The 109,288-nt window shown below is 37.8% G+C and overlaps 1 protein-coding gene across 12 annotated transcripts; it reads left to right on the top strand.

Annotated features, from left to right (window-relative positions):
• Window positions 1-27,696: 27,696 nt before the first annotated feature.
• On the top strand, window positions 27,697-98,209 carry PIAS2 (protein inhibitor of activated STAT 2). 12 transcript variants are annotated; one of them, XM_036244226.1, is made up of 16 exons: window positions 41,587-41,652; window positions 42,151-42,239; window positions 49,618-50,092; window positions 59,817-59,901; window positions 71,253-71,303; window positions 71,435-71,525; window positions 72,979-73,068; window positions 74,684-74,818; window positions 77,030-77,135; window positions 78,600-78,673; window positions 80,706-80,866; window positions 81,888-82,021; window positions 83,002-83,173; window positions 88,019-88,158; window positions 93,130-93,167; window positions 96,164-96,646. In XM_036244226.1, the coding sequence occupies exons 3-16, from the start codon at window positions 49,621-49,623 to the stop codon at window positions 96,341-96,343; spliced, it is 1,929 nt and encodes a 642-aa protein (XP_036100119.1). In that variant the 5' UTR covers window positions 41,587-41,652; window positions 42,151-42,239; window positions 49,618-49,620; the 3' UTR covers window positions 96,344-96,646. The 12 variants fall into 12 exon arrangements, with proteins under 12 accessions (XP_036100121.1, XP_036100120.1, XP_036100125.1 ...); XM_036244234.1 differs by lacking the exons at window positions 41,587-41,652; window positions 42,151-42,239 and adding exons at window positions 50,804-50,966; window positions 51,810-52,009 and having other exon boundaries at window positions 49,980-50,092; window positions 96,164-98,094; XM_036244228.1 differs by lacking the exons at window positions 41,587-41,652; window positions 72,979-73,068 and adding an exon at window positions 27,697-27,884 and having other exon boundaries at window positions 96,164-96,641.
• The last annotated feature ends 11,079 nt before the right edge of the window (window positions 98,210-109,288 follow it).

Raw genomic sequence — 109,288 nt, 5'->3', positions numbered from 1 at the left:
TTTAAAAATGGGCAAAGGGCCCTGGCCAGTTTGACTCAGCAGTTAGAGTGTTGGCCTGTAGACCAAAGAGTCGTGGGTTCAATTCTGGTCAAGGGCACGTACCCCCGTTGCAATTCGGTTCACTGCCCTGGTTGGGGTTGTGCGGGAGGCAACCAATCCATGTGTCTCTCTCACATCAATGTTTCTCTTTCTCTCTCTCTCTCTTCCTCCCACTCTATCTGAAAATCAATGGAAAATATCCTCTGGTGAGGATTAAAAACAAAATGGAGGCCCTGGCCAGTTTGGCTCAGCGGTTGGAGCCTCGGCCTGCGGTACAGAGAGACCCGGGTTCGGTTCCCGCTAAGGGCACGTACCTCGGTTGCAGTTTGTCCCCGGCCCTGGTTGGTCGTGCGGGTGGCAGCCACTCGATGTGTCCCTACACATCGACATTTCTCTCTCTCTCTTCCTCTCTCTCCCTCCCGCTCTATCTGAACAAAAAAATGGAAAAATGTCCTCGGGTGAGGATAAAAAAATAAAAAAAAATGGAGAGAGGACTTGAATAGATATTTTTCTAAAGAAAACATACGAATGGCCAACAAGTACATGAAAAGGTACTTAATATCACTAATCATCAGGGAAATGCAAATGAAAACCACAATGAGATATCACCTCACACCTGTTAGAATGGCTATTACCAAAAAGACAAGAGAAAACAAGTGTTGACGAGTATGTGCAGAAAAGGGAACCCTTGTGCACTATTGGTGAGAATATAAATTGGTGCAGCCACTCTGGAAGTTTCTCCAAAAAATTAAAAATGGAACTGCCATATGATCCTGCAATTTCACTTCTGAATATATATGAGAAGGTAGTGAAATAATTATTTTGAAGAGATATCTGTACCCCCATGTTCATAGCAGCATTATATATAATAGCCAAGACATGGAAACAACCTAAGAGTTCAAATGATTATAGAAATATATCTTTAAGGTGCTGAAAGAAAAAATTTTTTCTCAACTTAGAATTCTATATTCACTGAAAATATTTTCAGAGATTAAGGTGACTTTGAACAGGTGACTGCCGGGAGCTGGGAGGTCAGAAGGGAGGCTATGGAAGTAGTCTAGACGAGAAATAATAGGACAGGAGCTATGAGGACTGAGAAGGAGACTCTCAGGTGAGATCTTTGGAAATCACCTGACCACTGCATTACTCCTAGAGTTAGTTTTCTAGAACAAAGATTTTATCACACTACTACTACCTACATATTCTGTGTGGTAGCCCAGAGCATCCAAACCCCTCATCGTGACATGAATGTCCCTCCCAATCTCATCTCACCCTGTTTTAAAATTAGTTTAAAGTAAAGCCAACACTTTAAAAAGAAAAAAAAAAAAATCAATAGCATGAGATTTTCCTTTAAGAAAGGAATTCAGTGTTTCTCTGCTAGCTAGATTTGTTGGGCTAGGGCAGGGTTTCTCCAACTCGGCACTACAGTATTGACACTGGGGCTAGAAAATTCTTTGTTGTGGGGGATCTGTGCATTGTAGGATGTTTAGTAGCATCCCTGGCCTCTATCCACTAGATACCAGTACACACCCCAAATTGTGACAACCAAAAATGGCTCCGGACATTGCCAAATGCCAAATGTCCCCCCAAGAGTAAAATTGCCCCTAGATTAAAACAAATGTTCTCCCCATCTCCCCGAAAAAACAACCGCATAATATTATTTAGTTTAACATGTCCCTTGATCTAAAGAGGAAGATGTCAAAAGAAAACCTAGGACATATACATAAGTATGCATCTTCCACCCCCAACCCAGATAACATAATAATAATAATGGTAAAATTCTGCTAAACCAATCAATTTATCATTCATTCCAGAAAATATTTCATTCCACATTCTCTTCCTATCAAGCCCACATGTTTTTTCAGATTAGCAGCTCTTCCCTAGTTAGCCCCTGAGCCTTGGTTTTCTTTTTCATGCTCTGTAACAATGAGTGCGTTTTTCAGCACATCAGGCAAGATCAGAAAGTGGATCTTGCTGCCACGGATGCACACCTGCTCCAGCTGTGCCCCTCAGCATCTCTGTAGGGGACTGTGATGGACATCTGGCAGTTCTTGTCCATTTCATGAGCTTTCCCACCATACACCTTCCCGGTGTTTGACTCACATTCACCAGGTGGCCTGTGTTCAGGTGCCGTGCAGACGTGAGGTGAGCAAAAGGCAGGCTCTGTGCTCCCAGAATGGATTTTTACACTGTATCAATGTGTTGCTTACCAAACTATTAATACCTACAGAGAAAAGAAAATCTACCCTCTTTCTTAAAAATTTTTATTTTCCCTCCTTTTTATAAAACATATTAAAATATCTTATGCCTGAGTTTTAAAACATTGTTTAAATAATTAGCAAAGTAACAAAATTGTGCCTGGTGTGCACACTAACGATGCTTCGTTCTTCAAAATTGTGTCTGGTGTGTTATTTGAGGTATGTGAAGTGGAGGGCAAGCTCATCACTGTTTCTTAAGGCATATTATTTTCCCAGGAATGGAAAAACGGAGTCCACCTTCAGTTGGAGTAAACAAGTTATCCCACTTGTTCTATCTTACAGCAAGGATGTTTAGAGGATGAATTCTGTGTGTTTTTTAGTCATGAGCTTTTTATTTTATTGCTTGTTCTTTTCAAATCAGACAGTAATCCATCAGTCATTTTCCCTTTCTTTCTGCTAGCCCCTCCCCAAGTACACCCTCTGGCATTCTATGTCACAACCTCACTTAAATGTCAATCCATCATTTGCAGAGCTGTTCTAGGCGTACAAGAATGAGAGGGAGTTTTCAAGAATGACAAGAATTTTACCTGCCTAACTGCAAACCTGTGACAGTCAACTATAAGTCATCTCTCTCTCTCTCTCTCTCTCTCTCTCTCTCTCTCTATCCTTTTTTATGCTTCTAAAAAATGTATATTGTCATTCTTTAAAAACTGTCAACTCTGTCAATGGAAAGAGAAAAAGTTTTAATCATAGAGATATTCTGTGTTGGTATCAATCTCTCTCTGCCAACAATCGTTGATACATAAGAATAAAGAGCTTTTATTGGAGCTTATCCAAAAACAAATGAAATCTGGTTTTGCCCCAATGCTATTATCAGTGTCATTTTCTTATTTACCCCAAATGGTTCCAAAATGTTAACCCTGTCTTCCTAACTTCATCTCCACAACTATCCCCTTCCTACAATTACACATAGCAGTTCAGAGCTTTTGTTGAGAGTCACCCAGGCCAGGATTGGACTCTTTACTGCTCTATGACTTTAGGAAACCTGTTGGACCCGTTCCGGCCTTGTCTTCTCATCTGTGAAATGGGAACAGTAATAACACTCTTCCAGGGTTGCATAGGAAAGACTATCTTAGTCAAGTTTCCTTGATTAAGAGATTGTTTGCTCTTTGTGTTTTTAGGAGAATTAATAACCAACAAAATAAAGAAACCTACCCATATTAGTTTTTAAAATGAAGGGGGTATATCCTAAGAAGCCTGAAACATCAATCAGAAAGAGTATATGCACCCCTATGTTCACAGCAGCACTATTTACAATCGCTAGGATCTGGAAACAGCCCAAGTGTCCATCAGTAGATGAGTGGATAAAAAAGCTGTGGCATATGTACATAATAGAATACTATGCAGCTGTAAGAAAGATCTCTTTTTTTTTTTTTTATGAATTTTTATTTATTTTTTTGTTACAGATATTTTACCTTTTTACCCCATTGGCACCCCCCACCCTACCCCCCCTCCTGTCCCCGGCTTAGCTGTCCATGTCCATTGGTCATGCATACATGCATATAAGTTCTGTGGTTTATCTCTTCCCACCCGCCCACCCCCCATCCCCTCTTCTGAGGGATGTCAGTCTGTGCCCTACTTCCATGTGTCTGGGTCTACTGTATTCCTCAGACTGTTATGTTCATTATATTCCGTATATAAGTGAGATCATGTGGTATTTGTCTTTTTCTGCTTGGCTTCTTTCACTTAGGATAATACTTTCCAGGTCCCTCCATGTCGTCTCAAAGGATAAGAGATCTAAGAAAGATCTCTTATCCTTTGAGACAACATAGAGGGATCTAGAGAATATTATGCTAAGTGAAATAAGCCAGTCAGAGAAAGACAAGTATCATATGATCTCACTTATTTGTGGAATAAAATGGACAAAATAAGCTGATGAACAAAACAGATCTAGAGATATGGAAGTAGGGAACAGACTGACAATCCTCAAAGGGAAGGGGGGAGGGTGGAAAGAGATAAACCAAAGAACTTGGGGGGGGGGGCAGGAGCAGGGAGGAGGGTGTCAATGGGGAAAAAAAGGAAGGACATCTGTAATACTTTACCTATAAAGATTTTTTTAAAAATTGAAGGGAGTGGATTTTACTGGAATGATATCCGGTAACTCACATCATTAAGCCAAGGAAACATTGAACAAAGTTCAGAAAGGGCAGATCCCGGTGCAGTTTCAAGGACCTCTGCAGCTGTTCCCTTCACTCAAAAATGTCCTGTCATTAACATGACTCATCTTCAAACTTCCTTAGCCTGCACATCTCTCTGCACAAATTTTCAAGAAGAATCTGATTGCTTCCCCCTGGCTAACAGATGGGCTTTTCTCAGCCAGCGTTCCATCCAAATCCAATCAGTAACAACTATGGAAGAGGCACCCATGACCCAGATAGGTTTTCGGGCCTATGAGGAGAGCAAGGCTGACACACGCACCCCAAAAGTATGTGGTTTCAGTGCTTAGAAATGCCTGGGCACAGTGAGCACTTAGTGTGTCTTAGCTATTGTTGATAGAGTACTGTGTAATGTTCAACCTCCATACATTTTATTACAGCATTTCTATTTTATTACTGAAATGCCATTCCTCCCCTTTTTGAATGAAAATGAAATCATTCACTTATTTATTTATTTATTCATTTATTTATTTCATACTTAATAATTGAGTCGAACAATGTTCTTGGCAATGAGATAGAGTAGAAAACAAAGTTTCTGCCTTCAAGGAACTTACATTCTAGTGAGGAATGGAGACTACAGGAATAATTACCCATACACCATAAATTAATCTAATTTGGGGTCATGAGAAGTTCCCAAAAGAAAAGGAATCAGCTTGAACAGATAAATAATGAGTGTGGGGCATGAATAAGGGATAGATGTGGGCAATAAAATAGGACCTGTGGAGTGTGATAAGGAGCTTGATTTTTATTTTTAGAGTGATGTAAACCCATTGAAATGCTTTGAATAGGGGGTTGGCGAGATCGGATTTATATTTATAAAATATCATTCTGACTGTTATATGGAGAATGGCTGTAGTGAAACAAGGTAGAAAGCAAGGAAATACAACCAGAGACTACTGTAGTCAGGCAGGATGATGATGGCAGTAGTGGTGAGGTAGTCAAGAATGTAATCTGTGTTTTATTCTGAAATCTTTCAAGCATACAAATATAGAGAATAATATATTGGTATATCCAGCTTCCAGTTCTGTCACATCTTAATATTTTGCCATATTGGTTCAGATCTTTTTTTTTTTTTTTTTTTTAAGGAAAATGACTTTATAAATATAGTGAAACCCTCTAGAATAGCCCACAGATTTCTTCTCAGAGGTACCCCTGTCCTGGCTTTGATAGTCATTGTTTACATGTGTTTTTGAACTTCTATCACATATGTATATATAAATAAATACAGCATTGTTTATATTTTTGAAAAATTTATATAAAGGGTATGTAATTTTTTTTAACTTAATTTTTTCATTTAAAATTGGTTTTGGGATTTGTCCGTATTCTTATATGTAGCTCTGGCTTATCCTTTTTTTCTGTCCATCCTCATCCAAGGACATTTTTGCATTTATCTTCAGATAGAGCAGGAAGGAAAGAGGAAGGAAGAGAGAGAGAAACATCCATGTGAGAGAGACACATCGAGTGGTTGCCACCCACACGACCCCAACCGGGGCCGGGGACAAACTGCAACCAAGGTACATGCCCTTAGTGGGAACCAAACCCGGGACTCTCCGGTCCGTGGGCCGACACTCTAACCACTGAGCAAAACTGGCTAGGGCTGGCTTATTCATTTTTATCTTAATCTATACATAGCATTTTTTTTTTACAGGAACACACCATGTTGCACATATCCACTCTTTTCTTAATGGATATGTTTTTTACATTTTTCACTATTATAAATAGTTTTGTAATAAATATCTTTGTATATATCTCATAGTGGACATGTACATGAATAAAAGTTTCTCTGGGTTAGTGTTTCCTAACCTTTTCAGGTCACAGCACACAAATAAAATGATAAATTTTTTGTGGCATGTTGATAAACTGGAAGGGATTTACAAATATCTGTGTACATCTTGGTGAAAAAGCTCACCATTACTTATGAAAAAAATGGAATGCTCAAGTATTAAGGAAAATATAAAAGAATAAGTTTGTATAAAATTTCCTTTTTTTTTTAATCCTCACCCGAGGACATTTTCCCAAAGCTTGAGAGCATTTCTATGAGCAGATATGTTTGAAATATCTATACTCTCTGATTAAGACATTTTAATGATAATGTCTTCAAATTCTTTTTACAGATACAATTGACAAGAAATTTTACATTTTTACAATCATTCAAAAGTTGAAATTATATTTTTTAAATCTAGTAGCCATTATTTTTCTCTCATTAACAAATATAATTTTGAAATGTTTTATTGTAAGTAAAATAGGCTTTAGATTCCAATTGTGCACATCGTACAACAAGCTACTGATTAAAAAATGGGTAAAGGACTTACATAGACATTTCTGTTCAGCATCACTAGTCATAAAGGAAATGCAAATCAAAGCCATGAGATATCACCTAACCCCTATTAGGATGGCTACCACTAAAATTAGAAAATAATGAGTATTGATGAGGATGTTGTACACTGCTGGTGAGAGTGTAAAATAGTGAGGCCACTTAGGAAAACACTATATCAGTTCCTCAAAATATTAAAAATAGAATCACTCTATGATCCAACAATTTCATTTCTGGATATATACCCCAAAGGGTTGAAAGCAGGGTTTTGAAGAGATATTTGTACCCTCATATTCATAGCGGCATTACTCACAGTAGCTAAAAGGTGGAAGCAACCTACTTTGGATTGAATGTCTGTGTCTCCTCTAATCTCAAAGTGATGGTATTTGGAGGGAGAGCCTTTGGAGGTAATTGCGTTTAGCTGAGGTCATGATGGTGGAGGCCCTATCATGGCATTAATGTCCTTATAAGAAGATGAAGAGCCCAGCGCTCCCACTTCTCACTTTGTAAAGGTACCAGAAGATGGTCACCTATAAACCAGGAAGAAGGACCTCATCAGACATCAAATCTGCTGGCAATGTGATCTTGAACTTTGCAGCCTCCAGAACTATGAGAAATACTTATTGTTTAAGCCACCCAATCTGTTATTTTAGTAGTCCAAACTGATTAAGACATAATCTCAATGTCCATTGACAGATTAAAAAAAGAAAAAGAAAATATTCTATATACATACAATGAAATATTATTCAGCCTTCAAAAGGAAGAGAGTTCTGTCACATACCACAACATGAATAGATTTTGAAGACATTATGCCAGTGGAAATAGATAAGTCACAAAAAGACAATTTACTATGTAATTCCACCTGTATGAGATACCTAGTCAAATGGTTGCCAGGGACTGGGAGAAGGAAGAAACAGGAAATTATTGATTAATGAGCAGAGTTTTAGTTTTGTAAGATGAAAAGAATTCTGGAAATGGATAGTGGTGATGGATGTGCAACAATGTGATTATACTTAATGTCATTGAACTACACATTTAAAAATTATTAAGATGGCAACTTTGGGATGTTTATTTTATCAACTTTTAAAATTTGTTGAGACTTGCTCTGTTGTCAGTGTATGTTTACTTTTTGTAAATGTTTCATATGTGCTTGAAATAATGCATTTTCTGCACATTATATTCATAGGGTCAAGTTTGTTAATTAAGCCATTCCAAAAATCTGTATCTTTAATTATTTTGCATTTGTCTTTTATATCAATTACTGAGATAAGTGTGGTAAAATGGTCCCATGTATTTATGGATTTCATTTATTTTTTTATTCTCACCCGAGGACATATTTTTTCGTTTTTTCTTCATATAAAGTGGGAGGGAGAGAGAGAGAGAGAAACATTGATGTGAAAGGGACACATCGAGTGGTTGCCACCCACACGACCCAACCAGGGCCGGGGACAACCTGCAACTGAGGTACATGCCCTTAGCGGGAACTGAAACCAGGTCTCTATAGACTGCAGGCCGGCGCTCTAACCGCTGAGCCAAACCAGCTAGGGCTCATTTATTTTTCATTGTAGTTGTGTATGATAATAGAGGCATGTCATTTGGTTCACACATATTTAAAATTGCTTTATTTTACTGGTAAATTTAACTCATTCAAAAAGATCCCAAGTATGGAATCCCTATAAGATATTCATAGCTCATTTTTATTTCTGTTCCAAAGGCAATTTGCGAATCAGAGTTCATTTTTATCTATCATATTTCCAGGTAAAAAGACCTAGAAAATTAACTGAAGGTCAAGTTCTCATGCAGAATGGGAAAGGGTTTTGTTAACGTTTTACCTAAAGTACTTTTTATTAGTCTGGAAAATCTCACATTTTATCTCTTCACATATTACTTCTGCCTTATTCTGTTTTGTTTTGTTTTTCTGTTCTTTGAAGACTCCAAGTAAACATTTGATAAACCTTTTCTTTTTTAAAATTTTTTTATTTTATATTTAATTTTATTTTTGTTACAGATGTTTCTCCTTTTTTACCCCATTGACACCCTCCTCCCCACCCCCCCTACCCCATCCCCAGCTTTGTTGTCCATGTCCATTGGTTATGCATACATTCATATAAGTTTGGTGGTTTATCTCTTCCCTCCCCAAACCGCCCCCTCATCTGAGAGTTGTCAGTCTGTTTACTTCCATGTTTCTGGGCCTACCCTATTCCTCAGAATGTTATGTTCATTATATTCCATATATAAATGAGATCATGTGGTATTTGTCTTTTTCTGCTTGGCTTGTTTCATTTAAGATAATACTTTCCAGGTCCCTCCATGTCATCTCAAAGGATAAGAGATCTTTCTTTCTTACAGCTGCATAGTACTCCATTGTGTATATGTACCACAGCTTTCTTATCCATTCGTCTACTGATGAACACTTGGGCTGTTTGCAGATCTTAGCTATTGTAAATAGTGCTGCTATGAACATGGGGGTACATATATTCTTTGTGATTGGTGTTTCAGGCTTCTTAGGGTATATTTCTAGAAGTGGGATCACTGGGTCAAATGGAAGTTCAATTTTTAATTTTTTGACGTAGCACCATATTGTTTTCCATAGTGGCTGCACCAGTCTGCATAACCGCCAGCAGTGCAATAGAGTCCCCTTTTCTCCACACCCTCGCCAACACTTGTTTGATGATTTGTTGATGGTGGCCATTCTGACAGGTATGAAGTGATACCTCATTGTTGTTTTAATTTGCATCTCTCTGATGGTTAGTGATGTTGAGCATTTCTTCATATGTCTCTTGGCCATTTGTATGTACTGTTTGGAGAGGTGCTATTCAGTTCCTCAGCCCATTTTTTAATTGGGTTCTTTGTCTTCCTTTTGTTGAGTTGTATGAGTATTCTATATTTTGGAAATTAACCCCTTATCTGATGTATCATTGGCAATTATGCTCTCCCATACAGTGGGTTGCCTTTCCATTTTGATGGTTGTTTCTTTTGCTGGGCAGAAGCATTTTAGTTTGATGTAGTCCCATGTGTTCATTTTTTCCATTGTTTCTGTTGCCTTAGGTGATGTATCAGTGAAAATTCTGTTGCGCGTGATGTCCAAAATTTTGTGGCCTACATATTCTTCTAGGATTTTTATGGATTTATGAGTCACATTTAAGTCTTTTATCCATTTTGAGTTTATATTTGTGTATGGTGTAAGTTAATGGTCTAGTTTCACTTTTTTGCTTTAGCTGTCCAATTTTCCCAACAACATTTATTAAAGAGGCTGTCTTTACTCCACTGTATGCTCTTGCCACCTTTGTCAAATATTAATTGAGCATATTGCCTTGAGTCCATTTCTGGGTTCTCTGTTCTGTTCCACTGGTCTATTTGCCTGTTCTTGTGCCAGTAACAGGCTGTTTTGATTACAGTGGCTTGGTAGTATAACCTGATATCTGGTATTATAATCCCACCTACTTTGTCCTTTTTCAAGATTGCTGTGGTTATTTGGGGTCTTTTTGCTTCCATATGAACTTTTGAAGTATTTGTTCTAGTTCTGTGAAATATGTCGTTAGTATTTTGATGGGGATTGCATTGAATCTATAGATTGCTTTGGGTAGTATGCACATTTTAATGATGTTAATTCTTTCAATCCATGAATGAGGTATGTGCTTCCACATTTTTATATCTTCCTCTATTTCTTTTTTCAATAACCTGTAGTTTTCTGTGAATAGGTCCTTTACTTCTTTGGTTAAGTGTATTCCTAGGTATCTTAATTTTTTTGCCACAATGGTAAATGGGATTAGTTTTTCAGTTTCTCTTTCTGTGAGTTCATCATTGGTGTATAAGAATGCCATCAATTTCTTGACGTTAATTTTGTATCCTGCTACCTTGCCAAATTCATTTATTAAGTCTAGTATATTTTTGATGGAGTCTTTAGGGTTTTCTATGTATAATATCATGTCATCTGCAAATAATGACAGTTTCACTTCCTCCTTTCCAATTTGGATCCATTTTATTTTTTCTTCCTGTCTGATTGCTGTGGCTAAGACTTCCAGTACAATGTTAAATAAGAGTGGCAAAAGTAGGCATCCCTGTCTTGTTTCTGTTCTTAAGGGAAATGGTTTTAGTTTCTGCCCATTGAGTATGATGTTGTCTGTAGGTCTTTCATATATGGCCTTTATTATGTTAAGATATGATCCCTCTATTCCCACTTTGCTGAGTGTTTTTATCAGAAAAGAATGCCGGATTTTGTCGAATGCTTTTTCAGCATCTATTGCTATGATCATGTGGTTTTTATTATTCATTTTGTTTATGTCGTGTATCACACTTATTGATTTGCGAACATTGTACCAGCCTTGCATCCCTGGGATGAATCCCACTTGGTCACGGTGAATAATTTTTTTGATGTATTGCTAGATCCAATTTGCTAGTATTTTGTTCAGGATTTTGGCGTCTTGAAATAGTTTGAGGAGAATGGGTGTTAGTTCTTCTTTGAATGTTCGGTAAAACTCCCCCGTGAAGCCATCCGGTCCTGGGCTTTTGTTTGCTGGGAAAGTCTTAATCACCTCTTCAATTTCCTTAGTTGTTATTGGTCTGTTCAAATTTTCTATCTCTTCCCAGTCCAGTTTTGGGAGACTGAGTGTTTCTAGAAATTTGTCCATTTCGCTTAGATTGTCGAATTTGTTGCCGTCTAATTGTTCATAATATCCGTTAACAATCCTTTGTATTTCTGTGGTGTCAGTTGTTACTTCTCCTCTTTCATTTCTAATTTTGTGTATTTGGGTTCTCTCTCTTTGTTTCTTGATGAGTCTAGCTAAGGGTCCATCAATCTTGTTTATCTTTTCGAAAAACCAGCTCTTCGTTTCATTGATCCTTTGAATGGTTTTTTGGTCTCTATGTCATTTATTTCTGCTCTGATCTTTACTATTTCCTTCCTTCAACTTGCTCTGGGTTTTTCTTTTTGTTTGCTTTCTAATTCTTTAAGTTGTGAGGGTAGACAGTCAATTAGAAATTTTTCTTATTTCTTGAGGTAGGCCTGTAGTGCTATGAACTTCCCTCTCAGAACTGCTTTCACTGAATCTCATAGATTTTGTGTTGTCGTGTCTTCATTTTCATTGGTTTCCAGGAAGTTTTTAATTTCTTCCTTGATCTCCATGGTAATCCATTCATTGTTTAACAACATGCTATTTGGCCTCCATGTGTTCAAATGTTTTTGCATGTTCTTGTTGCAATTGATTTCTAGTTTCATGCCATTGTGATCTAAAAAGATCCTTGATATGATTTCAATCTTCTTGAACTTGTAGAGATTTAGTTTGTGTCCTATCATGTGGTCTATGTTTGAGAATGTCCCATGTGCACTTGAGAAGAAGGTGAATTCTGTAGTTTTGGGGTGTAATTCTCTGTAGATATCTATTAAATCCATTTGATCTAGTGCTTCATCTAGAGTCTCTCTTTCCTTGCTAATTTTTTGTCTAGAGGATCTACCCAGTGGTGTCAGTGGGGTGTTGAAGTCCCTGCTATGATTGTATTGCTGTTGATTTCTTCTTTGAATTCCTCCAGAAGATTTTTAATATATGTTGGTGCTCCTATATTGGGTGCATATATGTTTATCAAGGTTATATCTTCCTGTTGGATAGATCCTGTCAACATTATGTAGTGGCCTTCTTTGTCTCTAGTTATTGTTGTAGACCAACGAGACAGACCAGACTCAGACTCCAAACTGGGTTCAAATTAAGAGAGCTTTAGTAGCCACTTGGTGACTGTCCCATCCTACACAGACTAGAGAGTAGCCCGGAGCTCAGGGGGAGGGTTGCTTATATAGTTGTCTTAGCCTCTGTTAAGGAATTTGGGCTAAGGGTTTGCGAGCAAGCAAGCATGTACAGAAGCAGATATTTGCAGTTAGCTGTTATGCCTGAGGGAGCAAGCAGTTTCGGTGTACACAAGGCAATGGTTATCTATACAATGCAGTGGTTATCTATTAGCAGCTAGTTCTTGCCATTCTCTTAAAATCCAGGGGGTAAGGTCTGCCTAATGGGAAAAAAATTTTACTGTACATTCACATAGCATGTGTTTGTCCTTTACATTATGGCTTTCATTTTGAAATCTATTTTATCAGATATGAGTATTGCTACCCTTTTTTTTTGCGTTCCGTTTGCTTGGAAGATTTTTTCCCATTTCTTCACTTTCAACCTATGTGAGGCTTTTGTTGTGAGATAGGTCTCTTGTAAACAACATATAGATGAGTCATGCTTTCTTATCCAATCAGCTACTCTGTGTCTTTTTATCGGAGCATTCAGTCCATTTACATTTAAGGTGATTATTGATATGTACTTATTTATTGCCATTTTTGTTTAATGTGGTTATATTTTTCTTACTATTTCTCCTGCTAATTACAACAGTCCTTTTAACATTTCTTACAGTGCTGGTTTGGTGCTAATGTATTCCCTTAGCCATTTTTTTGTCTGGGAAGCTCTTTATTTGACCTTCTATTTTGAATGACAGCCTTGCCAGGTAGAGTAGCCTTGGATTCAGATCCTTGTTTTTCATGACCTTGATTCCCTTCTGGTCTGTAGTGTTTCTGCTGAGAAGTCAGCTGACAGCCTTATGGGGGTTCCTTTGTAGGTAACCTGTTGCTTCTCTTTTGCTGCCTTTAGGATTCTCTCTTTGTCTTTAATTTTTGGCATTTTAATTACTATGTGTCTTGGTGTGGGCCTGTTTGGGTTCTTCTTACTTGGGGCTCTCTGTGTTTCCTGAACTTGAGTGCCTTCTTCCTTCACCAAATTAGGGAAGTTTTTTGTCACTATTTCTTCGAATATATTCTCTAACCCCTGCTCATTTTCTTCTTCTTTGGGGACTCCTATGATGCGAATATTATTACGTTTCCAGTTGTCCCACAGTTCTCTTAAGCTGTCTTCCTGTTTTTTAATCGTTTTTTCCTTTTGGTTTTTTGATTGGTTGATTTTTTCTGCCCTGTCTTGTAATTCACTGATCTGGTCCTCAGTTTCCTCTCCTCTCCATTTAGACCTTCCAATGTGTTCTTTATGTCTGATATGTCATTCTTGATTTCTTCTTGGTGGTTTTTAATTTTAAATTGGTTGATTTTCAACATCTCTATGTCCTTACTCATGCTGTTGAGCTTCCTCAAGATCATGGCTCTGAACTCTAGCTCTGTTAACTTGCCTAACTGCTCCACATTTATTTCATCTTCGGTAGAGGTCTCTTGTTCTTTCATTTGGCTTTTGTTTCTGTGTTTCACCATTTTGGCTATCACTGTGGGCTTTGGAGCCTGCCAAATTTTCCCTTTGGGTATTGGTGTTCTGCTGTTTGTGGCTCCCTCTCCTGGGTTTGGATGAGCCAGGGAGGACCCACATTAAACACCACTGTCAAGTCTTACTTTCCTGGTTAGAGTTGCTAGCCCAGGAATGGTACAGTTATCCTCTAGCTTTTTGCCTGGAGGCTATTAGTCGATGTTACTTGAAGAGTTTTGGGTTGTCAGTTGAATGAATAACTCCCTCAGGTGCTCAGTGTAGGGGGATTTCCCGAGGGTGGGGCAGATGCTGGTTGTTAGTGAGCCTCAATTTGCATTTCAATGGCCAACCTGGGTGGGGTTGGATCTCCGAGGGAGGGGTTGCTGCCTCTCCCCAGAGCCCTGGGAAGGAGCAAGATGGCCACTGTCCTGTGTGGCTGCAACTCAGCAAAAGTTCTGAGTCCCCTCCAAATCCCGAGTGTCCCCACACAGTTCCAGTCCAGTCCGCCCTCCCTCTGCTGGAGCCCAAGGTGAGTGGCTGTGGCTATTTTAGCGTCTGTCCCAGCTCTGTGCTCTGGAGCTGCTTGGGAGTTTAACCCGAGGGCGCTGCTCACAGCTAAGGCTGCTGCTGTCTGTAGGCTCCCAGCCCTCCTCTCGTGCCTCCGCAATCCTACCAGGATCGAGTCAGTGTCCCTGGTTATATGATCCTCACAAGCTGCTTTCCTGTTGCTTTTCCCCATTGATTTGTCTGTGTTCTAGTTGTAATTCCAGTTTGGTCCTGGGAGACGGTCTGTGTAGCTTCCGTTCACTTCGCCGCCATTTTGGAATCCCCCTTGTTAGACCTTTTCAACATTATCTTCTATCTCTCAAATCTATGTCTCTAATATTTTCCATCTTTTAATTTTTCTGTGTGTCATTCTAAAGAGCCTTCTAACGTGTTCCAGTTATTAATTATTGCTTAAACACTGTGTAATATATTACAAAACCTATCAATTCAGTTCTTTTTTTTTTTTTTTTTTTTTTTTGTTATCCTCACCCGAGGATATTTTTCCACTTTTTGTACAGATAGAGTGGGAGGGAGAGAGAGGAAGGGGGAGAGAGAGAGAAACATCGACGTGAAGGGACACATCGAGTGGCTGCCACCCGCACAACCAACCAGGGCCGGGGACAAACTGCAACCGAAGTACGTGCCCTTAGCGAGAACCGAACCCGGGTCTCTCCAGACCGCAGGCCAACGCTCTAACCGCTGAGCCAAACTGGCCAGGGCTCAATTCAGTTCTTAAACCTCTAAATTCTAAAGTTTCTATTATATTTTTTCAAACCTTTTATTTAAAAAAAATGTTTAGTGTAAGCATATGCATATATATATATATATATATGTGTGTGTGTGTGTTTATATATATATATATATATATATATATATATATATATTTATCCTCACCCGAGGATATTTTTTCATTTTTTGTTCAGATAGAGTGGGAGGGATAGAGAGGTAGAGAGAGAGAGAAACATCAATGTGAAAGGCACACATCGAGTGGCTGCCTCCCTCATGACCTAACCAGGGCCAGGACCTAGTGCAACCGAAGTACGTGGCCTTAGCGGGAACCAAACCTGGGTCTCTCTGGACCGCAGGCCAACATTCTAACCACTGAGCAAACTGGCCAGGGCAATTAAATCTTTTTGTTTTTGTTTGTTTGTTTTTTGGTACATGTCCCTAGTGAAAACTGAACCCGGGACTCCTGGGACTATTCTGGTCTGCAGGCTGATGCACCAACCGCTGAGCCAAACCAGCTAGGGTGCATAAGCATATTTGTAGTCCAGTCTTTTTCTGATTTCTGACTGCATGCTGCTTATTTTATTTGGAAAATTATCTATTGGATAATTTGAGGTTTGGGGTATTTTATCTTCATCCAGAGAGAGTTTTTATTTGTCTCTGCACAGTGCCTGTGGAGTGCTGCTCTCTGGGACCTGTTCATTCAATATTTAAGGCTTGAACTTTTCTGATCGCTGTAAAACCTGATTGCAATTTGCAGAAGAGTTGACTTCTGATTTATCTTTACTCTATGGGGTCTTATATTAAATGTAAGAAGTGTTTATTAGACTTTCCATTTTCCAGGGCACTAAATTTAGATTTATTCTTTCTTGCTCAGCTATTCTTCAAAAGTCATTGCTCAGTTTACAGCCTTTACTTTTGGATTGTCAGATGCCTTTAGGACAGTTGTTTGGTTAAAAACCTGGAATACTACCTTCTAAGATTTGGGCTGGGTAATTCTTTATATTAGGTATTTGCTTCTGTTTTTCTAAATCCAGATTTTTTTGGTTATTCTCAGTTGGTGAGTTGGATAAAATTACCAATTTGTTCAATATATATGCTTGCATGACTGGGGAAAGATCGGTTTATAAATTACATAGAAAAACTAATTTTTGTCTGATTTTGGCATCAAGGTTCTAGAAGCATTTAAAAATAAGTAGAGAAGTTTTGTAATTTTAAAAGTCTCTCTATAGTACTAAACATCAGATAATTGGTTGTTTCTGATGGGAGGAAGGAGCAGGAGGGAACTTTCTGGAGTGATAAAAATACTCTGTACCTTGATAAGCATTTTAAAAAACTAATTGAAGAGTTTGTTTAAGATATGAGTATCTCACTACATGTAAAATATACCTTACAATTTTTGTTCAGAGGACTTCCCATCAAGGTGGCAGTATAGATAAACAAGGTACTTGCCTCCTCTCACAACCACATCAAAATTACAACCACATTACAGAACAATCATCATTCAGAACCACCTAAAATCAAGCTAAATGGAAGTCCTACAACTACGAAATTAAGGAATCCACATGGAGACTGGTAGGAGGGGCTGAGGCACAAATGGGCTGGTCCCACACCCATGTGCAGTAGATAAAAATCAGGAGGGATACCTTAGCTAGGAAGGTCCTCTCTGAGGAGTAAGGGCTCCCTATCTGACACCAGGCCCCCCAGCTCAGGGTTCCAGTGCCAGGAAGAGAAGTCCCCATAACTTCTGGCTGTGAAAACTAGCAGGAGTTGAGGCTGAGGGAAGCTGAGGCTTCTGGAGTCCTGGGCAGTTCCTCTTAAAGGGCTGGAGCAAGGACTTAACTCAGACTTGCCCCCTTCAGGCTCCAGCATGGTGGAGGCAGCTTGAAAGGCACCAGAGACCTACGGGGAAGAACTGAGTTGTTTGGCATTGGGGTGAGAGTTGGAGAGGCAGCTTCTTCTGGACAGATATGAGCCCTTACCCCATGGGGCAGGCAGAAAGGTGCCATATCTGGGATTCCAGTAACCTGGCTCACATTATTTGGCCTGCCATGGTGATTCACTGAGGCCCTGCCCCACCCAACATTTGGGCCCACCCAAGCTGTTTCCAGTGGCTTTACCATAAGATTGGTCTGTTTTGGCTCCTGCTTCAGTTTTCCCTAAATTCTCCCAAACAAGCAGCACCTGGCCTCCGTGAGCCCCATACCTCTTGCTTAGTGGCCCCAGGCTTGGCACTAGAAGCAGCCAGCCTTGGTTCACAGCTTGGCTTTACCTGGGTACCCCCAAGCCCAGCACAAGAAGAAGTCATTTGCAGATTGCTTTGTAGCTTATGCCTGGTGGCCCCAGGTAGAACACAGGCAGTGGCTGACCTTGCCCCAGAGCCAGCAAATGCAGTGGACAGCTTCAGACCATGTCGAAGCAATACCACCCAACCACTTCCACAAGTGACACACTCAAGCAGTGGACTCAGTGGGTACTAGAACCCTGCTGAATTAAGTCTTGCTCTGTGTGTGGGGCCCCTGCACATCTGATCCTCCAAGGGAGTCTGCAGTCAGTGGGCATAGCCAGTCCTTGCAGCTGATCAGCCTGAATAAATCCCTCCCATTGATGTATATAATCCACATGAACAGTGCACCTTGAGGGCACAGCTTGGGTAATCAGGCAGGCTGTGCCACTGAACCCTACAAGACACCTACTATAATAGGCCATCCTACAAAGCCTAGGAGACATAGTAACTCTACCTAATACATAGAAACAAACACAGGAAGGTAGCCAAAGTGAGGAGACAAAGAAACATGTCCCATATGAAAGAACAGAAAAAAACTCCAGGTAAAGAACTAAATGAAACAAAGATAAGCAATCTAACAGGTGCAGAGTTCAAGACACTGGTTATAAGGATGCTCAAGAATCTTAGTGAGGACCTCAAGAGCATAAAAAAGGACCAGTCAGAAATGAAGTCTGCACTAACTGAAATAAAGAATAATTTACAGGGAATCAATAGTAGAGTAGGTGAAACCAAGAAGCAAACTATCGATTTGGAATATAAGGAAGCAAAAAACACCCAATCAGAACAGCAAAAATAAAATTAAAAAAAAAAAATGAGGATAGTGTAAGGAGCCTCTGGGACAACTTCAAGCGCACTAACATTTGCATCATGGGGGTGCCTGAGGGAGAAGAGAGAGAGCAAGAAATTGAAAACGTATTTGAAAAAATAATGACAGAAAACTTCCCTAACTTGGTGAAGGAAACACACATACAAGTCCAGGAAGCACAGAGAGTCCCAAACAAGATGAACCCCAAGAGGCCCACACCAAGACACATCATCATCAAAATGCAAGAGAGCTCCCATAAGACTGTCAGCCAGTTTCTCAAAAGAAGCTTTGCAAGCCAGAAGGGAGTGGCAAGAAATATTCAAAGTGATGAAAAGCAAGGACCTACAACCAAGATTACTGTATCCTGCAAAGCTATCATTTAGAATCGATGGACATATAAGGAGTTTCCTGGACAAGAAAAAGCTAAAGAAGTTCACGACCAAACCAGTATTATATGAAATGTTGAAGGGGCTTCTTAAAGAAGAAGATAAAAAATATGAACAATAAAATGGCAGTAAATACATATCTATCAACGATTGAATATACAAACAAAATGAACAAGCAAAACAGCGATAGACTCATAGATACAGAAAACTTTTTGTTGGTTGCCAGATGGGAGGTAGGTTGGGGAGGATAGGGGGAAAAAGTGAAGGGAGTAAGAAGTACAAATTGATTGTTAGACTGAGGAACCTCAAAGAGAAGGGGGGAAGTGGGGAGGGAAGAGATAAATGAAAGAACTTATATGCATATATGCATAACCAGTGGACACAGACAATATTTTAGGAAAGGCAGGAGAGAGGCAGGAGTGGGCAGGAGGGGGTCATTGGGGGGAAAAAGGGGAAACATCTGTAATACATTCTACAGTAAAGATAAGTTTAAAACATTTTTTTCAAATATTAAAAATTATTGAATCTCATTGGAATGTATACAGATGTTCATTGTATTACGCTTTCAACTTTAAAAATTAAAAATTTCAGAATAAAAGGTTGGGGATAAAAATTAAAAGTTAAATTCATAGTTCAATTTCCTTGATATTAGTTTCAGTAAAGGAGGTTGTAAAGTAGTGAAGAAATATGATTAAAATAGAGGTATGTATATGCACATAGTTTGAGTAAAATAGTTCTACAAAGCTTATTATAAAAATCAGCAGTTTCTTCCATTACCACTTATCCCCACTGACCCCAACCATTGTTTGTACCCAGAGACAAGTACTTAACATTTTTGCCTGTTTTTTTTTTTCTGTTTTATTGACAAATAATTGACATATATCACTGTATAAGTTTAAGGTGTACACCATGATGGTTTGATTTACAAATATTGTGAAATGATTACCATAATAGGTTCAATTACTTCCATTATTCATATAGAGATAAAAACAAGAGGAAAAATTTCTCCTTGTGATGAGAATTCTTAAGATATACCTTCTTAACAACCTTCCTATATATCATACAACAGTGTTAACTCTAATCATCATGTTGTATATTATGTCCCTAGTACTTTTTTGGTACATTACATCTCTATGCCTTATTTATTTTATAAATGGATGTTTTCATCTCTTGACCCCCTTCACCCATTTTTCTCATCCCCCCAACCCCTCTATGGTTTGGCAACCACAGTCTATTTTCTGTATCTGTGAGTTATGTTTTATCTGTTCATTTGTCTTGTTTTTTAGATTCCACATATAAGTGAAATCATATGGTATTTGTCTTTCCTTGTCTGAGTTATTTCACTTAGCATAACACACTCAAGGTTTATTCATCTGCCATCAAATGGCAGATTTCATTCTTTTTTATGGCTGAGTAGTATTCCATGTATATACACCCCACATCTTCTTTATTCATTTATCTATAGATGGACACAGGTTATTTCCTTATCTTTCTTTTGGCATTTAAGTCATGTCATTAAATAACATAGTTTCAGATTGACTTCTTAATTTTCTCTCTTCCACAATGTCTGTTGGATTCTTTCTCTGGAAGGTGAACATTTAGTCTGCTTTCCCCACTTTTTCCATCAGACATGATGTACCCCCAATCCTCTGTCCTCTGAGTATAGTTACATTATTCATTTGCCTAGATCAGTATTCTGTGTTCACATGATTTAGTAAACGCTATTCACTGCTGAGGCATGGAATAACATGTGATGACTTTTCCTTGCACAACTTTTTGTGTTCTCTGGAGTTAATAATTGTCTTGTTTCTTTGCTTAGTTTTCTATGTACTTATAATTCATCCCCAGATTGTCCCCCAGTAGTTAAAATTTTCTCTCAATACATTCAAACACATGAGGTACTTTATCTTTTTGGATACTATTCTTTTTCTTTTTATTGAATTTATTGGGGTGACAGTGGTTAACAAAATTATATAGGTTTCAGATGCATAATTCCACAACACATCATCTGTACACTGTATTGTGTGCTCACCACCCTAAGTCAAGTCTCCTTATGCTACATTATCAGGGAGTAGGTCCAAGTAAGTGCAGATTTTTTTTTGATGAGCAGGATATACAACCAATTTGGACCAGAGCTGAATTGCTCAGGAAAATCAGGAGAGCAGCATTCTTCCTACCCTTTACCACTTTCAACCATTCCCTTAAACAAAGATTGAATAGATATTAAGGAATATAGTTTAGAAAAGATGCCAAATTAGTGATCTGGCTTGGGGAGACAAAGTAACATCCTATTTTAGAATTATTTTGGTAGCAACTAATAGAAAACCCATTTCAAACTATCTAAAACAGAAAAGGAAAGGAATTGGCTCAAGAAAATAGATATAAGATGGGTTTCAAAGTTAATTCTGTTTTTTTGTTGTTGTTGTTGTTGATTATTGCCCATGAGTTGGGTTGTTCCTCAGGCTGGCCCCTTATAGCAAACCAGCCATAGCATTCCACATGCTAGAAAGCCTACTCAACTCTAATCACTGAGTAAATGTCCAAGGCATTTCTTGGCCTAGGGGAGCATGGACCCACATTTGATCTAATTGGCAAAGCCTAGAAATGCCCTATAGTAGTTAGATTTACAAGTTGAGTTCTGATTTAATCACCATGGCAAGGAGGATATTAGTTATTATTGGCATAGGCCAATCTGGGGTATCACCTAGAACTCTTTGCAGTTAACCTACCTAATCCTACAATGAATACTACAAACAAGTCTCAGCGTGGCCTTGCTTCTCTTAGTTTTGTGTTCACATTGGTTCCTCTTATGGGTTGTAAGATCCTTAGCAGAAAGGCTTGTTGTATTCTATTCATCTACCGCCCCAAAGCTCCTAGCCTACAGTGGCCTTCACTTAGTGTCTGTTAAACAATGTTAAACTGTACTGAGGTGTAAACCAAGGCCCGAGGAGAACAAGCTAAGATCAAGGAGGAGTCAAGCTAGACCACAAAGTTAATGGTATGAAGCCCGAATAAGAACCTACTCTAGATCCTGTTCATTCATTATTTTATTCATTGAACAAGTATGAGGCCAGCTATTTGTCAGGCATTTATCAATCATTACAGTCTAGAGGGTTAAATTTTTTTTAAGATTGAAACTTAAACTAATTATTATTTATCTAAAAATCACACCGATGCTTACATAATTATCATGGAGAAATATTATGAAGAAAAAGTTCCAGTTCTGTAAGCATTCACAGAGAGGAATTTGAATTAAAATAGTGCATGTAGGTTTGGGGAAGATACTTCTGAAGACGTTAAAGTGATACTTAAACTGAGACCTAAAAGATGAACAGGTGTTCGAAAAGGGAAGAGGGAAAAAATGAGAAGTTATTCTTGGCCCAGGGATCAACATTCAGAGGACTTAAGACCTGGTGAGGATGGTGGATCTGATGGAAGAACTGAAAGAAATGCATTGTAAGTGCAGTGAGGGGGAGTGGGAAGAGGCAGCAGATAGAAACCATATTAAACAGGGCCATGTAAATTATATTGTGTGTTTAAAATTTTTTTCTTTATTGCTTTTATATATATAGAGAAATTACCTATATATATATTTTTTTATAAAACTTTTTGGCTGCTTTAAAAATTTTTTTTCTTCTTCTATTGATTTTAGAGAGAAAGGAAGGGAGAAGGAGGGAGAGATAGAAACATTGTTGAGAGAGAACATTGATTAGCTACCTCCTGCATGCCCTCACTGGGGATTTGGTCCACAACCTGGGCAGGTGCCCTGACCAGGAATCGAACAGGCGAACTCTTGGTGCATGGGTCAATGCTCAACCACTGAGCCACACAGGCTGGGCAATTACCTATAGTTTAACATGTATATGAGCTAACACATTGGGGTCCAAAAAAGATGATTTCATAGAGTAAACAGTATTACTGGAAACCTCCTACTGTGGCTCATAAAGTATATAGCAGATGTTCTATCTGTCCAAATATCACTCTGGAAAATAATTCCATGGATCCTAAAGATATTCCCATTTCCTTTAAATTCACTTGAGGTATGTAACTGGATTTTATCCAAATGCCACCATCTCAAGAATATATTGTGTTAGTTATGATTTGTATGCTTTTTTTTCTTCACTGAATTGAGGCATTCCCATATAGGACAGCAATAGCCTTAATGATAGGTAAATTATTATTATTTTAATATTTTTTTATTGATTTTTTTAGAGAGCGAGGAAGGGAGAAAGAGATAGAAACATTGATGTGAGACAGAAATATCAATCGGCTGCACACTCCCTACTGGGGTTCGAGCCCGCAACCCAGACATCTGCTCTGACCAGGAATGGAACCGGTACCTGTCAGTCCATAGGATAATGCTCAATCCACTGAGCCACACTGGCCGAGCTGATAGGTAAATTATTATTGGAAAAAATTAATTCCCAATTGAGTTAAAGTGACTGAGCTACAGTAACTGAGGGACTCATTTTACTTAGCAACTAATATAATCCATTTGTAATATTTGGCCTATTCTACAGTATTTTCATTGTGCCTGTCACCCCAGGTCCCTGGATTGGTGGAACATATAAATGGCACAACTAAAACTGAACTAAGTAAATTTTAATTTCCTTTGGCCAAAAGCTCTTCTTTTAGTGCTCCATAACCTGAAATCTACTTCTTTGGGTAAACACATAGCTTTTCTCCCCATTAAACAGTCACTGGTCACCCTATGCTTCTAGATCAGTGGTGGGGAACTGTTTTTCTGGGATATTTATAACATCATTCAAAGGCCATACAAAACTATCAACTTAAAAATTAGCCTGGTCAGGCTAATTTGGTGTGGCATTTGATGTTAGCTAGTATTGATCTCAAGGGCCTTATATGGCCCGAGGGTCAGACATTGCCCATCCCTGTTCTAGATGAAGGGACATATGAGTCAACCTTACTAAAGGAGACATTCTGTTATCAAGAACTTATTAACCAGCTTATAGGAACTGATGAATTAGTGACATTCATTTCACAGTGTGTCCCCAGGAGATGAAGACTTCAAAGACTGTGATTTACAACCAGGAGATTTTGGCCACTGGAAAAGACATTAATTAAAGACTCTATCCAATGTCATTGGAAGGGAACTTATCAGGTGCTCCACCTAGAATAGACATCTGCCCGTCTCTGACACTTGCCTCCACCTACAGCAGAGATCAAAGACTTCTTGAGGATGAGAAGCCACTGACATCAGAGAAAGTCAGCTTTCTCTGCTTCCAAGACATTGACAAGGCCTGCTTACCTACAAATTGATGTTGAACTTTGTTTGATTGTCTTTACCTGTCTGCTAATAATGTTAGTCATAATAATAATTACACTTGTTCTTTGGGCTTTTCTCAAACCTTGTATGTATATATAGCCTAATTGCTGTAATTGCTGAAGGTGTATAAGATAAATTTTGTATTATCAATAATATACTTTTTAAAGTTCCTCTTTTGAAATTTATAAGGAATATATTGCAAAAGGAAGGAAAGGGAAGTGTATATTTTTAAGAGAAGTTAACAGGAAGTAGTTTGTACTAATATGTTGGTTATTTCTGAATGAGTAAAAAGAGATAAACTGAGAAGAACAAGGGAAGTTGTAGAGGTTAACAGAAAAGGAATACTGAGAAAGGAATTTTATGTATAAACATTAGAACCCAATTATAAGAATGTGCTTGCCCCCTAACACTGTTACCAGAAAGAGGATCAATCCCAGAATGGGTTTTGGGGCCGGCCAGCAGTGTGTGGGTTCTTGACTTTGTGCAGGAAAGATTTCACAATGTGAGTCCTGGTGACTTTGAGAGTATGTTTATTAAAGCTGGGGACAGAGAAACCAGGAAGGGCCTATGATGGAAGAAGCAACAGGAGACTGGGTGGGGCTGCTTTGGCTCTCTAGAGATGTTATGGGAAAGAAGTGAGCTAATGTGGGGTTACTGTCAGCTCACTGGAAAGTCAGAGAAAAGGGTCCTTGGAGACATGTTCAGGGGTTTAGCCCAGGATGAGCTGCTGCTGCCCATTGCTCCCCTGGTTGCAAGTCTAGTAGGGTCCCTTAGAGTTTAGGAGATGTACACCGGTGGGGAAAGAGGTGGAGAAGGGGCAAGGAAAGCTTGGGCATGCTGCTCTGGGGAGGGAGAACTCACACTTGGACCTTTATCTGAGGGTTATAAAGGCTGGGAATTTAGGGGAGGTGTTGGGGAAGGATCTCAAAAGAATATTAATCAGCCTGGCTGGTGTGGCTCAGTGGATTGAGCATTGTCCTATGGACTGAGAGGTCCCGGTTTGATTCCCAGTCAGGGCACATGCCCCGGTTGCGGGCTTGATTCCCAGTAGGGAGTGTGCAGGAGGAAGCTGATCAATGTTTCTCTCTCACATCAATCTTTCAATCTCTCTCTAAAAAAATCAATAAAAACAAACAAACAAACAAAAGAATATTCATCAACTTTTCCAGGTGTGTCCTTTCAGGGTCATGGTCTCCACTGACTGGTCAGTACCAGGGCAGGGGGTTCATTACTTATGCAGCTGGTTCTGGCATCCCCTGCTTGGCTTTGCTGCTTCTCTGGGCCTGAAGCTGAAATACAACTGAGGTCTAGATGTTATCTCTAGGTTGGAAAGTTCAGGTGGGTCTAAACTGTATGACCAAGGATATGTTGGGGGTGGGTGGGGTGGGAGTGGATTGGGGAGGAAAGGCCACCCATGTGGCAAGGTATGGGGTCAGTTTTGCCCATTGCTAGGCATCTGGGGCTTTCTGCCCTGGTGACCTTGTGTATCTAGCTGTAAATTGCTCAGCTATCTGTCTCAGTTTCCCCATGCCATTTACCAAGGAATTTTCCTAGCTTATTATTATTCTACCTAAACCCAACAAGGACTACTAACTATTAATTCAGACGGACTCTGAAGAGGCTATAAAAACACGCCCCTCTGTAAACTGCTGCTGAGGCACAGGAAATTTATTTATGAAACTCTATGTACTCCTGGCCACTTGAATTATTAAATGGTAGTTGTAATTGACAGCATTGTGTTATTTTTTTTAATATGGCTTTATTGATTTTTAGAGAGAGAGATAGAAACATCGATTGGCTGTCTCCTGCATATTCCGCACTGGGGATTGAGCCTGAAACCCAGGCATGTGTTCTGACCGGGAACTGAACTGGGACCTCTCAGTCCATGGGACAACACTCAATCCACTGAGCCACATCAGCCCGACTACAGCATTGTGTTCTTACAGCCTTATTCCCGAATAAACCTTAAGATTACAGTTCCCAACTGCACAACCAGCAAGATCAGATTAATAATGAATGGCACTTGAGTGCTTCCAATGGGAAGTAGATGGGGCAATAGTAAACAGGAACCTATCTCATGGTCAGATTGTGAAAACTGAAGAGTTGTATGGTGTGCTCTGAAACTAAAAATAAATGTTATATTAGATACAAAATACAGAAAAGTGAGACAACAAAAGTTGGGTCATAATAGCTTATAGGTTAGAAATGATCCAGAGTGTTTTTAATGAAGGTCGGTAAGATATGACTGCCTCCCATTTACCTGCTTTTCACTTTTAAGAAACATAATGGCCTTGACTTGCCTCCATGGGTCTTGCCTCATCTCCAATGGTCCATTGTTCAGCAGGACAAATGCTGATACTAAGACTTCCTAGGAATGAGCCTTCCTAGTACCATGGGATCACAGTATCCAACCAAGAGGTAGGTCATCAATGCATCCTTTGGACTGATTTATGACCAAAAGGGGGAAGTGTATGGTGGAAGAAGGGGCCACCTACTAAACCTGACAAGCTCAGGGGAGGCCTGTCTGGAGGAGAGGGAGGGGCTTACAAACTCTGAGACCTAAAGTAACCCACCACATAGGATGGCCTGAAATTAACACTTCCGAACTAAAAGAGAGTCATGATCTAGGCTAGTATCTTCCCTGACAAAGGTCCATCTTTACCTAAATTGAGCCTGTCTGTTGTCTTTTTGAATCTAGGATAACAAACCTTGGGAATGTCAGGGTAATTTCCTTCTTCCAGACCCCGCAGGGCACAATCTCCCACCAGCGCAAGAGACCACAGAACCCCTCAATGTTATTGTTATTGTGTTAATTAACTGTTAGTTATCCCATACCCACCAATGTAAAAGAAGTATGTGTCTATTCCTTTTACTTTTTATCCAATCCCAGAGATTTCCCGGTTTTGCTTTCTCCCGCCTCCCTAATCTATCACCAATGGATTTCATGTAACCCCCTTACGTCTTCTCCTTTGATTCTAATGCATAAAATAAGGCACAAAACTGCCATTCTCCGGGGCTTAATCTCAATCCGTTGAGATTTTGCTTCTCAGCAATTGTCCTCAGTTTAGCTCAGATAAACTCACCAAAATTCTGACAGGTTGGGACTTTTCTTAAATGGACAAGGATATTAGCATTCCAGATGTCCCACCAATCCTGCATCATTAGATCGGAACAATAGCTAATCCAACACCCATATTTAGATTGTTCCGACACAACTACTCGGGGGGATGGTTTTATTTGCGGCTGCTTCCTCCGGCCACCGCCACGGTGCGGAAGGGCACCCTGAGGATACCCGCGAAATGTTCCAGCCAGGAGTCCGGGTCAGCTCTTCCCGCGGGGCCAGGCCCTCCTCCAGGCCCTCAGGTAACGCTGTGTCTGGCTCTGGCGGGCGCAGGGGAGGGGGCGGGGGGTGGGGAGGTCAGGCCCTGGCCTCCGTGCGGGAATGGGTGTGGGAGGGCACCGCGCGGAGTTGAGAGTAAGGCGACAGGCCCGGGGACCGGAAAGCGGGCGGGCAGCGGGCAGGCCAAGAGAGGGAGAGGGCGGGAGCTGACGCGAGGCTCACGCAGCGCAGGGGAGCGCAGCCGGAAGACGCGGAGGGAAAGTGGCGGGCTGGGTGCGCAGGGTAGCCTTGTGGGCGGGGCCGAGCGCGCCGGGGGCGGAGCTTCTGTGCGGGTCACGTGAGGGCCTGGCGGAGGCGGCGGTAGCGGCCGCGGCGTCTTCAGCGGCGCCCAGTGCAGGATGGTGCTGGAGGCGGCGGCGGCGGCCCTGGTGGCGGCGGCGTCGTTGGTGGCAGCGGGAGGGGGTGCTGTGGCGACAGCGGCACCCGCGGGTGGTATAAAATGGCGGATTTCGAGGAGTTGAGGGTAAGCGGGGGCGCGGGAGTGGGGAACGGAGGCCGCGGGGGAGGGGAGGGGAGGCGGGGGAGAAGCAACGTCGCCGACCGCCACCTTCTTGCGACGCGGAGACGGGTTTGCGGAGCCCCGCGTCCCGGCCCGCCTCGGAGCGGGCGCCCGGGCGGTCACAGGAGAGGAGCAAGGCGGCGGAGGACGCCCGGGCCGCGCGGGGAGGAGGGCCTGGGGCCCAGGGCGAGCGGCCAGTCGGTCCGGCCGGGGCTCCACACACCTGACGCGGGGGCCGGGGAGGACACGACTCCCCGGTTATTTGAAGGGCTGAGGGGGAAAGCGGGACTTGCTTGTCCGTCTTCGCGAGGGGTGTCCGTGTTTGTGGCGATTCAGAAGTCCACATGCTACTCACTTGGTGGGAGACTTGTTTTCTGAAACGAAGTTGCCTTGAGGAATTCCGCCGCCTCTATGGCTGATGCTACCGTTTGCTCCGAGGTGTCACGAGGTGGGCCCCTTGCACCAGCGCTTCTTCGGTGTCTAGGACAGAAGCGTGGTCTTTGGGGACCCTACTTTCAGTAGTCCGCCTCGAACCTTGCTATTTTCTTAGTGCCGGGGTAAGGAATCCGCGAAGTCCGTGTTGTCATGAGATGTGTGAACTCGTCTCAAGAGCTCTGGAGGAAAAACATGTTTCTTCCTAGCCTTCGAACAAGGTCACAACTTTATTGTCGATACCTCTGTATAATAGAGGTTGAAGAGGGGTATGCGGGGGGGGGGGGGGGGGCGGGATGAAAAGGGTATTTTCCCTTGGGCTGGTAACCTTCAGAGTCCTCAACGTAACAACTGATAAACGAGCCAGCCTTATTTTTTATGGCTCGCTAAATCGCTGGCGGCAGAACTGGAATACTTACGGACGGAAACCCCGATTTTAAAAACAAAGTCACAGTAGAGAAGAAAGTGAACTTGAAATTAAGTTAACTGCAAACCTTTTGCATACATAGACGTATGATGTTAGGGTTGAAATATAAAGGAAAAGGAATCCGGTCAAAGATTCAGTTTTGTATATTTATTGTTATTTCTGGCGAGGGATGGGGTCGGCGAAGGTTGTTGGCAGGTTACCTGGCTGGTCAGGTGAACATCAGTAAAAGAACTGGTAGCCCTGTCCTGCTAGCTCAGTTGGTTAGAGCATGGTCCCCATACACCCAGGTTTGGAGTTAGGTGTGGGTCAGGGCACATACAACGAACAACCAGTGAAGACACAAAAAAGGGGAACAGCAAATCCATGTTCCTCTCTCTAAAATCAATAAATAAAAAATAAAAAAATTAAAAATAATGTTTTAGCCCTGGCCAGTTTGGCTCAGCGGTTAGAGCGTCGGCCTGCGGTACTGAGAGACTCGGGTTCGGTTCCCGCTAAGGGCACGTACTTCGGTTGCAGTTTGTCCCCGGCCCTGGTTGGTCGTGCAGGTGGCAGCCACTCGATGTGTCCCTTCACATCGATGTTTCTCTCTCTCTCTCCCTTCCTTTCTCTCCCTCCCACTCTATCTGTACAAAAAATGGAAAAATATCCTCGGGTGAGGATAAAAAAAATAAAATAAAATAACGTTTTGGTGATTCTGATCTAAAGAGAGATTGTTAATAGTTTGCATAATTCCTGCCATTTCCTTTCTTGGTGTTTCAAAAATAATTATTTAATTCCCAGTAAAGAGAAAAGTATTTTAATGAATTAATGAATTTATGCTGTGTGCTAGTTTATACAGAGAACCATTACAGTAGGTAAAAGGTGTTCATAATGATTAAAGAGTAAGGGTTTTAGTGTCTTAGAGCCTCGGTTGTAGAGCTTTTAACACCTGTGGATCTTTTTTTTTTATTTTTTTATTTTTTTATTTTTTATCCTCACCCGAGGACATTTTTCCATTTTTTGTACAGATAGAGTGGGAGGGAGAGAGAGGAAGGGAGAGAGAGAGAGAAACATCGATGTGAAGGGACACATCGAGTGGCTGCCACCCGCACGACCAACCAGGGCCGGGGACAAACTGCAACCGAAGTACGTGCCCTTAGCGGGAACCGAACCCGGGTCTCTCCGGACTGCACGCCGACACTCTAACCGCTGAGCCATACTGGCCAGGGCACCTGTGGATCTTTTGAAGCAACCAGGCCTGAGCTTTGCCTGTGTAAATTCACACATTTAGTTTAGGATGGATTGAGAAGACTGAAGTTTGAAGTTAAATTTATTTTTACCTGAAGTATTTTCTTAATTTTTGTGTATAACAGATGTGTACAACTTTTCTTCTAAGATATTTTGTTTATGAAAACGTTCCAAGTCTTGTATTTAATAAACATTGTTGGTCAAAGCTTAATAAAAAGTAGAGAATTTATTTGCTGGTATAGGGCAGAACAGGTGGTCATTGCTGTGGTCATTGCTTAGGTTGGAGTAGAACCAGAAACTGCAAAGTGGTTGGAAACCAAAGCTTTTCTCCTTTCTCTCTCCCTTTCCCCCTCCCACTCATTTTGTGGGTCAGCTTCATCATCTCCTTCTGTAAATCATTTGTCTTTGCTTCTTCCTGCATTTGATCGTTTTGATGGGTTGAGGGAAAAGAATGGCAAGTTCTCTGTGAAGGGAAATTGTGGGCTGAACTGCCAAAGATGATTATAATAATGTATCACATATTAGAAGCTTTCATGGTGCTGAAGGAGAAATTATTCATCAGTTGCTTATTTTACAACACTCATGTTGGTAGGGGTTTGTGGATTAACTTAGTTTGCAAATTAATTAGTTGTAATTAACCTGGGACAAACTCATGAGAGCTCATGGCCTGGACCTCTGTCACTGCCACCCTGCTTTCTAGTCTCTAGCAGAGCCAAGCACAGAGGTGGAGGAGAGGCAGAATAGTTGGGGTTCTGATGTCCCTCATCTCTTCAGTCAGAGCAGCTTTTTTACCCTTGTCTTTCTCCTTCATGAAGGGTGTCACCCTTCAGCCGTCCTTAAAAAGGCCCCTGCTGCAATTTAACCTGGTTAATTTACTCTTCCTACTTCTCTCTACTCAAGTGTAGGGATAGACGGGGATCTATTGTAGTAAGATCTTTTTTTAAAGAATCTCTCTTCTGTATTCCTCACACCCTTTTGTGCATTGAGAGTTTATTATCTTTGTGTGTGTCAAAACGAGTGACTATGTGTGTAAGTGTCTGGTGTGTATTTGGGTTAGTGAAAGAGCCAGTGATGAAAGCTTTCTCAATATATACTGGTAAATCAGACACAGAAAATCTTTTATATTAAGAGGCTTAAGTAATTTTATTACAGATTTTCTGTCCAGAGGCTTGAGTGTTTGGTTACTTAAACCTAGCAGGACTGGCCATCCTGGTAGCTTCAGGTGCTGTTGGGTTGTAGAGGGAGAAGGGGAAGTTAAAGGCTGTTTGAGGTTAGAGGTTCTTATCCCCCCTACCCCCCACTATTGGGCAAGGGAATAGTCTAATAGATAGGATAGATGTAACAGAATCTACCATGTAATTCAAAGCTATTAGTGGTGTTAAAAGGTAAACTGAGACATTACAATTTTAGGAATTTATTTGAGCAAAAGTCAGTGTCAATTGGGCAGCACCAAAGTGATTAGGAGTACTCAGTTGATAGGAGCTGAGGAAACACTTATAGAGAAAAGGCAGAAGGCAAGTAAGGAAATTATTGACTGGCTGTAGCTTAAATCCTAGTTGGTTTAGATTTTGGTCTGCTTACATAGGTGCCACAGCATTCTTGTTTCTGATTCTGGGTCACGAGGAGAACCTGGTATGGTCTCTTTAATGAGGTTAAAGGGCATTCTTTCTCTTTATTTATTTACTTTTCTTTATTGATTTTAGAGAGAGAGGAAGGGAGAGGGAGAGAGAGATAGAAACATTGATGAGAGAGAACATCATTTGGCTGCCTCCTGCATGCCCCCTACTGGGGATCGGGCCCACAACCTGGGCCTGTTCCCTGACTGAGAATTGAACTGGTGACCTCTTGGTACATGGGTCGATGCTCAACCATTGAGCTACACCAGCTGGGCAAGGGTATTCTTTCTTAGGTGTCATTTCCAGAATACCTACTTTCCAGGTTCTAAGTTGTGGAAGGTTTGATCATCTGTTGGAGATTCACGGAAAGCTTCTTTTACCTGGTGAAAAGACACTTTGGCATAAGGCATTACAGTATTGAGTCATTTCAGAATTTATTAGTATAGGAGACATGCGGTTTTATAATCAAAGGTGTAGGTCGTCTTGTTACTATTTCATAAGGCATCAATTTATGCTTTTATATATGTGTCTATCTAATTGCTATCAAAACCAATTGGTAGAACTTTAGGCCAGGGCAGTCCAGTTGATTCTGTTAAATTAACTAGCTTTAGTTTTAAGTTACCATTTGCCCATTGGACTTTACCAGGTGACTGAGGACAGTAAGGACGATGGTAATGCCATTGTGTCAGCAGTGCTGTATTGTTTAATTACTTGTCCAGTGAAATGAGTTCCCCTATCACTGGAGATTTCTCTGGGGACACTCCATAAAGGAATATGCATATTTTCTAAAATTTCTTAGCCACAGTTGTGGCATCAGCCTTTCTGTATGGGAAGGCTTTAATCCATCCTGAGGACATACAAACAGTTACAAGAACATAGTGATAACCCGTTGTGGGAGGCAGTTGAATGAAATCCACTTGTAAGTGTTCAAATGGCCTAGTGGGTCACTGGTAGGAATACTCTGTTTGTACCTTAATAGCCTTTCCAGGACTGTGGGATTGGGGGATTGATAAATCAGACATTGGTCGTAAACCAAATTTGAGATCTTGGATCAGTCATCCCACCAATACTTTTTCATAATTTGGATCATTTTATTTGTGCCATGATGCATTGCTGAATGTAGAGCTTTTAGTAATGGAATTTTTAAGGGCACAGAAGAACCAGGTGGCTGTCTGGGCCCTCAGTGAGTTCTTGTTTAATACTGAATTTGCACCCTTGTTGGTCTCAACATTGTTACTCTAGTTTGGGTGCTGGTTTTGTCTTTTATATAAATTATTATAAATAATTTGGTTAGAATCAATCATATGAAGTTTATTCAAGTTGCGTATTGAACAGTTTAGTTCTGGCTAATGTAGCATCTACTAGAGCATTTCCCGAAGTCAAGTTCTGTTTTTTTAGTATGATCATCAATTTTAATAATTGCAATTCAGATAGGCAGTAGAATGGCAGAGAGCAATTCATTTACTTGGGGTCCATTTTTGATTGGGGTTCCACTAGAAGTGAGGAACCCTCTCTGTTTCTTTAACACACCAAAGTCATTAACCACCCCAAAGGCGTATCTGCTCTCAGTATAAACATGTTCTGATTTTCCATTGGGTGGCTAACAAGCTAAAGTAAGGCATGTAGTTCTGCTAGTTGAGCAGACTTAATTTGAGGAAGGATCCCTCCTTCTAGTAGTTAATATTGATTTGTTAACAGCATATTGTGCTTGGTGTTTCCCTTCTGCATTTATAGCATAGGATCCATGGATGAAGAGCATTAAACCTTACCTTTTCAGTGGTTTGTTTTGCAAGTCAATGCAAGGGCTTAATAAACCGTAACACCACGTCTACACAGTTATGGTGATCTGTGCCATTGTCAGGCAAGGGTAGCAGGGTTGAGCAAATTGAAGTGCTTAAGATGGAGTTTAGAAGGTGAAAGAAGGATCTCCTAAGATGTTAGTCTGCTTGCTGAAAAATGTTGAGTCTTGATTCGAGCTTGATAGACTCTCAACAGCACGAGGTACTTGTAAGTATAAGTCTTATCTACTACCTGTCCAGCTGAGGCTTCTATCAATTCACCTGCTGTGGCTACTGCTTTCAAACAGTTTGGATATATTCTCATTACTGGATCTAACTGTTAGTATAATTTGGGAGCCCTAGGACTGGAGTTTATTGTAGTGCTAATTTTAATTGGCTAAAGGCTTGCTCATGATTTTCTTCCCAGGGTAAGGGGTCTAGAATTGAATTCCCTGTAAGCTCATACGGAAGAGTTCCAATCAGAAAAATTTGGAACACAAAAGCTGTAATATTCTGCAAGTCCAAGGAAACTTGTTAACTGTCTTTTAGATGTAGGTCCGGGGAAGTTTTCGATAGAGTTTATTCCTTCAAGTGAGGGAAATGCCTCTGCAGTCAAATTATATCCTAGGTAGTGAACCTTTTTTGAGAATTGAAGTTTTTCCTTGGAGGTCTTGTGGTCTTTACAAACTAATTGCTGTAATAGATAAATTAAATCTATTTCTGAATCCTCCCTTGTAGAGGAACATAACAGTAAGTCATCTGCATATAGAATGAGCGTAGATTTCTTAGGGAACTGTAAAGTCAATATTATTTTGTATTGGTTTCGGGTGTGCTGCTCAGTGGTTAGAGAATCATATACTTTACATAGTGTTTGCCTTGATATTTCCAGTACCTTACCTGGCACCATACATGGTTATCACATTATTATTGACTATATTCCCTATGGTTTACCTATATCCTCATGACTATTTTGTAACTACCAATTTGTGCTTCTTAATCCCTTTACCTCTTTCACCCAATCCCCCAATTCCCCTTCCTACTGGCAACCTACAGTTCGCCCTCTGTGTCTGTGTGTCTGTTTAAGTTTTGTATGTTCATTTATTTTGTTCTTTAGATTCCACATACAAGTGAAATTGTAAGGTATTTTCCTTTCTCTGACTAACTTATTTCACTGAGCATAGTACCCTCAAGGTCCATGCATGCTGTTACAAATGGAAGATTTCATTCTTTTTATGGCTGAGTAACATTTCATTGTATATATGTACCACAGCTTTTTTAAAAAAATGTTTTTATTGATTTTCTTTTTTTTTTTTAGAGGAAGGGAGAGAAAGAAACATTGATGTGAGAGAGAAACATCAGTTGGCTGCCTTCTGCACACTCCCCACTGGGGATTGAGTCTGACACCCGGGCATGTGCCTTGACCAGGAATCGAACTGGGACCTCTCAGTCCATGGGATGATGCTCAGTCCACTGAGCCACACCTGTTGGGCTGTACCACAGCTTTTTTATCCACTCCTCTATTGATGGGCACTTGGGGTCCTTCCATATCTTGGCTATTGTAAATAATGCTGCAATGAACATAGGAGTGCATATATTCTTTCTTTTTAAATCCTCATCCGAGGATATTTTTCCATTTATTTTCAGACAGAGTGGGAGGGAGAGAGACACACACATTGATTGGTTGCCTCCTGCACAACCCTGACCAGGGCCAGAGACTGAACTGCAACCGAGGTACATGCCCTTGACCGGAATCAAACCCGTGACTCTTTGGTCCTCAGGCCAACACTCTAACTGTTGAGCTGAACTGGCCAGGGCACATATATTCTTTTGAGTTAATCAGAGTTTTGGGTTTTTGTTTTTTTTTCCCAGACAAATTCCTAGAAATGGAATTGCTGGGTCATAAGGCAGTTCCATTTTTAATTTTTTGAGGAAACTCCGTACTGTGAAAACAGTATTTTCAATCTTTGGTTAGGAAATTGCAGTTGGAAATGGGAAAATACTGTTGGTTGAATCCACAGATGTGAAACCCATGGATGTGAAAGGCCAACTGTATTTATTGAAAAAGAAAAAAAAAATCTGTATATAAGTGGGCCCGCATAGTTCAAACCTGCATTATTCAAGGATCAACTGAATTTGATTTAAAATGAAGTAGGTAATTCCAGTAGTTAACCAGATATTCTTACCTATAGAAGACACTTTTGTGTCAGCTTGCTCCTTAGGTCTGAACTCTACCTTTTGTAAACACAAATATCTTTTCTGATAAAGCTGACATTTTTCTAAGTATAACATCTTCAGATGTTTCTCTTTTCTCAGCATTTTTGCTTCTGTTTTTCTGGATTGGATCTTGGTCTTTAAAATATTTTTTTAATTGAAATATAATTCATATACCATAAAATTCAGCCCTTTCAAGTATTCAGTTCAGTGATTTTGGTCTGTTCACAAAGTCGTGCAGCCATAATCACCATTTGATTCCAGAACATTTTCATTATCCCCAAGACACCCTATATTTGTTAGCAGTGACTCCTTATATACCCTCTTTCCCCCAGCCCTCAGTATTCACTAATCTATTTTCTGTCTTTTTGGATTTGTCTATTCTGGACATTTCATAGAAATAGAATCATACACGTGGTCATTTATGTGTGACTTCTTTCATTTAATGTAGCCTTTTCAAGCTTCATTCATGAATCAGTACTTTATTCCTTTTTATGGCCAAATAATATTCCACAACATTTTGTTTATCTGTTCATGAATTTATGTATATTTGGGTTGTTTCTGCTTTTTGACTAGTGTGAACCTTCATCCACAAATGTATAAATTTTGTGTGGAAACGTATGTGTGTGTGTTTATTTTAATTCTTCACATGAGGATATTTTTTTACTTATTATCTGATAGAATGGGAGGGAAGGGGGGAGAGAGAGAGAGAGAGAGAGAGAGAGAGAAAGAAAGAGAAACATCGCTGTGATAGAGCCACATCGACTGGTTGTCTCCCGACCAGGGCCGGGAACAAACTGGTACGTGCCTTTGTCTGGGATTGAACCTGCGACTCACTGGTCTGAGTGCTGACACGCTAACAGCTGAGCAAAACCAGCCAGGGCTGGACATGTGTTTGAATTCTCTTGGGTGGTTATCCAGGAGTGGGATTCCTGGGTCAAGTGATAATTCTATTATTAAGTTTTTGAGGAACTCCCATACTATTTTCCAACACTGCTGCACTGTTTTACATTCCCACCAGCAGTGTATAAGGGTTCTAATATTTCCATGTCCTCCATCTCATGGGTGTGAAGTGGTGTCTTATTGTGGTTTTGATTTGCATTTTCCTAATGACTAATGATAGTGAGCATTTTTCTTTAAAATTTTTTTGATTTTAGAGAGAGAGGGAGGGGTAGAGAGAGAAACATTGATTTGCTGTTCCACTTATTTATGCATTTGTTGGTTGATTCTTTTTTTTTTTTTTAGTCCTCATCCGAGGACATTTTTCCATTTTTTGTACAGACAGAGTGGGAGGGAGAGAGAGGAAGAGAGAGAGAGGGAAACATCGATGTGAAAGGGACACATCGAGTGGCTGCCACCCGCACGACCAACCAGGGCCGGGGACAAACCGCAACCGAGGTACATGCCCTTAGCGGGAACCGAACCCGGGTCTCTCCGGACCGCAGGCGGACGCTCTAACCGCTGAGCCAAACCGGCCAGGGCTGTTGGTTGATTCTTGTATGTGCCCTGACCAGGGGAAACCCAGCAACTGTGGATGGGATGATGCTCTAACTAACTGAGCTACCCTGCCAGGGCTTGAGCATGTTTTAATTTGCTTATTGGTAATTGTATATCTGTCTTCTTTTTTTTTTTTTTTTGGTATGTGCCCCTAGCAGGAATTGAACCCAAGACTTTCTGGTCCACAGGCCAATGCTCTAACCACTGAGCCAAACCGGTCAGGGCTATATCTGTCTTCTTTAGAGAAATGTCTGTTCAAACATTTGCTCATTTTTTAATTGGGTTATTTGTGTTTTTTGTGTGTTTTTTTTAATCCTCACCCAAGGACACTTTTGCATTTATCTTCAGATAGAGCGGGAAGGAGAGAGGGAGGAAGAGAGTGAGAGAAACATCGATGTGAGAGAGACACATCGAATGGCTGCCACCCACACGACCCCAACTGGGGCCGGGACAAACCGCAACCAAGGTACATGCCCCTAGTGGTAACCGAACCCTGGACTCTCTGGTCCACAGGCTGACGCTCTAACTGCTCAGCCAAACCGGCCAGGGATATTTGTGTTTTTTTAAAAAATTAAGTTTAACTTCTTTATTCTAGATATAAGTTCTTTGTCAGATATATGATTTGCACATTTTTTCCTTTTTGTGGGCTGTCTTTCTACCTTCACAGTGTACTTTGAAATGCAAAAGTTTCTAATTTTGACTAAGTTTATCTACTTTTTCTTTTGTTGCTTTTGATTTCAAATCCAAGAAATCATTGGTCAGTCCAGTGTTATAAAGATGTGTCTGTTGTCATCTAAGGGGTTTATAGTTTTAGCTTTTACATTTAGGTGATCCATTTTGAGTTCATTTTTGTTTATGGTGTGAGGTAGGGATTCAGCTTCTTTTGCATGTGGATATGCAGTTTTCCCAGCTCTATTTTTTTTAAGACAATTTTTTCCCCTTTGATTTGTCTTAACAGTCTGTCTTCATTCAGGTATTTCAAACAAAAGGAATTGGAAAGTTGAATTGAAGTAAAAGTGTTAAGTGAAATCAATTGATATCATAGTCCAAACTATATTCTATGATTATTCATTTTGAACTTCCTAGTAATATGGCTTTTTTTCCTAGACTTTTTGGAAAAATGGTTTGAAACTAAGTTTTTTTTGTTTATTTGTTTTTTGACTTTGCAGAGAACAATATAAACCTGACAGAGCTATCCATTTGCTTATTCATATAGGTCAATAAAAGCAAATCTTAATTATTATGTCACAAAATGTATATTTTTTTTGTGTTTGCATGGATATTAACTTTATGACATTGAACAAATTATTTTACTTTTTCCCTAATCTGGAAAATAGTTTTAATAACATTTATATTCTCTTATTTCCTTTCCTCTTTTCATTTTTCAAATGAAAGCAGTCCTTGTACAGACAGTGCAGAAAAATTCCAAAGGAAAGTATAAGTCCTTCCTCTCCCATTAAATCTCACTCCTGATAAAACTGCCTTAAACAGTTTTAAAAAAAAATTTTTTTTAGATTAATTCCAAAACTCAAAAATACCACATATCTTTCTATATCTTGATTTTTCTTTCAAATCTAGACAGTATCTGTTGCTTGACTTTTTAGTAAATATGAGTTTTAGGTCATTGTATTTTCCACTTTGTTTCTAACTCTGCTGTTACATTTTTTGTTCCTATTCTGGTGTTGATTATTCTTAACTTTATGCAGTAGTTAAGTTTCTGTTTCTTGACTTATCAGTTTCAGACAATACTTCTTTAATTTGAGCATTTAACACTTCTATTTCCCTTTGTTTCTCCTACCTCCACACCTTTCCTTCCAGACTTAATTTTCTATTTCATTGAAAGATTTATATAATTTATATTATGGTTTATAACTCTTAATACATTTTTCTATGCTTCTAAAGGAGATTCTAGAAATTGTGTACTAATAACCATCCTTTGTAATGTAAGTATTAGTCACTGTTAGAACCAAGTAGTATGGAGCTGTAGAGGAAATTCTGTTACCAAACCTGTGATGCCCTGGTCAGTGTGGCTCAGTTGGTTGGGCATCCTCCGGTGCACTGAGAGCTTGCTGGCTCCATCCCTGGTAGGGAATGTGCTAGAGGTAGGTAGTTGATTGATGTTCTGCCCTCACATTGATGTTTCTTTCTCACATCGATGTTTTTCTCTTTTCCCATCCTCTCTAAAAATCAGTAAGTTATTCTTTAAAAGTAAAATGAAATGAAATAAAATAAACCTGTGCTCCTTAAAGGAGAAATATAACAAGTCCTGCTTGAGTGAGGAGAGCTCATGGATATTATTTTTTAAATTTGGTATTACAGTAAGTATGTTCTCATCATGTAGCCAGTCAGTTTTTTATTTTTTATTTTTGAAGATAGGTTTTCTGGAGCTCTCAACCTTCCTTTTCTAATTTGGGCAGCTTGCTTTCTAGGTGCGCTAATACAGCTGTCATCCTGGGATTACTTTACATCGCGCTCCTGGCTTATGGCTATTATTTGGATCCCATGTCTTTCTTATTTTTTTTTTTTATCCTCACCCGAGGACATTTTTCCATTTTTTGTTCAGGTAGAGTGGGAGGGAGAGAGAGGAACAGAGAGAGAGAGAGAAACATTGATGTGAAAGGAACACATCGAGTGGCTGCCACCCGCACAACTGACCAGGGCCGGGGACAAACTGCAACTGAGGTACGCGCCCTTAGCGGGAACCGAACCCAGGTCTCTCAGGACAGCAGGCCGACGTTCCAACCGCTGAGCCAAACCGGCCAGGGCAGTCTTTCTTATTTTTTAATTCCATTTTTATTTTACTGGAATACAGGATGGGGCAAAAGTAGGTTTACAGTTGTGAATATATAAAAGTTTATTCTTGTATTGTTATTTATGAATCATTGTGTTTTCCATATGAACAACTGTAAACCTACTTTTGCCCCACCCTGTATAATCATGAGTAGTTGTTTTGGGAAGTATATGCTAGTGGAAAACTTTGTAAGTTTTTGAAAGTTTGAAAATGGCTTGTCTTTGTTTCTTTTTATATTATTTTAATGTTTATGTATGTATTTTTGTTACAGATGTTTCTTTTTGTCCCCCATTGACACCCTCCTCCCAATCCCCCCCCCTCCCAGCATTATTGTCTATGTCCTTGTTTATGCAAACATGCATATAAGTTCTGTGGTTTATCTCTTCCCTCCCTTACGTCCACCTCTTCTAAAGTTTATCTGCCTTTGTTTCTGATTGAAAGTTGAGACTTAGAATTTATAGTTGGTAATATAGTTTTTTTTTTCTCCTTTTTGTTAATCCTTACCTGAGGATATTTTTTCCATTGATTCCTAGAGTGGAAGGGAGGGGAAAGGAGGGGGAGAGAGAAACATCAATGTGAGAGAGAGACATCAGTTTGGTTGCCTCCTGCAGATAATACAGTTTTCCCCTCTGAACTTTGAAAGCTTTGCTCTAGTAATTTAAGGCATCCAGTGTTCCTGATAGAGCTCCATTGCAAATCTGGTAGTTATCCCTTTGTGATAACCTCCTTTACAGTCTTTATGGTACATAATATCTTTATCTTTGGTCTGTTAAATGTGTTTAGTTATAGGCTTTTTTCATTCCATCTGATGGGTATCTTTTCAGTTTTAAGACTTTTAGGTCTGGTGAACTATCATCTATCATAATTTCTTTTTCAACTTTTCTGTTTTCTCTGAGACTCTTTATGGATGAATGTTGGACTTCCTAGATTTAAGTTTCATTTGTTTATTACACTCTGGAAGAGTTCCTCCTTGACTTTGTATTTGAACTTTTATGTAGAACTTATTTCAGTAGATATATATATATATATTTTTTAGTAATTATATTTTTTAATTTATAAGACTTTTATCCTCCCTCCCTCCCTCCCTCCCTTTCTTCCTTTCTTTCTTTCTGAGTATCATGCATATTGTTGTAGTTTGTTCAGTCCCTTCTTCTAGTAAAATAATAGAATTTTGGTTGCTCCACTCTTTTAATTTTAGACATTTTGGTGGATGTTTAGTGGTTTTAACTTGCATTCCCATATTTCCCTAGTAAGTAATGATATTAAACCCCTTTTAATATACTTTTTGGCCATTTGGATACCTTTTGTGATGTGACTTGCCAAGTTTTTTGCCTGTTTTTATATTGAGCTTTCTGTCTTTTTCATACTTATTTGTAGGAGTTCATTATATATCCCAGATACCAGCTCTTACAAGCTGTATTTTGCAAATAACCTGCCTTATACATCTATTCAGAGTTATTTCTACTTGACTTCTCAACTTATCCATTGCCCTTTCCCATTGGCATGTATTTCCAGGGGAAAAGAGGCATCTAACGTTCTAGGCTTCCTTTCTTTCCACAGTCTTGGCCTCTCAGGTCCTTGCTGCCTTTGGTAGTACTTTATGCTTTCAAACACATGTGTTTTATACTATGTTCAATTTTTAGGTTTTCACAGGTAGGATTGGTTTGAAACAGTCTAGTCAATCATTGGGGAACATGGAAGTAGACCAAGTCCTCCTGCATTGCAGTTCTTCAAGGAGCTTCTTGGCTGTTAGGTATTCCATATAATTTTAGAGTCATCTTTTTAATTATGTAGTTACACATACACAGCCTGTTGGGGTTTTGATGGGCAATGCATTGGAGAGACTAACATTTTGTTTTAACACTGTTTTCTTAATCATGAACATTGTAATCTCCATTTACTTAGTTTTTTTACAGTGTCTCTCAAAGTTTTATAATTTTCTTCAACTCAACTATTGCAGATATTTTGTTAGATTTATTTCTAGTTACCTTGTGTTTGTATCAGATCATATACCTATATAATTATACCTTTTTATAATTATATTTTCTGTCTTGGTGTATAGAAGTAAAATTTGATTTTGTATAACAATCTTGCTATACTTCTAATTGTCATAAATTATCTATAGAATTCTTTTGGATTTTCTGTGTAGACAGACCTATCTGTGAATAATGAACTCTTTGCTTCCTCCTTTCCAATTCTTATGCTTTTTTTTTTTCTTTCTTTCTTTTTCTTGTCTTAATGTGCTGGCTAGGATCTCCAGTACAATGTTGAATAGAAGCACTGATGGGGGCATCCTGATCTTGTTCCTGATTTTAAAGGAAATACTTTCAAAGTTTCACAGTTAAGTATGATGCTTGCTGTAGGTTTATTGTAGATAATCTTTCAGGTTAAGGGTGTTGCTTTCTATTACTGGGTTGCTAATTTAAAAAAGCAGATGTTGAATTTTATCAGAAGCCTTTTCTGCATCTTTTAAGAGGATCGTGTTTTTATTTTGTAACCTGTTAATGTTTTTCTTCTGTAATCTGTTAACATGGTGAATCACATTGATTGCTTTTCTAATATTTAATACAACCTTGTGTTTCAAGTGTAAAGTTCATAACCCTGATGTCTTTTTTCTATTGGACTCAATTTGAAGATAGTTAATGCAGGAGTTTTGTCTCTAATGTGTAATATTGACTTATAATTTTAAAAATATATACTTTTTCTCTTCTGAAAGAGTTGATGTAAGATTAGAATGACCTGTTTCTTAAATATTTGGTAGAACTCCCTTGTTAAATTGTTACTGGTGTTTTCTTTGTGGGACACTTTCTTAACTACTGTTCTAACTGCTTTGTTGTAGGATTGTTTGTATTTTCAAACTGGGTTTGGTAGGTTACACTTTTATAGAAAATTGTCCATTGCATCCACATTCTTGAATTTATGGCATTAATTTGTTAATCTCTAATTTTGTAGTACCTGTGTTTAATCTATTTTTAAAAGCCTCTTTTCCTTGATCACTGTCAAAAGCTAAAAGTGTGCCAATTTTTAAAGATTTCAAAGAATCAAATTTTGTCTTATATGCTCTTAAATGTATCCTTCATCCATTTCATTAATTGCTACTCATTTCTTTCCTTATACCTTTGGGTTTATTTCTATTCTTTTTCTGATTTCTTAGTTGGACACCTTCCTTGCTTATTTTTAGAATTTTAACATAGGCATTTAAGACCAGGGATTTCTTTCTTTCTTTCTTTTTTTTTAGTTCTGTGTGTACTCAGTATATAAAGACATTTATTTAAATAAGTACATATGTATGTTTTAAAGTAATAGTAGCAATAATAGTAAGAGTTGTAGAGAATAATCACTTAATGTACCCTTCTCCCTTTTTACCTCCCTCCATCTCTTTTATCTACCTTTCTTTTTTCTTTTTCTTTCATGTTCTTTTTCCTTTTACTTCCATCTTCCCTTGTTAAACTTTTTTTTTTCTCTTTTGTCTTGACTTTCCTTCTCTTTCTCTCTTATTGTATAAATATAACTTCAGATGCAATGTAATTGTTATTAAATGTTAAACATTAAATAGTTATGAAATATTTTATTTATTTATTTATATTACTTAATTTATTTTTGTTACAGATGTTTCTCCCCCCTCCCCCCCAGACATCCTCCTCTTGATCCTGCTCCCCCCACCCCCGTATTGTTGTCTATGTCCATTGGTTACACATACACACATATAAGTTCTTTGGTTTATCTCATCCCTTCCCACAACCCCGCCCCTCTCCTCTGAGGTTTGTCAGTCTGAACCATACTCCTTTTTATGTCTCTGGGTCTGTTTTGTTCCTCAGCTTATTTTGTTCTTTATATTCCACAAATATATGAGATCATGTGGTATCTGTCTTTCTCTGATTGGCTTATTTAGCTGAGCATAATACTTTCCAGGTCCCTCCATGTCTTCTCAAAGGATAAGAGATCTTCTTTCTTACAGCTGCATAGTGTTCCATTGTGTATATGTACCACAACATTTTTATCCACTCATCTATTCATGGACACTTGGGCTGTTTCCAGATCTTAACTATTGTAAATAGTGCTGCTATGAACATGGGGGTACACATATTCTTTCTGATTGGTGTTTCAGGCTTCTTAGGGTATATTCCTAGAAGGGGGATCACTGGGTCAAATGGCAGTTTATTTTTTAATTTTTTGAGGAAACACCATATAGATTTCCATATTGGCTGCACTAGTTTGCATTCCCACCAGCAGTGTACTAGAGTCCCCTTTTCTCCACACCCTCGCCAGCCCTTGTTTGATGATCTTTTGATGACAGCCATTCTGGCAGGTGTGAGGTGATACCTCATAGTTGTTTTAATTTGCATCTCTGTGATGATTAGTGACGTTGAGCATTTTTTCATCTGTCTCTTGGCCATTTGTATGTCCTGTTTGGAAAGGTGTCTATTTAGGTCCTGTGCCCATTTTTAAATTGGGTTCTTTGTCTTCCTTTTGTTGAGTTGTATGAGGACTCTATATATTTTGGAAATTAGCCCCTTATCTGATGTATTGTTGGCACTGATGCTCTCCCATATAGTGGGTTCCCTTTCCATTTTGATGCTTGTTTCTTTTGCTGTTAAGAGCTTTTTAGTTCGATGTAGTCCCATGTATTAATTTTTTCCTTTGTTTCTCTTGCCTTGGTCGTTGTATCAGTGAAAACTCTGCTGTGGCCCTGGCTGGTTTGGCTCAGCGGTTGGAGTGTTGGCCTGTGGTACAGAGAGATCCGGGTTCAGTTCCCACTAAGGGCACGTACCTCGGTTGCAGTTTGTCCCCGGCCCTGGTTGGTCGTGCGGGTGGCAGCCACTCGATGTGTCCCTTCACATGGATGTTTCTCTCTCTCTCTCTCTCCCTCCCACTCTATCTGTGCAAAAAATGGAAAAATGTCCTCGGGTGAGGATTAAAAAAAAAAGAAAACTCTGCTGTGTGTGATGTCTGAAATTTTGTTGCCTACATTTTCTTATAGGTTTTTTTATGTATTCACGAGTCACATTTAAGTCTTTTATCCAATTTGAGTTTATTCTTGTGTATGGCATTAAGTTGGTGGTCTAGTTTCATTTTATTGCATGTAGCATATTTCACAGAACTAGAATAAAAACTTTAAAAGTTTATATGGAACAACAACTAAAAAACCCCACCCTGAATAGCCACAACAATCTTGAAAAAGAAGAACAAAGTAGGAGGGATCACAATACTGGATATCAGGTTATACTACAAAGCCATTGTAATCAAAACAGCCTGGTACTGGCACAAGAACAGGCATATAGATCAATGGAGCAGAACAGAGAACCTGGAAGTTGACCAAAGACATTATGCTCAATTAATATTGACAAAAGTGGCAAGAGCATACAATGGAGTAAGGACAACTTCTTTAATGAATGGTGTTGGGAAAATTGGCCAGCTTTAAAAAAATTTTAATAATTTTATGTTATTTAAATTTCATAAAGAAATAAGGTTGGTTTAAAGTCCTAGTCATAATTTATATTAGCTCTTCTTTAGAAATCCAGATTATGTATCTTTTAAAAAATATAAGATACTAACATATTTGTAGTTTATAGAATTTCCTTAAAGTCAGTTGACAAGTATTTATTGAGCTATTCCTCTGTGTAGAAAATATAGAAATTGTAACTGAAGTATTAGAGGGCAGATTTTGGGAGGCAGCACTATAGACTGGATAAAATTCACTTAAAAATTATACTAAAGGTATAAACATCAGCCCGGTTGATGTAGCTCAGTGGATTATAGTGTTGTCCCATGCACCAAGAGGTCACCGGTTCAGTTCCTGGTCAGGGCACATGCCCAAGTTTCAAGCTCTATCCCTAGTAGGGGACGTGCAGGAGGCAGTCAATCAATGTTTCTCTCTCCCTTCCTCTCTTTCTCAAATCAATAAAAACATATTTTAAAAAAGGTAGACATCAGAGGTTAATGAAAAACGAGCTGAAATTTATTCTTGCTAGTTATTCCTAGCAGCCTCACCTTACCTGGTAATAGATAAAACCTGGTTGAAGACTGAGTCAAGAAATTAAAATAAGCATCACTTTAGGAAGAAATGGGCTCCAGCAATGTTTGCCAAGAAAAACATTCATATAATTTGACTTAGTAAGCTCCTTAGGGGCTATCTTAATAGTAAACGCCAAATAAAGGACAGTTTTTATTGTTGTTACTTGTTTTTAAATAGAAATTGATAGCTGGAGGAATGAAGTGACTTTATCTACATACAACTACTGATTGCTGCTGTGAAGTTTTCCACAGGACACCACTGACTCTTAAAACTAGCATCTTTGGGAGTGCCTGGCAGTTCTTTATCTTTGCAGCATTTTGCACTGCCCTATTCAGTCTGCTGTTGTTCCTTTGCCCTTCCCAAAACTAGGGAATTTCTTTTTGGTGACAGAATCTTATGATACCACATTTATAGTTCTAAGCCCTTATCTCTTTCTTCCCTTTTGTTTTTATATTTACAGTAGCTAATAGAGCCATTTTCATTAGCATTCTTTACCAGGTAAAGTTATCCTTGGAAATAAATGAACTGAGACCTCCCAGAGATTCCTTTTTGAGGGCCAAACTTAGAGTGACTTTGTGTTCTCTTCTGTCATTTCTGTAAAACAGGTTTTCTTTCTTTCTTTTTTTTTTTTTATCCTCACCCGAGGACATTTTTTCATTTTTTGTTCAGATAGAGTGGGAGGGAGAGAGAGAGATAAAACATCAACGTGAAAGGGACACATCTAGTGGTTGCTACCCGCACAACCCAATGAGGGCCAGGTACAAACTGCAACCGAGGTACATGCCCTTAGCGGGAACCGAACCTGGGTCTCTCTGGACAGCAGGCTGACGCTCTAACTGCTGAGCCAAACTGGCCAGGGCTAAAACAGGTTTTCTTAAAACGAAGAATATCTGAAAACAACTGGAAGGAGGGAAACAAAGTAGTGAATTCAAGTTAGTTTGATTTCTTTAGAAAAAAATCACATATCTTGTTTCTGCATGACTGATTTTGATTTAATGTTGCTTATACTGAAATACGAACAAACTTCAATTGAATTTATTAGGATTGGGAACTTTTGGGAAGATGTATTGCATTTCTTGCTTGGGAAGACACTTCCTGAAAGCTATCATAGTCATCCTCTTTATGTATGAAACCTTGAATAAACTGTAACAGGTGTGTCATGAGATAGGTCAACAATTTTCTTGTTTTCTATTTTTTTATCTTTGTTGTCCATAAAGAGTGGTAAGATAAATAAAATAACACATGGAAGAAGTGAAGTGCATTAAAGTATAATGACCATGGCATTATGATACATGTTGCTATGTGAGTTATTTAGAGCTACACTGTCCAGAATGGTAGTTGCTAGCCACATGTGGCTCTTAAGCACTTGAAATGTGGTCAGTCCAAATTGAGATGTGCACTTAGTGTAAAATACACACTGGATATTGAAGAAAGTATGGAAAAATCTCATTGACACTCTTCTTTCTTTCTGTTTTTTTTTTGTAAATCGCTATCTTCTGATAGAGTGGGTGGGAGGGAGAGAGCGAGAATCATCAATGTGAGAGGGACACATTGACTGGTTGCCTCCTGCACGGCCCCAACCAGGACCAGGGACGCACCCTTGATCTAGGAATCGAACCCACGACTTACTGGTCCCCGGGCCGACGTTCTAAGCACTGAGTGAAACCGGCCAGGGCTCATTGACACTTTTAGAAATTATTACTTTTAAACCACAAAAATTAGTTACATGTTGAAATAATACTTTTGATATATTGGGTTAAATAAAGCATATTTGCAAAGTTAATTTGTGTTATTTTAATGTGACTACTAGAAGATTTAGAATTATGTATGTGGGTCCTACCTCAATTGAACAGTGCTAATCCAGCATGTAAAAAATGCCCGACTGGTGTGGCTCAGTGGATTGACAATCATCTCATGGATTGAGAGGTCCTTGTTTGATTCCTGTTCAGGGCACATGCCCAAGTTCAGGCTCGATCCCCAGTAGGGGACATGCAGGAAGCAGCCAATCGATGTTTCTCTCTCACATCGATGTTTCTATCTTTCTCTCCCTTCCTTTCTCTCTAAAAAAAATCAATAAAAACATACTTTTAAAAAAAAGAGTGTAAAAGGTGGTTGCTAGGATTACAATTTAATAATTCTCTTACCTGTACAATATGAAATATGGAGATGTGTCATATATGAAGTAGAATTATGCTACAGCTTTTATATGCAGCTGTATTTAATATATTTAAATTTGTTTGCAGTTCAGAAAACTAGCAAGTTTCATTCCTGACAATTATTTAAATGCCAAGAAGAGTTGTTGTTTTTTAATCCTCACCTGAGGACGTTTTTGCATTTATCTTCAGATAGAGTCAGAGGGAGAGACCAGGGAAGAGAGAGAGAGAGAGAGAGTGAGAGAGAGAAACATCCATGTGAGAGAGACACATCGATTAGTTGCCACCCACATGACCCCAGCCTGGGCCAGGGACGAACCGCAACCGCAGTACATGCCCTTAGTGGGAACCAAACCCGGACTCTCTGGTCCGTAGGCAGACGCTCTAACCGCTGAGCCATACTGGCCAGGGCAAGCCAAGAAGAGTTTTAAACAGTTGCTTCTGGGCTATCAGTGAGACTTAAAAGTACAGAACAGAGGGATTATGTATTATGAATCAGTGCCAGCTGTAGGTATTGCTCCTGCATACCTACCAGGTTGAGGAGGAGTCTCAGGTAGCTGTGGAGTGCAGCACTGAGGAGGAGAGGTGGGGGAAGTTTTTTTAGGGTCAGTCTCTGAAAGGGTATTTGATCAGCTCCAGGTCTTACTGTTCTTTCTGGCTGGATGGTGCATATGTGTACAAGTAAATGTGACCCACATATGGGTTACTCCTGAGTTCAGAATTGACTAAAAATCACCAAGTATATGGATTTATGAGACAGCGAGTAGCTCAAAGTATATATTAGGTTTTGTTGAATAAATAGATGGTAAGATCTGAAGCAGAAACTGCCTGTTACCTTCATTTTATACCCAAGAACAAGTCAATAGAGAATGACTTTGAGGGAATCTTGTCCTTTGAGATTTGTGACCACTCATTTCCTTGCTCTTCAAAGGTCTTTTCCTTATTGGATATTCAGCTGGAAAATTCAGTTGTTCTGTTATATAAGATATATAGATTTTTAGTTTTAATGTTAAAAAATATTATTTTCTTAAACTGTTTTTTAATATTTGAGTTGGGGTTAATAATGCATTGGCCACAAATCAGTCTTGATTTTATAGATTTACTACTTAGCATCAGAAATTATGCATATAGAATTGTAAAAATCTAATTGGTCAATTGATAATGCTGTAACAAATATATTATGTATTAGTAGGACTTAGTTTTAAAAGGGGATATTTTCATTGGTTATAAGTTTCATAGTTCTAAACAAATACAAGTTTTCACTTGAACATAAGCAGATAATGAAGTGGTTAATAGCAATTAGTAGAATAACAAAATTAAGAGTACCACAAAACATAACACCACACCTTGAATATAATTTGGTAGGGGTGGGGCTGGTAGCATAAACAGGAACAGTTCTAACTGTTATGTGGAAATATTGGTTTACTAGCACGTGCCAATTGATAGAATGCTGGAAAATACGATTTTGTAGTGTATTTTAAATAGGGTTTTTATATGCTTGTGGGGTACCTATTGGCTTATATCTTTTTTTTTTTTTCTTTCCTTTTAGAATATGGTTTCTAGTTTTAGGGTTTCTGAACTACAAGTGTTACTAGGTTTTGCTGGACGAAATAAAAGTGGACGCAAACATGACCTCCTGATGAGGGCGTTGCATTTATTGAAGAGCGGCTGCAGCCCTGCGGTTCAGATTAAAATCCGAGAATTGTATAGACGCCGATACCCACGGACTCTTGAAGGACTTTCTGATTTATCCACAATCAAATCCTCGGTTTTCAATTTGGATGGTAGCTCATCACCTGTAGAACCTGACTTGGCTGTGGCTGGAATCCACACGTTGCCTTCTACTTCAGTTACACCTCACTCACCGTCCTCCCCTGTTGGTTCTGTGTTGCTTCAAGATACTAAGCCCACGTTTGAGATGCAGCAGCCATCTCCCCCAATTCCTCCTGTCCATCCTGATGTGCAGTTAAAAAACTTGCCCTTTTATGATGTTCTTGATGTTCTCATCAAGCCCACAAGTTTAGGTAAGTGTTAAATAGACAAATCCATTTTTTCTGGACAAGAAATAAAGCAAGAGGCCTGATTTGCTGTTAATATTATAAGATTGAGAATTAATGTTAAATGTTTAAATGTACAGGTAAAAAAATATTAACAACCATGACTAAAACTTGAAATTGTTGATTCAGTATTCTCATTCTTATGGCTTAGAACTCAAATCGCTTCTGTATGTATTGCTTCTGTATGTATGGGAACAGACACAAATCTTACTTATTGCCTATGAGTCCATGTTTTGATTCCTTTGATATTTTTTACAAAGAGACTTAGTTTCTGTTTGACATAGCTTTTAAACTGCTTTCCTAAGAAATAAACCTTTTATATTTAATTTTTTTCTAAAGTGGCATAGGGAGTTTGACATGTTTTTTAGCTTTTTGTTTAATATAACTGCTCTTAAAATGTAATAAATTTTATCATACTACTTAAAGTTGATACATGTGTCTTTAACAAAGTTTCATCTAGGTTGATGATTTCTGTATTGTAATGGCATAATTTCTTACTGCCTAATGAAATTATATGCAGAGGTATTTGGATTTATTGATGAAATAAATTGTTTGGGAAATGTTATTTTATAGTTAATCTGGGAGATTATTTTCTTTTCCATCCTAGGACGACCCTTTTTATTCAAGTCATTTGAAAACTCTCTTAAATATGTCAATGTGTTCTTTTCCTTTGTGTAGGATTATACTGCAGTAAATCTTGGTTGTGCCAGAAGGAAGTTTTGAGGGGCAGAGCTGGTTAATGGAGTCAGTATGGCCTGTTTGATTGGCAGGCCAAGGTGGCTTTGCTTTTCTTAGGCCCTTTCTCCTTGCTTTTTTAAAAAAACAAAACTGAGCAAGGCAGGTAGAGTAATATATTTTATCCCTTCATTATATTCGTTCTGAAATAAGGATTCTGTGTTCGCATTTTTATTATTTGTACAAAGTCCTGTGAGTAGAATTATTGCATCAAAGAGTAAGAACATTTAGACTCTTTTTTTTAATGTCTTTATTATATTACTTATAACATATTGCTCAATTAGTTTCCAGAAGAGCTGTGTTGATGTAAATTATACAAAGTGAGGACTCTCTCTCATTGTACTTTACTTCCCACTTCTATTAGGTGTTATTAAAAACAAATCTTTGTGCCCTGGCCGGTTTGGCTCAGCGGTTAGAGCATTGACCTGCAGTCTAGAGAGACCCGGGTTCGGTTCCCGCTAAGGGCACATACCTCGGTTGCAGTTTGTCCCCGGCCCTGGTCGGTCGTGCGGGTGGCAGCCACTCGATGTGTTCCTTTCACATCGATGTTTCTCTCTCTCTCTCTCTGTTCCTCTCTCTCCCTCCCACTCTACCTGAATGAAAAATGGAAAAATGTCCTCGGGTGAGGATAAAAAAAAAAATATCTTTGTGATTTTGATGGGTAAAAACTTGTCTTTTGATTTTTTATTTCTAAAATTAATAATAGGAGCAAACATTTCAAATTTTTTTACTCAGTTGCCTTTTAAAAATATTTTATTTTCATCTTTAACCTTTCACAGCTTCATTTATCTAGTTAAAATGTTTCCATAATTTTATTTCTCCCTTTGACATGATTTCTTTTGTTTGTTTGTTTGTTTATACCATGCTACCAATGCACAATATCATGGCTCATACATATGCTTCTTTCTCAGCCGTTATTGCAAATCTGTTTCTTTGTATTTTGAGAAAGATTCAGGCTGGTGATATGTGCTGAGGTGACCCTGCTTGTGGGACTCCTCAAGAATATGGTCAGGCTGAGGACTGAGAAGATACGAGGACAGTGGAAGGTGTTTCAGAGACAGAATTGAATGCCTGGGAAAAAAGACTGGAGACAGAGAAAATGCAGCAATGTGTCTTTTCTGCTTATTAGCATCCATGATGCACCAAGAGGTGAACTCTGGGGAGGCTTCCTCTTTTCTTTCCTCCCTTTCCTGCTTTTTTCAGAAATAGAAATATTCTTGCTTTTCTATATTCTTTATAGAATTTCTCTCTCATTAACTTCAATAAGATTAAAGAAAAGTAGTAGGCTTTTTTTTTTTTTTTAATAAATTTACTAAAATAAAACTTTTGTATTTTATTTGGCTTAGATAAAATAATGCCAGAAGTATTTTGTGTTGAAGAGTGGCTTGGAAAAACTTGTGTTTTGCTCATAGTTAGAACATAGAAATATATATAACCTCAGGGCTTATAAAATAACTTTTTTTCTCTGAGCTAAAACTTATCTATATGTTTTCCAGGAATTCTGCCTTTCATTTTTTTTTTTTTTTTTTTGGTACTTGCCTCTAGCGGAAACCGAGCCCGGGACTCTTCGTCCAAAGGCCAATGCTCCAACTGTTGAGCCAAATCGGCCAGGGCTGCCTATCATTTTTTTTATAAGTGTTATAAACTGATTCTTGTTTTAAAATAAGGCTTAAATATTTCGTTATTTGCCTTCTTCCCTAAAGAGAAAAAAGAATTTTCTTAATGTATTTAGTCTTATTATATCTGATTGATGAAACAGTGATCTAAGAAATGCTCTTTTAGACTTTGAGGTAGAAAGTTAAAAAATCAGTCTAGTACCATATAGTCTTCCAAATAAAAGTGGAAAAAAATTTAATGCTTTCCAGTAATGACCTTTACTAGTAATTACCTTTAGTTAAAATTTTTTTGTTTCACATGTCTAATTAAGGCAATGTAATATGACGTGGTTTTGTGATGTTGGAAATACTTATAAATATAAAAATTGTGGGAAAATTTATTTGGACACTGCTATGGAGAAACTTGTTGGGAACTGAGAATTAAAAATCTTCTGTAGTCGAAAGAAATACAAAATCCAAATTTCAAAGCATATATTTTTGACCATTGCAAGCCAGTTTGTGTGTTTTTGATATTTTATAAAATTGATTAGAGGATTTCTAAGCCGTCAACATATTCTTGAATAGGAATTAACAATATTGTAGAAAAAACAGATAAAAGAGATTTAAAATGTTATTGCAGAATCTCTTGGGATATTGGAACCAAAAGCTCTTTAGTATTGAAAGAATTACTGTTGCAGCATGGCACATGTATTGATGCTAAAAAAGAAAACAACAAAAACCTCAATCATGATGAATATATTCTATTTAAGAAGATACATTATTATATAGTTTGCTGTTTGGAATTATTTTTACTCAACATGATTAAAATAAAAATATTTTAGCATTTTAAATGACAGACTGGCATCTAGAAAACCTGAGTGTACACAATACAAAATGAGGTTCTCTGTACCTACAATTATACTGTAACAAATGGACAATTCCCTAATCTGAAAACAAACTAACCAAAAATCTCTCTTCTCGTTCTTAAGTAGCTATTCTGATTTGCTCTCACAGGCAGTCTTTCTCCTTTTCAACTTTTTCTTTTTTTTTTTTCCCAAGGTAGAAAATTCAGCTCCTTCCTTCCTTCCTTCCTTCCTTCCTTCCTTCCTTCCTTCCTTCCTTCCTTCCTTCCTTCCTTCCTTCCTTCCTTCCTTCCTTTTTAACTTTTAAGCTATATTTATTTTATTTATTTTTTTAATTAATTTTTTTTTTGTTACAGATGTCCCCCCCCGCCCATTGACTCTCTCCTCCCTATCCCCTCCCACCCTGTCCCCAGTTTTGTTGTCCATGTCCATTGGTTATGCATATGTGCATATAAGTTCTGTGGTTTATCCCTTTGCTCTCCACCCCCCACCCCCCTTCTGAGAAATGTCAGTCTGTATGTACCTTACTTTTATGTCTCTGGGTCTATTTTGTTTAGTTCATTATATTCTAGAAATAAGTGAGATGAAACTTTTTCTTTAAGATAATTTCTTTTGAAGGTGAAATCCTTTGGGAATTTTACTTAAATTTAAAAGATTTGTCTACATTCAATCTATATAAAATAATATAGAGAGAACATTAAGTTGTAAGGAATATCAATGAAATGAACACCTGTGAAACCATGACCCATGTTTTAAAAATCCTCACCCGAGGATATGTTGACTGATTTTAGAGAGAGAAGGGGGCGGGGGTACAGAGACTGAGAGAGAGGGACCAAGAGAAACAATGAGAGAAACATTGATCCGTTCCCTCCTGTATGTATCTCAACCGGAGATTGAACCCACAACCTTTTTGGTGTACTGGACAATGCTCTAACCAACTGAGCCACCGGACTAGGGCCCACTACCCATATTTTTTTTAAAAAAAGGAGTAATGTCATTATTTTTTAAACCATATTCTTTTCTGAGTTAAGTCACTATCCTGATTTTTGTGTTCCTTTCCTTTGCTTGTTTTACCATATATGTATATATTAAAAAGTAATGTTTAATTGCCTTGCTTTTGAAATTTATATAATGGTATACTATAAGATATTCTCCTGTGACTAGCTTTTTTTATTCACTTTTCTTTATAAGTGTCTGTATATTGCTACCTCTAGTTGTTTGGTATTTTGTAAAATACCTTAGAAGTATCTTGAGTCTTTGATTCCTTAAAATTTCTTCATTGTACTTTTCGTATTACAAAAGTAATTTATGCTAGCAATTGAACATTAAAACATAGAAATATAACAGTTAAGCCCCTCATAATCTCATGTATTAAAAACTAGAGTCATATCAATAGTTAACTGTTTCTCTGCATATATTCTGTCATCTTTTTTGGCTTGTCTCTATCCTAAGATGTCTGGGATCTTAACTGAGAAGACTTAAAGGCTGGGGTGACTAGAAGGTGGGATCATCTAGAGCAGTGGTTCTCAACCTTTCTAATGCCGCGACTCTTTAATACAATTCCTCATGTTGTGGTGACCCCCAACAATAAAATTATTTTTGTTGCTACTTCATAACTAATTTTGCTATTGTTATGTCTTAGGTGACCCCTGTGAAAGGGTCGTTCTACCCTCAAAGGGGTCACGACCCATAAGTTGAGAACCGCTGATCTAGAGGCATCTTCACTCAATATTTCTGGTGCCTATGCTACCTCTTGGCTTACACTCAGCATGGCTGTTGTCTGGAATACCTACATGTAGCTTTTTCATGTGGTCTAGTTTGGACTTCTTTATAGCATGAGAGCTGGGTTTCAAGAGTAAAGAGAGCAAAGGAGAAGTGCATGGCACTTTTATGATCTAGCCTTGCAAGTTGTATAGCATCATTTATACCGTACATTATTGGTTGAAACAGTCAAAAACTGCTATTCAGGTGATACAGATTTCAGTACTTAATTGGAAGAGTATCAAGGTTACATTATTGGACGGGCATGATGGGAGATATTGTTGTAGCCATGTTTGAAAAATAGGATCTACATTATGAAGGGTTGTTAAAAAAAAAAGGAAAAAAGCTTTGAACAAATTCATATCTGATTCATGTCTCTGAGTCATGGTTTTTTTCCATTTTGTTTGTTGCTGTCAACATAAAAGCATTCAGCCCTGGCCGGTTTGGCTCAGCGGTTAGAGCATCGGCCTGCTGCCCAGAGAGACCCGGGTTCGGTTCCCGCTAAGGGCACATACCTTGGTTGCAGTTTGTCCCCGGCCCTGGTTGGGCCGTGCGGGTGGCAACCACTTACTGTGTCCCTTTCACGTCGATGTTTCTCTCTCTCTCTCTCCCTCCCACTCTATCTGAACAAAATGTGGAAAAGTATCCTCGGGTGAGGATAAAAGAAAAACAAAAAAACAAAAACATAAAATCATTCATGGGATCTATGAAGAATTGAAGAAGTGGTTTTCTAATCCCGTGTTGGAAAAACTAATGGGAGAAAAACCACAAAATCTACATGCCTCTACTTTACATCCTGTCATTCTTTTTTGTGATCTGTATTAAAATGACAGTCTAGCTAATAGGCTTACCTTTAGCAATTTTGTGTGCTTGTGGCTATTGCTTCCTCATTAAATTGTCCTACCCCAAAATTTTGTTAAGTAGTCACACAAATTAGATTTTAAGCATGTGCACTCATTTCTTTAAAACTATGTTTTTATAGAATTTTTTTTTTTTTTTTTTTTTAAGAGAGAGAGAGGAAGGGAGAGAGAGACAGAAATATTGATGTGAGAGAGAAACATCACTTGGCTGCCTCCTGCACTCCTACCAGGGATCAAGCCTGCAATCAGACATGTGATCCCTGAATGGGAATCAAACTGGGACCTCTCAGTCTATGGGATGACGCTCAATCCACTGAACCACACCAATTGGGCCATATGCACTAATTTTTATTTCAAGTTCTTGGAATCCGATTATGATACATAATGATGGGACATCCATTTTTCCATTGGAACAGGGATTATATTTTGGGCTGGAAATTTGGCAACAAATAATTGATCAAAAACTATTTCAGACAAAAGGTACAGAAAAGTATGTCTATTATGATATAAACTATTAATATTAAGCTACAAGTTTTATAAATTATACATAAATGTTGGCATATACTGACTATAGAAGAATTTTAGTTTCAATGTAAGGTCCATGGTTTATGAGTACTTTTCTGGGTAGGTTGACTATAGTCATATAGACAGGACTTCAGATACTGTCATTGGTGAATTCTCTGAAGGTCTTGCACCCAGCTTTGCATTTTGGGTGCACTAAGTGGATCTGTCTCTGAAGATTTAGGTTAATCAGGCTTATCAGAATGAAGCAAGAATTACAGATGTTGGGTAGGTAATTTCATACCTTTATCCTTTCTGTTCCTGCCTTTCAATGCCATTACTTTTGCTTTAAAGTTATCTTTTTAAGGAAATCATAAGAGCATATTATTTTACCTTTACCACTTATGAACTGTTTGTTCCTAAAAATGTGGTTTTGAATTTGGTATCATTTTTTAAAAAATTCTGATAATTTATTTTTACATTACTTGTAGTATATGTCTGCTTCCAACAAATTTTCTTGGCTTGTGTTTATCTAAATGTCATTATTTCATCCTGTTTTTGAAGGTATTGAATTTTCAGTTGAATATGATGTCTGACTTTGAATATGATGTCTTTGTTTCTGATGAGAAGTTAGCCTTTATTTGTATCATTTTCTTGTACGTATGGTTGGTCTTTTCTCTGGCTGCTTTCAAGATTTTATAGTCATCATTGGTTTTCAGTAGTTTGAATTTGATGTGGCTAGGTAGTTTTCTTTGTATTTACTTTGCTTGAGGTTTGATATGTAAGAGTTGTACCCCCTCCATCAAAGTTAGGAGATATTCTTCTATTATTTCTGCAAGTTTTTTAAATTTTTACTTATTTTTTTATGCCCTGTTTTCTCTTCTTCTGGGATTCCATTTGTACCTGTGTTAGACCATCTGAGGTTTCTGGCTGGAGAGACTTAGTGCTCATATCATTAACTAAGATTGAAAATATAGTATGTTTATCTCTAAACTCCAGATGCTGGTTTTTAAATTTGACAGTTAAGAGGCTATTGGTGACCTGTCCATGGATAGAGAGTGGAAAGTGGAATCTGCACAAGAAAGAGTTGAGGAGTGAACAGGAATTGAAGAAGTGGAGAGACTTACTGCTGCAGTTCTGTGTTTGTGTTTTATGCCCCACAGTTACATTTATGATTTATAGTTTTGTTTTCTTTTTAGGCCTTCATTGTAAACAGCCTCCCTCCCCTCCATCTATAAATGTTCTGGGAAGATATGAGGCACTTTATGACATGATTTCTAGGAGCATAATTGCTACAATGAACAACTTATGCTTAAGGAAAATATTGTTTTACCTAAAGAGTTAATATTTTTCTCGATTTGGTGTGACTTGTGGATTGAAGGCTCTGACATTGGATATTCAGCTGGCATCTTGTTTATTTATCTTCATGCAACAGGAAAACTGGCCAGTAACACACAAAACCCATTTTGCCTTATTTTGCATGTTGTTGCAGTATTTGATGGGAAGCAGAAGACTTGTGGTCTCTATATTAGGTTTTTTTTGGATCCTCACCCGAGGATATTTTTTTCATTGATTTTTAGAGAGAGTGGAAGGGAGGGAGGGAGAGAGGGGGGGAAGAGAAAGAGGGACAGACAGAGAAACATTCATGAGAGAGACCCATCAATTGGTTATCTTCACATGAGCCCTGACTGGGGCTGGAAACCAAACCTGCAACCCAGGTACGTGCCCTTGACCAGGAATCAAACCCACAGCCCTTGGGTGTGTGAGCTGACCCACTGAGCCACACCAGCCAGGGCTCTATATTAGCTTTTGTTTTGTTTTATTTTAATGAACATCATTGAATAATACATCAGTATAAATGTTATAAGTTCTTTTTGAAGTAAATACATTATAATTTTTAATACTATAATCAAGGATGGTTTTAATATATATCCTTTTAAACTAGATAACTTTTTTAAAAAATATATGTTTTCATTGATTTGAGAGAGAGAGAGAGACATCTATGAAAGAGAAACATTGACCCACTGCCTCCTACATGTCCCTTACTGGGGATTGAGCTCACAACACAGGTATGTGCCCTGGCTGGGAATCAGACTGGCGGCCTCTTGCTACATGGGATGATGCTCAATACAGTGAGTCACACTGGCCTAGCTAACCAGATAATCTTTTTTTTTTTTTTTTTTTTTTTTTTAATTTTATTGATTTGTTAGGGGGAGAGAGAGAGAGAAACATCTATCGGCTGCCTCCTGCATGCTTCCTACTGGGGATTGAGCCCACAACCAGGGCATGTGCTCTGACTGGGAATTGAACCTGGACCTCTCAGTCCATGGGATGATACTCAATCCACTGAGCCACACCTACTGGACTAGATAATCCTTTATATGCAAATAATTATTATGTATCTTAATAATTCTATCTAGAAGTTTTAAATTTTCTGTTATATGAATGATCTGTGTAATTGAACATAAAGTATCAAAAACAAAACACAACAAAGAAACAAAACAAAACAGATAAAAACTCCAAAAGATACCTGAATCTTGTATAGAGTTCTTCTGGGGGTAGTTTTTGACTTGATCAGATTTTCATTAGATGATTATATAGTCTAGGATGAATATAATATTGAAGGGTTGTGTTATATTTTAACTATATATAATTTTAAGTATGTTTTTTATTGATTTTATTAGAGAGGAAGGGGGAGAGAGAGGGAAACATCGATGAGGGAGAAACATTGATCATCTGCCTCCTCCACGCCCCTTACTGGGGATCAAGCCCACAACCTGGGCATATGCCCTGACTGGGAATTGAACTGGGACCTCTCGGTCCTTGGGACGACACTCAATCCACTGGGCCATACCGGCTGGGCTATTTTAACTATAATTAGGGTGTTAGAATAAAAAGTGCTTAAAACTGAACCTGCTTTAGAGTGACTTTACTTTCATGATTCCAAGATGAATGCAGTATAGTACTTACTTATTTTGAAGTATTTTAACCATAAAAAATTCAGAATTTGTTCCCTGACTGGTTTGGCTCAGCAGTTGAAGTGTCGGCCCACTGACCAAAGAGACCCTGGTTTGGTTCCCACTAAGGGCACTTGCCTCGGTTGCAGTTTGTCCCTGGCCCCTGTTGGGGTCGTGTGGGTAGTGGCCAGTCGATGTGTCTCTCTCACATTGATGTTTCTCTCTCTCTTTCTTCTTCTCTCCCTCCCACTCTATCTGAAGATAAATGCAAAAATGTCCTCGGGTGAGGATATAAAAAAAAAAAAATTGCAGATTTTGGCAGACTCTCAATCAGAATTACCTGTTGTTGTTGTTATTCTTTTTACAGATTATAATATCCTTGGATTTGTTATTTTAATATCTTTTTTTCCCCTCCCTAGTTCAAAGCAGTATTCAGCGATTTCAAGAGAAGTTTTTTATTTTTGCTCTGACACCTCAACAAGTTAGAGAGATATGCATATCCAGGTAAGTAAGAGGAATGTTTGGAATATATTTCCCCATGAATATTGGTGTATTAGTTGGCTAAGGCTGCCGTAACAAAGTACCACATACTGGTGGCTTAAACAGCAGAAATTTATTTTCTCGCATTTTAGGAGGCTTGAAGTTTAATACTAAGGTGTTGACAGATTTGCTTTCTCCTGAGGCTTCTCTTCTTGGCTTGTGGATGGCCACTTTCTATCTATGTATACTCACGTGGCTTTTCCTCTGTGCACCTGTGCATCCCTGGTGTCTCTCCCTTTTTTGTGGACACCAGTCATGTTGGATTAAGACCCCAACTATATATTACTTTATTTAACCTTAATTACCTTTTTAAAGTCTCTTTCTCCACATATGTCACATTAAGGGTTAGGGCCTCAGTATGAATTTTGGGATGATACCGTTTACTCCATAACAGTTGGAGTACTTTAAGGTTACCCGAGTATTTAATAAATACTCTCTGTATTAGAAAAAAATTTAAACTTTTGAATTACTTTTTATCACATTTGGCAATAATTTTTTTTGTCGGGGGGTAATCTTCACCAGAGGATATTTTTCCATTGATTTTAGATAGACTGGAAGGCTGGGGAAGAGAAACAGAGAGAAACATTGATGTACAAGAGACACATCAATTGGTTGCCTCCCGCATGATCCTACCAGGTCTGGTGATAGACCTTGCAGCCCAGGTTCATGCCCCTTACTAGGAATTGAACATAAGACCCTTCGGTCCTCAGGCTCACATTCTAACCACTGAGCAAAACTGGCCAGGGCTGGCAGTTTTTTTAATGAAAAATTTATTCCAAATATAGCACATAAAAGTAATTTGTGATAGCCCAAAGATAGGATGATCATGTACTTTATCATCTAAACTGAGGCATTTTAATTTTTTTTATTAATCCTTACCCGAGGATCTTTTCCCATTAATCTTTGGGAGGGGTAGGAGGAGAGAAATGCTGATATGAGAGAAACACATCGATTGGTTGTCTCCTACATGACCCTGACCTGGACCAGGGATCAAACCGCAACCCAGGTATGTGCCCTTTACTAGGAATCGAACCTGTGACCTTTCTGTCCTTGGGCCGATGCTCTGTAAAACAGCTAAACCAGCCACATGACCCAGACCAGGGCTGAGGACGAAGTACAACCTAGGTACATGCCCTTGGCTGGAATTGAGTCCAGGACTCATTGGTCCATAGGCTGACGCTCTATGGCTCAGCCAAATGGACCAGGACCAAAAGTACATTCTTAAAATTAATGATAAAAGTAGGCTATTTACAATTCTCCCTCCAAAGAAAACAAAATAAAACACATACACATGTACATATAAACCCCAACCTTTTCAGAGTTGTCTAATCAAATAGTAAAACATCTCCTTCTTCCTTCCTAAGTGGAAGTAAAATTTTGGTACCTATTACCATGCTTCAATAATTATCAATGTTTTGGTAGTCTGTATGTGAGCTCCCACATTTTTTTCTGCAAAAAAATTTTTTTTTAAATCCTAAGCTGAGGATATTTTTCCATTGATTTTTAGTAGTGTGGGAGGGAGGGAAGGAGAGAGAGAAAGAGAGAAACATCCAATTTGGGAGAGACATATCAATTAGTTACTTTCCACAGGACCCCAACAAGGGCTGGGAATCAAGCCTGCAACCGAGGTACGTGCCCTTGACTGGGAATCAAACCTGTGACTCTCTTGTCCTCAGGTGGATGCTCTAACCACTGAGCAACTGGCCAGGGCTTTCTTGAAAAATTTTTATTTCTTTATTGATTTATTGAGGAAGGGAGAGGGAGAGAGAGAGAACATCAATTGGCTGCCTCCTGCATGCCCCCTACTGGGGATTTGGCCTACAACCTGGGCGTGTGCCCTGACTGGGAATTGAACCAGTGACCTCTTGGTGCATAGCTTGATGCTCAACTATTGAGCCACACCAGCCAGGCTTTCCTGAAGTATTTTAAAGCAAATCACAGGCATCATAAAGTTTACTAGAAATACCTCAGAATGCATCTCTGATTAATTTTTAACACAATCACACTAAACATTAATAATTTCTTAATATAAAACAATTTCTACCCCATGTATTACTTTGGACTCCTAAGATTATTTTTGCTTTGAAATTATAATTATAGATTTATAGAAAAGTTGTAAACATTGCTGAGCTGATACACTCTTCACCCAGCTTCCCTTAATATTAGCTAGTATCTTTTTTTTTTTTTTTTTATCCTCACCCGAGGACATTTTTCCATCAGAGTGGGAGGGAGAGAGAGGAAGAGAGAGAGAGGGAAACATCGATGTGAAAGGGACACATCAAGTGGCTGCCACCCGCACGACCAACCAGGGCTGGGGACAAACTGCAACCAAGGTACATGCCCTTAGCGGGAACCGAACCTGGGTCTCTCCGGACCGCAGGCGGATGCTCTAACCGCTGAGCCAAACTGGCCAGGGCTATTAGCTAGTATCTTGACTGGCCGGTGTGGCTCAGTGGTTGAGCATCGACCCATGCACAAAGAGGTCACTGTTTCGATTCCCAGTCAGGGCACATACCCAGATTGTGGGCCCAATCCCCAGTGGGGAGCATGTGGGAGGCGGCCAGTTGATGTTCTCTCTCATCTGTGTTTGTCTGTCTCTCCCTCTCCCTTCCTTTTTCTCTCAAATCAATAAAGAAAAATAATAACATCTTGCATTACCATACTGTAATGATCAAAACCAAGACATTAACTTGGGTACAATACTGTTAACTAAATTACAGAATTTATTCAGATTTTACCAGTTTTCTGCTATTGAATTTCTGTTCCAAGATCTCAAATCACATTTAATTGTGTCATTTTAGTCTCGTTTAGTCTGTGACAGTTTCTTAGTTTTTTCTTGTCTTTCATAACTGTTGATATTTCTGAAGAGTACTAGTTAGGTATTTGTAGGATGTCCTTCAATTTGGGTTTGTCAGTGATGTTTTGTCATGATTAGATTGAGATTAGTCATTTTTGGCAAGAATACCCCAAGTTATATTCCTTTCTCAGGGGCTGCATAATACTGATATATCTTATTTTTGGTAATTCTAACCTTGATCACTAGGATAAGGTATTCTTTTCCAGATTGTTGCACTGTAAAGTTGCTGTTTTTCCCATTGTTATTAAAAAATATCTTGGGGGAGATACTTTGAGATTAGGCACTAACTGTTTCTCTTCAGATTTTGCTCACTGATTTAAGTATTCACTTGTGGATATTACTTTTAGCAGTTACTTCATCTAAACACTCTTTGTGTTTCAATGGTGTGATTATTTCTTTTCACATTGCAGTTACTCTTTTTTATGGAATAGCAGTCCCCTTTCCTCCATTTATTTAATTATTTACTTGTATCCATGTGGGCTCTTGGGTACTTTAATGGTTATAATTCAGTGCTATAGTAATTTATGTTGCCCAACTATTCTACCTTTGGCCATTTAGACATTCTTTCAGGTTGGCTACTGTGCCCTTTTGCTATGTCTCCATACATTTCTGAGCACTACTTTACTTTTTGGCATACCAAAGATGTTCCAGACTCATCTTGTAATTTCTTTGCCCCAGTTCTGGAATTGATCACTTCAAGGAGCTCTGGTTCTTCTCAATATTTTTACCACTTATACACGAAACAAAAATGGTTAATTTGACTCTATAGCATATTACATTCTGGATTTGGATGACTGTACTTCTTGTGGTATCATTTAACTTCTGTTTCTGTGGTTCTCAACTTTGCTGTATGTTAGAATCAACTAGGAAGCTTTTAAGACTCCAAATACCCAGGCTTTATTCATACTGATTAAATTAGAATATCTGAGAACAGAACCCAAATAGTAGTAGTTTTTATTTTTATGTTATAATTTTAGTTACATATTTTAATCTTCCCCTGAGGATATGTTTTCATTGATTTTTGGGGGAGGGTGGGAAGAAGGGAGTGGAGGGTGGCGGGGGGGTAAGAGGGAAACATTATTTGGTTGGTTGCCTCCTGTATGCACCCTGTCATGTAGGTATGTGCCCTGATTAGGAATCGAACTTGCACGTTTTTGGTGTATAGGATGAAGCTCCAACCATCCAAGCCACACCAGCCAGGGCCAGTACTAGTTTGCACTGTGCAGCAAATTTGAGAACCACTGCTGTGCATCCAGCTCCTCTCCTTTGCCTCTAATGATAGTAAGGTCTAAATAAGAGGCTTGAAAACATTCAAGTTTGTATTGTTCTTTTTATTACATCTTGTGAAGATTGATCAGTGAGTTCAGCTTTGTTCGTGGTTTTGGCACTCCGTTCCTTTGGTACTGTTGCCTCTGATCATACACTCTCAGTCTCTCACACTGACTTCTCTGAGGTATTCCAGGAATCGATCTGTGATTCTCTTTTCACTACTCTGATTGTATCCATGAATGTGCAATGTTATTTTTATATTGGTGGCTGCAAAATCACCAACACTTCCCTCTGGAGACCTTTCTCACTTTTTCTACTTCGATGACCCATAGGCACATCAAACACAGCAAATCCTTTCTTTCTTACCAAACCTGCTTGTTTGTCTTTTGTTCTTTCATTTATTCATTTAGTCTCACAACATACATTGATTAGCTGCCTACTATGGTTTAGACAATGTTCCAGGCACTAGGGATACAAAGCTGAAAAATAAACTGGCCTCAGGGAGATGTTTGCTTGGTATATTTCTTCCTATTGCCTATTTCATTAATGGCATGGGATCTGCCTGGACAGAGGCCTCTTTGTATTATCCCACACTTTGTCTACCACATAGGTCAATTTGCTACACCCCACTGATTTTTTTATTTGAAACAACACAACTTGAAATTTATAACTTGATACAACTCTACCTTTAAGGTAGCTGTCATGGTCTTTAGAGTAATACAAACTAGAATGTGAATTCTGGGTCAACCTCTTAGGTTTCTATACCCCTAGGTAAGTTATAAAGCCCATTGACTTTTATTTGCCCAGCGTTTAAAATTGGAAAAATAATGACCACCTCACTCAGGTTATTGGATGCCATAACTTGCTCTCTGTCCTATCCTGGTGAGTAGCATCACCATCTATTCAGTTCCACTGTTCCAAAACCCGATGCTCCTAGAAGCTTCCCTTCTCTTATCCTACCTTCTGATTTCTAGTCAGTTATTGAGTCGTGTTATTTTCAATACCTAAATATCATTCAGTGATACTTGTAAGTTTACATGCCCTCATCTTTTTTTTTTTTTTAATCTTTATTGTTGGATGTAAAATGTATTACAGATGTTCCACATTTTTCCCCCATTGACCCCCTCTTCCCCCCTCCCACCCCCCTCCCACCTTTTCCCACACTATTGTCTGTGTCCATTGGTTATGCATATAAGTTCTTTGGTTTATTTCTTCCCACCCCCCCAACCCCTTTCCCTTTGAGGTTTGTCAGTCTAGCAATGAATTTGTACTTATTAATCCCTTCACCATTTTCACCCATTCCCCCAACCCCCCTCCCAACTGGCAACCAACAAAATGTTCTCTGTATCTATGAGAATATTTCTGTTCTACCTGTTCATTTTGTTTGTAGATTCCATTGTTGATAGATATGTATTCATTGCCATTTTGTTTGTTCATACATTTTATCTTTTTCTTCAAAAAGACCCTTCATCATTTCATATAATAACAGTTTGGAAGTGATGAACTCCTTTAACTTTTTCTTGTCTGGGAAAGTTTTTATATGGCCATCGCTTCTAAATGACAGCTTTGCAGGATAGAGTAATCTTGGTTGTAGGTTCTTGCTTTTCATCACTCTGAATATTTCTTGCCACTCCCTTCGGGCCTTACATGCCCTCATCTTTTGCCTGTACAATTGTGATGGTCTCGTAAGTCTTCCAGCTGACCATGTGACTTTTTCTAAAGCTCATTTGGTTTTTTATTTTGTCCTTAAAAACCCTGTAGTAGTATCTCATGAAGTCTACACTCCATTACCTGGCACTCTTTTCAGCTATTAAAGACCTTTTATAACATGTTTCCATCTCTAGGTTCATCTTTTGTCATGTTTTTTTTTTTCAAATTATGTTCCCTAACCTAAGAAGATTCTTTTGTGTAGTTCTGGTTGATCCTTACCATTTCCTTTTGATGAGAGTCACTGTACTAGTGAAGCCACTGTTACTGGTGAAAATGTGTCTTTCTAAATGGAAATGGCAGAACCACTGCTGTACAAACCCTGTTTTCTAATTTGATTGGGCTAATTGTGATAACTACTTTGAACTTCTACAACAGAATTAAATTTCATTTCTTGTATAGCATTATTTACTATATCACTGAGCACATTTTATTTAAGTTGTATATATCTGTTACCTACTAGCATGTAAGACTTTTGGAAACAAAAACAAAAATGTCTTATTTATCTTTATCTCTAGCACCTAGACCGAAATGTTTCTTGATTTGAATGAGTGGAATGATAATGGGTTACTCATTAGAGGTCTCTATTGTCTAGTTTTTGAGATGATTTGAGTAGACCTTTGAGAAGGGTGGAGGGTACCACTGGCAAGGGAAACAGTGAGAGCAAAGTTTGCAGTAATAGTAGCCAGCTGCTCATACATGTAGAGCACTTTTTTAAAAATCTTCACCAGAGGATATTTTTTTCCAATTATTTTCAGAGGAAATGGGGGTGGGGGGAAATATTGATGTGAGAGAGACACATTGATTGGTTTGTCTCACACACAACCCCAAACAAATTGCAACCAAAGTGCATACCTTGGCTGGAATTAAACCCGTGACTCTTTGGTCTGTGGGCTGACACTCTAACTGCTGAGCCAGACCAGCCAGGGCTAGAGCGCTTTCTTGTATTAAGGTTCTTTACATGTATTATTAACACATTTAATCATTATAACTTTATGAGATAGGTGTAGTAATTTTCCATCTTTAACAGATGTAGAAACTGAGGCACAGAAAGGTTAAGTAATTTGTCCAGTTTCAGATAGCATGGGACTGTATAACTCAAGCTGCTGGTCCCTGTTGTGCTTTAGTGCCTTCCAGTGAACATAGAGAATTGAAAACTGAGAAGAATGGCCCAATTAGAGCAAGATGAGGGATAAATATATTCTGAAGAAAGGATTATTCTCCAAGATTTATGATAATGACTAAGGAAAATACTTCTTAAAATTGTTCATACATGCCCCTTGGGATCTTGTAAAAAAATGCATTCTAATTTTGTAGGTCTAGGGTAGGGCCTGAGATTCTGTATTTCTTTTTTGTTTTGTTCTTTATTGATTTTTAGAGAGAGAGGAAGGGAGAAGGAGAGAGAGATACAAACATTGATGAGAGAAAACTGATTGGCTGCCTCCTACATGCCCTCCACTGGGTATCAGGCCCACAACCTGGGCATGTTTTCTGACCGGGAATCAAACAGGCGACTACTTGGTGCATGGGTCAACACTCAACCACTGAGCCATACCGGCCGGGCAGAGATTCTGTATTTCTAACAAGTTCCCAGATGAGGGCATGTAAGTTCATAAATATCACTGAATAATTCCATTTACCATTGCAACAACAACAGAAATAAGATACCTACCTAGGAATTACCTTCACTAAGAAGGTAAAAGACCTGTACTTGGAAAACTATAGGAGATTGGAAAAATGTAGAGGAAGATACAAACAAGTGGAAGCATATACCATGTTCATGGATTGAAAGAATCAGTGTCATTAAAAGGTCCACAGATCCAAAGCAATGTGTAGGTTCAGTGCAGTCCCTATTAAAATACCATTGGCATATTTCACAGATCTAGAACAAATATTCCAAAAATTTATATGGAAACAAAAAAGACTCTGAGTAGCTGCAGCAATTTTGAGAAACAAGAGCTAAGGTGGAGAGAGCACAATCCCAGATATCAAACTATACTACAAAGCAATTATAATTAAAACAGTCTGGTGCTGGCACAAGAATAGGCATATAGATCAGTGGAACAGAACAGAAACCCCAGAAATCAACCCATGCTATTATGGTCAATTAATTTTTTTTTTTTTATTCTCACCCGAGGACATTTTTCCCTTTTTTTGTTCAGAAAGAGGAAGAGGGAGGGAGGGGGAGAGAGAGAGAGATAGGGAGAGAGAGGGAGGGAGAGGGAGAGAGAGAAACATCAACGTGAAAGGGATACATCGAGTGGCTGCCACCAGGGTTGGGGACAAACTGCAACTGAGGTACGCGCCCTTAGCGGGAACCAAACCTGAGTCTCTCTGGACCGCAGGCTGATGCTCTAACCGCTAAGCCAAACTGGCCAGGGTGGTCAGTTAGTTTTTGATAGAGGAGGCAAGAGCATACGATGGAGTAAACACAGTTTCCTCAGTAAATGATGTTAGGAAAATTGGACAGATATGTGCAAAATACACTAGATCACCAACTTGCACTATACAAAAGAATAAACTCAAAATGGATAAAAGACTTAAATGTAAGTTGCGAAACCATAAAAGGCCTAGAAGAAGACATAGACACCAAAATCTCAGACATCTCATGTAGCAGAATTTTTGCCAATACGTGAAGAAATAAACAAATGAGGCTACATCAAACTAAAAAGCTTCAGCATGGCAAAAGAGACAAACCATCACAAAAATGAAAAGGGATCCTACAGTATGGGAGAACATATATATTCACCAGTGATATATCTTACAAGGGGTTAATTTCAAAAATATATAAAGAACACATACAACCAAACAAAAGAAAGATAATCCAATTAAAAACTGGGCTGAGAACCTGAATAGACACTTCTCCAATGAAGACATACAGACAGCTATAGACATGAAAACGTCCAGAGAGATGCAAATTAAAACTACAATGAGGTATCACCTCACATCTACCAGAATGGGTACCATTAATAAATCAACAGAAAACAAGTACTGGTGAGGATGTGGAGAAAAGTGAACCCTAGTACACTGCTGGTGGGAATGCAGACTGGTGTAACCATTATGAAAAACAGTATGGAGTCTTCTCAAAAAGTTAAAAATGGAACTACCATTTGACCTAGAGATCCCACTTCTGGGAATGTATCTTAAGAATCCTGAAACACCAATCAGAAAGAATATATGCACCCCTGTGTTCATAGCAGCATTATTTACAATAGCTAAGATCTGGAAATAGCCCAAGTGCCCATCAGTAGATGAATGGATTAAAAAACTGTGGTACATTTACACAATGGAGTACTATGTGACTATAAAAAATAAGGATCTCTTACTTTTTGCAACAGCATGGATGGACCTGGAGACCATTAGTCTAAATGAAATAAGCCAGTGAGAGAAAGACAAATATCACTTATTTGTGGAATCTAATGAACAAAATAAACTAACCAGTAAAATAGGTCCAGAGGCATGGAGGCATGGAACAGACTGACAGATCTCAGAGGGGAAGGGGGAGGGGTGACAGGAAGGGATTAACTTAAGAATTTATATGCATAGCCCAAAGACACAATAGTATGGTGAAAGCCGGGGGTGGGGTGGGGTGGGTTGGGGGCTGGGTGGAGGGAAGAACTGAGGGGAAATAGGGGAATCTGTGATAATATCAACAATAAAAAATACATTAAAAAAGAATCAGGTGCCTGTATCTCTGGCCGGTTTGGCTCAGTGGTTACAGTGTTTGCCTGTGGGCCAAAGAGTCTTGGGTTGGATTCCCAGTCAAGGGCATGTACTTGGGTTGCAGTTTTGATCCCCAGCCCTGGTCAGGGTTGTGTGGGAGGCAACCAATCGCTGTGTCTTTCTCACATTGATGTTTGTCTCTCCCCCTCCCTCCTTTCCATGCTATCTAAAAATTAATGGAAAAATGTCCTCGGGTGAGGATTAATAACAACAACAAAAAAAATAAGAATCAGCCCTGGCCGGTTTGGCTTAGCGGTTAGAGCGTCTGCCTTCGGTCCAGAGAAGACCCAGGTTCGGTTTCCACTAAGGGCATGTACTTCGGTTGCAGTTTGTTCCTGGCCCTGGTTGGGTCGTGTGGGTGGCGACCACTCGATGTGTCCCTTTCACGTCGATGTTTCTCTCTCTCTCTCTCCCTCCCATTCTATCTGAACAAAATATCAAAAAATGTCCTCGGGTGAGGATAAAAAAAATAAATAAATAAGAATCAGGTACCTGTACTTGTATAAGAGGATTTCTGGTACCAATAATTAACCAAATTAGATGCAACCTTATTATGTGGCGTGACCAGTAAGATGCAGCTCTATAATATGACCTGTATATTTATGATTCAAGACAGGGCATTCATACCAGAAGGCTACTGTTGTGTTGGCTGTTGTCATTTTCTTTTTAATTTTTTTTTTTAATCCTCACCTGAGGATATTTTCCTATTTATCTTCAGATAGATAAATAGAAAAAGGAGGGACGGGGAGAGAGGGACAGAGAGAGAAACATCGATGTGAGAGAGACATATCAACTGGTTGCCTCTTGCACAACCCGACCAGGGCTGGAGACGAACCACAACCCAGGTATGTGCCTTTGACTGGAATTGAACCTACGACTCATTGGTCTGCAGGTCAATGCTCTAACTGCTGAACCAAACCGGCCAGGGTGACTGTTGTCATTTTTTAATTTGACAATTTAAGGGAAAAGAAGTCAGTGCCCCTGAGTAAATAGTCAGGTATTGCATGTTCAAAAATTCTTACAGCACACCAGTTGAAAATCTCTGGTATAGAAATACTGAGACTCTAGGCATCAGTTCTTTATCTTGGTTCTATGTTAGAATCACCTGAGTAATAAAAACTACTAATGCTCAGACTGTACTCCAGACCAATAAGAATATCTGGTGAATGGGTCTTTATATTAAAAAAAAAAAATTTAGCAAGTGATTAGAATTCTCAGCCAAGGTTAAGAACCACTGTAAGCAAATAAATGTATTTATCTCTTAGACCTAGGGCGCTCCTTTTCATGTTAACCAATTTTGTTGCTTATTGAAATGTATATTGCCCTGTGAAAGATCCTGTGAAGTGAAAATACCCTAAAATTACCATAAAGACTTGATTAAATGTCAAGTAAATGAGGGTTATCACTACAATGTTTTTTATTTATTTTTATTGATGTCAGAGAGAGGAAGGGAGAAGGAGAGAGAGAGAGAGAGAGAGAAAGAAACATCCATGAGAGAGAACATCAGTTCGCTACCTCCTGCATGCTCCCCCACAACCTGGGTATGTGCCCGGACCGGAATCGAACAGGCAATCTCTTTGTGCATGGATCGATGCTCAACCACTGAGCCACACTGGCTGGGCACCACAGTGTTTTGATGTAAGGCTTGTGCTCTTGGTAAGCTAGTATTCATCTTTTAAGGACTAAGAATAAAAATACTAATGATGTTTTTTTCCTGTGAATTCTCGTGCTTTCTTAACCCAATTTTTCTTTTCAACAGGGATTTTTTGCCAGGTGGTAGGAGAGATTATACAGTCCAAGTTCAGTTGAGGCAAGTTTGAAATTTTCTTTTACTTTAATAACTCTTGCTACTTATGTGCATGTAGTCATGAATTTGAAAATACATAAGCATATTTGAGTATACTATTTAAGAATAATTTATTTTTTTCTTCTTTAATGCAGACTTTGCTTGGCAGAGACAAGTTGCCCTCAAGAAGATAACTATCCCAATAGTTTATGTATAAAAGTAAATGGGAAGCTTTTTCCTTTGCCTGTAAGTTGCTTTTTACTCAGCAGGAGGTGTGTAGAGTAGGTAAAGACTAATAAGTAAATTAAATTGGATGATGGGTCTGTGGGAGTTTATTATACTTTTTTCTCTCTTTTGTATATGTTTGAAATTTTCTATAATAAAAAAATAAAAGAATTTTTAGGCAGTTGGGAAAATTAAATATAAACTTTATGTTAGATAAATTTTTAAAAATTATGGTTAGTTTTTTAAGGTTGTGATACTTTTTTTTAAGGTCTTAATAAAGATGCATATAAAAGTGTCTGTGGGTCAAGTGGCATGTCTAGAATTTGCACCAAATATGTGTATGTGTGAGATGTGTATTTTGGTGTAGGACAGTGGGGCCAGAAGCAAACAAAGTACAATTAGCAACATGTTGATAATTAGTGAAGCTGGTTGGTAGGTACTTATTGTTCTCTCAACTTTTATATATAAAAAGTTTTATAATATAAAATAAAAAAGTAAATCTATGTTGGTAGTATTAAAGTAGTACTAATTAGAAGATGCTAAAGGAACAGCACTTAACTTTTGTCAGAATTACAAGTAAGGTAGGATGTCATCATAGCATGTAACAGAAAAGGTTCTTTGAGTATATCTTTTATTGAAATGTTAGATTGGGTGGGACTAAAACCAAATCTTTCACTGGCTCTTCAGCAGCCTGTAGTTAGAAACGTTTAGATTTTGTTCAGAGGTACTCTGTCAAATCAACTTCATTTTATTTTTGCTTAAGATATGGGAAATTGTTAGAAATATGTGGAGGTTAAGTATTTATATTTTTAAATTTTCCAACTATATTCTTTTTTTTTTTTTTTATTCTTACCCGAGGACATTTTTTTTGTTTTTGCATTTATCTTTAGAGTGGGAGGGAAGGGGAGGGGAAGAGAGAGAAGGAGGAGGAGGAGGAGGAGGAGGAGGAGGAGTAGAGAGAGAGAGAGAGACATCGATGTGAAAGAGACGCATTGACTGGCTGCCATCCACACAACCCCAACCGGAGCCAGAGACAAACTGCAACCGAGATACGTGTCCTTAGTGGGAACCGAACCCGGGACTCTCTGGTCCGCAGGCTGACACTCTAACCACTGAACCAAACTGGCCAGGGCTCCAACTATATTCTTAATAACTAAGTAATGGATTTTAAATGGAGGTGATGCTGATGATCAGAAGGAGAATACATGTTAACAGATAACTCAGAATCACCAGTGAAATCCAATTAGTGAAGTAGGGTAGAGAGTCCGTTTAAAAACTTGTGATTAAGAGTAGTACCATACTTGATTTTGAATTTGCTAATACCGCATTCCTGTAGTTGTTGTTATTCTTTTACCTCCTGTTACTTTTCTCTTTCTCTGTCAGACTAACTTAAAACACAGTTTCTTGATGTCTCAAATTCCAGTTTACAGAGTTTACTGTTTAGCTAGTTCATGAGTTTTTATCATCTTGGCAGATCCTGTGCCATTGTTTTATTTGGTTAACCTACCAGTGGACACACCAGAAGACAGAATTATCTTCTAGACCAAATACAGGAAAAACAAAGGTTTCATTAACATTTACCTAGACTTGGTGTTTATATTCCACATGCTTGTTGCTTATTGAACCATTTCCTAGAGTTTTTATAAGAGGACTTTTTAAATGAGTGTTTTGTTTGTTTTATTTTACTTGAACAACCTTAGATGAGCATAACCCTCCTACACACACACACACACACACACACACACATTTCCCTTTTTCATAGTATAGTGGAAGTTCTTTTGTCTAATACTCCCCTGCACAAACTGTTTGTAATGATTTTCAAAGTCTTGTGGGAAGTTGTAGATTATAAGTAATCACGTGAATTCCCACTTAATAATTACTGTTCTGTCTCCTATGAAGCAGTGAAGGATGTTCCCTATGTGTGATAGACAGAATGTGTTCCTTAGCTCTGCTGTGTAATACCACCAATAGGGTATTTCATTTTTTTCTAAGGTGCATATTTTTAACATTCCTAAAATCTAGCATTGTAATTGCCTGTACTTGTACAACCTTGATGTTATTTCCATGGTATGACTGGTTAGTTTCCTTTGGTTTTTCAGTCAACAAGTGATTTAAGTACGTTTTGAAGAAGGTTCATGAATCCAGGGTGTTGTCTGGAAACCACTGATTGATATATTCTCATAAGGTCCAGAGTGTATCAGCATTAACACATACAGTTAATGTAAGGGTGTCAGTGACTTGCAAGAAAATCTAACAGATGTTGGTGGAGGTATAGTTTTATATTGAAATAAAATAAATATATAGAATACTTTTATCTCCAGAGCTGTGGAAAACATATTTGCTAATGACTGAATAAAAAGTAATTCAGGAGGTTCTTATCCAAAAGGAATATGTTACCCAATTCATTTTGCTTATATCTCCTTGCTAAATATACAGAAATAAGTAACGATACACTCGTTTGTACCATTAACTTAGTGTTTTTTCCTTCTCATTGGTGCATAGTTAAATTACATCAGTGACGTGACATTTAGTAAAATATGATATCTACTTTTCAATATATTGATATTTTTGCAGCTTTGAATTTTTAATTTTCTATAAACTGTATTATCTTGGTTTTAAAAATCACAAACTGAAAAGTTCTGAGGTAATTGAAAATTGGATATGCTATAAATCAAAAAGTACATTTGCTATTTAAAACAAATACTTGATGACAAGAAAAGTGGAACAAAGCATAAATAGCAGAATTATTACAGCCATCAAGTTAATTTAATACCAGTTATCATTCACAAGATTTTAAGAATTCCTTTGAAATTCATTAATTTGTTCTTTTTTTTTTTAATTCCCAAAGTTTATTTTTTCTTTCCCACCCCCAGTATTTGTGAATGCATTTTGAATTCATAACCAATATGGCAAGATGTTGGCATTTTTCATTTTAATGGTGGAACATGGATTTGGGGGGGGGGGGGTTGTTTTCTGAACTTAAGAAATATTTTATAACTTTTAAAGAAGATGGTTTTCCACTTTCAGATTGGTGACCTTAATGTAAGGACTGTGTGCTTTCCAGTATAAAATAAAAATAATTACTGTAACTGGAATTAGGCAAGATCCTGTATCTGTCTTGGAGAAAATATTTAATATCTACAGAGAATTTTATTTAAATTTCTTTCTTATGATTATAGGGCTATGCACCACCACCTAAAAATGGGATTGAACAGAAGCGCCCTGGACGCCCTTTGAATATTACATCTTTAGTTAGGTTATCTTCAGCTGTGCCAAACCAGATTTCCATTTCTTGGGCATCAGAAATTGGAAAGGTAAAGACTCTTTCCTCTGGGAAACATGAAAGTAATCCCACTAGGAGTTGATTTATTTTGTTTTTTCTTAGGCTACTAGCTTCAGCTTGTTCTGTGTTCTTATTTTAATCTCTAAAAAGCAGTAATTTCCAATTTAAGGGTGGAGGTGTGAAGATTCTTAAGGTTAAAAACTTTAAGGTTTCCTGAGTATCTTCTCTTTATTTTCCTGGAAAGGAAATAAGTATAATTATAATATTTCTAAGGTAATGGTTTAATCACAATTGTGTTTTTGTAGTATGTTAAGAAACTGGAAACTTTGGGTGATGTTTTATATTTATGAAGAGGAACAAAGAAGCTTTAACTAGCTTTGGGGAAAATAGTCAAATGTACTCATGTTGTAATGAGAAATAATCTGTTCCAGCCTTTACATAAGAAGCAGTGGGCATCTTATGAAAACATTGACTTAGAATTATATTATTTCCTCTATACCTTTAGTTGATGAACTGGTCTTCTGCTGATTCTTAGTCTTAAAATTCTTAGTCTAAACTATCTTATGAGATACTGATTAGTACAACAAGGGATTGTCATTTTAGAACTATTTAATGTTCATATAACTGAAATAATAGAATGGCAAAAAAGTTCAGTTAATTTCTGAACATGAGCTTTAATGTTGCTGTTTCATAGGAATAAAGGATACGATTTCCTATTTTATAGATAGAGAAGTTGAGTCATATGTTTGTAGCAAGAATTTTTTGGTTTTATTACCAAGGCAATTGCAGAGCTGGACATAAAGAAGAGTATTTTTATATTAATTTTTGGACTATAAAGATGTTACTGTCTCTTTAATGATTGTTGTCTTGAGCTCTTATTTCTGAATTTTTACTATAACTTATCAGTATTATCATAGGGTACTGATTTCTAGTATTTGTCACTTGCATGAACTGAATGTGCAGTGTTAAGGCATTGGATAAGGATTCAGCAAATCTTGGCTTAGTCCCAAGTTGGCCATTGTTTGATGTTGCCAAAGTTGCTTAATTCCCTGAGGCATACTCATAAAGAATAAGTAATACTTGAGAATGAGTGTTGTATACAAATGTAGGGGACCTTATTAAATGAGGGAGTATTAATGCTTTAAAGCTTAGTGAGAGGAATTTGAACAGAATAGTGTATCTTTTTGAAATAATTATTAACTTTCAGGTTTTTGAATAAATGATTGTAGACATTGAAGACTGGGTAGCTTTTTTTTTTTTTTTTTTTTGCCACATAATGGGAACAGTATTCCTTGTAATTAAAATAATTAATTGACTTAAAATTTACATGCTATATTGGGTATTCAGATATTTAAAAGGACTCTTTCAGGACATTAAAAATAATATTTAAAAATTGGTTTGGCAACTACTAAAAGTCTTTTATTGTAGAATTGATTGAGTTCATATATGTAGTGTAATGGTAAGATAGATTTTTATCATTTTGGTAAAATTATATTTCATCCCTTTATAGCTCTATAAATAGCTAATGAAGGTTCCTTTGTGACAGATCTAAGAGGTATGGGACTGACGCTATTATATTCTGGCCTTGTCTTTTTGATTTTTAACCTTGTTCATGTGCCTTCCATACTCTAGTAGTTTCCCCTTTTCTAGTAAAATGCTTATTTCAGAACAGCAGTTAATTTGTCAGAGCGTCTCTCAGAAGAAAGCTGATTTTTGGTTTCATTTAAATGATTGCTGAAGGCCATGAAGTAAGTGGTCTCTTTTGCCAGAATCAGATTTTTAGAACTCTGGATTTGAATTGTTAATTCAGATCGCTGGTGTTTGAACTTTCTGCAATGGAACCCATTTTTCAGTGAAAATATTATGTGAGCCTATACATAAAAACAGAAAAATTCTAGTCAGAAGTCAGCATGGAGGAGAGGGTACATTCTTATTCATACCATAATTGTCTCTAAGGTACCAGTTTTGCTGCGTTAGAAACACAGTTTGAAAGCCACTGATCTAACCTATGTTATCTTTCACATGGATGCTTTAAAGTGATAAGTGATTGAGATACCTTTAATATGATTGAGCTTTTATCTTCCCTAAAGGAGCTGATTTTGTTTCTTTAGCAGTCATTGACCTTCCTGTGGAAGTTATTTTGAATGTCATTTTTAGAAACCAGAGGTTCTTAGACAAGTATTTTATGTAAATAAAGAGACTATTATCTCTTGTCTTTAATACAGATTATCTTTCTTTGTAGAATTACTCCATGTCTGTATATCTTGTACGACAGCTCACATCAGCCATGTTATTACAGAGATTAAAAATGAAAGGTATTAGAAACCCTGATCATTCCAGAGCACTAAGTAAGTAATGTTTGTAAGATTGAGCATATGAGATGCTTTAAGGGAATAAAAAGCCTCACATATACATCAATATAGGAATATAACTTAGCAACAATTATTAGAAACCTAAAATGAATATTGAACTAAAAACACTCCAAGAACACAGCCCTATAAATTGAAAAAAAAACAAACCCTTCTCTCAGAAACTACTCCCAAGAGGATCAATTTTAAATTTCAGCTAGTCTGATTTTGGGCCTTCTCTTGAAAACTTATTTAAATAAACATCAAGTTCATGCAAGTTTTTAAAACCTCCCGTGTTTAACAGAATGTACACTTAAAAAAATTCTAAATAATAAAAAGCTCTTTTTGCTAAAGAAAGGCTGATATATACCAACAATATCTGTCTTCTGAGATGTTTTATTTTGTACTTTCCTTTCATAATATATAGTAGGTAGAGAAAAAAGTCTAACCCAACTGCAGATTATTCAGTTTAGCAACTGATTTTTTTTTTTTTTTTTCTGGTACGTGCCCCTAGCGGGAACCGAACCCCGGACTTCTCTGGTCCACAGGCCGATGCTCCAACCGCTGAGCCAAACCGGCTAGGGCTAGCAACTGAATTTAATTGAACAAGACATTTTTCTGGGAAAGAGAATATTTACTCCCCCAATTATTTCCCGTACCACTGAATGAACCTGAAAGGAGAAAAGGATACATAGACTGAAAAGGGAGCCACGTAGAGCTTTTGAAATGGTATTTATTTCTTATAACTCAAACCATTTCTCATCTCAAACAGCACAGTATTGATCTTCTTGCCTAGACCTGGAAGCCAGGGAAGCTCTTCCCTAACTCTTCTTGCCCTACTCCAGTTCTGCTAGCTCTGGTTCCAGTTCCGTTCTCCCTATAATAATGTGGAGAATTAGGCATCCGAAGGTGATGCATATATTTATTAGATTCCGCATGTAGTAACTTGTTTACATTACCTGGTGAATAAAATTGCAGACACATTACCACATCCATAGTAGTTTTCAGTTGTCAAAGGAAGTATAAGAATATTTTACTTTTCTGTTTACAAATTTAGTAATTATTGGAAATAACCGAGACTTCCTAATAAAAAGAGTCACGAACGTGTGTTAGAATAGCACTGAAGCTCAGAGTACTAGTGCTTTCCAGGTTCCCTTCCTAATTGTTTTGTTCTTAAATCTTAAATAGCTTTCTATTTTGAAACTCTTCTTACCTGCAATTTTACTTTTAAAATTTTAATTAAATGTATGATATAGAGTTTGCAATTCTTTAACCTAATGCTAAAACTATGATTGTGTTTTCGATACTTGAATACTTAACATTTTGTTTTGTTTTTGTAGTTTCTTGACCTATTCAAAGTGTTTGGGAAACTTTAAATAAGATAATATATATTTCTGTAATTCTGTTCATATGTCACAATTAGTTTTTAACCTTTTTATTATTATTTTTTCCTTATTTTTAAAGTTAAAGAAAAACTTACTGCAGATCCTGATAGTGAAATTGCTACAACTAGCCTTCGGGTATCCTTGATGTGCCCTGTAAGTAAAGTAACAAAACATTCTGGGGTGTTTTTATAAATCACTAATTTTCCTATAAAAGTAAGTGTGGGAATGAATAATATGTTAGAATTTTGAACTTTTGTTATTTTCCTGATCAGGAATCTTCATGATTGAGCATTGTAATTCCAAAGAATGCAAACATTCTTCAGGCAGTGACTAAGCAAGGAGAGACCTAAAAGGATATTTTATCATAGGGGAAGGGAGCTTTTAGGTTCAGAATAATCTGTTGCAGTTAATGCTATAGATAATCCACAGTTAACAATAAACATATAGAGTTGATCCTTTTATCTAAATATAAATGGTAATAAAATTGCTAGGGCCTAATAAATGCTAATTGATGGTTCTGCTTTAATGAGAATGTGTGAGATGTCTTAATTGATTTGTAATGTACTTCTAAATTGCACAGTAATTTTTATATCTCCTAACATAGAGACTGGGAGAGAGTCAGTCAGCAACTCAGATATTCCTGTGGCTTGGTATTAAGCTAATTGTGGGAGAAAACAATGAGGACTTGATAAACAGTTTTCAGAAAGTAATAGTCTAGTTTGAGAGAGAAAACCAATTCACATGAAAAAGCAAAAGACCGTACTTACCCAGTATACTTGTACTATTTGAGTACCAGAGAAGAGATGGGAAAGATCAGGAATAGTGGATAAAGGCTTCTTAAAAATCAGTACTGTTGGAGGGGACCCTTTTCATATGAGAGAGACTTTATATGGAATCAGGAATTTAAAATGTAGTTTAGGGAGGCATTTGGTGACCAGCCACCATTGTGATAAAAATACAGGGCAGGGAAAAACTAGGTTTACAGTTGTGAGTACACAAAACAGTTTATTTTTGTATTATTATTATTAATTAACTATTGTATTATTTTCCATACAAGCAACTGTAAACCTACTTTTGACACACCCTGTACAGTTTTAAATGGATAGAGAATTGTTTCAGAGAGAGAGGGAGGGAAGGGAATAATTTGTCGAGTTTCTATTATATGCTCCTTGTTTAACTGCCTTAGCAAACCTGTATGGGAGTTGTTCCCATTTTGCAGATGAAGAAACAGGCTGAAAGATTGGCTAACCCAAGTCACACAGTAGTAACTAGTAGAACAAGAATAGCCACTTTTCTGGCATCATTCCAGTTCTCTTAACAATATATATCATATTGTTACATTAGGCTAAAATATAAGTATCCTAATTATAAGTCCATCTCTCTACCACCCTGGAAAATGGTATTTGCAGATATTTTTCTTCTGAAGCTTTTTTTTTTTTTTTTTTTTTTTTTAATCATTAACTTAATCTAATTTACCTTTATTGAAAAGGAATGGAATTACATGAAATTGGGATTGCTTAGAAACTGAGAGAACCTGTTGTTGTCAAACCCAGAGAGAAGTCTGTAGTCTCAGTAGACTACATTATTCCCCTGAGGTGGTGGCAGAAGCCCCAGGAACTCCTTTAATCATAAGCTTTGTGCATACCTTTGGGCATACGTTTTGATCCTTGATGTCATATACTTCATATCAATTATGACATCTTCATATTGTGGTAGCTTTTTTGGTACTGATATTTGTGAAAAGGTCAACAAGTTACATATATTATGTGACAGAAGGTTAAGAATTTTGTGTATTGTATGCCTCCATTCATGTTAAAATATTTTATTATAACATTTGATTATGCATAGAACATCTATGAAAGGGCATGGAAGAGATGGATAACAATGTTTCTCTCTAAATAGGGGCACAGTTGACGAAGACATGTTTTACATTGTTATGGATCTGTTCCTGCCTGTGAATTTACATTACCTATTTTCATAAAGTAATTTTTTAAAAATTATAGGGCAATCAGTGAATACTAATAAAAATACACAGCAGTGTTGATGGGAATAAATTCTGGTTTGAATTTCTTTTTCATTTTGATCTTCTTGTATGGCTTTTTCAGACTTTTATGACTGACTGTTTCTTTTGAGGTTCTGTTCTCCTTTCTGAAATGGTTTCCCATGTTTCCTTTCCTGCCTGTAGTTAGGGAAAATGAGGCTGACAATCCCATGCCGAGCAGTGACTTGTACACATCTACAGTGTTTTGATGCTGCCCTTTATCTGCAAATGAATGAGAAGAAGCCCACCTGGATTTGTCCTGTGTGTGACAAAAAAGCTGCCTATGAAAGTCTAATTTTAGATGGGTAAATATTAGCTTTGACTCCATTCAGTACAGCCTCATATAAATTCTCTAGCATAAAGTCCAGATGTTTGTGTGTTTTCTGTTTTATACTTAATTATACTCAATCTTATTTTTAAACTGTGGTTAGAGGCTGTTTTATCTTTATGATTTCTGTTGGGAGCAAGAGGGAGAGTAGTTTCCTTTTCGTTTTGCTTCCCAAGATCATATTTCATAGCCTGTACTAAAGAGGGGGAAAGTCCACTTAGTGGTATCATTCATTTTGCTTACCTAGAACTTCTTTTTTTTCTTCATTTTCTGTTACTCCTCACCCAAGGATGTTTTTTACATTGAATTTTTTAGAGAGCATGAATGGGAGGGAGAGGGAGAGAGGGCACGAGAGAGAGAGAGCGCGCGAGAGAGAGACACACACATTCATCAGTTTGAAAGAGACACATCAATTGGTTGCCTCCTGAACTGTGTTTCCAGCTCCTTTGGTTATATATGTTCCTCTGCCATCATGCACATCAGTGCTGGACACTGAGAGGCAGCTGTTTTGCATGCTACCAAGGCTTTTATTTATTTATTTTTTTTACTATTTTCTTTATTGATTTTTAAAGAGAGAGGAAGGAAGAGGGAGAGAGAGAGAAACATCAATGAGAGGGAACATCAATTGGCTGCCTCCTGAATTCCCCTCACTGGGGATTGGGCCCGAAACCTGGGCTTGTGCCCTGACCAGGAATCAAACGGGCAACCTCTTGGTGCTTGGGTTGATGCTCAGCCACTGAGCCACACTGGCTGGGCTAGCCACTAATTTTTTAGATGACTCAGTAAGTCACTTAATACTTTTATTGCCCATTAAAGATCTAAAACCTAGGAGGAAGGGGATATAATAGTTATCGTGAAGTCTGAAGTATTGAAATACCAAAGCAAACTGAAGTCAAATAGCATTGGTTTTGTCTCCAAGGTAATAAGCATTTCTTTTGTTACAATTTCAACGTTGACCAAGGCGACTGATGACCTTTATTTACTTAATTGGTTTATAGGCTTTTTATGGAAATTCTCAGTGACTGTTCTGATGTGGATGAGATCAAATTCCAAGAAGATGGCTCTTGGTGTCCAATGAGACCGAAGAAAGAAGCTATGAAAGTATCCAGCCAGCCGTGTACAAAAATAGAAAGTATGTGCAGAATGGCAGCAGAGAGTATAGCAGTGAGACTCCTGCGGCATTATCTTTATCATTAACATTGACCACTGGAACTACCTTTGGAGCTCAGTTTATAACTTTACCTTTTGATCATCTATTACATATGTAATTTCCCCCAACTAATTTTTATTCTTTCCTTAAGAAATGTGCCAGAGTTTATACCATTCTGTAATCAACCTTTTTATAGTTATTTTTCATATGTAAAATAAACAATCATCTGAAATTTTATTTATTTAAAAAAATTTATTGATTTTAGAAAAAGAGGAAGGGAGAGGGAGAGAGAGAGAAACATCAATGAGAGAGGACATCAGTTGGCTGCCTCCTGCATGCCCTCCTACCCCCCGACTGGGGATTTGGCCCACAACCTGGGCATGTGCCCTGACTGGGAATTGAACTGGTGACCTCTTGGTGCATTGGTCATCGTTCAATCACTGGGCCACACTGGTTGGGCATAAGGTGGAAATTTTTATCAGTTCTGGCTTATGGTGGAGAGCCTATGCATTCTTTGACATGCTTACCCTTGCTTTGCTAGAATTGAAGTATCTGACTCTGACTGAACACTGCCAGTCAGTGAAACCATGTATTATTGTTCATGGCTGGAGATCAGTCCACTAACACCAGATGTCTGTTTATAAAATGACTGCTTAATTGAGGAAACAGCATGAGCAGCAAGATATGTTCATATCCATTAATACCAGAGAGATAACTAAGAGCATGTTTGAAGGAGGCTTTTGGCTTTCTGTCAAGGCATAGAGCTCACCCTGTCTCTCCAGGTTAGTAGTCATTTTACAGAGATATTTCTGGAGTTAGGGAATTGGTCTCTTTCCATAGGACAGACTATGTGGCTTTACTGGCTGTGTGTTCTCCCAGGCATGTTGCACTGTTAAGACTCCTATGGCTAGAGTTTGTGTCACACCTTTGGTCTTTTTTTTTTTCCTGTCCCCTACATGTAGGTTCAAGTGTCCTCAGTAAGCCTTGTTCAGTGACTGTAACCAATGAGGCAAGCAAGAAGAAAGTGGATGTTATTGACCTAACAATAGAAAGCTCTTCTGATGAAGAGGAAGACCCTCCTGCCAAAAGGAAGTGCATCTTTATGTCAGAAACACAAAGCAGCCCAACCAAAGGGTTTGTTAATTTATAATTCACTACTGTTTATTATACTTGGAACTAACTGTTACTGGGATAGATTTGTAAATGCCTCTTTGAGAGTTGCATAATCATAGAAGGCTATTTTAGTTTGCCTTTGTTCAGTTGAAATATTTTCAATATTTTAATGAAGAAAATATTTTCATCTTTGGGAAGTGAGAGTTGAAATCTTCTCATGTGTAAGTATTTCATGTAAGTAGCAAATTTGGTATCACAGACCAACAGAAGGGAAACCTGGTGTAATGGAGTGTGGAATTAGGAATTCAACAAGTGTCGACTCCAGTTTTGATACCATTGCTTACTCATTCTGTGATGTTGGGTGAAATACTTAACTTGCTCGAGCTTTCTTTTTCTGTTCTATAAAATGGGGTTAAGAAATGCCTAACTTATGGGATTATTTTCAGGTTTCAATAAGGTAAAGAAAATAAAGCCTCAGTGTCAGGCACATGGTAGTTTTTCAATAAAGATTGCCTTCTTTTCTCACCCTCTCCAGGGCAAAATATAGGCAAGTTAAATGTCTTTTAGTATGTACTCTTTATGATTCATCTGGCTGACCTATAATAAGTGACAGATTTGAGTATTTAGCAATAGATGTTTCTTAGAAATTGTAGAACCTGCAAGAAAGTAGCAGAGGGTTCTCTCGACATCCATGAACACATTCTTTCAGACTGGGTGTGCCTGCCAGTATTGTCATTTTGGCCTCTCGGTGCACTTATTTTTCCTAATGGCTTTATTGGGGTATAATTTACATAACATAAAATTCTTCCATCTTAAGTATTCTATTGCACAATTCACTGATTTTAGTAACTTCATAGAGTTGTACAGTCATCATCACAATTCACTTGCAGAATATTTCCAACACCCAGTAAACTTCCCTTCATGTGCATTTGCAGTTTATTCCCATTCACATCCCAAATCTAGACCACCATTCATCTTCGTATCTCTATAAATGTACCTGTTCTAGATGTTTCGTATAAATGGAATTATATTCTCAGTGTACTTTCACAACATTCTTGTTTTATGGTTACTTTTGAAACCAGGAAAATTAAACCTTTTGTTCACTACTAAAATATATCTAGTTCCAGATATGATGTACACATCACAGTAAGGGTATATGTAGTTTTTGCCCATTTAATCAGAATTTGATTTTTTTTTTTTTTTTTTTATCATCCTCACCCGAGGACATTTTTCCATTTTTTGTTCAGATAGAGCGGGAGGGAAAGAGAGGAAGAGAGAGAGAGAGAAACATCGATGTGAAAGGGACACATCGAGTGGTCGCCACCCGCACAGCCAACCAGGGCCAGGGACAAACTGCAACCGAGGTACATGCCCTTAGCGGGAACCGAACCCGGGTCCCTCCGGACCGCAGGCCGATGCTCTAACCGCTGAGCCAAACCGGCCAGGGCCAGAATTTGATTTTTTTTTTTTTTTTTTAGTGGAACAGAAAATGAGAAAAGTATTTCAAGTGAGTTTGTTCTGGAACGCTGATAACTTATTTCTCCTTTTAGACGATTTTGTTGGCACTTCTATAATTTAAATGTTAAACAAAAAATGAAAATATAATTTTGAAACATTTGCTAGAGTGGAGAATTATGAAATTGACCTTAGATGTGGTATTTGCATGTTTTACTTTCTAATGACATTCTTTAGAATATGGTGGGAAAATACAGATTTCACAGTATTATAGTTAGATGGATTTCCACCAGGTTGAAGTTGTGCATAGTGATGCTGACTCATGAATTAATGTGGTCTTGGAGGTTGTCTCTGGTGGCAAGCCATATAAGGGTCTCTAACATAATACCAATCTCTCTTTTTCTCATCTCCTGTGCCCCTCCCTCAATTTCTGGTGCCCATTTCTGTGTGGGAAGTAGGAGCATGTGTAATTTGAGAACACTTTTGGAGATTTTTCAGTTCTACTTTCATTCCTGTAGAGTATGACTTTTTTCAAGCTCCAGAAAAATACATGCTTTAATATGATCTATTTGCTCTCATCCCACGGTCTCTCTTTCTGCCTCCAGAGTCTGCCTTTTCTGACATTGTTCACCTCCTGCTTGTAGTGTTAGGTCTCCAGATATCATTGGAGGCCAAGAAACCTTCTGATTCTAAGCTAATCAGGCCACTTTTTGGAAGATGACTTCCTTTCATCTTCACTTACGTCTGGAAAATGTTTTTGAAATAACAGACTTATGTTATTGTCTCAAGCATATTATATTTCCTATGTCTCCTAAATGGATCTATTTTTAAGATTTCTGAACTCTGACTTGTGTTATTTATTCATCTTTTTTATACTAACTCAGTTGCCACAGTCATACATACTCTCAGGATGACTTTATTTTACACATTTTCCAGTGACATTCATATTATTGATATACTAAAGAATAACAACTATACAAGATCCTCATGTCATAATGCAAATTAGTTTTAGGGGATTCAAGTGTCTACATAAGTTGTGATTATTTAAGTGGCTTGAGACTTAAATTGAGGTTATGAAATAGTTTTGTTGTTTACAGAGTATTAAGAGTGTCATGCAACTATGTCATTATTTATTGTTAACTAGTATTTAATAATGTGAGCAATAACAGGAAGTGTTTCAACCAAGAGAAAGGACATCTAGAGGTGCTAGTTGTCATCTCAGTTTATCTTTGTGACCATGGTCCTACTTTACATTTCTGTCAATTTTACTTTCTTCATTTTTGTCGTGGTCCCATCCAGCTACAGAATTCTGAGCCTTTCATTAAGCTTACAGTTTTCTGGCAGTGCTATGGGATGCTAACCTAATGCTCCATGTTCCCAGCCACCTCCCCTTTATTTCATAAAGTTTTATTTTTCAAAAGATATAGTTGGTGGGACCTGTGAATCCTTAGTAGCTTTTGGGGCATCCCACGTTTGTTATTTCTAGTGTAAATTACTTGAATTCTGCTTGAAACCAGTTCAGTAAGTCCTTTACTGAGGAGCTCCTGAAGGGCTGCCCTGGGCAGGGAACTGCCAAATGTCATAGACAACAGCTGGGATTATAAGCTTATAGTTGAGAACTTCCTTACAGAGTTTGTCATACATGGTTTTGTCAAACAAGGTTATTGTATTTGTCCCAAGCTCTGCCTTTGGACCAGTTCTTTTTGGCCTTGTCCCCAGATTGTTCACTGGATCTTCATCTTTGTTGGCTGATGGCTCCTATCTTCTTGTCATCCTTGGATGGCATCACGAAGCTCAGAGAGCAGTTGCTACCACTGCAGCCTCACAAAAATGTCAGGCAAGAAGCTGGCCACCATCAGCCATAGGGTTTATAACATTACTTAATTTCTTTTGTACATTCAAGATGTTTTTCTTGTGAAGTTGTAATTGTTTATGCTGAGCAAAGACAAAATGAGGGTTTAATAGGAAGAAGGCAAAATTATCTCTTTATTCCTGAATTTTAAAAAAATATGTTTAATTATAGTGCTTCTTAAAATTATAGTTATAATTGTATATACATATTGGGTGTATATATATATAATATCATTTATAAAGTGTTTCTTAAGTGAGTTTAATTTCAAAGCCATAAAACCTTTTAGAAAAGTAGATGGTATTATGGTAGCCAACATTTTTAATACTGGCTATTATATCTTAAATCCTGAGTAGTCATCTTTTAAAATTTCTGATTGCTGCCTATTGTCATCAGGTTGGCAGGCTTTAGGACTGGCTCTTTGCTTACATGACTCCCAGATAAGAGTGCTAATAATTAACACAACTCAAGTCAGAATGGAAGAAATTTTAGTTGAACTACATAAGTAGCTTCACTCATAAGTTGCCCTGACTTAAATCATATCTTAGGAGTCCTCTATTTTATTTCCAAATTTTTTAATTGACTATATTGGGGTGACAGTGGTTCGCAAAACCATACAGGTTTCAAGTGTACAGCTCAATAAAACTATCTGTGCACTGTATCGTGTGTCCATCGCCCCAAGCAAAGTCTCTTTGTGTCCCTATTTTCCCACTCTTTGCCTACCTCCACCTAACTCCCACTCCCCTTTCCACTTGGCTATCACCACACTGTTGTGTTTTTCTATTTTGTCTGTAGTTATGTATATATGTTTTTTGGTTAATCCCTTCACCTTTCATCCAACCCTCTTCCTCTCTGACAGCTCTCTGACAGTCTGTTCTATGTATCCATGCCTTTGTTTCTATTTTGTTTGTCAGTTTACTTTGTTCATTAGATTCCATATGTAAGTGAGATCATATGGTATTTATCTTTCTCTGACTGGCTTATTTCACTTAGCATAATAATCTCCAGGTCTATCCACGGTGTTACAAAACATACAATTTTTTTTACGGCCAAGTAGTATTCCATTGTGTAAATGTACCACAGCTTTTTTATCTGTTCATCTGATAGGCATTTGGGCTATGTCCAGATCTTGGCTATTGTGAATAATGCTGCAATAAACATAGGATGCATATATTCTTTCAAATTAGTGTTTTGGGTTTCTTATGATATATTTTTTCTTTACAGATAAAGCTACTAATATCCACATATGTTACACACATTAATAAAAGCATATGTAAAGTATATTTCTATTTGTGGGTGAACATTTTATGTATTACTCCAGCACTGTACATTATGTTTTAATGCTGACTTCTCTTATATCACAGCTGCTAAGAGCCCACATACATTCATGTTAAAATGAAGACTGTTAATGAAAGAGGAGAGTAGAGTGGAATGCTGTGTAGTGAGTAGCTGCCATATAGATGTGCTGAAACTTAGTGAATGAGAATTCCCAGTAGTACAGCCCTTCTCTCCTGTGAACTAACAGCCAGATTGTTTGTAATTTCCCATGCTATTTAAAACAGGGTTCTCATGTATCAGCCATCTTCTGTAAGGGTGCCCAGTGTGACTTCGGTTGATCCAGCTGCTATTCCGCCTTCATTAACAGACTACTCAGTACCATTCCACCACACGCCAATATCAAGCATGTCATCAGATTTGCCAGGTATGTGAAGAGTTATTTTTTTATCAAGTTTTATCATTTATTTTTAATCTTAATCTGTGGAGCAGAGTTTTATAATTTTAAATAGAAATGCTAAGGAAATTTGAAAGCATCATATAAAGGTAGTGTCTATTTTACTATATCATATTTAATTTCTATCATTTTAACTACAGAGCAATCTTTAGATTCCTGATAATAGAAAAATAGTAGGATAGTAGGAAATTTTTGTAGAATTTATTTTCCTTCTAGAGAATTTATACTCAGGCTTTTTCTTGGTTTATTTTATTATGCAAGCTTCACAGGTTAGGGAGAGAGTACTTTCTGACACTCATCTTGGTAGCCCATCACAACTAAAAAATATACTGGTCTACTGTGGAATGAGTGTTGCCTATATCTTTACCTTATGGATTTTTCCTCCTGTAAAAATAGGATCTACCAACTGTTTCCCTAGAGCCCTGCTTTAATATTTGGGGATATCTTTTATACACATATTATCTCAACATTAAAAATATTCAAGGCTGCTTGAATTAACCCTAGTACCAAGACTTGTGCAAGCAAGGCTGTATTATAAATTTAACTGCCCCGCCCCCTCCTTCCCTCTCTGTTTAGCCAACATTTTTGCAGACATTTTTTTGTCAATGAAATGTGAACCAATTACAACCATTATTTTTTAATTTTCATGCCTTCTCTCTAAAGGGCGCTTTTAGTGGAATAAAATTTTCTCCTCTATTTATGTATTATTTCCTAGATTTCTGAAGTTATTTTTGAATAACTCTCAGGGTCTGTTTTGAGAACAGTACTCTATTGGGCAAAATTTGTGTTTTTTGAAACAGTTGATATTTTTATTATTTGGCCCAATTCAAATAAAATTTAATGGAAAAAAATAGACTGAAAATAGTATCCATCAAAAAAAATTTTAAATACCGTTTACGTCTTAAATATGTTTAGTCCATGCCCTGGCCGGTTTGGCTCAGCGGTTAGAGCGTCGGCCTGCGGTCCGGAGAGACCCGGGTTTGGTTCCCGCTAAGGGCATGTACCTTGGTTGCAGTTTGTCCCCGGCCCTGGTTGGGTCGTGTGGGTGGCAGCCACTCGATGTGTCCCTTTCACGTCGATGTTTCTCTCTCTCTCTCTCCCTCTCACTCTATCTGAACAAAATATCGAAAAATGTCCTCGGGTGAGGATAAAAAAAAAAAAAAATATGTTTAGTCCATATGTACTTTAGGGATCAGTATTTTAAAAAATTGTTTGTAAACCCAGCTATCACTAGTTATAAAGTATTTGTTGTATATGAAACCTGATGCTAAGGTATAGGTGAGGTTTCATGGTCCATAAGAAAGACAGAAACTTGGAGATTCTTAATTCCTAACTGCCATGTTTTGCTCTAACCTTGGCTAGTTTTAAGTGTAGTTGAAGAGTATCCACATGTCATCTTAGTATATGTTATAAACAAACATTCCAGAAGGATTTGTTTCCTAAAGACTTTAAATTAAAAATTGATCCTGAAAAAAGATGATAAACGTTCCATTTTCTAAAGTGATTCTGACCATTTAGCAGTAGTATAGACACAATTTATAAATCACTTGCTCTGTTAGTTTTCAAATTATGTGATTATGGATGAATTTTTAACTTTGGAGAATTTACAGTTTTTCAAAATTTGGCTATAAATTGAGACTATTTACTTTATAAAATATGCAGATTTGAGAAAAATGCAGTAAAATATGTTAACTATATATTTCATAAAATACACTTCAAGCCTGGTATTTAAGGAATTAAGACTAATATTCAGGGTTGATATTTAGCCAATATAAGCCAATATGGTGATACTGCTTATTAAAATGTTGAAATGCTTTCTACCATTTGATAAACTGAATAGAATAGGATCTGTCGTACTTTATAAGAATTACCAGTTTATCATCTGTCATTCATGTAACAGTTACTACACCTAAATACCTTAGTTTTTACTTTGGTTTCATTGTTAATGTGCTATTTTATAATTAGTAATTATCTTTGGTTTTATTTTTGTGCATAATTTTTATGTAATTAGTCATATTGTACAGAGTTGATATTTATAAATTTAATTATTTATAATAAAATATTAAATAGAGCACCAAGAATGAAGACATGACAAAGTTTTAATACATTTCTTAACATTCTTTTTAAACATCATAAACATGAATCTTCTGAATCTGCAGGGGAACAAAGAAGAAATGATATTAATAATGAACTGCAGCTTGGAACATCTTCTGATACTGTGCAACAGTGAATTCAAAATAAAACATAATTTGTATTTATGGAATGGAAAGCAGCTTGATTATTTCAAGAAAAAATATGACTGCCTTATTACTATTGACATATTGTCAGGTGTGAATGGTGCTCAAAAGTTGTGTCATTAAAATTTGAAAGTGCTAAACATTTACATATTTAATCATATAGCAATCATGTTTTGTTCAAGTTCATGGCTCAAGGAAAATGTGTTGTTATTAATAAGACAGGTAGAGTCAGTTTCACATAAAGACACATTTAAAATCTAAAAGCTACAGTTTTAACAGTGTTAACAAACATTTAGAATGTACCATCAGAGTTTTTAACACTACCTGCTGTTTAGTTAAAAATAATCGAGCACATTTTCAACCATGAAATACTTAGGAGGGCATAAATATATATATATATCAATATTACCTATTGTTTAAATTGAAACTTTCGGTGAAATAAGAAAACAGGATTTTGCTAAACTTGTAAAACAAGGAAGTAACATTAATCACTGTTTATGAAACTTCATCTATTTCATATGAGTTTTAATAGTCTACTTAAAATAAAATACAGCATTTTGCTAATGAAATTTATTGGAAGGAATAACGAAATATATCAAATTTTAGTGATAGTGTTTGAGAAAAAATTGTTTCAGTGAGAAATATTTACACTAGAACCTTACTGGATTTTGTATAGATGGCATCTGTGTAATGCTGGGGAGACAGTCTAGAACTTCAACCAAGATTTTTAAAAAATGTCCAGGTATTTTACTATTCATTGTATAAGTCACCATATTCATTGATTCATTGAGGTGTCAAAAGATATAGATCAAGTAAATCTCTTAGATCAATAGACTGTGTATATATATATATATGTATATATATACTGGCACACATGAAATAATAAAGAATTACAGTACATCTAAAGAGCTGGGAATTGAAATAATGAAAATAGGAGGAGTCTTTGCACCTCAGTGGGTAGCCTTCAGTGCTAGAGCTGCAACAAAAACAAACCACAAGACACAGTTTGAGAATTACATCAAGCCTGTGTGTTTATTTAAATTGAAATTTTGAGATGGGAATTGTTAAAACATTTAGAAAATGAGCATTTTTGAGTGATTTGGCTTCAATATGAATATTCCAACAGAGAGAGCAGTACTTCCCTAGCTTTATAAAAATGTTTGTTATTCAAGTGGACTGAGTGAGTGACTTAGCAAACATTAAACATAATTGAACATATAAAATTAAATAAACTATAGAAGCAGAAGCTATTATAAAAAATTGTTACACCGTTTGAAGCAAAATAAAATTAGTAAAATTAAGCCAATTAAATGACATGCTAATAAAGTATTTTTGTGACTTAGTCAGTAATGGAGATGTTGAATATATAAAAGTCTTGGAAGGTATTATAAGGGTTAGACAAATTTTAAATTAGTATTCAATAGAAGGAGAGAAAGGATTTACTGAACAAGATCATTAATTTGAAAAAAAAAATTGCGTATGGAGCTACGTCACCTACTGATTACCAATTTAATATGGAAGTTGGAAAAGTCTGTTGTGATTCCCTTTGTCCATTGTTGGGTCATACCCTGCTGTGTCATATAGCTATTGACAGACATACAAAATGAAAAATCATAATTTTTTATATGCTCTAGAAATGATTTCTTTTAAATGATTGGTGCTATAGCTTCTATCACTTGGTAAGCATTTTAAGCATAGCTTATTTAGATATTATAAGGGACTAAATATACTTAAAATTTTGAGTTATAAATTATTCTGGTTATTAAATATTTTAAATATTCCCATTAATCTCTATTTTGAGGAACAGTCTAGTATCAGACTTTTACTCTGTATGATTGTTATTTAAGGCAACATTGAATGCCAGCAAATAGAAATTTATAGAATTGAAAAAAATTCACCTGTCTTAGTTACCTATACTTAGTATGATTTTGGGTTTTTTTTAATGTTTTGAAATTTAGTCAGAGAAGTCTAGAGGAACTGACTTGGAAGTTTATTGGTGGTCTTTTCAGACCTGAAATTTTAAATTATTTATTGTTACAACACGAATGTTTCGAAATGGTATACTGGGCAACCTTTTCCACATTCCTGTTTCTAAAGCTTAATTGGAGAATCTCACATCTTTGGTTTAGAAAATTGCATTGGCTTATAACCCAGTAAGCCTTGATAATATTTAGTTTGTTAGCAGAAATAACCAAGTGCTTGCTTTGTGCAGAACATGGAACTGTGAGCTGCTCTTGATGTGGGAACGGGGACAGAGAGCACTTCATGAAATAGACGTGTTTAAGAAGTAGTATTTTAGATGAAGCTCAGTGTATTTCTAAAAAATAAATGTGAAGTATCTTAAGAGCCTAAGTATTTTTTTTTTAATGGTTTATATCCAGATCATCTCATCATTTTTGCTTCTCATTCTGTTAAGTGATGAAGCAAAGAAATGTTTGCTTTGACTAGTCCTACTTCTCTGGAAATTTTTGGACTCTTTCCTTTGAGTCTCTGGGAAGTGATTTTTTTCAGATGTTTTGTCAGGGAATATGTTCATTTTGGAGTTTTATACACATTAAATAGCACTGCTTCTGTGAACTTTCGTACTGCAGAATGGTAAGCACCCCAAATGTTTTATGGCTTTTGATTAATATAAAATGATTTTGGGAAATAATTCTTGTCTCCAAAATATGAGACAACTATTAACAAAGCATTTTTGTTTTAGGTTTGGATTTTCTTTCCCTTATTCCAGTTGATCCCCAGGTATGTATCCTGAATTTAAGCAACTAATTTGTATTTGATTGTTGCTTATGTCATACTAACTAAAAATGACCAGTTGCATAAAATCAGGACAGTCAACTCAGTTAAATTGATGCAAAGAAGGCACTATATAAATATTTTACAGTTTTATTTGGAGAAATAAAGTTGCTGTTTTCCAATTTATGATGTTTTGGCCTTAATACCTGAATTTTAAATTATATTTTATTTAGTTTAATAACCAGCTGGCATTTATTACAAGCATTTGAGTGATTAAAATGAGGGGAAGTGGTGCTAGATGACTAGAAGTTAAAACTTTACAGAAATTGTAAAACACTTATTCTATACGGAAAAAAATAGCTAAAGCTGATTAAACTGATTTGAATCATTATCTTGAGTCTTCCTTGTTTTTTTTTTATCCTCACCCGAGGACATTTTTCCATTTTTTATTCAGATAGAGTAGGAGGGAGAAAAAGGAAGAGAGAGAGAGAAACATCGACGTGAAAGAAACACATCGAGTGGCTGCCACCCGCACGACCCAACCAGGGCCGGGGACAAACTGCAACCCAGGTTACATGCCCTTGGCGGGAAGCAAACCCAGGTCTCCAGACCACAGGCCAACGCTCTAACCGCTGAGCCAAACCTGCCAGGGCGTGTCTTCCTTGTTTTTAAAGACAATCACATTCAGACTTTGGGGATGCCTCAACCTAAAGTTGCTATAAAGCAATTATTCTTATTTTCTCTGTCAGAGATAAGAAATTCTAGTATCCCAGAGTCTCAACATGAAGACCTTGCAGTGAGCATGGCCTCCAGTGACAGGCTTAGAACAGAGGCAGAGCAGAGGAGGGAAACACATGCGGAAAGCCAAAGGGGAAAGTGAAACGGAGAAAGGCTTTGAGAGAGGTGTTGAAAGTAGGAAGGGAATAGAGGAAGAACATGGACCACTGCTTCATAGGCTGCTCAGTATCAGCTAACTGCAAGTCTTTTATGCCTCCTGTTTGTATCTGATCACACAAACAATGGAAATTTAGCCCCAAGGTAATGTGTGCAGAATGTAGAATTTCTTCTCACCCTGAATTGACTTTGTGTCATCTGTAGATTCTACCTATAGCAAAAGTATATCCATGTTTTTCTAGGAAATGGATTCTTTAGGCTTAAAATATTTTTTCAATGTGAACCATCCTTTATTAAAAAAATTACCTTGGAACCTAGAGGATTCTGATGTCATAGTGCTGTTTAGTGTCAGGCTAACTTATTTGATAAGGCAATAGAAGAATGAGGTTGTGCCTCAGTTTTCCTTAGAATCCTTAGTTTTATTTTACTTTGCCTCCATATTGCCGTTTTCTTGTGTAGATATGTTTTGATTACACACAAAGGATACAGTTAGAGGTAAATGGTTGCAACCTGAGTATAATAATTCAAGGCATCGAGCCTATTGATAGCAGAACTGTAGTATCTAGCATTTATTTTATAAATGAAGAAGAGTCTCTTTACTACTATGCAGTCAAAAACTGCCTGAGAGGTAGGCGAAATAAAATGTAAATTTCAGGCCTTTTTTACAGATTCTTTACCCAATTTTAGTGGAAAGTAGTAAATTGATTTGCTCTTAAAGAATTTTAATACCTGAAAGTGTAACTTTCTTTAGAACTCTTTAAGAACTATTCCTTTTCCCCTTTAACCTTAACCAGTATCCCTTGAGTCTTGTCATGCATGACATTCCTTTTATTGATGATGATCCAAGACGGTTATCCATCTGAAACGTTAAATTACTTTTTTGAAAGCAGCTGAATTTTAGTTGTTCTTTCACTGACTAGCAGCTCAAACCTGAAGCTGTCAGTTCACGTTATCATTTTGAAGATCATGTAATCTCAACAACTTCAGTTTTTAAATCCTCTTCTGTAACTTAGTACCTCTAATGATAGCTGACTATAGAATAAAGATTGATCAAACATCCTTACTGATCTTGCATACATACAGTCTGAAGATAAACTTCCGACATCTCTTGTATATACTGGACCTCTTATTTTACTAAATTCAGTGCAGTTATTTCTCACATAAAATACTCTGCGTTGATATAAAATAACACTTTTAGCTCTTGTCTCTCTCCCCTTCTTGGTCAGTACTAGAGTATTAAACTCAGGCTTGACTTTGTTTAGAAATGAGCAACAAAGCTGGTAAAGAAACAAAATAGGAACTCTTGGAGAGAGGTGTCAAGGAAACGATACAAGGAAGATTAGATTAGCTCTCCTTTAAGATTTATTCCAGCCCTGGCCAGTTTGGCTCAGCGGTTGAGCGTCGGCCTTTGGACCAGAGAGTCCTGGGTTCTGTTCCTGCTAGAGGCACATACCAGACACACACACAAGATTTATTCTAAAATTTTGTGATTATGTGAGATGCTTCTCTGTTCTGAGTATCACGTGGTAGTTAGCTACCATGTTGTCTCTATGTTAGAATGACTGCTGTCTTTGCAATTACACAGGTATTGTTACATGTATGTACAAAGGAGTCAAATGCCACTCTTTAGCTGATCAATCTTAACATTATTCCTAAACGGTCTGATACTAAATTTTGAAAGAATTCTTGAATATTGCCTTAGCATTTTTGCTTAATAAGTATTTACTAGCCTTTTGCAATGTGATTTTAAACTTGGTGTAAGTACATTTAGCAAACAATCTTTTTGAGGTTAATTATGAGTTGTGATTGTGGGGCTCATATTTCCTATTAAATATTGTTGACATTTTTGTAATTGTACCTATATATTTGGTCAACAAACAAATTCTGCAAGTTTTGAGAGAATCAAGAATATGCTACATTCACTAAATAATGTAATATAGTTAAATTCATGCCACCTTCCATCCAAAGATGTGAAGTTTTGAGAAAGTTTTAAATCCCCTTGGGATTTAAATATGTGGCTCTCACTTGTGCATATCTAACAATTTCTAGTCTCTATTTAAAATCAATGTAGCCTCTTCCTCATCGGCATCATTGTTTGTTTCAAGCAGTACTGTCCTCCTATGTTTTTGGATAGTCTCACCTCACCCTTAACAGCAAGCAGTACGTCTGTCACCACCACCAGCCCCCATGAAAGCAGTACTCATGTTAGTTCATCCAGCAGCAGGAGTGAGACAGGGGTCATAACCAGCAGTGGAAGTAACATTCCTGACATCATCTCATTGGACTAAAGGAGGACTCACTCGATTCTAGGAATCATTCATCAAAACTGCACTTTCTTGGATCTCTGGTCCATGGAAGCTATTTTTTTGGTAACAATTACTTTGATATTTATTGAAACGTCAAATGGATTCTTTTGCTTTCTGAGAGATGAACACACATGACTGCAGCAAGAACCAGATGACACACAGGATTTTTCTTACTTGTGCTGTACTCTGAGCATCAGATGTGTTCAGCCATTAACTATCTTCCTGGGAGACGGATTTCAATTTCATGTTAACTGGATGGATTCTACAAATCAGTTAAACATTTTTTTTGTTTGTTTTAATAAACAGCAATAAAATCATGTAAATGTTCAAGTAAACTTTTTTCTAATTAAAAAGATGTAATAAATGATTCTAAAATGACTTTTGTTTAACCTGATGTGAAGGAAAAATATACGGAAAGAAGTTACGTTTGCCAAAATGAGTCATTTCCACGGAGATTTGTTCTATTTTGTTGAACTGATGAAGTCTTGATAAGTGGCCAAAGCTTGGGTTCCACTTTTCTTCCTGATTCCATCAAAGAAAAATGGCCTTTGTGTTATGCATTTTTCCCTAGTTGTCATTTACACGTTGATATTGTTTGCTACTGAATGCAGAGAAATTTTAGGATCTGGCTGCTCTTTATTACCGAGTATGTTGAAGAACACTACGCAGATTCTACCCTGACATAATGTGTGTTATTTTTGTCAATTGAACATTCTCATTCTAGAGATTGCTATAAATTTGGGGCTTGCCTTCTCAAAAAAGAAATTCTATGCAGCCATTGAAAGAAATGTTTTTGGAGTAAGGTGGCTGGAATGTTTATTAGAATTTTGTTCATACTGTCCAGGAATATCGAGAGCTTGGAGGCAATGGAAGAACAGATTTAGGAGAGGTGGGAATAGCAAAGTTTAATTTGTTCCTAAGGACTTCTTTTGCTCGTTTACTTTATAGAATAATATGCAAATCTTTGTTGAAACTTTTCAGATTTTAGTAACACTAACCAAGCAAATATATTTTAGATCTCTGAATTTAAAGAAAACCCAAATAGCGAGAGAGAAGAATGGCATCAGATTTCCTTTTTCTTTTTTTAAAAGAGAAATCTTTCCTGAAACCACAAAAGACAAAACAGAATTAGAAATGTTTGAATTTAAAGAAGGAAGAGGTTAGGATAGGCCTGAACCCCACTTTAAAAACCACTGTATTTTCTTTTGTTTCATTTGGCGTCCTAAATAATTTTCTAGTTCTCAAGGAGTTAGTACTTTCCCAATGTTTAGCTATCTCTATTTTAAAGATAAAATCCTTTTTGTAAAATGATTCTCAAGCTGAAGTGCCCGGGTAAAGAGTACCAATGTCAGTTAGAACAGGGACGCATTACTTCAGGGTTGGTGCAACTCCAGGGAGCTAGCTGACTTGTTAGTGCTTGGTTTTTACACCTCAAGTTTTCATGGTCTTTTTTGTACTGATTTAAGATCATGTGATTTTCTGTATCATCCCTTCTTTGGCTACATCATCCCCTTAATGTATAACCCCTTTTTGGAGAGCTGCTTATTAAAACCGTGGAAAATAAACTTGCCGTAGTTGCACCATAGTTGCCAGTTCTGTCTTGTCATTAGATTTCCAATCCATGTTACAGTCCTTTGGTCCAGATACAGAATTTCTTCATAGTAAAATTTTATGTTGCTGCTTTAAATACAGATGCAATTTCTGTGAACTCTGTAATCAGATAGAACAAGTAACTTGATTTGTGTGATATAATTTGTTAATAAAGAAATTATGTATATTTGTTATCATTTTGTTACCCTTTAGATTCTCAGAGACTCCTCCTCCCCAATTTAGCCAACAGAGTTTTATAAGGTAAATGAAAATATTAATAGAAGTTAGTATATTGACTTGGTTCTTGAAATGGATACCTCTCTGTTTTTATAATTGTGATTTGTTTCCTTTTCGATATTTTATCTGAACAGTTTTGGTGTACCTTTTTGGATCTTTCCACTGAAATTACATATACATTTTTAATTTATTATGCAGGTGACTTAACATTTTGAAAAATCACTATTAAGTTTATAATCTTAGAATTGGGCTTTTGTGTATGTATCTTTGAAGGTGAGCACTTTTCTTTATGCCTTTGGCCTCATGACAACAGCATGGTTATTAAGCCATTATCTTTTTTTCAGTGTGGTCACTAAATATTTTTTACCAAGACCCTGATGTTTTAGCAGTCGATTCTACTAGCTCAGATTTTTTGTTTAATCAAGTATAATGCAGTTTTAGAGGAGGTCGTCTTCCTGTTGCCTGGACGTCAGCCAACCGGTGATTATGTGGAGTACCTTGTTTAAGGAAAAGATCTACAGTTACTGGTCTCTTACAAACACCTGCCAACCTGCTTCTTGTCTTTATTCCCATAGAAATGTTAAGGATTTTTCTTGGTTTGGTAACTCCTGGCAGTGTAATTGGTGCTGAATATGGGTTCACATCTACGGTCTGCTTACATTCACTAACTTTCTGACCCATAGATGAGCTACTTTAGGATTTTACTTCCATTTCTACTCAGAAGTTGTAAATACCTGGCATCTGCCCTAGGACAGCTATAAAGGCCTAATGAAACAGCAGAGGTAAATTTAGGTTATGTGCCATTTATCTAGTGCGTTTCAGGAAAGCTAGAATGAAAATATCATGATGAGAGATTGTGAGTATAAAATAAGTTGACCCATAACTCTTGGTGTAAAACTACTTTTTGTACAGTGGAATCTTAAGGAATTTGAAGAAAGGTAAGGTGTTGCATTTTAGGTGAAGTGTTTCACAGACACTGTTCTGACTTGGAGATTCAGACCTCTCAGACATTCTGCCTTCAGATCAATCCAGGACACTCATGATTTAGTGACCAGTTGTTTTTTTCTTCTGCCAATAAAGTCTTTATTAGTTTTTATATTTTTTCTTTTTAACTAAAGTTGAATTTTACAGAGCATTGGTGTAATTCTTAGTTATGCTCTTCATTTCTCTCTAGCCCCCAACTGAATTTTTAAAAAGAATTCAACTGTTCTGTTTTGTTTTCTTTTTTTTGTAAACAGTTTTATTTTCCTAAATTTTTTCACCTTGAAAAATGTAGAGCAGTGTGCCCTTTGAACTTGGGTTTGACATTGTATTCAGTGGCCCTTGATCCATATGGCAGGAGGTTGGAGTTGGCATTGAGATGGATGATTGACAGATTCGATCTGATTCCGATTCACCATTTTTTTGCTATAGTTTTACATGAACATGGTGAAAATAGTGGAAAAGACTAAGAATGTCTCTGCTTTTTTAAGAGTCAATGCTACTGTCAAATGACTGGTTTGTAAACTTTTTTGTTGTTGCTAGGAACCACGCTAGTTCCTAGCAGAAACAAATAAAGCTGTATAAAAATGCCCATTCTTCTTTAATGCTTTCCTGATTCAATAATGTTTTTGTTTGTTTATGTCAGTAATACATCTATATTGTGGAAAAGTTAGACAACAGAGAAAAGTATAAAGAAAAATAATAACAGCCTATAATGCCATTACAGGGAGAGGGACACTTTAGTATCTTTGCATATTTGCCAGTCTCTTTGCTACTTTGTACTTGTTTTTACATAGTTTTATTCATTCTCAGTACAATTTGTATCTTTGTCTTTTTCTCAATCTGAAGACTTTTTTTCATGTTAAAAACCATGTCAACCTTTATTAATTGCGTGATATTACTTTGTATGGCTATGCCATGATCCATATCACTTTTCCCCATTGGATATTTTAGAGTGTATCTCATAATGTTGAGTGTCTGTGCATGCATGTTCCTTAGGAAAAATCCCTAGAGGTGAATTTCTGGGTCAAGGATATGAACACTTTTGGTTTTTCCTTCATGTCATTTTTGCAAGTAGATATACTAATTTTAATTTATACCTGAACCATGTGGTATGAGAAGAGCTGTCTGACTGTATTTTCCAAGAACATGCACTTTTCTTCTCTAAGCAGGTATCTGAACTAAGACCCTCTGCCCTCTGACCCTAAAATTGCGGTGAGCTAGACTAACATTTGGAGGTGAATGGCAGAGATTTTCCTGGGCTGTCTCAGTATCAAATATATCTGACATGTTCCAGAAACACCTGTGTGTAGCTCTCCCAGTGATATTTCACATAGTTTTATTTGCACTGTGAAGTAGCCCATTGCTAAGCTACATTTTTCAGTCTTAGAAACTATTGACACTTAAAAAAAAATCATTTGTGCCTAGGGCCAGCCCTTAGTAGCCAGCTCTCTTTTTTCCTCTTCCTGTAGGCTCCTTTTGGCCTTTCTGAGCTCCCCAAAGCCAGTAGGATCTCCTGAGCCAAGGGCAGTCCAACCCAAACTGGAAATGTGGTAAGGCTAAAACAGCAGCTGGGCCAGGCTTTGCTTATTTGTTTCACTTTGTCGACTGTTTCCAGTCAGATCTTGGTGTTGTAAGGGCAGCTGTGGGGAATGAAAAACAGATTGCTATCTTCAGGTGTTTACGGTGTGTTAGTTTCTTGATTGGCTACCGCACTGATTATTTCCCAACTGCTTTTTAAATTTCTGAGTGGCTTTTAAAGCGTATTTTGAATTCTCAAAGCTTAACTCTTTTAAATGAAGACAAGTAATGTGTTAGAGTATCCTTTTAATTTAGCCTTCAATAAACTATTCAGGTTTTTATTCAGTATGTTTTGTAAGTGTATATGAAATGCAGTAGTGTAAATGATCTCATCCCAGACTTCAAAGGGCTAATAAGTAATAAAAAATCAAGAATTTATAAAAATGTCTCATTCCTTGCTATAGCACTTCGAAGGAAAATGGTATTGTCCCCATTTTACAAATGAAACATATTTAGGTAAGTTTTGCAGTGGACCTGGGAGTCTGAAATAGACCGAACCCCAAAGCCCTCTGACAGAACTGAAGTGGTATTAGTTAGGTAAGCTATTTAGGAGCCTGATATGAGAATCTAGACATAAATTATGAGAACCGATTTCAGACATGGCCACAGGAATAAGGGAGTGGATACTTGAGCCATTTCAAGGAATACTTAAGATTCCATGTGAATGGATACAGGAGTAAGGGCTGAGTCCGTTTCTCAAGCCTGAGCAATCAGGATGATGGTGCTACTTACGGAGACAGGAGGACGTTAGTCTGAGGGAGACAACTGTGAATTTGATATTAACCATGAGATTTCAGAAAGAAAGCGTCAATGAAAAGCATTTTGCTGCAGTCTTTAAGAAGTGCAAATTTCCCTTTTCCTTCATTTCACCTTCTCTTGTCTTCATTCTGTGTGTATTCTAGTCACTCCCAATCGACTACCCATCCTCTGTTATGCCATGCTCAGCTGCATCTCAACCTTTTTATTTTTCTCTTCCCTGCCTTGCCCTAACAAATGTGGTTGTCACCTGAAGTGCCACCAGTGTTCACATTCCACATATCTCAAGAGGTGGTCATTGCTGCCCTTTCTATCCTAATTTATAAATTTCTCCCAAAGCCTCTGACAAAAATCTGCCCCAGTGCAGTCTATGCTAAGAGCTTATACGTTAGCCGCTCGTACCAAGACTGAGCACGACCTTTGACTTGCTGAAGGCTTCACCTCCTGGCTCGTGGTATTCTCAGCATCTTTGTTCTTATGGGTGGTCCACCCAATAGTTTAGCCTGTGAGATTTTTGATTATCTAACCTCCAACCTTTTCTTCACTGAAACTCCCTACCGCCCTTGTTCTCTCTTTACTTCTTGTCCAACTTAGACATCTCTTTCATCATCACAGCCTTGAACATTTCCTCACACCCCTCCCTCGGAGTCACTTATCTGTTTTTTGCCTTGGCATTGCATGGCTCTTTTGCCCATTCTCATCAATTATTACACACAGCACTCCATCAGAAGAAACAGTACTTCAGCATGATTTCTCTCCATGTCCACCTTCATCCTTATTTCGTTTCAGAGGATGATGTAGGCCTTTGACTCTTCTGTCATCTTCAGCACTTTTCCTCCATCAGACTTCCCCCTTTCCTCCATGTCTTTCACGTCTACAGCTTTTGACTTAAAAGTCTCAGTCAAGTTTTTGAGATCTTTTATGTGCCAGGCATTGTATCAGGCACTTGGAACACAAGATGGATAGGTACCTACTGTCACCAAAGTTGTCCTGCAGTAGAATATGCAGATGAATGACGTAGGGAGAGTAAGGTGCAACAGTAAAAGCCTATGTGGAGGCTGATACAATAGCACATCGATGAGGCAGCTAATTTCCTGGAAGTAACATACGAGAAGGAACAGGAGCGTTGATTTGAAGTTTGTTAAGTAAAGAGAGGACTGAAAATGTTCACAGTGGCTGGAGATTTGCTCAGGAATATTAAGAGAAGTATGTAAGAAATGAAGGGCCTTGTAAAGCATTGAGAAGTCACAGGAGAGTTCTCAGTCATTAACAGTAGTGAGCGTTTGCTGTGTTTGATATGATTATCTCCATTTTATAAATGTGGAAACAGAATCTGCAGATAAGTTACTTGCCTAAGGTCAAGCAGCTTGTAAGTGGGGAGCCAGGCTTCAAACCCAGCTTTTAACCACAAGAGGGGCCTTTCCTGATAATTCTGTCTAAAAAGTAGGCGTTAACTATCCTTGTCACACCACTCTGTTTATATCCGATATGGCACTTATTACAGCCTGTATTTATGTATTGGTTCATTGTGTTCTATGTTTCCCCTACTAGATTGTAAGCTCCATGAGGGCAGGGGTGTTATCTTATTTCACTTGCATCTCAGAGCCTGACATGGTGTGGTGCATAGTAGGTGCTCAATAAATATCTGTGAATGAAAAAATGGTGGGTAACTGTATTTGACTTAATGCCGTCTGTGGAAATCACTTAATACCTGAGTAGCAGTCGTTCACCAAGAGAGAAAAACAAGAGGAAGTACATATTTGGGGCAGATGATAGTGGTGAAAGGTGCTGGGGAATTGGGAAGACGTCAGTGCACTGACCTAGACTCCACAATCTTACAGGGGCAAGGGCTGAGAATGGGGAATTGGTAGAGCAGTGCACACAGTGGGGCTGATGTGTGAGTAGTGTTGTATTAAACCTGAAATCCTCAGTGCCCCATTTTTTTTTTTTTTTTTATTAAAATACATTTTTAGCCCTGGCCAGTTTGGCTCAGCGGTTAGAGCGTTGGCCTGCAGACCAAAGAGTCCTGGGTTCAGTTCCCACTAAGGGCATGTACCTCAGTTGCAGTTTGTCCCTGGCCCTGGTTGGGGTCGTGTGGATGGCAACCACTCAATGTGTCTCTCTCACATTGATGTTTTTCTTTCTCTCTTCCCCCTCTCTCCCTCCTGCTCTATCTGAAGAGAAATGCAAAGGTGTCCTCAGGTGAGGATAAAATATATATATATATGTTTTTATTGATATCTTAGAGAGAGGGAGAGAGAAATATCAATCTACTGCCTTTCTCACGCCCCCTACTGGGGATCAAGCCCACAACCCAGGCACGTGCCTTGACCAGGAATTGAACCAGGACCTCTCAGTCTATGGGAGGATGCTCAATCCACTGAGCCACACCTGCCAGGCATCAGTGACCCCTTTTAAACCCAGCCAAATATATATATATATGGCTGGGGAATTCTTCAGGTAATCTCTGTCTACCAAGGACCACTTGTCTAGATCAGGTATGCTACACTGAGACACAATACAGCTATCTGTGTAAACATTTGCTTTTATCAATCAGTCTCAAGGCTACCGTGACCCAAGTCATTACTGGACTCAGTACTTTGGAACTGGAATGAGAATCAGTTAACCTGATGTTTCTGGAAGTCATGCCCACATGCTATTAGATGAGCTACAGGCTTGTCCTACAACACATGGGTGGTACCGAAACCATGAAAGTGTAGCAGGTCATCCGGAGACGTCGGAGAGGAAGAAATGAGGAGCGCTGGGAAATGAACACAACCACAAGACAGAAGGAGCAATTGAGAAAGGGTGTGGTATCAGAGATCAGGAGTGCTATCACAGTGGCCAGAAGAATAGTTTCAGGAAGAGAGTGGTCAAAGAAGTTAAAAGCTTTTGATAAAATTACATATCAGTATGTTTACAACATTTTAAAAACTTTTATAGTATATTGAAACACCTTTGTGTGTGTGTGTGTGGTACGTGCCCCTAGCAGGAACCGAACCTGGGACTCTGGCCCGCAGGCCGACGCTCAACTGCTGAGCTAAACTGACCAGGGCTGAAGAAACACTTTTTTTTTTTTTTAAACTACCTGAGTGATTATGACATCTTTATGTAAACAAATTAAACTATGACCCATTGCTTTTACTCCCAGTAATTGTAAAGATGTAGCCCATTAAAGTGTAGGAGAGGAGTATTTTGAATTTAAGAACTATGGTAATCTGGATGATCTTTTGGCTTTCCCAACCAGGCCATATCTAATAATTTCCTCAAGAACAGTTTCGGTGGAGTGATGAAGGTTACATCCAGGTTGCAGTGAGATGAGGACTGCAGAGTGATGGAGTGGGCAGATACGGACAACTCAAGGACTGGCTGTGATGAAGGGTTAGGCTGTAGAAATGGAACTGTGGTTCGGAGAATTAAGGACGGGGCCACCTTGAGCATCATGTTAAAATGCTAATTGGATAGTGGGGTGGAATCTGTGGGAGAGGTGAAAATGCAGGGGGTATGAGGGCTTGGCTGAGATCACCTCTACATTAGGTTCCTGAACAGAAGGAGGAAGTTGGTATACATATCAGAGGCAGATGAAGGGATAGGTATAAACACAGGCTTGTGCGTCATTTGTGTGGCAAGAGTTGAAAGTTTTCATCTAATGGTTTTGCTTTCATGTCTGAGAACCAAGTGATGTGGCCAGTTCCAAAAGTGAGGAGGGGGTGAGGATGGAGGTACAAAGACAGCAAAGATAGTTTGAAATAGTGGTCCTAGAAAATGGGAAGGAGAATGGACTTGAAGGTGACAGCAGTGAGTTGGACACCATAGACTTACAATGGCATCTATTTGTCTGGGGGACTTTTTTTCAGCAATGCTCAATGTTAAAGCCTCTTTATTCAGGATTGAGATTTTGTCAAGTTGGTGCACCAGATGAATGACAGAAATAACATCTCAGGGATGCTGACAAGTTGACATGATGGAATCACACCCCTGAAATTATTCTTGCTGAAATAAAAATGTGCACATAATTGTCAAGTTCCGTGGACTTGACTTTTACTAACTTGAAAATCTGCATTTGACACACTCCCTTCCATTTCCTGGTTTTTGTGACAATACTACTTTTTCTGATTTCGTTAGGAACTCCTTTTCTCTCATTTCTCTGGTGGTACCTTCACTGAGATATAATTTTCTTTTTTAATCCTCACCTGAGGATATTTTTCCATTTATCTTCAGATAGACTGGGAGGGAGAGAGAGGTTGAGAGAGAGAGAGGAGAGACATCAATGTGAGAGAGACACATTGACTGGTTGCCTCCCGCACAACCCAACCAGGGCTGGGGACCGAGCTGCAACCGAGGTATTGAACTCAGAATTGAACCCAGGACTCTTTGGTCTGCAGGCCAACACTGCTGAGCCAAACCGGCCAAGGTGAGATATAATTTATATATTGTTTTAGTTTGCTAGGCTGCTGTAAAATAAGTCCCACATATTGACTTAACAACAGAAATGTGTTTTCTCATGATTTGGAGGATGCAAGTCTGAAGTCAAGATAACAGCAGAGTGTGTTCCTTCTAAGGGCTCTAAGGGAAATATCTGTTCCTGGTCTGTCTCTCTTTGGCTTAAAGATGGTCATCTTCACCCTGTGTCTTTTCACATTGTCATCTCTGTATGTGTGTCTGTGTTCAAATTTCCCCTTTTTGTAAGGACACTAGTCAAACTAGATTAAAGCCCACCTTAATGACCTCATTTTAATTTGATTACCTTTTTAAAAGACCCTATCTCCAAATAAAGCCACATTGTGAGGTACTGAGGGTTAGGACTTCAACATACCTGTTTGTGTAGGGGACAACATTCAACCCATAACACATACCATAAAGTTTGCTCATACAGTGTATACAATTTGTTGGTTTCTAGTATAGAGTTGTGCAACCATCATACAATCAACTTTAGAACATTATCCTTACCCCCAAAAGAGACCGTATCCATTAGTAATCACCCACCCCCAGTTTCCCCATATGTCACACCCCCAGAACCAGACAACCACTAATCTACTTTCTGTCTATATATTTGCCTATTCTGGACACAGAATATGTGGCCACTTGTGACTGGCTTCTTTAAGTTAGCCTAATGTTTTTAAGGTTCATTCACATTGTAGCAAATATCAGTACTTCATTCCCTTTCCTTTTTAATGGATCTAACTTACATACAAACAGGGTGGGACAAAAGTACTTTATTCCTTTCTGTGACCAAATAATATGCCCTTGTATGCATATAACACACTTTGTTTATCAATCTGTTGATAGACATCTGGACAGTTTCCATCTTTTGGCTATTGTGAATAACACTTCTATGAGCATTTGTGTACAAGTATAATTTTTATTAGTTTCTTTTGTGTACTTTGGATTTAATTTCTCCTTTTTCTAGTTTCCTAAAGTGAAAGCTTATATTATTGATTTCAGCTCTTTTCTGATACATGCATTCAATGGTAAAATTTCCTCTAAACCAGTGATTTTCAACCTTTTTCATCTCGTGGCACACAGAAACTAATTACTAAAATTCTGCAGTACACCAAAAAAATATTTTTTGCTGATCTGAAAAAAAAATCAGTATAATTTTGATCCATTCACACTGGATGGCTCTTGTTGTGTTGGCTGTTGTTATTTTTTATTTTTTTTTAATCCTCACCCAAGGATATTTTTACATTAATCTCCAGATAGAGCTGGAGGGAGAGAGAAAGAGAGAGAGAGAAACATTGATGTGAGAGAGACACATTGATTGGTTGCCACCCACACAGCCCCAACTGGGGCCAGGTACAAACCACAACCAAGGTATGTATGTACCCTTGGCCGGAATTGAACCTGGGACTCTTTGGTCCTTGGGTGATGCTCTTACCTCTGAGCTATACTGGCCAGGGTTGTTGTCATTTTTTAATTTGACAATCTAAGGGAAAAGAGGTCAGTGCCCTGAGTAAATAGGTATTGCATGTTTTAAAAATTCTTGTGGCATACTGGTTGAAAATCACTGTTTTAAAGCATTGCTTCTTGCTACATCCCACAAATTTTGCAAGTTGTATTAATTTTAATTTAGTTAAAAATTAAAATTTTCCATTGAAACTTCTGACTCATTATTTCAAAGTGTGTTGTTTAATCTCCAAGTATGTGATCTATCTTGATTAATGTTCTGTCTAAGCTTGAGAAGAATGTGTGTTCTGCTGTTGTAGGATGAAGTATTCAGTAGATGCCAGTTAGATCCAGTTGATGATGCTATACAGTTCCATTATGTCCTATGATTTTGTACCCGCTGAATCTGTCCATTACCGACAGAGAAGTGTTGAAATCTTCAACTGTATGGTGGATGTATCTAGTTCTCCTTGGAATTCTATCAGGTTTTGCCTCAAGTATTTTGAGTTACTGTTGTTAGGTGCATATACCTTAAGGATTGTTATGTCTTCTTGGAATTGACTCCTTAATCATGTCCCTCTTATCCCTGATAATTTTTCTTGCTTTGTCTGAAACTAATATGGTGATTCCAACTTTCTTTGATTAGTGTTAGCATCTTTCTTCACTCCTTTCCATTATTTGTGTCTTTATATTTAAAGCGGGGTTCTTGTAGACAACATATAGTTTGACCCTGTTGTATTTTATCCACTCTGACAAGTTGTCATCTTTTAATTGGTACATTTATACCATTGACATTTTAAGTGATTATTGATATAGGTAGGTTAATACATACCATATTTTTTCCTATTTTCTGTTTGTTGCCTGTGTTCTTTGTTTTTCTTTACTTTTATTCTGCCTTCTCTAGTTTTAATGGAGCACTGTATATTATTTCTTTTTTTTTTCTTCTCAGCATATCAGTTATACTTTTAAAAAACTTTATTAGTGGTTGCCCTTAACTTTGTACTATACATATACAACTAATCCCATGTCCTCTTTCAAATAACACGGTACCACTGCATCTGGTAACGGAGTATTCCCAACTCCTCCCTCCTCTTATGATATTGCTGTTATTTGTTTAACTTACCCATAGCTATAACTCTGAATATTTTGTTGCTGCTATTATTTTGAACAAACTGTTCAAATTAGAATAGGAAATACAAAGTATTTTATGCTACTTTCATGTATTCCTTCTCTAATGCTCTTCCTTTCTTTATGCAGATTCAAGTTCCTGACATACAACATTTTCCTTTTTTCTGAAGATTTTTTTTTTTAACATTTCTTGCTGGGTAGGTCTGTTTTCAATTCCCTTTATCTTTCTGTGGTTGAGAAAGTTTTTATTTCTTTTTCATTTTTGAAGGATAACTGCTAGATACAGAATTCGAGGTTGGTGGTTTGTTTGCTTTTTACAACACTTTAAATATTTCACTCTACTCTTTTTTTGCTTACATAGTTTCCAAAGAGAAGTCCAATGTAATGCTTATCTTGGCTCCTTTATAGATAATTTTTTTTTAATCTTTGGGTTTCTTGCAAGATTTTCTCTTTGTCTTTGATTTTTAAAATTTAAATATGATTTGCCTAGGTGTGGATATTTTTAGTGTTTATCCTACTTAGTATTGTTCTCAGAGCTTCCCAGATCCGTAGTTTGGTATCTGTGATTAATTTTAGGAAATTCTTTGTGATTATTGTTTAAAATATTTCTTTTGTTCCTGTCTCTTTTTCTTCACCCTCTGGTATTCCCATTATATGTATATTATACTTTTTGTAACAACTACCCTACAGTTCTTAAATATTCTGTGGGGGTTTTTTTCTTTCATTTTTTTTCTCTTTGCATTTTAAATTTTAAGTTTTTTATTGACA

Source organism: Molossus molossus, unplaced genomic scaffold (assembly GCF_014108415.1).
Source record: "Molossus molossus isolate mMolMol1 unplaced genomic scaffold, mMolMol1.p scaffold_m16_p_6, whole genome shotgun sequence".
Lineage (NCBI taxonomy): Eukaryota > Metazoa > Chordata > Mammalia > Chiroptera > Molossidae > Molossus > Molossus molossus.
Note: the sequence above shows the minus strand (reverse complement) of the source record. Positions and strands in the feature narration are given on the sequence as shown.

Coding starts and splice junctions, on each gene's coding strand:
- PIAS2 (XM_036244225.1), top strand. CDS start 27,861: ATGGCGGATTTCGAGGAGTTGAGG. Junction 74,819..77,029: donor GGGCATCAGAAATTGGAAAG/GTAAAGACTCTT, acceptor CTTTCTTTGTAG/AATTACTCCATGTCTGTATA. Junction 93,168..96,163: donor TTATTCCAGTTGATCCCCAG/GTATGTATCCTG, acceptor TGTTTCAAGCAG/TACTGTCCTCCTATGTTTTT.